This window comes from Pangasianodon hypophthalmus, chromosome 7, assembly GCF_027358585.1.
Source record: "Pangasianodon hypophthalmus isolate fPanHyp1 chromosome 7, fPanHyp1.pri, whole genome shotgun sequence".
NCBI classification, from domain to species: domain Eukaryota; kingdom Metazoa; phylum Chordata; class Actinopteri; order Siluriformes; family Pangasiidae; genus Pangasianodon; species Pangasianodon hypophthalmus.
In genome coordinates this window covers 10,479,259-10,623,437 of record NC_069716.1, presented here as the reverse complement: position 1 = coordinate 10,623,437, position 144,179 = coordinate 10,479,259, and the positions used below count along the sequence as shown (strand labels likewise).

General features: G+C 38.4%; 4 protein-coding genes and 1 long non-coding RNA gene across 9 annotated transcripts; 1 reads left to right on the top strand and 4 right to left on the bottom strand.

Moving 5' to 3' along the window:
- Positions 1–68,833: 68,833 nt before the first annotated feature.
- On the bottom strand, positions 68,834–88,240 carry LOC113542838 (transmembrane protein 182). Its single transcript, XM_026940627.3, has 5 exons — positions 87,978–88,240; positions 85,203–85,320; positions 82,396–82,494; positions 72,974–73,111; positions 68,834–69,682 (listed from the first exon to the last, which is right to left on the bottom strand). The coding sequence occupies exons 1-5, from the start codon at positions 88,146–88,148 to the stop codon at positions 69,462–69,464; spliced, it is 747 nt and encodes a 248-aa protein (XP_026796428.1). The 5' UTR covers positions 88,149–88,240; the 3' UTR covers positions 68,834–69,461.
- A 3,995-nt stretch (positions 88,241–92,235) lies between these two features.
- Positions 92,236–94,580, bottom strand: LOC128318621 (uncharacterized). The gene is made up of 2 exons (XR_008302024.1): positions 93,016–94,580; positions 92,236–92,874 (listed from the first exon to the last, which is right to left on the bottom strand). It is a non-coding gene; the product is annotated as an uncharacterized LOC128318621 (long non-coding RNA).
- Positions 94,581–94,905: 325 nt separating this feature from the next.
- On the bottom strand, positions 94,906–98,537 carry LOC113542846 (uncharacterized). 3 transcript variants are annotated; one of them, XM_034305962.2, is made up of 3 exons: positions 97,950–98,537; positions 96,931–97,131; positions 94,906–96,827 (listed from the first exon to the last, which is right to left on the bottom strand). In XM_034305962.2, the coding sequence occupies exons 2-3, from the start codon at positions 97,058–97,060 to the stop codon at positions 96,163–96,165; spliced, it is 795 nt and encodes a 264-aa protein (XP_034161853.1). In that variant the 5' UTR covers positions 97,061–97,131; positions 97,950–98,537; the 3' UTR covers positions 94,906–96,162. The 3 variants fall into 3 exon arrangements, with proteins under 3 accessions (XP_034161853.1, XP_026796440.1, XP_053091603.1); XM_026940639.3 differs by having other exon boundaries at positions 96,931–97,092; XM_053235628.1 differs by having other exon boundaries at positions 94,906–96,803; positions 96,931–98,537.
- Positions 98,538–98,686: 149 nt separating this feature from the next.
- On the bottom strand, positions 98,687–112,641 carry sh3bgrl (SH3 domain binding glutamate-rich protein like). 2 transcript variants are annotated; one of them, XM_026940525.3, is made up of 4 exons: positions 112,428–112,641; positions 101,348–101,533; positions 100,999–101,079; positions 98,687–99,695 (listed from the first exon to the last, which is right to left on the bottom strand). In XM_026940525.3, exons 1-4 carry the CDS (start codon positions 112,470–112,472, stop codon positions 99,660–99,662), a joined length of 348 nt encoding a protein of 115 aa, XP_026796326.1. In that variant the 5' UTR covers positions 112,473–112,641; the 3' UTR covers positions 98,687–99,659. The 2 variants fall into 2 exon arrangements, with proteins under 2 accessions (XP_026796326.1, XP_034161855.1); XM_034305964.2 differs by lacking the exon at positions 112,428–112,641 and adding an exon at positions 106,539–106,557.
- Positions 112,642–116,944: 4,303 nt separating this feature from the next.
- Positions 116,945–121,066, top strand: hmgn6 (high mobility group nucleosome binding domain 6). 2 transcript variants are annotated; one of them, XM_026940799.3, is made up of 6 exons: positions 116,945–117,095; positions 118,202–118,234; positions 118,446–118,475; positions 118,631–118,678; positions 119,275–119,397; positions 120,218–121,066. In XM_026940799.3, exons 1-6 carry the CDS (start codon positions 117,081–117,083, stop codon positions 120,263–120,265), a joined length of 297 nt encoding a protein of 98 aa, XP_026796600.1. In that variant the 5' UTR covers positions 116,945–117,080; the 3' UTR covers positions 120,266–121,066. The 2 variants fall into 2 exon arrangements, with proteins under 2 accessions (XP_026796600.1, XP_026796601.1); XM_026940800.3 differs by having other exon boundaries at positions 119,275–119,410.
- Positions 121,067–144,179: the final 23,113 nt, after the last annotated feature.

Genomic DNA, 144,179 nt, shown 5'->3' with positions numbered 1-144,179 from the left:
CTAACTTTTTGTAATCAATCCTGTACTTCGAAGGCTGTCAGTGATATATGACTTGTGTGCTTGTGTGCACCTCTTGGGCTGCTGCATCGCTTTTCATCCCGCCAGCTGAGCAGAATACTAATCGGGGGATAGAATTTATGTTGCGGCGTTATCGGAGCCTGGGTCTCTGGAGAACCCATGGAACACTGGCCTTGTGTGACAGGTTGGGGGTGGGATTGTGTTTGTGTTTGTGTTTGTGTGTGTGTGTGTGTGTGTGTGTGTGTGGTGGGGCCTGGTGGGGTACCCATGCAGTTGCACAATCAGAGGGATTGCAGGGATTACATTTAATAATTTATTTACATGGTGGGAGAATCTGTCAGTTGTATGCACAGCTTAAGGAGGGCTTGCACAGCTGAGGCTTTTTAATGCGCCGAGGCAGCTGAAGTCACGTAACACCACCTCATATCCAACTGTTTATTGTTGATGTGGCTGTGGTTTGTTGAACTGATCCTTAAGTGCACTATAAGGATGATTATACCTATCTTCAGTGGAATAGAATTATGGTTTGTATTTTCTAAGAGGAAATTTCTGATCTGAAGTGAAACTTCCCCTTTAAAGCCAATGACATGTCCAGGTCTGGGTTTAGCCATGGGAGTGGCAGAGGTTGGGGGAGGGGGTTGTTTGGGGCACACACCTAATTGAGTATAGGGCAAACTTGCATTTGTAGAATATCTTCAAATGCATTGATGATTTATTCCTTGGTGCAAATAAATGGTCACAATGAAATACACTTATGGTTTCATAGTCGCTCTGTAGTTACTAATACACAAGGGATTTGGTCAAAATGCTGCAGTGATTTAAATCAACATGAGTTGGATATAATTCATTAACTCTAAAATTGCACAGGAGAAATATATCGTTCACAGTTATGCAGTCATAGTTGAGAAGAAAATTGCGGTGACAGAGCTTTGTGGTGGCCACAACCCAGCCACAGTGAAACTTTTCAATAATCCCAAAATAGACATTTTTACTTTCAAGTATCATGAATTCAGGCTTTGGTTTTAGTAAATCTGATTTGAGTGTTTTATATCTTCACAAGCACACTTTAAATTCACTCGATGAAATGTAGAATTCCTACAGCGGTGAAGGCAACAGCGGATTAATCAAGTGCTAATATACAGTCAGGGCTGTGCTGGAGATGAACGGTGAAGTGTGTGGTCATTCTCTGCTACACAAGGTCAGCCAGTCAATAACTCAAGTGCATGTAGACTAGAGGTGACCAATGACTATGCATTCTGGGAGAGAAAGGACACATGTATTGCTACTTTGCACAAAAGCACACACACACAATCACGCCACTAGACAGCAAGGAAGAACATAGACACATATAAACACATTGTTACACATTAAAGAAGCACACACAATGATATATTATGCAGGCACACACACACATCGCTTAACGGTGAGGAAGCACACACAAAAGATTTTTTTGCCACATGGGTGGCACATACTTCTAGCGCACAGAATTGGGGCGACACCCCAATTTTGACCTCAAATCACTGAGAGATTTATTACTCTTTTGTAATTCTAGCAAATATAATGATATAATTTTTATATCTACCTCATCATATTTTAAATCGGCATTGCAGATATTTTGACCAAATCCCTTGAGTATTAGGGACTACAGAGCAACTATTGTCAATACAGTAATGCAAATAAGTGCCCATTTATTTTGACCAAGAACCAAACAGATATTCAGCAAATCCAGCAAGTACATTGTTAGATGGTACCACCTCATTTCTAAAATCATGAGCACACCAAAAAATTTTCTTGCATTTACCAGCAACATCTAGGGATCTAAAAGCTAGATCTGTTTTTTTTTCTTTTACATCATTTGACCATTTGAAAATGCTGTCTTCCCTTTACATTGTTGGAACGTTTCATGTCAAAGGGACCAATACCATTCGTTCATCTTCAGTAACAGCTTTATCCTGACCAGCGTTGAGGTGGATCGGGAGCCTATCCCAGGAACACTGGATACGAGGCAAGAACACACCCTGAGTGGGACTCCAGTCCATCACAGTGGACCAATACTGATGGACCACAAATTTTCCTGACCTGAATGAAGGTCCAGTCCAGCTCTCTACGTGGCTAACATTATTATTATAGTATTATCATTACTGAACTGAACTGCAATATGTTTATCATTACGTAAATGGCATGTTCAATACCATGCCTAACTATAGTATAGTTATAAAACTATACCTCTAACTCCTTTTGCAGCACTGTTGTTTAAAATAACTATAATGTTTTTCCCACTATGTGCATTGCCTTACTTCCAGTATTGCAGTGTGTCTTGTCTTGTATTGTTTCTCAATGCTTTTTACTACCTTTAGTATTGCGTCTGCAGTGTCCTGTCTCTTACTTTGTACTGCTGTGTTTTAATGTTCGTTGCATGGGAGAGAGCAATGATTAAGCTTTTCATTATTCTCTATTGGTATAATGGCAATAAAGTTGAATTGACTTGTCTGACACACCTGTGGTGATTCTTTCTAGTTGAACTGTCAAGTTGAAACCTTGAAACTACAAAGTGTGAAAACTGTAATTAAAAGTATAGTGTTAATTTATTTATTTTTTTTATTAAACAATAATGGATATTCTTATTTAGGCTTGTAATTCAAAGATTTAAAGGTTTGTTAACAGATGTTAAGAAAAGTTTTTTTTTCTCCCATAAAGTCACTATTTGGGACATATGAGGTTTTCTTACAACATCAGTGCATAACCCTTTGACCTCAGAGATGTGTTGTGACTGGTGAGGATTGAGATTGATTAGTTCCAGGTTTGCTGGCTCTCTGAGTACATCTGATGTTTTTCCTGAATTTCCATGTCCTGAATTTTAACAACTTGATTTTCTGTGACCTATGTAAACATAAAGTTAATATTTTTCCAATGATTTAATTTTTTTTTTTTACCTGATTTTTGAATTTAACTCCATAACCAATGAAGACAACAAATGAGGATTGCTTGAACTTATTGCTTACTTCATAAAATGGTTATTACCTTTCATAATAAATAACATAAAATTCAAAACTCTTTCATTTCATTATGTACATAAGCAATATATGAATATATATATAATCATTATACTCACCCCTGAAGGTTTTACTGTGTGCTGTGTCTAACAGATGTACACAAAGGAAAGGATCACATACCTTTTTAATGGTCCTTTAGCACCAACACAAAACTTAGCTTTTTATTATTAAGTTTTTAAGTTTTTAATTATTAAGTTTTCATAATTCAAGCACAAGGACTTTATAATGCCTAATTACATCACTGTGATGAATGGTTTCCAGTTTATGCTTAAATATGAATAGAAAAAAAGAATAAGGTTACAGGGCTTTTGACAGAATTCAGTGTGCACTGGAGGAGGGGATGGCAGCCAACCATCACGGCCTGTCAGATCACCGGCGCTCTAGCCATGGATGCAAATGAGTGGCTTGATTTGAGTCCTCAGATGGTGTGTGTGTGTGTGTGTGTGTGTGTGTCTACTCTGGGCTCTTTTTGAGGTGTCAGCTTCACTTCTTACATTCTCTGATGCCTGATGAGTCCCAGCATCTCCATCACATAGCAGCATGCTCACAGCTCCGTTTGTTGTCACTTTGGTTTATGGCGATGCTCAAATCCCAGCACTGCATGTGTGTATTTAGGTGTGTGTGTGTGTGTGTGCTTGTGCGTGAAAGCGTGAGGGTCTGGCCTGGACTAGGCATGCCAAACTGTCAATGAACTGACACCTCAGTGTTGAAACAAGAGGTCTGTATTCTCTTCTGAGCAGCTGGGACTCATTGCTTTGGCTTTTGCTTTCTCATAGTCCTGTCTGGATTGAAGTGAATTAGCACTGCCATACCTAAGTCCAAGTAAATGTACTGACCAGAAGAAACACCTCTGGGTACAGTTGTGTGATTTTGGCACATAAAATCAGTTCTGTTTTGTCTCCAATATTAATCTTTAATCAGAATTTCAATCATGACCTTGCATTCAAAAGCTAAACTGAACAATATAAAGGTAACTCCTCATTTATGTCTGATGACCTCTTTAATTTAAATGTATAGAATGTGTTGAGAGTGATCCTAGGCTAACTATGTAATGGCATTATTTGCACTGCAAGATAATATATAATGGATTACCACAATAATCATAGGTTAGAGCAGCAGACTATCACTTTTTAGCATGGTGCAATACAAACTGTAACGATTACAATAAAGAGCATTATGGTATAAGTCTTAGCTTGGTAGATACTAGCTGTATAGTGCAGGACTACCAAATAATGCAATCTCTGTGGTTTACAGATGAATATATGCTTTAACATTTGTAGCACAAAGTATGCTACATTATCTATCTATAGAGGTCTAGATTCAAAGTGTTCCTTGCTTACCTTATGCCCATATCTAACTGGTGCTCTGTTTCACTTTCACTTAAAAACGCTGACTATCCATAGCATTTCAGCTGTGGATAGTCATCATTTTGCAGAAATAAAGAAATGACTGAGCCGATCATGGCATTACATGTAACCAATGCAATATTAACATTAGATCATTTACTGCACATAGTACACAAACAAAATGTACACTAGAGCTTTGTTTAGGAGGTTGTTTTTTAGTTTGCTACTAGCAAACTGTTTTCAAGCTACTTGTTACAAGATATTTCAAACAAAACTTTCCACTCACTGCTGTCGAATCATAGCGAGTTATTATATTACACATTGTGCCACTTCTATGATAATGGCTTCTTTCATTTTACATAAGCTGCATTTCTATTGGTTTATGAAATCTAACAGTGTCAATTTCCTTTTTAAGTTAAACTTAAAGTTAATTTCATGCACAAAGTTGAATCAGTTCTGGAGGATTTGGATTTCCGTGGGGGATGTTTCCGAGTCATTGGTGGGTCACATAATCTTGTTAGGTGGACTGATCTTGGTTGCCCCATTCTACTATTTACCTACTCCTAATATTGGCAGCACTCCTCATTGTTTTAGCAAATGGATTGCATAAAACTTCAACTTTATACTCATAATTTGCTTTTTCTTTCAGGGTTTCAGAGTCAGGTTCTCACCTGGTCTTTTCCCCCAGTTTTAGTATTAATTCTGATTAAGATCCCAAGTCAGAATTTATTGATTTCCACTGCTTTGGTACGAGTCTTTAATGACCTGTTGTCTGTACTTGTAATCTGTGTAGACTCAATTGATATGAGCATAAAGTCCTGAACATCCACTGGTTCCTAGTCAGGCAGAGCTTGTTGCATGGTATGGCACATCAGTAGGATTTTAACAAGAAGAGTAAATTTATAGATCATCATTTATCTAGTTAAAGTGCGGCTGATGGAGGCATATGAAAGGAGTTATAGTTTTCAGAGATGTTGAAGCAAGGCAAACCAAGCAGTTAATTAGTGGACAGTTGTTTGTGTTTGCCAAGTCGAGGATGTTATTGATGGTGTTCCCATTAGCGAGCAGTAATAAGAGGAAATCTATTAGACATAATGAGAAAGTACAGAATCACATTGGGAAAGTGGGGTGTGGTTAGTGAGATTAGTATAGCTTTCTTCTCTTTTTTGATGATTGTAAAAAATGGAAGCACAGGGATGTGTATGAGATAGATGATTTCAGAAATGATGATGGACACAGATTGAATATATTTTTATGGGGGTAAAATTGTTAACATGGAGTCTGTTGGAATGTCGTCTGAACACATGCTTCAGTAAAAGAGATTAGGCATGAGGAAAATCTGACCTTCAAAGCAGTTCACATAGGCAATATCACAAATTTGCTTACATTTAAATAAGGACCTTGAAATAGTACAGAATCTTGAATATTAAATATTGAAGATTCTCAAATATTTTCAAATGTTTAAACATTCTAAAAATTCAAAATATTTAAAGATTCTAAAATCTTTAAAAAAAAAACAGATTTTAACTGTGGTCTCAGACATTTGGACCCCACCATAGCAAAAAAGAAAGACAATAGCTGATCCATTCTTATTAAAATGATTTTACTCGTAGTCCACTTTCAGCTGCCACAGAATGAAATAATTTGAAACATGTGAGGATCAGATAAAAATAATTGACTAAGCACATTTTATTCATATGGCACATTTAAAGACAACCTCTTTTCACAAAAATGTACAAATTTTATTTATGCCACTTAAAAGGAGGCACTGGCATGTGTGTTGGCTAGCTGTTGTGTCCCACCTCCAGTCATTGTGCAGTGGTGTAAAAGAAGATCAGAATGCTTGTGCAATAGTTTGTCAATGTACTTTATATTTATAAATTATTTGGAAAGGATTCAGATTTATTAGAGTGAAAGTAAAACTAGGAACAAAAAGAAAAAAATTTAAACCAGTGATTTACACAGCACTTTAAGTAGTATATTCTGAGAGTTCTCAGTGATACTACTTAAAATATGACAGTATTGAACCACATAATATCCTCCATATCTATTTTTATTGCATATATTAAATAGTTAAAATAGTTACAAATCTGCAGCACTTGTAATCATGGTGATCTATTGTCAGCTGGCTTGCCAAGAGATAGCAGCAAGGCCTAAAACAGACTTTAACCAATCAGATTACGATAACATCACATAAACTTTCCAGTCCCATGTCTATCAACTACCCATTCTGCCAATTCAGTTGTAGTGTGATCTTGTTTTTAACCTCTGCTTTTGTCAGCACATGTGAAAGTAATTAGTTTCCCTTATAATATGATCAAACCTTAAAATTATATGTCAGAATTGACCTAGAAGAGTGTACTGCCAAAATGTGTAGCAGATGTATTCATTCATACATTCATTCATGTTCAGTAAGCACTTTATCCTGGACAAGGTTACAGTGAATCCAGAACCTATCCTGGGAATAGTGGGTATGAGGCGGGAGTACACCCTGAATGGGATGCCAGTTAAAGGAACCACAAACACACACTCATTGACACTGCCCTTAGGTATCCAGTATTTAGAGTATCCAATCCACCTACTGAGAAAACCACATGGAGAACACGTCAGACTGCACACAGAAAGTAACCTGAACTCAGGATGAAGCCAGGGACCCTGGAGCTGTGAAGCAGCAATGCTACCTGCTGTACCACAGTGCCACCCATCCATAAACAGAAAATTTAAAATAGTCACTTTAGTCATCAATATTCAGATGGAAAATATTAAAAGTTTTAACTGCTTTTACACATGAACACATAAACTTTACTTTATCAGTGTGAATGGATTACACAAAATGGTGCCTGACATTCATACACCTTTCTTTCCATAAAATAACTGCCTCATTAACACACAGGAATTAAATTATATAAAGAGACATATGACTCTTTACAGGTTTTAGATGTTTAGGTGTTTGGGGTGCAAATGCATTCTGTAGCTGGTATAAACTATTTTTTGGGTTGTGTTTGGACATGTGAAAATCTTTTCATATCCATTTCATTTTTCTACAGACAAAATACATACAGTACACAATACAGCATTCAGAAGCTCCCTCCACCATAATCCCCCTTCTAAATTGCTGATTAGAAGACTGCCAGCACAATACCTGCCCTAAATTAAAGAAGAATGCCTTTGAACAGAATGGATGCCTTTTGTATCTCCATTTGACAGAGATTTCTAATCATGCAAGGCAGTGAGAGCAATCTGGAAGGATTTGTGGCTATTTTGCTATTGTCTGCTGGCGCGTGGCCTTGAGATTAATTTAGGCATATAATAAACAAAAGCGTAAACATCCCCTGGGCAGCAGACAAAAAAGAGCTAAGAAAGAATGTCGATTTCACAGGCTTGAGGAAGAAAAGGTTTGGGAAATGTGTATCCTGTCTAGTAAAAATCTTAAAGAGACATTTTCTCATATGTCACATCCTCTTAAGTTGAGCAAAGGTTGAATATATTTTTCTTTTCCTAAACAATATGTTTGTCATTCTCTTCACTTAAGTCCAGGGATTAAAAAAAACTCACCAAAAAATAGTGTGTTCTGATGATTTTGAAGACCACACAGACTAAAATGTGTCCAGTAGGCATGAGCACAGAAAATAAACCTAAAACACAAATAAATACCAGAGGTTGATCTTTTTTATTACAACATGCCCAACATTGTCTACTACACTGAACACAATGTCCTACATCAGTGGGGCTTTATTCCATTTAAAAACCTTTATGCTATTTATTTAGACGATGTTTCACTTTTTAATAAGTGTAAACTGGTTTCTCCGGCATGGTATTAATTTGCATGATGAGGACATGTTGTCTCGTTTCCTTCCTTAAATAACACTACAGCAGATGTCTTGTGGGATTTCCAGTGGGCACACAAAGTAATTAACCAAGTAAAATGTCCATCAAGTGGAATACTTTAAAAGTTTTTTTTGTTTGTTTGTTTTTTTAAATAGCCTTCATTACTTTATGATATATTTCTTCTTTAAAAAAGAAATTCTTCACCAGTAAAAAAACTACCTATACCAAGATAACATTATGTTTTTTTTTCAGACATCTTTAACATGGTGTCTAAGACTTGAGTATTGTCATAAAAACCAAGTAAACTAATCGAATGTGTGGGAGTGGGGAGCGATATATAATCAAAGGTTCCAAAGACCCTAATTTCTGCATCTACGAGTTTAGAGCAATGTGTACCATTACATTTCAGCACAGTCCCTCTTCCCTAAAATGTAGGAGTTACTGTAATTTAGCAGCAAAGCAGCTCTACAGTGGGGTCTGCAAGTGCAGTACCATGAACTGTTTTTACCAGTTATAAAAAACAAATATAATTCCTACAAATTATATTTCTCATACAAGATTACATTATTCTACACTAATTAAAAATATGTTAGTCATTAAAAGATGATAACAATTAACAGTGCATTAGGAGCCTACATGTATTAGGAGCCTACATCATTTTAATGAAATATGTTACAACAATAAAAAATAGTGTTAATTCTTTGCAAGAATCTTGGTAGTAAGCTCTTAGCTCATTCTGAGTAATCATATGCACACAGTTAAATATGTTTTCTCTCAGCCTTCAGTGGCCAGTCAGAAGTATGACTCTGAAAGGTTTACATTTATTAATGATTGTGTTTTTCCACAGTGGAATATCTGATTTAAGAGAAGAAGAAAAAAAGTGTAGGTGGGCTGATATTATCTGTTCTTTCCTTTTATGGCCCCTTTATCCCTCCCCTCCTATACATACAACATGCACACACACACACATACACACACACAGAACAGATATATCAGCATGTCAATGGAGAGTGAGACATTAAACTTGTCAGAGGAGACAGTTGTTAAGGTGAGTTATTGCCAAGTCATTGAGAAGCGGCCCTCACCAGATGTATAGGACATCTGCAGGGAGGAAGCGGTACAGAGTGGCTTCAAAACAACTAAGGGAACAGGATAGTGTGCATTTGTGGTTGTGTTTGTGTGTGTGTTTGTGCGTGTGTGTGAAACAGAGAAAAATGATAAGGCAGAACCTTTTTGCAAACGTTGTTTGTGGCCTCTGTAACGAGTATCAGCTGATAATTGTGAAAGAACCACCATGCTCCCGTTCTGCTTTGTTCATAATCTGCATCATGTGTCTTCTCAGCATACACTGTCATCTGTCACACCAGCAATAAAAAACTAAGTTTAATGTACCTTTCTTTAAAGTTTCATGTTTGTATTGTAACCGCATATAGTATGGTGTGTGGTGTTATAAGAGTATTAAGCATGTGTTATGTGTGTGTTTGTATCACAATAAAGATGTGACACAGTATTCAATCTTAATTCAAATCAGCTGATATGCCCAGTTCTTCAATATTTTAGTGCCAAGTAACAGCACCAGCATCTTTCTCCTTTTTATTTCTCCTTGTCTCAGAAAAGGCCCTGTTCTTTTTTCATTACCGCATGGGGCAGCTGAAGAACCTTTCCCAAACAAGCCTCAGCACATTTTTAGTCCTTTTTTCCATACTCACTCACTGGCTTTTTCTTCTGATGTGGATCTCCATTGAGAGACATTCTGCATCATTAGCTGGTCACAAAGCCAGTGAAACAGTAGCACTGGGCAGTGGGGAGAGGGCATGGGGCAAGCGGACGGCTGTGGTTGTGAAGCACAGAAAAGAGACGGCACCAAACCATAGGGAAGAAGGGAGGGAGGGGTGAAGCACAGGGGGTGGTTCCACATCACTCACTACTTAGGATAGGACAGAAGTTGACTATTTTTCTTTTTGTATTTTTTGGTAAGTGACTAAAGTATTTCAAAAATACACAATAACATTTACACAATATGTGCCAAACTACTTTTATATAATAAACTTGCAGTTTTGAGTAATAGATGTGACCGGGGGGGGGCTGGAAGATTGGATACAGTTAGCCACTGAGCCATATGTAGAATCTTAGCTATGGCTGGTTTCGCCAGCTTAATAAATGCATTTATACCATCTAATCCACCCACCCAACTGACTTTATAACACACCGCCACTTTCTATGGAATAAATTAGAACATCTATGTTATTGTAAATTTTATGCTGCAGTAATAAGACATGCTTGTTTAGAGGTCAAAGCAGCCTGAATGGTTGTTGTATTTTGTTAATATTGTTCATGTGTCAATTTTCATCAAAGTTTATTTTAACTCAATGTTTTGCTCAAAATACACTATATGGCCAATGTATTGTGGACACCTGATCACACGAATATGTGGCTCTTCCCCAGACTGCTGCCACAATGCTGGAAGCACAGAACTGTCTAGAAGGTATTTGTTTGCTGTAGCATTACAATTTCCCTTCACTGGAACTAAGGGACCCAAACATGTTCCAGCATGACAATGCCCCTGAACAAAAACGAGCTCCATAAAGACATGGTTTGCCAATATTGATGTGGAAGAACTTGAGTGGCCTGCACAGATCCCTGACGTCAACCCCACTGAACACCTCTGGGATGATTTGGAACTCTGACTGTGCCACAGCCCTCCTCATCTGACATCAGTGCCTGACCTCACTAATGCTCTTGTGGCTGAATGGGCAAATTCTTTGAACATACTTTGACACACATCTTAAGCTGAGGCAAATAAGATCTTTTCCAATATTATTTAGCAACTTTTTGCTATAACATGTGGACATGTAGTTGTTTACTCTAGACTCACCTGGTATGTGCACCTTATCTACTGTATGTCAATGAGATGGAAATGGTTCATAATATGGAAAGTCATATCTCTGAAATCCACACCTGCACAATATTTGATAAACTAGCCTTAAACCACAAGAGTAACGCGCTTACATATTTTAAGAGTAAGAGTCAAATGCTGCTGCCTTCAATCACATTTAAGAAGGATTGAAGAGATTGAAGAGGAAACTAAAAGTGACATAGACAATATCCTGTACCCTTGGAGGATGTAAGCTTTTTTTCTTAGAGACATTTCTAGTACAGAGTCAGCAAAGAAGCAATTGAGTTCTCTATGTGTGCTCCAATGGAGTAAGTTAATGGTGATTACCACCTGAACAATACTTACCCCACAGCATCCTGTCATAGTAATACTGACTTAATCATCCCGTCTCTGTGAGCTAACACACACACAAACACACACACACATTTGTTTTAATAATGCCATAATTACTACTGCAGTTAATTAATGCTACATCTACATTTTACCCTAACCTTAGTCACCAACAGGAAACCTTTCGGCTCTTCATATTATATTATATTATATTGTATTGTATTATATTATATTGTATTATATTATATTATATTATATTATATTATATTATATTATATTATATTATATTATATTATATTATATTATATTATATTATATTATAAAAGCTGTTTTTGTAGCATAAAAGCAGTTTCTTCAAAAAAATAAAATAAAATGAAAAACATATAAAGCAAGCAGCCAAATGTCCCAACAAGATCAAAGCTGTCAGATTTTCCTGTCCTCGTTGGGACATTTGGTCCCCACCAAAATTTAAACTCTCTCTCTCTCTCTCTCTCTCTCCAGCCCACTGTTTTTCTTACACTATTATACCTTGCTCTACCTGTGTACCTGGCTCACACTATTGATCTTTCTGCTCCTTCCTAGCTTTGATGCCCTCTTTCCCCTCCTCTCTCCCTCCTTTCATCCTCCCATCCTACCTCCCTTTCTCCGTGCCAGCTCTCAGCTGTGTCCTGTGTCCCTCACAAAGACACATTCATCTCTGCATTGATAATTCCCCCTCTAGTGGCCACTTGGTTTGAAAGCTTACCACCCCTGAAGACACCAGCACACACCACAACAAAGTCTTTATCAGAAATTGCTTATTACAGTAATTTAATTAGCATGTCAGCTTTTTGTACCTAAATACGATTATTTCATTATCTGAATCCTATGCCTGTAGAACAGTAGGTTTTTTTTTTTTTGGCACTTTTCCATTGTTTTCCCCTCTGCCAGCACTGCTGCATGAAGTTCAGTACAAAGCTGTTATTAAGACATTTAGGTTGTGCTAAAAACTGCACTATAGCTACTTCCTGTACATTAATCTACAATATGCAATGAATCAAAGCATCAGTGGTAGAAAGTTACTGAGTATGTTTTCTCCAAAATATGCTCAAGGGAACACCGAAGTGTTGCAAATTAATCTCTTTCTACTGCATCAGTAACATACATACCACAGACAAGAATTTTGACAAATTTCCCCTGTTTCTCCAAAACTATATATAATGAAACAGTAGTTGTTAGGTAGTGTTGGAATGGTAGTTGTTAAAGTCTGTTAAAAATGCACCATCAGACGAACACAACTGCACTGGCCAACAACTGGAAGTAGTTGACATGTCAAAATCTACACCATTTTCATCTGAACAATTGATAAAAATTCACAAAATACAGATTTCCTGTTCTTTTCTCATTAAAGGGAAATGTGTCTAAACTCCTGTTTCTTTGTAATCAGACATGTAATCAGAAATATTCTGGATTATTCCTTCAAGTAGCATTAAGTATATGTAGACTACATTACTAAATTATTTACAGTTTTAGGACCTTTACAGCACTACCCTTATTTACCACTACCTAGACTTATGTTTTTGTAAACATTTACCATGTCTCATAGCATGTTTCTGTGCCTCGAACTCTTAGTCTTTAACCTTTTAAACTCCACAACCCATTGCCGGGTCCAGACTTATATTCCCCACTCTCGTAACTATATACATTTCTTGTAGTTACTAAAGTCATGCACTCTTAGAATCTTTAAGCATTCTTTGGTTGTCCCTCTGGGGTACCCTTAAAGGTTCTATGTAGAATCCTAATTCTACATTCTTCCCTCTCAGAAAGGGTTTGAAGTAGATACCTTTTTGGAGATGCCTTTTAAGAACCCATAGCTATCCAGTGAACACTTAAATAAGGGATAAATCCTCATAAGAACCACTGAAGAACTATTTTTTATAAGTTAATGAATAATATATTTTAAGATTAATAGCAGCAATAACCTGGAGGTTTATGTATATATATAATATATAATATATATATATATATTAAAAAAATGTTTTTTTGAATAGTGAATTAGTATTATGGTTATATTATATTGGCTCATTTGTGCTTTTGCTTTGGGTAGTAGGTGGTAGTCAGAAATAACAGTCATGCTGTGGCTTTAGCATTAATTAAGGTGAACTTAATCACAGAGAAATGTTTAATCAGTTGAGAATGTATCTGTCTACCCCATGACTAATTTAAACAATTGATGGAGTAACTTTATACAATATTTTTTATGCATACAAATAGAGTATATACAAACATACTGTACATACAAGTGAAGAAAATAAATTTTTATAAGATTTAAGCAACAAGAATATTTAGCTACCCTGTGTTATATACAGGGAAATTAAGAACATCACCTAAGAACATTAACTTTGTAAATGGAAAACAGCAGCCACATGCGGTTTAATAAAGTGCTAAATGAGCCAGAGGATAATAACTCACTCATCTGCAGTACAGTTACAGTCTCAATTGAAAATGGTCTGTTTCTACTTAGTGCACACATTAGAGTTAAAAATCATTATTTAAAATTGGATGCTAATATTTCGAGTGAAAACTACCAGGAAGTGATATTAGCAGGCTCGGTGCTGGCCTGCATCTGCCAATAAAACCACAGCAGGTTGCAGTGCACTTCAATAAAGGCTTGTTTCTTTTTAGGTAAATTAGCCATCATGCAATCTCACCAAGAGGCAGATGAATTGTGTGCCCTTGTGCTGAACAGGCAAGCACATACTCTACATGATGTAAAACATTCACATGAAAGTGCTCGACTTTGAAACACGCCGACATGAAAGGCCCCTTTACACCATCTATCAATGTAATTATTAGGGCAATTTTACTGTGCATTAATCATGTGAGCACAGTATGCTCATCATGCGCATGTCTATTGCAGGTGCCTGATGGCTCAGAAGAATGGGCTTTAGAAGTGTGCGAAATTCAAACCTCAATGGTTTGATCTTTATTGCAGTGTGATATGTAAAATAACGATGGGAAGATCTGCTTATCTTGTAGAACATTTGATCTCTTAGTTGTAAAGAAACATTATTGTTGGAAAGTTGAACCTGAAATCAGATGGTTTTGCAAGTGCTGTCAGTTTGTATATTTGTATCTGCATTCTCTTTTATTGTCTCATGGGTAGACATTTTAATAACTTGTTCCTCGTTTGTCCAGGGCTGCATCAAATTAATTATGCCGGCATCACTAAACCCACTCATAGCCATTGATTAGCCTTTAACATGGCTTTATTGTTGGCAAATTTGCATCTTAAAATCAGTAATTAATTAAGATTTTCCATTCAATTATAACGCTTATATCAGGATTGGCAATTTAGAGGCCTGGGTTTGCCGACTTGCCTAATAGCCTTATCACTAATGAGGTGGAGGCAGAATGTACTGCTTGATACCATGCTAATTGTCCATTTAGCAGTGGCCACTGGCAACCAGCTGGTCTCCAGCAGTGCTGAGCAGTCGAGACTAATCTTCTGGATGCTATGAATGTGGCTTGAGATTCAAGACTCAGGGGAGAGGGGACTTTACTATCTGGGGTCACAGGAAGCCACTCCTTGAATGATGAAGAATCCAAATGGCTTGATGGCTAGAGGGGGTCACAGGATGCGCTTGCTACTCACTTACTGGCAGAAAGCCCTATAGACCATGGAATGACTCAGCATGGGGTGGCCATATTGTACTTCTCTGGATGGGCGGGGGTTTGGTAATGAACTTGCTTGCTCCTAATGGGAAGAGAAGTCATTTGGTAAACAGTGTTGTGTCAGCGTGCTTTGTTTCCCCCAGTCATTTAAATGATGTTGGTTTTCTCCATGGGCCCTCAAAGGAACACAGCAAGCACTGTGATACACCATGGCACGTAATTGGATATCTGATAGTGGCTGAAAACTTCAGAATATCCTCCACCATGTCCTACAGTGTTGAATCATATGATCACAAAGGCAAGTCATGTCATCATGATACTATTATTGGAGAGGTTACATGGAGGTTGACAAAGTGACAGATCAGATCTGGTTGGAGGCACTCAATATTGATCTGAGTGTTTGTTGGCTGTCATAATTCCATAAGATATGGGATGTTTCAAATTGTTGGATGATACCAATTTTTTAAACTGCAAATATCAGCACTAATTATATCTATGAACTTAACGTATTCATTTTTCAAGAGATAATTAAGTAGGGTTTAAAAATGACCATTATTTTTGCCATCCTACCTTCATTCATCTACTGTCTTGCTTTCCTCTTTCCTGGACACATTTCTCTTGTGGTTCCTTGGATTTTTAAAGATTACCAAGCTGTTTACATGACTAGGGCTCTCAGACCTATTCTCTCCATGCTGATTTCATGGGATGGTGATCAGAGTTGGTTTTGTGTGGTGCCAGCTGCTCTTGCTTTCCACAAAAATGGTCTGCATCACATCTACCAGTGTGTGCAGTCTTCATGCCATTGATCCCACTTGCAAATGTGAGTGTAGTATGGGGTTACTACCTTAGTAATCAGGCATGGGACGACCAAGAGTGCCTTAGCGTTTGTATATATGCATGTGAAGGAAGATGAGTGGCACACTCCTGCAGGAATGGAGAATCCCCGGCGGCTCCACACAGAGTAATTAGGCTGGCCTCCTGAATGTCAGCCGTGGCTTGTTTATTCTCATTATTTTATCATTTTAAAAAGCCTCTAGGTGATGAGACATGCAGTATAATTACTGTTATTAGCATACTAATTGGGCGTCAAAATAGGCCAAGTTACAAGGTAGCCAACTGCAACATTTTCACATTAATCAAAAGCCAGGTCATGGCTAAGACCAATGTTGTGTTGGGACACTAATTGAGAATAATACCATAGCTTTTTTACTTGACTATAAAGGTTTGTAGTCTGACATTTGTTGGTACACTTATAGGATAGTGGTGTAAGCCACTTCAACACACAAGCTGGAGAATTATGTAATTCAGAAATTGAGCTCATGAAAGATATACACAGATTTGAACATTGTGAGTGGACATCATTTAATTTCACACAAATTAAGTTCTAAGAAAATATACAAACATTACCCCTGCCCTAATCCCCTAATTTTTCAAACAAATTGAGTTATGTAAATTGTTACAAATTTGCAAGCATGAGACCAAACTGGAAATCCAACATGGATATTCTTCCATAAATGAACTAAGAGTCAAAAGGCTTGTCTTGATGTTTTATGAAGATTTCAATGTTCAGTCTCCTCACTATGATATCTGTAGATGTGAAGTGGGATAGGTCCAGATTGCCTTGGCCAGACTGCAGTCTCTGCTGTTTAAAATGCACAAAGGGATTTCTCATGGGATTTAGAGGAGTCATGATCCAAATGGCATGGGGTTGCCGATAGGAAACTGATAGGGCTAGCTTTGTCTCATCTGGAGAGTGGCCACAAACCTCTATTTTATGAAAACACATTTTCGTTCTACCCGCCGCACAATTTGCATGTGAAAGCACAGGACAGAGATAGACCCACTGGTCTCAATGGGGCTAACTTAACACAGTGTCAACATTGAGATGGGGCAAAACAAAGGGGGATTTCGGTCCCCCCTCCCTCCTCTAGCCTGTCTCATTGTCTGGTCTCTGTCAAACCTGCATCTGAGCTCTCCTTTCGCTCTCTTTCCAATTGGGTTCAATCTCTTGAATAAAAATGAGCTTTCAAATCACTGCTCAAGAGAAAGATTGGCAGGCACGATAGCATATAGAAAGCAGGACAGTCTCATTTTACATTTTATACTTCTTTAATTGAGTGTGGGTATGAAAATGTAGTATCGTTTTGACATTTCATCTGTCAGTCATACTTGATTATGGACAAAGATCTGAAAAAATCACCAAAACATAGTGATTCTTCCTCTAATCACAGTGCAGAGCTATACTTTGTGTCATCTTTGCTATTTAAAATAACTCAAATTGATATGACATTGTATTCTGACATGGCTCAGGTATTTAAAAAAAAATGTCACTTTTTGCAGTACTTTGCAGCACATACACCTAATTTACTCACTTAGACTTTACAGATCCGCAGCAGACATGTGGTGGTAGAGTGTAGTCATTCATTTTGATTTACATCTACAGCATTTTGCATATGCTGTAATACCATCAGGCTAGAACCATGTTAGAGAGAGGTTAGTGCAGCAAGAAAACAATCAAGGGATTTTTGTAAATTTGGGTGCATTCAAATGGATTGTCCTTATACACTTAGGGTTAGGGTTAGGGTAACCCTAAGCAATTTAGATTTGTGTTTATCAGGCGCAGAGCCTTTCTTTCATGTACCAAAGCACCAAAGCAGGGTGTGTGGATTTGTGTGTTTGTGTGTGTGTGTGTGTGCATGGATGGAAGTACAGTGAAGTTGGATAATCAAAACAAGGTTTCTCTTGGGTCCTAGAGCATCTAATTCATGTGTTTCCTACATGGATACTTCAAAATTAAGACCTTTTCCTATTTCACAAAGTACTGAAAGTTTTGGATCTAGAAAAATAGAACCGTGCTTTTCACATTAGTCACCAACTGGATACTAAAGGTACAATTTGTGTGGTTTTTAATACAAGCTCACAACTGGTACCACACAGAAACACCATATACATTTGTAAGTGCTGTTAAAACAACACAGTGCTGTTCTCAACAAGTGTAGAAGTAAAAGTAGCAGTACATATACATTTTATGGCAGAATATGGGGTGCCAAATGTAAAAAGTTGAATACTATTTTCTCTCTGACTTAATAGCTTTATGTTTTGGTGTAAATGTTAAAAGTAAATAAATAGAAATGGTAAATGTTAAATATAAATATAAATATAAATATTAAATCTAAATGCAAGTATTAAATATAAATATAAATCTTAAATGTAAATATAAATGTAGAACTTAAATGTTTCGTTCATATGTTAATTGACCCCGCCCTCTCGGAGTGTGCATTATGGGAAAACACAGTACCAGTACTGTGCTAGTTTTGGAACAAGGTTGAGGCTGTAAAAAAGCTGCTGGTATTTTGGGCTGCTTTGTTGTTGACAGTCTACTGCTGTGAAGATCTTGTTGTATAACAAATAATCAGAATTAAATCAGTGTACACCTGGCAAACCTATTACCACCATGTTTTCTCAGTGAAGCACACTCTGAGAAAGTGAGGTCAATTAGCATAAGAAAGCAACATTTAAGTTCTACATTTATACTTATATTTAACCTTTATATTTAAGATTTATTTAATAATTACATTTAAGATTTACATTTAACCTTTAAGATTTATATCAAGATTTAAGTTTCACACTGAAATTTAAATATAATATAATGTAATGTAAAATATAGATGTTGAAAATAAGTATAAATCTAAATGTTAAATGTAAATATAAATGTTAAATATAAATGCAAATCTTAAATGATTATTAAATTTTTTTAATTAGATTATTTTGTTCATATGCTAATTGACCCCGCCCTCTTAGAGTCAGCGTCATGGGAAAACATGGAAGCAGAAGGGTTGCCAGGTTTACACCATTTGGAACAAGGTTGAGGCTATAAAGCATTTTTGGGTTGATTTAAAAACAGTCCATAGCTGCCAAGACCTAGTTGTAAAGCAAATAATTAGAATTACAGCAAACCAATTTCTACAAACATATGCTATGGCAAAAGAAAAATTTAAATTCAGACATTGTAGACCTATCTACAATGTACAGAACCACATTTTCTACTGAAGTCCAGAAAGGCCATAAGCCATATTTATATTTAATATTTACATTTAAATTTAACATTTACATTTACATTTATGTTTACCATTTATATTTAACGTTTACTTTTAATATTTACACTGAAACTTAAAACTATTATTTGACATAAGTCACTATTTACAGTACTGTGCAAAAATCTTAGGCACCCTATTTTTTTTTAGTACAAACTTTGTTATAGATTTTTATTTTATGATTTCTACATTATTGATTAAGTACAAAAACTTTTTAGATTCCAAACATTAGTTTTCCAGCACAAAATTAAATGTTACGGAAAAAGGTTTGTATGTCAGTAAAGAAAGCAGCACATTATATAAGAGACACTTTTCAGACAAAAAAAACATAATGAAGGCTGCTGGGGTTTGCTGCAAAAATAAGAAGCAAGTGTGACAGTCAAAGTCTCCAGAAGAACTGTGGCTGCTTCTGCAAGATGCTCAGTAACACTTACTTATAAAACTGCACGAATTGTACCTGAGACTACTATTTAAAAAAAAAAAAGCGAAGGATCGTCACACCAAATATTGACTTTGTTTCATTGATTACTGTTTACTGCTCTTTATAGTATTTTTTTAAATGTAGAAACATTTAATTTCATTATTTTTGAAGGCATCTTTGCTCTACAGCATTTCTTTGCATGTGCCTAAGACTTTTGCAAAGTACTGTAAATGTATCAGATTGGCCTCAAATGTTCAAAAAAAGTCAGAGAGAACAGAATATTCAACTTTTTACATCACGTCTCAAAAAAATGACTTTTTAGTGCATTGATAATGTCCTTATGATTTTTGTTTTTTCATCAAAAATCAGTTGAAATTAAAATGCAGTTTCTTTGTGGTGCATTTAGTCATTTTTAATGAAAATTTAAAACCATGCTTCAGTGAAATTTTTTCCCACTAATTTCATGGTAGCCAATATTTACTGATTAAAGGAAGGTCTGATGAGACAAAGTAACAATGTTAATCTGAGCACTTCTTCCAAGGTGAATTGAGTAATATTTTCATAAGTCGTATAATGATGATGTAGTCATTCGTAGTGTTGCTATGGTGATCAGTCAGGACATCTCTGAAGTTTGTGGAAAACTAAATGGAAGCCCAAGTTTCTTTAGTTTCTGTTAGGGCAGATTCCTGTTTTAAATATGTGGCGGAAAAATATACAGATTACTGCTCATCTCTTGGCCTGTGGGAATTACAAACAGGAATGATAAACATGTCTGCTGCTAACATTTTACACACAAAGAGTGAGCTCTTGAGAAATACAGTTTACAACTGAGTTATATAAAGTAGCTTTTGAATTTTTGTCTTTTACTTGTTTTAAACTCATCTGACACAATGCACCAATTCCTACTCAATGAATTTTGCTATACTAAATAACACTCTCATTTTAATGTTCAGTAAGCAAATGTATTAAATCATACAGTAGTCATGGTAACAATGCCTGGTTTTTCCACCTTTGCTCCTCAGTTTTGTAGTGGTCAAGAATACTATCAGATAATTTTTACTTTGTCTATTGAGTTGCCTTACTGCACATTACTCCTGTAGCTGTAGGTCAGGTGCACAGAGACTTGGACAGTGAGTGGCTCCAGTGCTAGAAATAGATTATGTTGCTGGAGAACTAGGGTGGAGGAGTAATAGGTTGTGGAAATTAATGCTCGGCCCACATGCTGCTCTGGGCACTGGGTCACGTGTCCTGTAGCGTGAAGCATGAGGGTGATCGGCAGGAGATGGTAGTCAGCAGGCAGATCCAGGGTCATGGACTCAAGGGAATGCTGGAGGCCTCTATTAGCACAGGCATATAGCAGAGAGTGAGTGAGCAAGAGAGAATGAGGAAGAAAACCTGACTAATGTATGCAGACTCATGCACAAAGCTCAAGGCAGAAGAAGTGGGTTTTCAGTCTCAAGCTTCAAAACATATCTTATTAATCTGCTTTTTGGTTCCTTTGAGAAGCAGCATATTTTCTTAGGTCACATTTGTGTATTTCACTGTTTGGTTGGATTTTAAAGTTTTAATTATGTTATTTGAAACTATTACAAATTAAAATAAAATTTGCTATGCTGAGTACATGGTTTGTATTTATGAGTCTGTGAGAGAGAGAGAGGGAGAGAGAAAGAGAGAGAGTGTGTGTGTGTGTGTGTGTGTGTGCCATAGAGAGAAAAAGAACAGAGAGATTACCATGGCAAGCAAAAAAAAGGCCAGGGTTACAACTGTAGGTATTTTGACACAGCACCCACAACACAAAACAGATTCAGAAAGCATGGTGACAAGGTATTAGCATTTGTTGATGTAATAGCAACTACTCAGCCCCTCCCATACATTAGTTGTACCTGAATAAAAATGTTCTATTCAATATCTACCCTATTCTCTCATGTCAGTGCCAGAATTGGCATAAAACTCAACTTCCCAGAATACATCACGGCCTATAAACATAGCACCCACAAACTACAACACCCAGTCCACACACTCCATGTCATGCTCAAGTGCACTTTATTAATGATTACTCACACCTGGACTCATGAAGACAATATTTAAGGCCTTTCAGAACACTCACAAGAGGTGAAATATCTTTCTGTGTTTATTTGCCTGACATACCAAGCCTGTATTTATTGTGCCTGTTTCTCTGGTTTATGATCTCATTTTTGTCCTGTGATTTTTGTCTTTCTGAGTCCATGCAAATCAGCCAAAGCAAGCTCAGCAGTGTGGAACATCAAAAGAGCAGAAAGGGAGAGACTATTTTACTATTGCGGTGATCCCAAGCATCAGGTGGCACAGTGTCCTTTGCGGCCCACAGCTTGAGCATTTTCCCCATCATACTGCAAGTCAGCACCCCCACTATGATAATATCTCTCTCCTGGTCACTGTCACCTCTAAGTACCCCATAATTCTCGGCTTCCCATGGATGCAAACCCACAGTCCACAGATATCTGGGGCTGAGAGAGAAATTACCCAGTGGTCAGCACACTATATTTCAATTGTTTCAAGATCCCCAAGCTCATAGTTGCCTCAACCTCTGTGGAGAGCCCCCAAAGCTCCTCAAAATCCCCTCTGCATATCAAGACTTCCGAGAAGTTTTTTTCTTAGTATAGTCAAGGCCAGCGGCCTGCCCCTCACAGGCCCTATGACTGTGCCATTGACCTCATGGCTGGCACCACTCCTCCACATAATGAGATTTATCCATTGTCTCCCACTGAAAATAAAGCTATGGAGGAATACATTTAGGAAGCTCTCAAAATGATACATCCAACCATCCACCTCAGCTGGGTTCTTTATTGAAAAGAAAGGCGGAGGACTCAGATCTTGCATAGATTACAGAGGATTAAACCAGATTACAGTCAAATATCGCTATCCTCTGCCCCTAGTCCCCTCAGCATTGAAACAACTTTGTAATGCAAGCATCTTCACAAAGCTTGACCTACACAGCACCTACAGTCTCATTCATATCAGAGGGGGGAGATAAATGGAAAACTGCCTTTAGCACCACCTCTGGCCACTATGAATACTGCGTAATGCCATATGGGCTTTCTTGCACTCCAGCAGTTTTCAAAAGTCTCATTTAATGATGTTCTGCATGGGCAAATTCATCATTGCTTACCTTGACCACATATTGATACATTCTCCCTCTTTTCATGCATATGTTTTTCAAGTAAAACAAGTGCTGGCTCACCTACTTCAGAAACGTCTCTATGAAAAAGGGGAAAAATGCAAGTTCCACATGACCAAGGTATCATTCTTGGGGTACGTCATCAGCTCAGTGGGAGTGTTTATGGGCCCAGGAAAAGTCTCTGCAGTAGGTGAATGGCCCAAATCCTCCACAGTAAAGGAGTTCCAGAGGTTTCTGGCGTTTGCACATTTCTATTGCAATTTGAGGCTTCAGCTCCATTGCTGCCTCACTCCTTGCTGAAAAAAGGTCCTAAGAATCTCAAGTGGAATATGGCCACAGAGAACGCCTTTGTCCAACACAAAGAATCATTCATCTCTGCACCCATCCTCAAACACCCAGACCCACAACAACAAATTTTTCGTGAAGGTAGATGCATCTAAGACAGGAGTCAGGGCCGTGTTATCTCAGCATTTTGACAAGCCTAAACTTCACCCTGCTGCATTCTTTTCCAAGAAACTGAACCCCGCTGAATGCAATTACAACATAGGCAACAGAGATCTCCCTTCTGTGAAGCTGGCACTGGAAGAGTGGCATCACTGGCTAGAGGGAGTGGCACACTCCTTCATTATTTACACCGACCACAATAATCTTGAATATCTCAAGACAGCCAAGAGTCTAAATTCCCATCAAGCATGCTGGGCCATATTCTTCTCCAAATTGAATTTCACTCTGTCCTCCCATTCTGGTTCAGGAATAATAAAACAGACTTCCTATTGCGGCTTTTGACTGATCCTTCCAAGGACTCCAAGGATGAATTCATCCTGCCACCATCTCGTTTCGTGGGAGCCCTAACTTGGGTCATTGACTGAGAGCTAGCTCAGACCCCTTCTCACAATGTGCCCACAGCATGTCCAGAGGGTAAGACCTATGTGTCTGCTGCTCAGAGAGATAAACTCATCACCTGGGCACACACCTTCCCTACTACAGGGCACCCAGGAGCCCATAAAACTGGCCAACTTCTCTTAGGAAAATACTGGTGGCCAAACATGCTCTCTGACATTCATGCTTTCATCTCCTCATGTTCTTCTTGTGCCCAGGCCAAGGTTCCCAGAATGCTTCCTGCAGGCAGGTTTTCAGAAATTTTGCCATCCCCAAGAACGTTGTGAGTGATAAGAGAGCTCAATTCACCTCCACAGTCTGGAATAATTTCACGGAGAAAGTGGGGGTGTCAGTCAGCCTCATGGCGGGGTACCATCCCCAAGCCAATGGCAAAGTTGAGAGAGCCAATCAGGACATTGTAAGATTGCTAAGAACTTATGCAGAATATGGCCAGAATTTCCTGCGTCACTCGACAACACAGCTCACCCCTTATCAGTGTTTGCTGGGCTACCAAACTCCCCTATTCTCTTGGAATGCTAACCTTACTGACTCAGCTGCAATTGTCAAATGGTTTATCTGGAGCAATTTATTATGGGAAAACACTTACCACTCGAACTGGTAGACCAATCCAAAGGGTTTGCTGACAGACACAAAAGCAAAACACCCTATTATGAACCTGGAGATTGAGTTTGGCTGTCTACAAGAGACATTAGGTATCCCATGGGTGTAGAAAGTTAACACACCTGTACATTGGACCTTTCAAAATGATACAAGGCATCAACAAAGTGACGTACAAGTTCTACCACGACTGCTGTCTCACCCCATCATTTCACATGTCCTGCCTAAGACCTGTAACTCCTAGACCACTATCAGAAGGTTCTTTCCCTACTGTCATGTCAACACCACAATCGGTGATGAACTCAACTTCCCTGAATACATCTCGGCCTACAAATATGGGTGCCACAACACCCAGACCACACGCTTCACCCAATTACTGATTACTCACACCTGGACTCCATCACACATGCGCACACACACACACACACTCACAAATATTCTATTCGAGGACTTTTAGTACACTTACAAGATGCAAAGTATAGTCCAGTATTTATTTGGCTGACATACCAAAACTTTGTTTTTCCTGCATGTTTCTCTGGTTTATGATCTGGTTTTTGCCCTGTTAAGTCCGTTTACTAATCGCCTGACCTTATGCCTGTTTTTGACCGTGATTCTTCATTACATTTTGGATTTGTCTGCCAGTTTTTTAAATAAAGCCAACACCTGCAACTGCATCTGTCTCTGCTGCCTGACATATTCTATACATTTTTTTCCTAGTCTCTATCAGTATCAATTACTCTTAATTGAAAAATGCATTATATTTTAGAATAAACAAACCCAAATTAGCCATTGCTTCCATTCTTACAGTGACATGCTACCTATAGCCTTTGCAGTCCTTCCCACTGTTACTAATGATAGCACTCCAGTACACTGACTTATATATTGAATATTATCCCTCTTGAAAAACAACTACAGCATCTATAATGTGACAGTAGAACAAATTTTGTTTTTTAAATTTTGGTCAATTACAAAACCAAACAGTAGAAAACCTATAAAAGTAATTTGTTTGGTTGCATGCTTTAGGATCCCCATTCAAAATATAATGAAATGCAGCGATCTTCTGACCTTCTTAATTGGGACTCGCTTTGGCTATTTTTGCATATATTTGTCTTATTAAAATGATCACAAGAGCACAGTTACTTTATTCATGCAAACTGACACTTAACCATCCTAAACCACTGGCACATCATTGTGAAAATTTATAAAGTTAAGGGCTTAAAACATCCTTGTTCAATGGTGATATTCTCCTTTTTCAGACAATATTTCAAATTTATAATGCGACCAGGTGCACAGAAATAAGCCTTCCTTATGATTTCTAGTGGAGTTTTAATAAAATTATCATCAAATACAGATAAATTTTCATTGACAGTGTTTAACACTCCAGTCAAGAATGGCTATTTTGTGCAACTCTTGCAAAGGTGTCAACACTTAGATAATGGATGATCATAATGGATGTGGTACTTCCTTTCCAATCATACTTTATTGTCATCAGTACTACAGAGTAATGAAACTTCAAGGCAACACAGTTTTTACTGGGAATGTCTGCTGACTAAGCCTCTGCTCTTCAACAGACAAATTTTTCTTAATTTCTTAGTGTATTTACCTTGTGTCCTCAAATTTGTTGGTGTATTTGTTATTACTATCAAATTAATAAAGTTTGGTGTGAAAAGACAGTCCTCAAAGTCATTAATTGAGTGATAATCTCTCTCTCTCTCTCTCTCTCTCTCTCTCTCTCTCTCTCTCTGTCTCTCTCTCTCTTTCTCACACACACACACACACACACACACACAACTGTAGGCAGCACATAGGTTGTGTGTGTGCATAGTATAGTCCCATTTGCATTTCAGAATATGACCTTGACAAGGAACGAAACAAGTTAATAAGCCTTCAGCAAATGATAAGCTGTTTGGTCGATTTGCTTAGTGAACTGTTAATTGTAAAACTGGAAGACATAATGTTCGGCTCCACACATTACATCCTCTTTGTTTTAACAGCGCCACTTCATTGGGTGCAATTAACAAAGCCAAGGAGATTTATTAACACACTTCTCCATGGTCAATGATCCATTACACCTAAGACATAACACTGTAAAATGCAGATTATATTCTTTTGTCACTTACAATTATGCTCTTGGAACAAGGGAGACATATGCTTCTCCAGATAAAGTGCTGTCATTAGCTGACAAATTATACAATTTATTAGATATCTAATTTATCAGTAGTAGATGCACTAAGACAGCTGTCCTAACAGTATTAGTATATAGGAAATAGTAGACAAATATAAACTGGATGTATTTAATAGCACTTTTAAGTGCATTTTTTCATTTGCTGTTAAGAAAATAAGAGAAAATACTAAAGATTCTCTGAAGGTTGTGGGTGGAGATATCAACCAAATGAACTTATGGCTTTTCCCTTGTGCTCCAAGGGAATGTTATCATGGTTCAGTAGAAAAGCCATTCTAGATAGCCGTGGTTTTTCAAAGTGGTGGTTGTTTCACCAAAGGGGCTATGACTCCATCCATATATTCCTGTTTGGTACTTTTAGTACCCTGGCTAGAAGCGTAACCATAGCATTTAGCATAACCATAGCATTAACACAGCAATTTAGCAATACAAATCACTAGGCAATGGAAGTAAAGACAAAATATGGGATCATGGAATTGTTATTCTACCATACCCAACTCAGATTTCTGTAATGTTGTAATATCAATGTACTTCTCCACCGAGCAGCATAGCTCGCCATGGCTGGGCAGCGAATCCAAACCAGGACTATCTGTATCCCAGCCAAATATGTGCCTGTTAAAGTAGGAGGGGTTTCTCTGCAGGTTATTGGGTTGTTACTTGATAAATATACATAGTTAAATACTATGAAATAAAAAAAAAATTAAATGAAACCATGTATCTCATTTGTTAGTGAGACTAGTCACAGTGAGGAGGGGCAAACTTTCACTTAAAGGCTGTCCACACTTCTAAACACAGACAAGTGGGTAACACTTTACAACAATACTACATGAATAATCATGCACTAATACCTGAATTAATACTTACTTAAATATGAACTAATGATGAGTTAAGGCATGTACTAATCACAAACTAATGAAGAGCTAACCTTAACTATGACCTGAGTCTTATGAATTCATGTGTGAATAATGACCACCTTTAATACATATTTGTACATGTTTGTTAGTTAATATATTAATTAACACTTAGGGGTAAACTAAATCAAACATGCTCTATAAGAAAAAACTTGAATTAAATGTGCATAATTTCAAATTTTTTATATAATTTGCCATCTGCAACTACGTACACAAACATCACTGGATGGCGCTGGATTACTTTCATAATTTATATTGATCCTCCTTATCCAATATAGAAAGACACACTAATAATAAACACCATTCATTTCATGTCAACCCATTTTGCGTCATTCTCCATCATTCTCAGACTAAAACACCGGAAAATAATCTTAAAGCACATAGTACTACAGTGAGATTTGAAGAGAAACGGATGGAGAATAACACAAAAAGGGTTGAGATGAGTGCGTCTTTCTGTGTTCCAAAAGGAGGATCAGTGTAAATTACGAAAGCAATCCAGCGTCATCCAATGATGTTTGTGTATGCAGCTGCACATTTAATTCATATTCTTTCTTAAAGAGCATGCTTTTTTTAGTTTACTGGTACATGGTAATTAATAAATTAACTAACAAAAATGTACTAACATGTATTGAAGGGGATCATTATTCATGCATGAATTCATAAGACTCGTGTCATAGTTAAGGTTAGCTCTTCATTAGTTCCTGATTAGTACATGCCTTAACTCATCATTAGTTCATATTTAAGTAAGCATTAACTCAGGCATTAGTGCATGATTATTCATGACTGTTATTTTAAAGTGTTACCGACAAATGTGCCAATATTTTAATCTTTAGTGAAAATACAGAGACATTTCAGGGCAAACTTAGCAGACGACATTTAAAAAACACAACAGTTGTGCATCTCAAATATTTTTGTTTACTATTTACATGAGAGCATGAGGAGAGGTGTTCAGCTCCATTTGGTTATGCCATATTGGAAGCCATTTAGGATTTGCCTTGATTAGAAAATGGTGGATTTTACTTTGTTCACAGGGAAGAAATGTAAGATCAAGCTACATAAAGATAAATAGAGAACTTTAAAATGCTGTTTTAACTGCATAACATGTTTTATGCCAAGAAATGAAGAAAGAATATTAATAAAGAAAAATATTTTTTAGCTCCATCCATGTGTCCCACCTTGGCTTGCATGATACCTTGGCAAGAAGGGTAACTAAATTTAGTACCCATACTTAGGTATGGCATGGCTTGCATGGTGATGGAAATAGTGATAATGTGGGGTATCAAGCCTAGCAGGAAATTATGTCATTTTACAAAAATATTGACACTGTACAAAAGTTAAAACACAGTACACTGAATATTTGCAGGACAGTGTTTGTATCTACACAATATATTAACATTAGCAACACTGAATCAAAATTAACTAAATGCATTGACTCTCTGTTTGCAGCAAAGTAGCAAATATGTATTATTAACATATGCAAAATTTCCAATTTCCAATTTTCATCTGCGAAACTGGAACTTGCACTGTTTAGGATGAGGTGGTCAAAACTATACCTCTGACCATACGGTTACAGATATTTTCGCAAGTGAACACCATGCCAAGAGTGATTGTGATTATGGAAAAAGGGAGGAGAATTGGGCTGGAGTTCTGGGCGTCTTCTTCTTTGTGCAAGATAGCGAGACATCCCCAATAAAGACTATTGTGTAGGAGTTGAATAGTAGGGAGGGTGTGGAAACTTCATCACTAGCGGAGAAAGTGAGACAGAAAGGAATTTATAGGAAATTAACAAGGAAGAAGGTGAAGCTTCAGGTGTGGTCTTCAGTTATTTCATAAGACCATTTTGTATGTCAACATGAGGCAACTTCTTTATGTTTGGATGCATCTGATGTGCTCACTTTCTCTGTTTTGCATTCAATCTCCTATCTTGCCTATCCCTGCAACACGTACATTCATCTGACTCTCATTTCCCTGGCTATGTCTTTCTTAGCCTCTCTTTTCCTCTTCCTTGCTTATTCTATTCAGGTGAGGGTGAATTCCTGCTGTGATTGCTATCTGCCTCTTTTCTCCCAGTGTGAGTGAGGATCTGCCGTTTTCACCCAGACTGCAGGGGAAGTGATGATTCTCAGAAAAGAGATAATGTGTCACCCCTGCTATCAGCGCCAAACCTGTCTGAATGCAACCGCCAGTGGCACAGGATAGAAAAAAGAGATTCCCAATTGTGAGCCTTGCAGATACTGTAACCTTTGAAATAATCACCACTGTCTAATGGGCATATTTAATTAACCTTGCAAGGAAATTAATAACCGTGCTAAATGAAGAAGAAAAAGATTTTTGATTACCATTGCAAGTCTTCTGGGATCCCTTTCTCTTTCTAATTGCGCAGGAAGAAAATACTGAAATGTTGTTTCTTCCTTTGCCCCAGTGCCAAAAAAAAAGACCAAGTCTTTTTTTTTTTTTTTTTTTTTTTTTTACAGTGGGTGACTGCAATTTGTTTCATAATGGTTATTGAATTTGGGCTTTCTTACTTGATCCTGCTTCACTGAGATAATAGATATTCTCATTTATTTTCAAAGATATTACAAAGATATTTACAAAGATATTACAAAGACATTTTCATTGAAAGTATTACTTGTGTTTGTATGTCTTTAATTAATGGACTATATGTATGTCGAACACAGTGTGTAGGAATTCCCATGTATTAAAACATATATCCACTCAAGGTTATGAGTGGAGTTAGAGTTAGGGAAGCACCAATATTATATTTTCATATTGCATTAATGGTCTAACCTTTTTGTCCTGGTTTACAATATTTTTGCAGCATTTTATTAAAAATATTTTAAGTTCTTCAAAGCTTTCATTGGTGAATAGATTTATGTCTAGATTTATGTAATTGGAATTTCGCAAAAATGGACACGTGATGCTGCTTTGTAATTGGTTCGTTAAAGGAACCTTAGAGGACAGCTGTCTTATGCTGTCTTACTAATGGGAAAGCCTTTCGGTTGTATTCAGTGTTGGGGCCTTTTGTTGGACACTAAAGTTCAAAAGATATGTCAGGAGCAGGAGCAGTTATTCGTATTCAGACTTGTGCTGTGCAGATGATTGATTTTCTGGGCAACTCATTCAGATTATTAAAATTATCTGAATGCAGCTCAGGCTTCTGAGGTTGCCCAGTTTTCAATTGCGTCTAGTTCCTTTAAAACAAGCACTGGCCTTTAAGCCCTCCCACATGCATGAGCGACCAGACACCCATGATTGGCTAGTGTTGCTGTGATTGACAGGGAAGAGAGAGTATGCCATCTCTCTGATCCAGAGACCAGGGCCAGTTTCTCTCTCTTGGTCTCCTGGCCATGGATGGCTGTGGCATCACTGAAAATCAAACTTGCAATCTATAGATGATAGGGTGAATGCTTTTCTGTTGCACTTGGAAGCCCTAGTCATGCTTTTAATTAACTATTTTGATACCTTAAAATGTAATAACATATGTGTGGTTCATAATCCTAGCCATAAACACATCAGTCCTTGACATAAGCAATGTCTCAGATTAAGATGGTGTCTCCTCTGCTGTCCGCTCTGCAACTATAAAACACTGTGTGTATGTTACAGGAATGATATTTTAAAGGGATGATACTAATTAATTAGTATTGTAATATTTACGTATGCCAATCCATTCTGTTTTTTTGAGTGTATTTGCAAACCAAAACTGAAATTTTAACATGGCTTATTGCAGGTACATCAAACTGTCAGACAGTGGCACTGGACTTAATACTGCTCCTCACCCGATCTCCTGCAAGAAAAATGGCTTAAATGGCTTTTGTGGTCTGAATACCATGCAATTTTGGTATTAATTTCTCAAAATGTGCTTAACTCAACTCCGAATGTGGCTTTATAACAATATTGATAAATAGCCTTTTACATCGTAGAACAAATTATCATCATATGCCTAGTTCGAGGGTTTCTTTGTATTAAATTCAACAAAGTGACTTTTGCTCATTATAAATCAACTGAATTTCATGTGATATCAGGTTATGCATCAGGGGCTTGGTCCGGTTAGATGTTTCATGTGTTTGGTGGCCCATGTGGAAGTGATCATACCTGCTAACACACCATCCTTGAGCCTACAAAATTCAGGTGCTATTCATCTCAGCAATCACACATAAAGCATGTTACTGGGGTGAAACTTCTCCTGTAGACAGCTGCAGCTCTACAGTGTAACATATAATATAATGCTAATTTTAAATGTAACCATGCCAGGAATATGTGAGGAAAGAAACCTTGTGTTCTCATCCACAGTACAGTGTCAAATTGTACTGACACGTTGACACCAGTTGAGTCAGAACTTGCTAAAAATTGGATTTGAACTTATATTATTGCATTTGAACTTGGACATAGGCTTTGATTTGGACTTTAGAAAATGCTTAAAATATTTTGAAAATACACAAACATAACTTCTTAAAATCCCAGGACCCCTTGGTGGGACTTAAAGTAAAAGAATAAGGTGACTCCAAAGTGTAGTTGTAATTTCAGCTAAGTAGATTCAGCTTTGTGCAAGCAGTCACAGAATGAAGGTTTAAAGCTGCATCCCTTTTCCTGTGACTCACAGCCTAGTACCATTAACATAATAAACTAAGACACCTAGGTGACATGACTTTTGGAGTGTGCAGGCTCAATGCCTTCCTTGTACAAAATATGATGTTTCATCTGTAATGACATCATTGTCTGTCATATGGAGAAGCTAGAGCCAGGAAAACATGTAACCAGCAAAAGAGTGACATAAAACAGCCAAGCTGAACCTGCCTAAATACTATACAGATAACAAAAACTAAACAAGCAAGTTTCACATATTTTTATAATACTTATAACAATGATTTTGTGTTATTGATATAGAAGGTTATTAGAATTCAACCTTCTATAAACTGTATAGATATTTTTGGATGCTCAAAGATGCCACTGATCCTTTTAAACAACATTGATTGCAAATTCTTGTGAAATTTAACAACAGGTTAATTCTAGTTTGGTTTCATTCATATAAAACGTATTGAAGGGGCTCACAACACTCAAGTTTGTTAGAATTCTAATGAGTGGAACAGGTGATTATTTGAATTAGGGCAGTATAGATTGGAGTTTCTTTCTTGTTCTTTGTCTAGCCTGCATGAAGTTAGCACTGGGCCCAAATTCCCATAGGGGCTGCATTCCAAACAAAGCTGAGAAAAGGTCCTAGAGGTGAAAGGGGATAATTATACAGAGTAGCAGTGTGTGGAGGCAGTGTGAGTATAAGCCTCCAGTGTAGGTGGTTGGGAAGGAGGAAGATAAGGAAGCAAACATCTATTCTTATCTCAGGTAGTAATACAACAAGAAACTTACTGAGACCTAATAAATATACTTAAAGCAATGTAGATCTGACTAATGCCACTTTTGGCAAGCACACTCCACAGGTGGGACAGCCTGAATCTTCTCTATTAATTGCTTAGCGTGCCAGGGGGCTAATTTGTTTTGGTTAGCCGATAGGGTCAACCGCTTTAAAAACACATATTACAAGACTACCACAAGATTGGATTACATTATTTAAATAAATACAGGGCAATTTGTCAATGTCACGTTAGAGGAGCTGCACTCCCCCCTCCTAATTCTCATTCCCTCGATTCCCTCTGGCTTCACGCCCCTCTGGCCAACAACAGGAAATGGTAATCTTGATTGCATTAACCTCTGTTAAAAGCATGCTGACCTGCATTCTCTGCCTGGCTACAGATAATGTTCCCCAAGCCTCATTTATCAATCGCTAGCATGTGCATGTTTAATTCTTAACTCCATGCTATGCATATCACTGAGTGACACATCAGGACAGTAGATGCAGAAACATGGTAATTTTGACTTTGTTTTGGAGTGTAAGACAGCAGTCTGAAGTTAGTGTATGAATATTACATCCTGTCAGTTATATCTCTACTATGCTTTAAGAAACATCAGGCGTAACTGATTAAAGCTATGCAGTGATGACATTATCAGTATAACTAAGGATGGGATTATAACCTTTTACTACATGAAGCTGATATTTCAGTCTTTTTTTCAGAGTCCTCTGTCCACGCAGATGTGCAAGGTTAATGTATAAAATCGACTTTGTCAAGTGTTGCTAATTACTCATAATGAAATGCATTTGAATAGAAATGCATTTTCGAAGCCAGTCCCTTTTTTTATTTTGTATCAGATTCACATTCTGAAGTTTTTCAGTTTGCAAAACTTTGTCAGTGTGAAGTTGAAGAAATATATATTCTGATATTTGTTTCTTTTGGAATGTGTTGAGATGGGAGAGTCTGCAAAGGAAAGGAAAGTTTAAAAATGTGTTTCATCTCTTCTTTCCTGGGGTTTGAATTCCCTATCCAGATATTTTCCTTGGCAAAGTAGAGCTGATCCAAAGAACTGTAGCTGTCTATCCAGGTTATATGTACTTCTTATAAATAAGAAGAAAAATCTACAGTAATCTACAGTAAATGATTCTGCTTAAGTTACAGTACACAAAGCTCTTGGGATGCTGTTCTTTTTATTGTGTACATTGTTGGATGTTTTTGACTAGTGCATCAATTGTGACACTTTTTGTATTGTATGAAAATATTTTATATGAATATTTGATATCACTTTGTAATGTAGCTACATGTAGCTGCTTAACACATTCATACACATTTTACAATGCTAGAGAAATAATGGAAGGCTTATTTCAAAATTCATGAGGTGGCATTTCAGGTTTTACATGACTTTGTCTTTACATGAAAAAAAACCCTCATCAACACTTTTTATTGATAAGAACCATCAATGAACATTACATGTCAACTGATTGAGCTTGTTTGTGTAATTTTTCATTATACTGCAGTTATTAGTTTTTAATAACATGACATTTAAAACACTATGAAAAGGTTGTATATGGTACCTGTAGTTTTGAATGCAACTGGACCACCAGCAATGGGACCACCTCAACTGAAAATCATTCAATTGCATGTTCTTATAAAAAGTAGATACAGTAAATACAGGACTCCCAAAAGGTAAGATGACAGATGGACACTTAATTGATGATTTCTCAAAGCTATGAATATGCTGTATGTAAACACAAAACAAAGACTTACAAGATAAGGTTAAAAAAACATATATGTATGCATTTATGTACTCATTAGCAATTTAGATTTTATTTTTAAAGACCTATAAATATATATAAAAAATATAAAAATACGAAAACATAGCTAAATGAGTAATAGCTCTTGCAACCACATATTTTCATAGGGCATGCCTACTAAATTAGTAATTATGATGTGGACAAAAAGTAGCAAATTTTAACTTTCTTGATGCAGAAAACCCACTGAATACTTAGTTTATGTAACAGCCAGGAAACTCAACCCATGGACATTTTACACTCTAAAAAATTACCTAGTTAGTAAGTAAATACAACTTAATATAAACAATTACATTCATCAAATATCAATGCATTTATTTAAAATAGTAAGTTCAGTTTTCAAATACTTCTTAAATTGTAATGCAGTTTTATCCTACTTTAATGCCTGAAAATATTGCTAGTAGTATATGCAATGCTACTTTGCATCTGCTCAACAACAGTTGGGTCAGTAAAAAAATATCTGGTCAATGTGCCAAAAAGAAAACGAGAAGAAAGTCTTTCCTGTTGTCTGGTCTCACTAGTCATGAAACAGATTAAGGAAATAAACATGTGAGTTGATTAACCAGCACCTGCCAACACAACTACACATAGCATCTAACTAGCCAATACACACACAACATTAATCCCACAAATTTAATCAAAACTAAGATATTACAAAAAGAGGTCCCAATATTGCAGTGGTCAAAGTATTCACCTTTGGAAGTTATAGATCAAATCCCGATGTTGCATATATATTTTTCTTTAAAATGAATATTGAGTTGGTTCAATTTAATTTAATTTTCTAATATTATTACTGTATAATGTATTATATAATGTAGCAGCATTTCCATGGACAGAAATGACGTGTTGATGAAAGAGGACAACAGAGAATGGTCAGACCGGTTCGAGCTGACAGAAAGGCTACAGTAACTCTGTATAACCACTCTGTACAATTGTGGTGAGCAGAAAAGCATCTCAGAATGCACAACACTTTGAACCTTGAGGCAGATGGGCTACAACAGCACAAGCCAACAGCATGAATCCAAGGGCCCAACCTGCCTTGTGTCAACAGTCCAGGCTGGTGGAGGTGGTGTAATTGTGTGGGGAATGTTTTATCGCTTGAATGTCACAGCCTATTTGAGTGTTGTTGCTGACCATGTGCATCCCTTCATGGCCACAATTTACCCATCTTCCAATGGCTACTTCCAGCATGATAATGCATTGTGTCACAAAGCAAACTGTCTCAAACTGGTTTCATGAACATGACAATGAGTTCAATGTTCTTCAGTGGCCTTCCCAGTAACTGGATCTGAATCTAATAGAACATCTTTGGAATGTGGTAGAACAGGAGATTCGCAGCATGAAAGTGGACCAGAAAAATCAGCAGGAATTGCGTGATGCAATTGTGTCAAAATGGACCAGAATGTCAAAGGAATGTTTGAATGTTTGCATGTGGAATCCATGTCATGAAGAATTGAGGCTGTTTTGAGAGCAAAGGGAGCACTGCCCAGTATTAGTATAGTGTTCCTAATAAAGCATTCAATGAGTGTATATTACAGTAAACCTGAAAGAGGGATCATTCCTTTAACAGCACACCACCAAGTGTTTTTGTTCCAAACAATAGTGAGTTAAGTGAGTATAATGTACAAAATGATCACACACACACACACACACACGCGTACACACACACAGGAAACAAAACTGTCCTATTGAGTTTCATCCAAATTAATAATCAGGTTTCTGCTCAATTCTCTTATATGCAGCACCCAAACAGTGTGTTTAGATGGAATGAGATTAACCAAATGTTTCATGAGATAAGAACTGAACCTTAAAAATTAATGTAATTAAATTTTACTTTACGTGTTTTGAATTGTTTTATATTTCAACAGCATAAAACCATATTTTTTGGATTAAACTGCATCAATTCAATGCACTTACACAAACATTTATTATTACACTATCAATAGACAGGGAACAGTTGAAAGGCCAGCTAACATTCACATGTTTACTTTACTTTTTAATTTAGTTTGCTTACAAAAAAATTGCATTATTTTAAATGTTTGCATTTTACAGTGAGAGATATCTGTAGATAATGCATACTTATAAGCTGTAAAAGTTTACAATAAAATATGTGAGTCTAAGTTTAATTATGAACCTTTTAAGGCAATATTAATGTTAGAGAATATTTTGGCATATTTGTGTATTACATTGCAGTATTACAATTAGGAGATGCAGTATGATTAATGCATGCCCAACTGATGATTGAGTTTGAAGCTACCGATACATAATTGCATATGGCCTGCATTTTTCTTACCAAAGTACAATCTGAAATCAAATGTTGTTTTTTCTTATTCCTTCCATGATGTTTTACTAAATATAGACACCCAAAAAATATAAAACTTCTAATGCATCTGAGGTTTACTTAGTTCTACTTTTTAATATTATGACTTTTTTTATATTGGTTATCTGGTTCTTTCTGAATCTGAGTGTTCTTTTTGCTTATTGACAAAAATAAATAAACAAATAATTAATTAATCTGATTTTTCTGGAAATAATAAATTTCTTAACTGGTTTGTGGCAGAATATAAGCAGTACAATATGCAAAATGTTCCAAAATGGTAACAAGACAATTGCTTTACTGGTAGTAATGACCAAAAAATATACAAAGCAGTAAAATTCTATAGAACTTCACTTTGATTTTATTTGACTTTGATTTGGGGCAAAAGTATTATGATTGAATTTTGCCACTATTTATAATAATCTTAAATAAACCGTGCATAAATGTGTAAATTTGTACTTCAATCAAATATTGAGGTTTATAACCTATATACTTGATACAAATCAGGCTGACTCCTTTTTATAAATTGCTCACGCAATTTGGAGGAAAGCAATGTATACATGAATTATCATACATGTGCATTTGTCCAGTGGTGATAAACAGTGGAGAGAGTAGATCCAGTTTTGCTGTATTTGACCTCTGCTGAGATTTGAACTTGCAGTATCCTTATCATTTCAACATATTTAAAGAAAAAAAAAACAGTCTTCTCCATTCAATATCAATTAAGACTAATTTTGTTTCTGTCTTAATTATCACACAGTCCTGACTACAAGTTGAGGCTTCAAGTAATTCAGCAATTGCAAATCCAGTGTGAGATCACTTCCTTTTCCCTTTGGAATATAGTGCCTCACTGTTTTTTCAACCTCTTGCACTTGGACAAGTCCTCTTTATTAAGCTTGTTCAGTATCTCTTTGACCTGGATATTGCCCCTCTATGCATGTTCCTGTCTGGCCACAGTTCCTGTTTATACATGGCACCTGTCCTCAGAAGTGTGGAGGTCTTGGGTGTTTCACCTGAGAATTTGCCCTGATACCCCTGAGTATCAGACTGGACTAAAGTAAACTTTCACAAGTGGCTAGAGAGGAAGGAGGTCTGAGGGAGGGTGAGGGATTTGATGTAAACTTTCCTGACAAAGGGATATTCAATCTGCTCTGCTGGGCTGTAGCCAATCCCTCTCTAGCTTATTTTGCTTTTCCAGATGAAAGGGTAACCAGAGAAGCTGGCAAGAACTTTCTTTTACTCACCTCCTGCTTGTGCCCAGGAACTGGCACAAAGACATGTTGTTGTTGGGGTGTCTTTTAACCTCCTGGTTTCCCGCAATTGGCTTAGTTTTCATTTAGCAATTCCCCCTTTGGGAATAATCAATTGACAGTGGTCCAAGAATACAACACTGATGCACCCCACATTTCATCTACTCTCAGCTTTATATATACTAAGTATTATTTTAGTTTGACCTATATAAAATCCATCAAACTATGTTTGGAAAAGGAACAGTTATTGGGAATCCAAAGCATGTGCAGTTGCATGGTATGTTCAACTACTGGCAGTCCATAACATGTACTCTTGCATATTGCATCCTTAGCTTGTAATTGAATTAACAGGCCATCACAGCTAACTGTGGTTTTATGATCATCAGATAACCATCAAGGATGTGTTTTAACCCATGGATATCTTTTTTTTTTCCAGAGGTATCTTTGGGAGGGCCTGGGTCTAGTCACGAGAGAGGGTCTGCCTTGATGTTCTTCGATCCAGGTTGATATGAAATGGTAAAAGTGAACCTGGTGAAGAACTGAGCCCTGCGTACTTGGTGTGAGTTGAATCTTTTGGCTGTCATGATATACTTAGGCAGGAACTCTGGATTTGACCACAGGGTGACTGCTGCATCATCTGGCCACTAGTGTATTCAAGATGGACTTATCACTATGCAGCTCAATTACTCCTCTTGTTGAAGTAATTACCAGCAAGAATGCGGCCTTCATAGAAATCCATTTCAATTTTACATCCTGTATGGGCTTGTAAGGTGAGGATCTCAGTGACTCTAGCACAAGCATGAAGTCCAAAAGATTTCCACTTGTCTAGCAGTTCCTGCAGATAGCCTACGACTTTTGGCACCAGTCACAATTTATGGCCTGCTTTCTGAGAGATCATACTCATAGGTGCAGACATCCTGGCCAAGGGCACCAAATCATTCCATCAAACTGAGACAGTAGATCTTGGTGACTACCATGGCACCTCATCCATCAGCATGATTATCAGAGTAAACCCGGGCCTTGCTGGCCATTTCGGAAGCACAAGCAGAACTCTGTGCCCTGTAGTGCCCTGTTGGTTTTCGTGCCAAACCAAGGGCACCATCTGACTTTGTGCCACCATGGTGGTTGATTTCCCTACTGTCACAACATTGTCCAAACAGAATCAGCATTATTAGGATGAACTTCCCTCAGTTCCTGCTGATCCTAGCATTTTCTGAAGGCCTGCTCCCCAGGTTCATCCAGCACAAGTGGCTGATTAGTCAATGAGGTAGGTCATAGTGACTTAGAGTGCCACGTATCCTCTACACTCATTTTCGCTTGTCGCTAAATTCTGAAATCTGTATTCTTCTATGTAGGGCTTCTTTTGCCACAGACCCAATGAGTGATCCAGATATAAACTTCCATAGGGTGTCTTGCATGCACTTAGTAGTGTTGACCGAGTTAAACATACCTGGAATCAGTTTGTTGAGCACCACCCTACATTCTGGCCCAAAGTGTCCTACTGCCAGGAGTGCAGTTTTAATTAAATCAATTTTAGTCATTTGCTGATGCCTGGGTGACCAATCCAATGCAAGCAGCAAAATTGCCATTGTGTTGCCTGTGAGCATCATGCAACTAAAATACCTTTGTCAAAATATCAGCTTAGCACCTGCACTCGGTGCTTGGGTAGCATGTGTGGGTTGTATGTGTAGCACCTCTTCTGGTGAAATTACTAAGAAAGCAATTCAAGCATCGATAACTGACATGTGGCCCAGCTCATCACCAGTCACGCTGGCTAAAATGCACACCTGGGTGCAGTGCTGCTGCCAAATTTGTGCCTGCTTTAACACTCTTAATATAGTTCTTGCATTTTCACAGTGGATATTATGGCCTGTTTAGACTTACCTTTTTACCTTACCCTGTGAGCTGGTAGAGGCTAAATCAGAGCCACAGAGCTTGAGAATATAATGGGAATCTGCAATTATGCAATTTACCACAAAGAGCACTATTCCAAGGGTACGCACCCAGAAATTATACCAAGTGAAAATAAAATCCTGCTACTTTTTATGGATTGAACTAGAAGAATTGCTGAGCACAGACCAAAAAACTGAAAACAAAAAGTCAGCAGAGGAGCAAATAAGGAAGTGAAAAACTCAATCTCAATTCACTGATAGTGATCCCATGACAAAGTAGGTTGGCAACAAGTAACTTAAGCCATAGTCATTAATCCGTTAAATTTATCAACATTTTCCTCAGCGATAACTCATAGCCAACTGAAAATATTATGACTTCAATTTGAGCCTATCACCAGCTTTGGAGGACAGGTTACCTGTAGCCCCAACCATAATCACAAGGTTTTATTCAGATAGCCTGAAAAAAAAGCCTGATGTGTATGAGGCATGTGTATGGAGATGAACAAAGGGAATGATGAAAATACAAATATAGCAAATACAAATACAAATGGTATTGACATGCATGAGCATGAGCGAAACAATAGAGAATAATTATGGAAAAACTAAGGGTATCATTTAGTTTTAATGAAAAGAAACCTGTGGCTTTCTTCCCCAAGCTAAGAGACAAGGTGAGACAGCCAAACAAGTAATCGGTTGATTCCTCCCAACCTTCTGCAATGATTGCCCAGAGAAGTGTTCACATTTCCTCCTCTAGGATGAGTAGTCCCAGAACTCCTTGTGTTATTCAACCACCCAGCTCACATCTTTCCAGTGCATACTGGGCTACAAGCTACCTCTCTTTCTATAGAACACAATTTCCCCTCAGTCCATGACCTCTTAACTTGATCTTCGGTCAAGCTCATATCCCCACTCAGAGTCATCTAATTACTAATGAAACTCATCTGTTTGCCTGTGCTGATTCCAAGGCTTTGTTATCTGACTGTTTTGATGTGTTTTGATTACAGTCAGCTTCATATTTATTGATCTATTCTTTCCTGTTTGCCAATCACCTGATCATTTGCCTGCTTTTGTTTGTGCACTACGTTGGATTTAAAAAGACCAGAAAACCTGCATTTGAGTCTGTCTGTCCACTTCATGACAATGATGACAATTATATTTTACTTATAGATTCCATGTGAAAAATTCTACAACCAGTATCCTTACCCTTACAGAAAAGTCATAATATGGTTTGTGATTTTTCTGTAAGGGTACTAGAACTTTTTATATATGCAGTATCTCCTGTATATCTAGTCTGTGGTGGCCATGTTTGTAGGCCAGTGAGTGCTGGGATGTCTGGTGGCTGGGGAGGCATGAGCCCAAGTGATGAGTTTGTCACCGTGGTGAGAAATATTTTGACCCTGCTGGGCAGAACATGGTAGTTCTCACCTCTGGGGTGTTCTTGATTTCTCAATTGATGTCCCACATTATCGCTCCTACAAAGCATGACTGTGGTAGAATGGACTCCTCAGAGGTATCTTTGGGAGGGCCTGGGTCTAGTCACGAGAGAGGGTCTGCCTTGATGATCTTCGATCCAGGTTGATATGAAATGGTAAAAGTGAACCTGGTGAAGTACAGAGCCCTGTGTGCTTGGTGTGAGTTTAATCTTTTGGCTGTCATGATACTCAAGGTTTTTATGGTCTGTGAAATTGGTGAATGGGTGAATTCCCTCTTCCAACCAGTGTCACCATTCTTCAAGCGCCCATTTGACTGCGAGAAGCTCCAGGTTGCCGATGTTGTGAGTGGGTTCTGCTGGGGACAGCTTCTAGGAGATGAAGGCCACTTGACAGAGCTTGGGCTTTTCCCCAAACCATTGTGAGAGGACTGTCCCCATTCCCATCTCAGAGGTGTCTACCTCCACTATGAAAGGCTTTGAGGGATCAGAATGCTTCAGAATGGGGGCAGAATTTAAGCTCAGTCCACTGGAGAATTTCACTGCAGCTTCTTGGGTCCCTTCTTCAGCTGAGCAGTAAGTTTGGCTAGCATATGTTTGGCATGGGCGATTTGTGTCTCTTTGTCTGGGGAGGATGTCATCAATGTAAAGCCAAAGTTTCACAGCATATACAGTAGGACGTTGTTAATCAGACACATAAATACTGCAGGTGCTGAAGATAAACCATACAGCATGACACAGTATTTGAAGTAGCCCAAGGTGGTGCTAAAGGCTGTCTTCCACTCGTCCCCTTCCTAGATCTGCACCAGCTCGTATGCACTCTTCAGATGTGAAGATATATCCTCATGAAGATTTTGGCCTCCCATAGCTGTTCGAGCACTGAGGGGACTATGCCAGAGGATAATGGTATTTTACTGTGACTTGGTTTAGGCCTTGATAGTCAATACATCGTCATAGACTGCCCCTTTCTCCTCCACAAAAAAAGAAACCAGTGGATGCTGGTGATGTGAAGAGGCAAATGTATCCCTGTTGTAGAGCCTCCTTGATGTAATCATTCATGGCTTGAGTTTCCTTGGTTGGCAAGGGGTAAATGTGGTTACGAGGTGGTGTGGCTCTGGCCGGGAGCTCAATGGCACAATTGTAGGGGTGGTGTGGTGGTAGTCCATTGTCTTTGACCTTGCTGAATACCTCCTTGAATTCATGGTACTCAGGAAATGTCCACTTGGAACTGAGTCTCAGGGCTTTCAATAATTGTGGAGGCGATGCAGTTTGATGGAACTTGGAAATACTCTTCATGACAATGCGGTGACCAGTGTGTTATCTCTTTCTCCTTCCAGGAAATTTGTGGGTCATGGCTCTGCATCCAGGGGAACCCAAGCACCACAGAGAACTTGGTAGTGACAGTGACAAGAAGTGAGATCCAATTCTGGTGCATGGCGCTGAAGTGTAAGTTTATGGGTTCAGTGCAGTGGGTGAAGGACCCTCCTCAGTAGGGCCTCCATCCAGTGCTTGGACGTGAAGAGGGTGTTGCAGTGGCTGAAGGGGTAGCTTGAGCTTCTCTGTGAGGATGCCATCTATGAAGTTTCCAGCGATGCTGGAGTCAATCAGAGCTGTAACATGACAGTCATTCTCTGAGTCCATGATCTGAATGGGGAGTACAAAATTCTGGTGAGAGAACAATTTGGAGTGACTGAGGGCTGGCGCAGTAATAGCACAATTTCTCCTTCTGACGTCTTTGGCGTTCCACAGGGATTAACTTGGTTTGGCAGAGTTGCATGGGTTCTGTGGGGTGGATTTCAGGAATCAGCTGCCTTGAGAGCCAGTTCATTCCAGCCACTTCAGCAGCTAATTTGTGGACGTTCAAGGCGAATTTATCAGTGCTTAGGATCCCCTGCTTCAGGCTAAGGAGTCTCTCTCCAATCTCCGTGCCCTCAAGAGAATGGTCAAATACCCTCTGGAATAGCTGAAGGACGTGCTTGTACACAGCCATGTGCTCACCCTCTTGGGACCAAACAGCTGTTGCCCAATCAAACGCTTTGTCAGTCAGTAGGTTGATGAAATGGAAGATCTTGGTGTGCTTGGACACTCCTTCTTGGCTTGAGAAGTAGAGTGAACACTCGAGTAGGAAGCATTTACATCCTGCAGGATTGCCAGCATACTTCTACAGGCATGCAATGAGTGCAGCAGTAGATAGGGTGGCTACTGCTGAAATCGTTAGCAGAGCTGACAATGTGAAGGTGGCAGATAAAGACGCAGATGCAGGTAAACAATGGCTTTATTTGAAAAGCTTGCAGGATAATCCAAAACATGACACAAGAATGTGGTCAATATACAGGTAATGGTCAGGTGATGAACAAACAACATGAACTAGACTAGGCAAAAGCAAAAATTTGAAAAGCAAAGCAGAATCAGGAAACCAGAAAGACTATGGCAGTAGAAAGTCTTGGTATTGACTGATATGAAAACACAGAGCATATACTTCACATTGAAGGGTTGTAGAGAGATTCTTTATATAGTGTATGGTTGTGATGAATGATTGAGTTCAGAAGTGTGTGTTCAGTAAGCCGGTGAATGTGAACATGACAGTCTCTGTGGTGACTGAGTGGTGCCCATATTTGTAAGGTCTGTTGTGTTCTGGGTGTTGTAGTTGGATGCCATTTCTGGCATTGACATGACACTCTATTTTTTACACCCTACAGGATCCCAGTAAATTTTGCAAAGGTATGCTAACACTGACTTATGAAGCACTAAATAGTTTTGCTCCAGAATATGAACTTTTTGTCCATTTCAATCTGCCAGTCTCAATTTTCAAATCTACAGTATGCTGAAAACTGATTTGGTGGTAACACTTTACAATACTGTTTTACAATTCATAGGTAACTATGCAGGAGCTATGCAAAAACTATGCAGGAACAAAATAGTTCTTCATTAATTCTCAATAGCTAAGCCTTACCTTCTTCCTGGAAATCTATTACCTAATATACCTCAACCTATTCCAGTCCCTCAGTGTCTAAAATGTAAATGTTTATATAAGTCACTATAGGACTCCACAGATGAACACATGGTTGGTGTGTTGTTTTTATTTAGCCAGTCAAGGTCTAAAGAGAGAAATCAACAACAATAACCTACAAAAGTACTCGGCTGTAATGTAGCAAGGAGTAACAAATATTCTCCATTAACATACTTTCATTTTTTGTAAATAATTTTTTAAATAATGAAAAATAATAATAAATTACCATGTGTAATACTGTTTTACATCTTCATTAACTACTGAAGCACTTCAGTCAAAGTAATGAGTTTCTGTGTTTTTCACTTTATAATACTTTTCCACATCTTCATTAACTATTAAAGAACAACACAGTAACACGTCAGTCACTAGTAATGAGTTTACAATACTAGATTTAGTCCCTTGGACTCTGATCCCAATATACATACTTTTAAGGCATACTTTTTATCATCTTATCTGTTCTTTCTTTCTCTTGAGCTGTTGACGCACTCCTACAACCCAGTGTGATGCCCATGCCGGCTCATGACACACTTGCTGCTACGGTGCCTTTCTTTCCCTTTGGAACTCCCTCATTGATCCTGATGCTTTACTCCTGCTCTGTCACTCCTGCTTCTTCATCTGGAATTTTGTGCACAATGGCTCACCTCCTGCTGGTATGGATAATCTCATCGGGAAATCCTATAAACTTTCCTATAAACTATTTATGCCTATGAGTTATCTTCCTGCTTCAGTGAATAATCCTACCTGGATACCATAGAGTCTTGCACTCTGTGAATTGCTGCTGTGATTATAAAGACTGTCCTTTGCTCTTTTATCAGTACTCCTATTCACAGTATGATCATACTGAACACTGTGTATCCTTTCAACATATTTAGTTTTGTTTGTTCTTTCTCCATTAGACTGTACACTTAATTCATTATAATCCCACTATCCAGTGTCACCCAAAAAAGGAGGGGTTGCCTCTTTCCGTTTTGGCTTGCTCATGAGTCACCTACATTTACATCATGATTTCTGTAAATTTGCTTTGTGACAATGACTATTGATAAAGGTGCTATGAAAAAGTGAATTGCAGTTCACTTTTGTAATATGTCCGTATATTTTTGATAATATTTCATGCTGGCTGAAATAACAGTCTAAATCACATGTAGCATATTTTGTTCGATGGTAATAACTGACATTGCTAGAACAGATAAAAATCTATAAATTAGGTATGGTATATTCTTCATTGTACATGCATTGTACAAAAGAAAGAGAGAAAGAAAGAAAGAAAAAAAGAACTATTTGCCTATTTTTTTTTTTACTATTTTAAGAGGTAGTAGGCCAATGGTAACGTTAGTGCAAAGTGGGTTTCTCTTTACCCATCAAACACAGATCAGAGTAACCAACATGTACAGCAAGTATCTCACACAATTTACTCACTGTAGACAAATATTTGTTCCATCAGTTTGAAAGAGATCCACACCACCTGCTTATTCAACACTGAAGATGATGGGAGTAAGGTGTTCTGACATGAAGGCTACCCATAGTTTGTCTTTATATACAGCCCTGAAGCTCTAGCATCAGGTTTTTGTCCTGATGTGAGATGACATAACTTAGCAAAGTCCAAAGCCCATGTTTGTACAGTACTGAACTGCAGCATTCTGGCATTGCTGAGAGTCCAAACAAAGATGAGACATGTCTGAGCTGCCATGCCACCTTAGTTGCCCTTTTATAGTACAGTATCTTGAATATAAAGTGTATTATGCTCTCTGATGAGTTCACACAGAGAGGGGCCTCAACCATTCTGCCCACTGAAATGGCCATCGGCGATCTGCATATTTCTCTGATAATTTCTCTCAGCTCTGCAGTGATGAGATGGGCTTCGCAGCGTGGGAAGGTGCATGTGTGTATGTGTCTGCGTGCTGTGTTTAAATGGAACTTTGCAATCCCTGCTGAGATATAGAAATCTGACAGTTCTGATCCCCCATCCACACAGCTGCTCAGATACAGCATCACCTCGCATGGCCATTAATGTCCCTGCCACCCAATCAATACCTTCCCCCATGCAATTTCCCTCTTCAAAATTACCTGACTGAACAAAGTTGTGTATTTTTCTCTGATCACCATCACGTCTATAATTACAATGATCGTCATCATCATCTCTCTATCAGTCTGCATCTCACCTGCACACACACTTGGACTTATACATGTTGTCAGTGGGCCTGCAGAGTACTGTGGGTTGCCTTGGCTCTTTCATTGGGGTTATGCTGTTTGAATCTGTAACCCACTGGCTTGCGTTCTATGACACACCCATCCATACCCCCCATCCAAATGCAGAATACCTCACACATAAATAACATGCACACACTGACTTGCAGCTTTTTCATGTGTGGGGAAATACTCTCTAGAGTTTACACAGAATCATGTGAAAAGCAAAAAAGATCCAGTGGGCAGCAGTTCTGATGGTTGAAACATTTTGTTGACGAGAGAGGTCAGAGGAGAATGGTAGCACAGGTTTGAGCTGGCAGAAAGGCTATGGTAACTCGAATATCAGAGCAGAAAAGCATCTCAGAATGCACAATATGGCAAACCTTGAAGCAGCAGGGCTACAACAGCAGAAGACCATATCAGGTTCCACTGCTGTCACCCAAGAACAGGAATCTGTGGATACAGTGGGCACAGGCTTATTGAAACTGGACAGTTTAATATTGTAAAAAGACCAGGCACTGTTTTTCCAATCTGCAACTGTCCCATTTTGAGCCTGATAACATTGTTTCCCCATTCTGAAGTTTGATGTGAACATTAATGGCTCTTGACCTGTATTTGCATGATTTTATGCATCTGCTGCCACATGATTGGCTGATTGGATAATTGCATGAATGTTCAGGTGTTCCTAATAAAGTGGGTGATGAGTGTATATATAATGTATACAGTACATGTATATACAATACACATAAATGTATGCATACATACATAGACCTATGCATACATACATATACATAAATACAAACTGTATTAAGTTTAGAAGAGTTTGCTGAAAAGTAATTTACTCAGTTTTCCCCCGACCCCAAATGTAGTAGTAGAGTCATACTGTGTAGAAGTAAAATATTAAAAACTCTGATTTGTAATTTTTCTGACTTAACCCATGTTAGGCAGCTATTCTACATGCAATAAGTGGTAGAATGTTACAATCAACACCTGCCTTGGTTTTATTCTTTCAGTTGGCCTGATAGCAAGAACTGAAGGCTGGCGAAGACTAAAGGCTATGTGTTGAGCTTTTGATGAATGAAAATGATTCTGCCAACTTAATTACACTGTAACCTCTCAATAAAAGAAGGGCTGTTACACTGCGTAACTGGTAAATAATTGGGCATTGATTGATGGTTCTTTGGGTCTAGCTGCTGAAGGCTGGATAAATAATTGTTTTGCCTTTGGCCTCTGTTGTGTCTAATTTATGGATGGGACCCCTCCTTGCCTGCCCAATGGACTGTGCGTGGGACATGTGACTTAGTCATTGTCCCAAGACAGGAAAGGTGCCCATGTTTGGCAAACACGGTATGCTGGCGTTGGACAGGAAAGCAGACGGCCATTAATGTAGGGTGAATCAGCTGTGACAATGGTGTCATCACTAACTGCTCTACATTTAGACCGTCAGTAATTGGGATTAAGTGGTTTATAATAGGAAAAAACAATGCTCAATATTTTTTGGGTTTTTATGTTGCTTTGATGCACATAAACTGTAAATTATGATAATGCAAATGATAACAGGCGAAATGATTATTCAAATATTTACCTGTCAGTTTGTTTTATAATTTCACTGATCCCTTGCCACTAGGTTTCTGATGCTTGCAAAGGCCTGATATGGAGAAAGAAATAAATATATAAATCATGCTGCATACATTTGTGTTGGTTCAGTGCACACAGAAAAGAGAGAGAGGGAGTGAGAGATGGGACATGAGGGGTTAGAGAAGGGAGATTTCAGTTTTTGCCTGTTTCTGGCCATCAAATGCATCAAACTGTTGTGGATGCTACATGCTAAAAACACAGCTGGAAAAATTTCACATATAGACAAGTTTACAACTGATGTGTATAAGAAAGAAAGGAAAAATAATGACTCCAGAAAACACACAAGCATTACCCACCACCCCATTGGTCTAATCAAAAATGAGTCAGTCACACCTCCCCTCCACACACACACACACACACACACACATTTGGACTAGGGAGAAGGAGAGAAAGAGAGTGAAAATGAATGCCAAAGTGCACATCTGTCACGGCTGTCAGTGCGAGCACAGAGTGGGTGACGTGCCCTCTAGTCAAGGGTAAAGACTGCCCACTGTTCTCCATGGAGCATGTGGAGGGGGGTTAGTGGGGCTCAGGCATTTGGTCCACTAATTTTTCAAATTTTCAGAAATGATTTCTGCATGGTCCTATTTTAGAATGCTTTGCTTCTGTGGATTCTATTTATGAGAACAAATGTTCTTAGTTCCTGAGAATGATCTTGATTAGCTCATAGCAAATTTGACAAAACCCAATAAAAACATCATAGCTTGATAGAACATAAAATTCCTCTAGGGTGGTTCACCCCAGCAACAGTCTCTTAACTGAAAATTGCCTTATGATGAGAAACAGGCCTGGCTACAGATTTTGGTATATGGTGTCAGGTGGCAGGGACGGATGCAAATGCTGGTAAAAAAAGAAAGCTTTATTTACAAAACTGGCAGACAAATCCATATTGTAAGATAAACTCAGTATCAAAAAACAGGCAGTGGTTAGGCGATCGGCAAACATCATAGACTAGGCAAAACAGAAATCAAAAACCAATTAAAAATCTGTGATTCTGACAACCAGAGTGTCAGAATCACAGATTACAAAGGCTTGGTAATGGCTGCTAACAAAGAAACAGAGTTATGTAGTGAGTGTGTGAACTAGGAGTCCTTATATACTGTGAGTGTCATTGTGTTTGTATTCAGGTATGTGGTCAGGAAGACAGTGAGTTTGAATACAACAGAGTTTGTGACAATACAATGGGTATTGTAGCTTGTGGCAGCCATGTTTGTAGGCCATGCTGTGTTCTTTGAGTTGTACTGTGACACTGATTCTGGCATTGCTGTGACAGAACCCTCTACCCCCACAACCCCACCCCAAAGCACTACTGCTGGGAGTGAGGTTTTTCCTAGGCCTTACCCTGGGTCTTGGACTTGGGCGATGAGGGTGGCGAGCATAAAACCCTTGACACAACAGTGGGTCAAGTACATCATGGGATGGAACCTAGCATCTTTCTCTGGTCTGTAGCCTTCCTAATCAATAAGATATTGGAGTTTTCCCTCCTTTCTGTGAGATTTGAGGATTTCTTTGACTGCATATGTTGGTTCTCCCTCAATGTTGAGGGGTGCCGGGGGTGAGGAGGGAAGGATGCCTTTGGCGACCTGGTGTGATGTAGGAGGTCAAATTTGTAGGTTGGCTCATTGACTCTCTGGAGGATCAGACTGATTTAGCAGTGTGACAGCTTCCTGCACCCCTGGGTGACACAGATGTCTTTGTTTGGGGTACTTTGTCTTTGGCATCATGACAAACATGATGAGCTGGACCTGTGGATGTCTTGGAGCAGATATGGCCACCAGTATTTGCAGTGAAGGAGTTGGTGTGTTCTGTGAGTGCCAGGGTGTCCAGTAGCTGGGGAAGTGTGAGACCACATGATCAGTTTGTCTCTGAAGTGAGAAGGCATGTATTTCTTGTCTGTTGGGCATTGTGCAGGAACTCTCACCTCTGGTGTGTTTGATCTCCCAATCAATGTCCCAAGTTATAGCCCCTACAAAGCATGACTGTGGTAGGATATATTCCTCTGTGGTTTCTCAGGGAGGGGCTGGATATAAATTGGACAGAGAGTCAGCTTCTGTGTTCCTGGAGCCCAGTCTGTAGGAGATGGTGAACTCAAACCATGCAAAGGATAGGGCCCAGTGTGCTTGGTCTTCAAAAATTGTGACATGACAAAGTGCCCATTCCAACCAGTGGCGAGTTCACCAATTTCACAGCAAGGAATACTCTGTTGCCAATGTCATAGTTATGTTTGGCTCGGGATAACTTCCTCGAAAAGAAGGCCACAGGGTGGACAAGTCTGCCCACACCACTGTTTCAGAGGCGTCCACCTCCGCTATGAAAGTCTTTGAAGGATCAGGGAGTTTAAGAATGGGGGCTGGGGTGTAGGGTTCCTTGAGGCACTCAAATGCTTGGATTGCTGAGGGGTTCCAATGAAGCATCTTGGGTCCTTTCTTAAGCAGGGAGGTTAGGTGTGAGGCGACGGTGCTGAAACCCCTGATGAACCCCCTATAAAAGTTCACAAAACCTAGGAATCTTTGTAGCTCCTTAACAGTGGTTGGAAAGGTCCAGTTAGTACCAGCTGTGACCTTGTACTGGTCCATAAATACCCTTTCTGGGCTGATGATATATCCTAAGAATGAGATCTTTAAAACATGAAATTCATATATCTCCTCTTTAACATAGAGTTGGTTCTCCAAAAGCCAAGCAAGGACCTTTCTAACATTGTGGATGTGTGTTTTTTTACTTGGGGCGTAGATCGATATTGGCGATGTATGCTATTAAGAATTTGCCCAGCATGTCACAGAACGTTAATGACGAGACACTGGAACACTGCTGGTAATGAAGAGAGCCCATATGGCATTACTCAGTACTTAAAGTGACTAGAGATGGTGCTAAAGGCCATTTTCCATTCATTGAACCAAGTTGTAGGCACTGTGTAGGTCCAACTTTTTGAAGATTTTGGCCAGAGGGGACCAGGACTTGATTCAGTCCTTGGTAATCTATGCAAGATCGCAGGCCACCTCCTTTCTTCTCTATGAAAAAGAAGCCTACAGATGCTGGTGAGGTTGAGGGACGAATGTACCCCTGTTTCAGGGCCTCCTCGATGTATTCATCCATGGCCTGGGTTTCTTTAGCGGATAAGGGGTAAATGCAGTTATGTGGGGCACCTGCCATGAGCTCAATGTTGCAGTCATATGTGCAGTGAGGTGACAATCCACTGGCTTTGGTTTTGCTGAAAACCTCCTTTAAGTCATGATACTCAGGAGAAATTTGTCAAACTGTGGTTGAGGCTACGCACACAGAAGGGACATTGAGACAGTGGGAGAAACAATATGATGACCAGCATGTGATTTCTCTTTCTCTCCAGTAGATTTGAGGGTAATGTGCGTGCATCCAGGGGAATCCCAACACTATGGGCACTGCCATGTAGCATGAATGGCTTGGCACAATGGATGATGGACACCCCATTCACCTCCGCCCTCCCACGGGGCCTCCATCCAGGGCTTGGATGTTCAGGGGTGTTGCTGAGGCTGGGTAATCAGTTGGAGCTTCTTGGCAAGGGAGTGATCAATGAAGTTTCCAGCAGCTGCAGAATCAATCAGGGCTGAAACAGTATACAGATTCTGGTATAGCAAAATTTTGTGGAGAAAGAAATTTGGAGGGACTCACCATGAGACGTCAGGGAATGAGACGTGAGGGATACTTGTTCATGGGCCTGCCGTGGAGCCTTGGCTGGTGGTCTGGAAGAGAATTATGCCAAACAGGCAATGGCCAGGCAATTGGCAAACAGCTTAGACTACGCAAAACAGGAATCAAATAACAAGCTAACCAGAAACAAGATCAAAGCCAGAGTGTCAGAATCACAAAATACAAAGGCCTGCTAACTGGTAAAAAAAAAAAAACACACAGCATGTATACTTCACAGTAAGTGTGTGAACTAGGAGTCTTTATATACTATGAGTGTGATTGTGTTTGATTGGATTCAGGTGTGCGTGGTCAGAACAATGGTGAGCTTGAAGGTGACAGAGTTCGCTAGTGCTGGGTTTGTGGCAGCCATGTTTGTAGGCCATGTTGTGTTCTGGGCATTGTAGTGTGAAGCTGATTCCAGCATTGACATGACATATATAAATACAATATTTAAAAAATGCCTGAATTTGATTTACGTTTATATTCTCATTTGGTTTGTTTCATTGGTCTGAAAACAGAGCCCATATTCATCCCCTAAATCTGAATGAACATCAGTATAGTATGGAACAAAAAAGATCTGGGTGATGGTGACTGTTTGATCCCTCTTCAGGGAGAACACCTGACACATAACATATATGAAAAACAGACTTTGATAGGTTGTCTACACAAATGTTAACACTATGAAGACAGTGTATGTATTTTTAACAGAATTTGGTATGCTGTGTTAACAACTCATATCATAGTCCGGTATTCAAATTGCATTGTATCCAGATCAAATAACATTGTATCCATTTCATTTCATAAGTACCTGCCTTATTAAAAAGTACTATACAAATAAAATGCATCTTCTTCTGATTCTTTTTCTTCTTCTTTGTTTCTATAAATTTTTTTCTCTGCAAATGTTGTGGTAATATCCAAAAAAAAAACTATTTCTAGTAATCTGGCTTTATATATCACCTTTTACACAATTTACAGATTTTAGGTTTTTTTTATACACATATTCAAAATTAGTAGAAAAACTTTTGGTATGGGGCTGCACATTTAAGACATTAGGAGGTGATTGTATACATAACATTAAATTCAGAGACCACATCCCACTGCCATACTCCTTTTCCCTTTGTGGTTCTTCTATACTGGCACTGGCACTTCTAATGTTATTGTTGTTTTTTTGTCATGGATTATGGATTATTTATTATTGTTTTTTGGAATGGAAGGATTATGAAATCATGAACTGTCAGTCAGTCAATACTATTAATCTGACATGGGGACAACAGCATAGAAACAATGTTTTGGGTACATCAAGAACTATGAAGTGATGCAGCAGCATAATACTCTGAGACTCCAGAGGAGAGGAATTAGCTCCCTTATGTAAGCTGTAGTGAACTGTCTGATGCTGATGCCAGTGGGAATGAGTGCATCAAGCACACAACAATTGATGAACACACACATGCTCTGCCAGTGATAGAGATATCCACAGAAAGCTCTCTAACAATGGCACTATCATTTCCTTTCTTATGACAAGTCTCTCAAAAGGAAAGCCATATGATCCCCTCCCTGCTGCAACACTTCTCTCCAACAGGGGATGTGATTGCTGTTTTTCTTCACAATGAGGTTATTTTGTTTTGTCAGCTAATTCTTTTTGATGAAAATTAGCCTTTTCTCTCAGTCTCTCTCCTACTACGTCTCTCTTCCCCTGTCTCCCCGTGCTCTGATTGTTGGTGCCATCATATCGGTGGCCCAGCTCTATTTTCATGCAGATCCTCCTCTTTTGCCTCAAGCGTCCAGAAACCCACCCGGCTAAACAGCTGGCCATATTAGCATAAGAATGGAAGAAGAGCTTTTCTATCTTGGTGCTAATTCAGAAGGAATACTTCTGAATACTTGATAATCACAAGCTCCCAAAATAAGCAAAAACAATGTAGCTCGGTCACCTTGCTTAAACAGAGAATATTGAAATATGGCTTTTCTGGAAACTAGAGAAATTTTGCTAGGTCTCTCATCAAATGACTGATCATTTTATGCTCTAATGCATTTCTTGAGCTGAAGAGGACAATGAAAGACAATAGGTGTTGTGGATTTTAATGTGATTAATTCAGTTGCCTAAAAAACAGGAATTAATGATAAACGCTTTTGATGAAAGGTCTGTTTTTGGCACAAGGTTCTGAGGGTTTTAGTTTAATCACAAGATATTTCATTATTTCTTAAGTACAGTGCTGATATCAGCTCATTCTTCTGTGTTATACTCAGTTCCTGGATCTTTGAATCTATAGACTTGAATAGCTGGGCTCTTTCTTGAATAGTTCTCAAAAGGGACAAAAGCAATATATAATAAACCAACATAAACAATATGAATAAGAATACTGTAAGCAACTGTTAATAATATGGGAGACTTTGCTTTCTTTGCTCCTATTAAAAGATGGGATCATCCATTACACCTTAATTCCTTCATAGTTCTTTGCTGATTTAGTTTCAGTATAATATTTTTCATCTGGGTTTACTTGGCTATATACCAAATCCTCTGTATTGGCACACAAGAAGTAGGGCTTTGGCCTCAACCTATTTATTTCATTGTAGTGCATCATTAGCCACAGAACATTGTCTGCTGATGATTCCATCATGACAGCTGCACTATCTGAAAACAAGAACAATTACCTCATATATAACTCTTGTTTCTTCTTAACTTGTAACCTTCTTAAAATATGCATGCTTTCCTGTCATGATGTACAAAGCAATGTTTATCCCATTTTTAAGAATCAACTTCATGAGTCATCTTAAATTGTACCACAGAAATTATCTAAAATCAAAATTTACATAAGCGTCTTTCTAACAATCGAAAGTTTATTCGTCTACATATAGATATTTTTAGGATAATAGCACTGTGTAATGGGTGATTACAGATATGCAGACAGAAAGAGAAGGGGCCCAGTCCATTATTTATTAACTGTACTTTATTGATATGATTTTAATTTGTCTGTCTAATGTTTGTTGAGAACAACATAGAGATGGTAATTAAGAAATAATTAAAGGGGCTAAAGAAATTTTTATCAAGCGTGGAAGATGCATGAGTAAATGTTAATTTCTGTCAGAATATGTTAATGTATGCACAGATGCTTGTTTCTTCTCCAGTGTTCTGCATGCCAAGCAAGTTGCTTAGCCTTTTAGTGTTGTCAGGTTTAGATACTGTCAATTTATTTCAAATTCCTATTCTGTTGGTTATTCTGCCACCTTTTGATGGATACGTCTTATAGACTTTTGCCTTTCTGTGTGAGCTAATTCATTCTTCCCCTCTCCTCCTTCTTACCTTTCAGGCAAATATTTGTTTCCTCAAATCTAAACATGGCCAAGTCTTTCTCTTGGCTACACATATTACATCCTGTCACTCAAACAAGGTTGAGGAATATTTAAACAAATAACTACTGGAAGAACCACTGAAGAAGAACTCTTTAGCTTGCACTGGTCCTTCAATATTCTATGGTTTAAATGGGGATTCCTATTTCCCTATTGTTTTTGATAAAGACAGTAATTTAGTGTAAACCTTATATTTGGTTTGTAAGTGAGAATTTCTTTCTTACCATCTGGTCAGCAAGCATGAAATTGTATTGATCCTGAATGTTTTCCCTATATTCAGCTGATTTTGGACATTTAAAAAAAATAACCTTGGGTTTACTTGGTTTAATTTAGACAATACTTCAACTGACAAAGTACAGAGGCAGCTCCAACTGAAAACAACTAAATTCCGCAATCATAACATGCTTCATAACTCAATGATTTATAAGATTTATAGGAATTGTAACAAGCAAAAGCCATTTCATTTGAATTCTTATGATTTAAGTCCAAAGAAAAGCTTTGTCTGCTAACCTCATCCCTTGTCCTAGCCTTGACCAGTTGTAATTTTTCAAAAGGTGGTTAATATGGGCCATAATTTTTTGTCCCTCCTTTATTTTTTCTAGTCTCATCCACCTATTCATTTATTCACATTTTAAGTGGTGTAGAAAACCCATGCAAATTAGAAAAAAATATTTTAGTAGGCCTCATTGTACTGACAAACTGCTGCTGATTTTTGATTGTACCAGGGGATCAGCTGAGGAGATCCTATGGATGGAGATTTGTGCAACATCTTCAGATTGTGTTCTTGAGAATGTTTTAAACATCTTACTCCAGTCATATATCAACATTCATCAAAAAAGAAAAATGCCTTCATATTTAATAGACACAAGGGCACAGTGATCCACTCACAAAACTCACAAAACCACAAACTCACAAAATCTGTTAGTACGTGCTCCCACATAAGCCTATCTGTGTGTTACACATATTAACATATAACATATATACTGTGTATGAATATATTAAAAAAAATAATTGCACCAGTACACCTTTGTTGCTCAAAAAAGCAATGCTCATGCAACTGATTCTTCTTAGCAACATGTTCAGTATTCAGTATCCAACAGGTTCTAAGGTTAAGGTAATATTTCAGCAACATATTTGCTGGAATAATGATTCACTTCACAATGTTCATACAATGTTCTAACATTATGGAAACCTAACTATAACATCAACTTACTGTATATGAATTGAGTCACGTGAATTGTTACACATGTGCAAGTATGACACCATGTCAGAATCTACAGGATGCCTAAGGTCTGACCACCACCATTGTTCCTCTGAGTTCACACTATGTGATAGAAGTTTAATAGCACCCATATTTGGAGTCTCTTCAGCCCTTTCCTCTTGGTGAATTGCAGATGAAGACTGATCACTGTTTATATTTTAGATTTTTATTTGAGGCAGGGGGCATAAATGGAGAAGGCCTTTTGTGAAACCATGCTTGAGCAGATTAGAATCACATCACTTCCATAAAGAAACAAAACTCTCTTTATTAAATTTCACAGACACACACATGCACAGAGTAAAAATGGAACTTGCTTTCCAACTTAACAGGCAATTTTAAATGGCCAACTCCTTCAGCTCCTAAATACACTGCCTAAATCTTTTTCTATCCTTTCACTTTTTCTGTTCCCCTCTTCATTTGCTATTTATGCCAACTTTATGCAAAAAATGTATCCTGTTTTTGTCAGATTAATTAAAACCAAGAGTTTCCCAAAGATCTAATCTACCTGCACCATTGCTGCTATATGGCTTTTAATTACAGCTTGTAAATCAATTCTGGTTATAGAAATTTACACAAGACAGACCCACTTTCACCTGATCCTTCTTCTACTCTCATCTGCATGAGGCGTGGGTATAGGTACTGGAATAGGTCAGGGTCAGGGGTATAGGTACTGGGATTAAAAGGGTGTAAGAGAGGAGGGAAGAGGGAATGTGATTCCTGCCAATGCTCTGTGTGAGCCTATCTGGGCTAATGTATAGACAGTTAGTCATGGATGGTGTGCACTCATTGAATGCCTCCTTACTTTAGCTGATTTCAGTCCCTCTTTTATGCTCCTCAGGTAATCCGGAAAAGGCCATATTAGGAGAGTAGCTTTAGCTGCATTTACTTGACTTTACTGTCTTTTCTCACCTAAGCTTTACTGCTTCACTAACGTGATAAAGACTCTGCACATTTCTACTGCAGGAACGTTCACAGGAACACATGAACATTTTCTGGAAGTTACTATATATATATATACATATACATACATATATGCATACATATATATATATATATATATATATACATATATATATATATATATATATATATATATATATATATATATATATATATATATATATATGTATAATGTGTGTGTGTGTGTGTATGTATATGTGTATATCAGTGGCTGTACAGCACAACTCGATCACTGTTTTTGTAATAGTGGCACACCATTCAGATAGAGTATCAAAAAGGCTTTGTGTAAAATTAATCAAGAACTAAATTTCAGTCTTAACCTCCTGCATGTTTTCTGTGTTGCTTGTTCCATGTCCTGAAATCTTGGCTCAGTCCCACAGTTTGCCTGACTTCTTGGCTCAGTCCCACAGTTTGAGTGGCAAACAAGGAACTTGACAAGTCCAAAACTGGGTCTCCATGAAGATTCCTTATATGGCCTATCAGGTCCAGCAAAGTAGAAGTGGGATAATTTTCCATTAAATTCAAAAATGGCATGCATAGATACAAAGGGGAGTCAAATGAAAACCTTAAAAGTGCAACAATTCAAAGAGGAATTTGGACATTCATTAAGAACTGGAATGATTGCATTGAATGAAATAGAGGTTATGTAGAAAAACGATGCACTTCTGTGACACCTATTTGCAATAACAATGCAAAAGAAAGGTTTTTATTTGACTCATATATGTGTGAATTAGCCCTCAAATTAATTTTTTGTGACAGGAAGAGACTGAGAATGAATGGACAGAGCATAGACACTTTTTTAAGGAGACCAATGGGGATAACTGGAACTTAAGATTTAAGGAGGTGTTCTAACTAGTTCCATGACCCATTAGTAAAAAACAAAACAAAAAAAAAAAAAAAAAAACACGAGAGTTCTTAACACATTAGTTAATTTTATTTATTGATGCTGCTGCTATTACTACTACTACTACTAGTACTACTACTAATAATAATAATAATAATAATGTGTTCTATTATAGTGCCTTTCTAACACTGAAAGTCATGGCAAATTCTGATACACCAAAAAGCAAGAAATTAGGAAAAAGACTAGTAGAAAAAGAAAAGGAAAGGTGTTGGGAGAAAAGATATGAAGGTATGTATAAGTGGACTCTTGTATGCTATTTGTATCATATGGTTTCCTCTGACGAACTAAAATCAGAAATTCTAATTTTAAAATATTATTATCAACTAAGAGAGTTTTTAACATCATCTGGGTCATTCTGAATGTTTTGAAAGTCAAGGCTCCTGGACTTGCCACTCATCTGAGGGGCTTCATCAGTTCAGTTAGACAGGAGAAATTATAGATCTCTCTTAGCAAATGGCATCAAATCATTGTGCAGTGCAGTTTAGTGATGGTGCATGGCACAATCGGCGCTCTCAGCGGCTGTGTGATGTTTTTTAATCGTCTCTGTGGCCTGACTTGCAGCAGCGAGGTGCATCTCTGGAGTTAGTGGAAGGCAGCCACTCTGCTGAAATGTGCAAATGGCTTTGCGTGGATTAATGAACTGGAAAGACTGTTGAGCTGCATTGTAAATGAGGTTTACTCCTAGCTCTGCCTCTCTCTGCAAAGAAAAAAGCATATTCCCCATTAGCTTTTCTCCCCAAGATATCCAAACAAGTAAAATGTGTGCCTTTGTTCCAGGTTTGGGGCAAATAAATGCTTTGTGTATACCATAAGGGTAACTTTATCAAGTGCAGTATGGGGGAGGAGAAAAGCGGTGGGTGGCAGGGAAGGCAATTTCCATACAAAAGTAGATGTGTCGATTCGAGAATTATGGTATTATTAGTGGGGCAGGCATGTAGCTAACAGGAAAACAACTTGATTCATTATATTTTCAGGGTTGCATTACCTCTTTGCATTTTTTCTTCTCTAACCAAGGATGTTGATACTATTTAAGTGCAAATGATATTGGGCTTTTAGTGAGCACCCCAACAAATGTATATACTTAGGGTATTTTACTTTTTTTAAACCAATGCCCTCAGCTCAGTAATTACTCCCTAGTGTAAGTGAGACTAGTGTGACTGTCTCAGTAGAAACCCCTGGAGCACCAATAATAAGCACTGGCCTCTTTTTCAGTTACACTGCAAGCCACATTCTGTGGATTATTCAAAAGCTTTGCAAGTGTAGTCAAATCACTGTGCTGCAATGTTTTGTACTTTCACTGTTACAATATTAAATCCTATGTTGTACTGTCTCTATTCTCTATTTTGTTTGAGCAGCAATTTTAGTTTTAAAATTCTCTGTAATTAAATTCAGTGTAATTTATATGATGTAAAGCTGTAATACCAGGGGGCACAGTGGCTTAGTGGTTAGCACATTTGCCTCACACCTCCAGGGCTGGAGGTTCAATTCCCACCTCCACCCTGTGTGCTTGGAATTGCATGTTCTGCTCTTGCTTTGGGGGTTTCCTCCAGGTACTCCGGTTTCCTCCCCCCACCATCCAAAGACATGCGTTGTAGGCTGACTGGCATCTCTAAATTGTCCGTGGTGTGCGATTGTGCCCTGCGAGGGGTTGGCACCCTGTCCAGGGTGTCCGCCACCTTGTCCCCTGAGTCCAGGCTCCCCACGACCCCGTGTAGAATAAGCTGTACAGACAATGGAGGGAGGGAAGCTGTAATACCAGACTAGCATAGTACACAGTCAAAGCATCATTTAAAATAAAATTTTTTACCTTTGGTTATTAAAATTGTTTTCTGTAAACAGAAAATGTTTTAATGTAATGTAAAATAAATAAATAAACCACACACATTTTAATGACACTTGGGTAACCCTGATGGGTAGTATATACAACAACTTGTATTATCACGTGTTTGGGAATGAGGAGAAAATAGGGACATTTGAACTAAAGATGATATGGTTAAAATTTACTTTCATACGAGCAACATTAAATTTTATTGCCTTTTATTGCATCCCTGTACCAGTTCCCGTTAGTAGTTAAGCTGCCGTTTACCGAAGTGTGTATTTTCATTATATTAATAACAGATACTACAATTCTCTGATGTATAGGAAAGGCAAAGGCATAGCTAATTCCTTGCATTACTGATAATAATGACAATGTTCAAATAAAGCAAAATCTTCCAAGAAGTTTGGAAGACAACCAAACTGCATGGTTTGTGTCTAAGGCATCCAAAAAATGTGTTCAGTTACCATTTCAGTGATTGCTCCCAACCCGGCAAAAAGGGGAAAAATATCCCCGACCTAATCATTCCAATCTACCTGTAATGAAAAGCTGGCAGTGATGACAGCAATTACGGAAGCAGGGTGGAGAGAAATCAGCACGGGGGAGTCAGGGACTGAAAGAGAGAGAATGTGAGTGAAGGCACGAGTGGAGAGGCAGAAAGCGTGTGAATGATAGGGACGTGGACTATCTCCTCTAATCAGTTCGAGCTTGATGGAAGCTCACTGCCTTGCATGTTAAAGAAGCATGACCAGGGGAAGTGCATTGCAACAGAGTGCTGAGCCGTAACCGATGACCAACCAAACATAATGAGAAACCTCCATGTGCACATTCTGAATCGTATGTGATAATATTCTGGTTAGCCAGTATATGTTGTAGTAATATTGTTCTGCTTGATGGTAAAGGTCACTAGTCCAGGGTCACCAGGAGAGAAGCGACAGAATTCCTTTCTTCCTTTAAAAGAGTTGAACAACAGCATGGTGTGGTATTGCTCTCCTCTGACCATGCTGAAGCTTTTAGCATTATGTAATACACAACAGTTAATCCCGTCTGAGAGAATGTACTTGGAAAGTTTACTTGCAGAACACATGCTATGCTAGATAGCTAAAGAACTTAGCTAATGTTAATACTGAGCAAAATTGTGGTTATTGTGATATATTTGAGAGGTATTGCTACTGGTAAATAAATCACTGAGATTATGAAGACTGATACACAAGTCCCACTTGTGACAAAAACAAACTAGTTTACTAGCAGTTAGCTAGCCAGCTAGCTATACCATGCCAGCTAGCATACGAAAGGTAAGAGGACATGGGCCTGTTTCTAAATTATATGTTCATATATATTTATTTTTAGTGAAGATAAAGGTGTAGTTCCTAGACAGATTTTAGTAGGTTCTTGAGAATTAAAAACAACAAATTATTTGTGTACATAATGTAGTTTAGGTTTAATGTTTTAAAAACCATGTGTTAAATGAGCTAAAACTGTTCGAACAAAGCTAGTAAACATAAGATCAGTGTTTAACTATGACACAATAAATCAGATTTATCAGAACCTATTTACACACTGATAGTACACTCTTTGGTAGTATTGCAGAAACTGTCACTAAATTCTTTAAAAAAGAAAGAGTTTGCAGTAATAAACATAGCGGATGTGTGACTATTTCCTTTTCTCTATAATCTATTCAAAGTGTTATTGTGACCACACACTTTTCATTTCATTCACCTTCACCATTCCTGCACATCTCAGCCTCTAATGGAGCTATTTTGGTTTCATAATGCAATTTCCCCTCTCTGCTCATTCATCCTCCATGCCAGTGCATACAACCCGCTGTAGACCCTGAGACATTTGAAATAAGGCCCCTCGGCATAATCACTGTCAAGCCAAATAATGCCCTCCATTTGTTTACAGGTTTCCGAGCTGGACTTATTATCGGCTGGCTTCACCAGTTTTCACTAATGCCCCAAAGAGTCATTTAGAGTCAGACAGGGTTAATTTGCAAATCATTAAGTTATATTATTTCTACACTGGTGTATAATTTTTGGCCATTTTTTTAATCACACTCACTGGCAAGCTAAGGCCTTTTGTGCTTTGTAACAAATGAAGTGATATTCCTTTTGTTAGTACTGACAAGGGGTATACATTAGAGGTTCATTAAGGATCTCTGACAAGCTGTACTGGTGGGTAGACACAGTGATGGTGGGTAATGTTGGTGCTACTGTAGATGCATGTCGGTTGTGTGAAACTGGGAAACATGCAGGAAGCACCAGTATATTTATCAACACTTTTTGTGGTATTATGATTCCAGAGGCAGTGCAGCTGTGACTTCAAAACAAAATGCAAAATATAAGTTCGTACCTTACCTCTCCTGTGAACATACTGTTCAGCTGTAAATGCTGTGCCTAGGTTGCATCTATGGAGTCTAAAGTGTTTTTTTTTTTTTTTCAGGCATGTGGAACAATAAGGCCCCCTACTGGAGACTCTGGCCTTCTATTTACAGTTCATAATTCCAAAAAAAGAGACCTTTTCTGATCAAAAGAGTCAATATCGTGATATATGCCTGTAATGTCTGTTCCTTCAAGTCCTAAAAATTACTAAATGAATATTTAAATTGTAAATTGTGGCTATTCAATTTACAGTCATCTCTCCTGGTAGAGAAAGTGAATATGCAACAGTACCTTTAACTCAACAGTGGCACATAGGGACCTCTTGATTTGAGTTGATTTCAAGTCAGGGTGCATAAAACTTTTTTCCAATATGGAAAAAAAAAAACTAGGTTACTGTATCAGAAAACCTTCAGAAATGGTACTGTTCACTGCTTGAAGTGGAAAAACACTGGTTGTTATTCCCCTTTTTGGCATGTTAGTGTTTGTGTTATCATTTTTAGCAAAGCATTAAGTAATTTTGAAGTTTAAATATTGCCAGTTTCTTCCTAACAGAATATTTTCAAGAGAGAATCATGATTCATATAAGAGCTGTTTTTTTACATCCATATTTCATTCTGCAGTAAAAATGAACTCATCTATTAAAACAAATGCAAGTCCTTTTACTTTGGGCTACGTACAGTGATGGTAATACACTGTGCTTTGAAGCAATCTAGAAGCAAGTTTTCCCCTTAATTCATGCAAAATGTTCACTTACTTCAAATATAGTCAATTAGACATGTTTGATACACATATTTTGCTGCTTTAGTCTTGGACTGGATCTCCAAGTTTAACACAGCTAACAAATCAAAGAAGCTTATTATCATTAGTATCAGTGGTAACCTATGATCATCAGTTTTCTACAGTTTTCTGCCATTGAATGTATCCTACTATTGTTGATATATAGATAACAACAGGGTTATGTGATACAGTTTCATACATGAGACTTTCACAGATTACCATAGTTTAAAGCAAATTTGTGAGTAAATATGGTATGTAGTATATATAATGTGATATCCTCTTAAGCTTCAATTATTTGTTAGCAACTTAGCCTCAAAGCCATAGCTCAAAACAATCAACCAATCATGTCTTGGTTGATCAACAGCACTTCCACTAAGTGGACAAGGTGTGTCAATTTGATTTAAAGCCTTCTTTTGTGTAGCCTTTAGCTTCTCTTTTCACAATCCAGTTATGGCCCTCTGTTGAAACTACTGAAACTAACACTCTGTTTCAAAAAGCTTTCATCAAAACTATCCTCCATCAAAGCATTCTCCAAAAATGTTCCAGTATATCCTGCAATTATGTTTTTTGCTTTGTTACTTTGCTTGGTTACTATAAGAGCCCAACGACTTCAAAAAGTTGGAACCCGTGCCTGCTTTAATTATTCCCCTCATAGCCACAAACATCCTTCAGGACAGTGTGTTGTTTCAATTAACGGACACAACAGAATTATAATTACAAAGGTGCCGATAACAATTACATGCCATGTTGAAACGCTTCTGTGACCCTTCTAGGTAGAGTGCACTCTATTCGTATGTATATTGATGTGAGGGCACATGGGAGCGCGAGAAAATCGAGCATGGACACATCAGACAGTAAGAGGGTTCACGATACTGTGGCTCTGTGAGTGTGCATATGTATTCGGCATGAGAGCCTATTAAAGGCAGCTCTTCAGCCATCCATTAGCATGCCTTTCATCCTTTTGCAAGTTTGATCGCTTGGCTTTTTGAAGAACATGAGAACATTGTTTTTCCCCTTTTTTTAAATGACATTTCAAAGATGATGGTTTGTGATTTGGAGAACTAATTCATGCTTGGTTTAAACATATTCCTTCATAGTAGTCTAGTGATGGGGGGGTGCTTTAGGGGCTTCCACCACCCCCAGCCAATCATTTCGGCTCATGGTATTTTTACTTTTAATATAGTGTTTTGTTAAGTTTTTTTTGTCCAGTAAACTAGAAACAACACTACAACGTACCCTCATTAAAAATGGCATAATCTAGGAATATTCATGAGTATGCAAACTCCTTCATGTTCTGCACCCATCCTAAATAGCTAGCTTATAGCTATTTATCCTGATTGTAAACTGGCTTACATTTATCATGGTTTGAAATGAATGGAACTATAAGATCTGATTTGTATTGTAATATCATTAATGATTTATTTAAGAGAAGCTAAACCTGCTAGTATTTACTGTAACACCCAAGATTGTGTTAACTAAATTAACAAGGTTAGCTATTCAACTAGATAAATACTACTCGACTTTGAAGTTACTTTTGTCATGGGCAGATACAAGTGGGCAAAGATTGAGCCTTGATTGTCAATCACAGTAGCAAGTGTGTCAAAATATGCCATAAGCATCAAAACTATTTTGTTAATCTCTAACATTGGTTAGCAAATTGTTAGACAAATATACATATTATTATTTAGCTGATTTTAAAGTTTTTAATTCCAAAACCTAATTTTTAAGGTGTTACACCAACTGTCATAGCTTTTGAGGTTCTGTAGCCTATGATCCCACTACACAACATTTTGTTTCACTGTAGTTGTAAAAAGAAATTTCATAGTGGTGAGCCATAGCGTAGTCTAATAGGTATATATCAGTGAATATACTTTAAAAAATTGAAATATTTTAGAAATTCCTCTCTTTATTGATTTTTTTACTGATGCATTGATCTTAAACTACCACCTTGGCCAAGTTTAAAATGTTTCTGTGATTTTTTTATACCCAGTTTCAAAATCTGCATAAAACAAGTGTATGGAAACCCCACTAGCAGCCTTCTGCTTGCTCTTCCTTGTTATTGGTTTTACACTCAAACACTGACCCTATCTGCCAAATCACAGATGATGCAAGGTCAGAAAAAGTGCACAGAATAAAGAGAGCCTGGTGGAATTTGGGGGAAGTAAGTAATTTAATGTGCTTGCTGTAACACACTAGAAGCCAGAGGCAGTTGCATGTAATCACAAACTTTTACTGTAGGAGTTAGCCAAACATCAGTAGTGTACAGAAAGACTGCTAAAAAGGGCAAATCCAAACCCAAAATCATAAGTTTAAAAATTGCCAAATAAATGAAAAGACAGAGAAAATAAGAAACAAGGAAACAATGCAGGGGAACTAAACTAAAGAAACACATCTGAGACCAGATATATGCAAGACACTAAAAACAGGGGGTGTAAATACATAAATGAAAAAAGACTAATAAAACAAATATAGACCAACTAAACATAATTATCATCAATGATCAGTGGAATTCTCGGGGGCTAAACTGACAGAGGAAAATGACCAGGAACAGAGTGTGACAGCAGGGAAATCTCAGTGACTGGACTTATGTCAGTGTCAGATTCAGTGTCAATGTCTGACATGAGCATGTGGTTAGAGGTAGAGGCCAACCTGACATTAGAAACAGGTCCAGGGCAGAAGTTGATACAGACAAATGATTATAAACAGAAATTGGCAAAAGAAAAAAAAAAAGAGACTCTAAACAGAAGCAGGGTCAGAATTAGGAATGAGAAACTACATTGAAAAACACTACTAAAAAAAAATAATAAAATAAAAAAATTAACCACCAATTCATCTGTGGTAAACTACCTTTGTAGTTGTCTCTAGAGAGTGAAATACTGGAAAATAATTTGTAATTTAAATTTTAAAGCCCTACCAATGATGTTTTTGGTAAGCTGTTTATTTACTTTTTTCATTGTCACACTAGCTGAAATAAACTATATACGTACTGCTGAAAGAGGTCACTGACATTAGCGAATATTGTTGCCATGAAGGTGTGTACTTGATCTGCAACAATGGTTAGGTAGGTGGTAAGTGTTAAAGTAACATCCACATGAATGCCAGCAGGTTGCCCAGCAGAACATTGCCCAGAGCTTCACTCTGCCTCCTCCAGCTTGCCTTCTTCCCAGAGTGCATCCTGGTGCCATCTCTTCCACAGGTAACAATGCACACACACTGAGGCGTCCACATTATGTAAAAGAAAACATGATTCATCAGAGCAGACCACCTTCTTGCATTGCTAGTTGCTTGCGTTGGTCTAGTTCTGATACTCATATGGTGGACAGGTGTCAGCATGGGCACTCTGACCGGTCTGCGGCTAAAAGGCCCAGACGCAGCAAGCTGTGATGCACTGTGTGTACTGACACTTTTCTATCATAGCCAGCGTTAACTTTTTCAGCAATTTGTGCCACTGGAGGTCTTCTGTTGGATCATATCAGACGGGCTAGGCTTCGCTCCCCACGTGCATCAATGAGCCTTGGGTGCCCATGACCCTGCTGCCGGTTTGCCGGTTGTCCTTCCTTGGACCACTTTTGGTAGGTAATAACCACTGCATACCAGGACCACCCCACAAGACCTGCCATTTTGGAGATGCTCTGACCCAGTCATCTAGCCATCACAATTTGGCCCTTGTCAAAGTCGCTAATATCCTTTCGCTTGCCCATTTTTCCTGCTTCCAACACATCAACTTCGAGAAATTACTGTTCACTTGCTGCCTAATATATCCCACCCCTTGACAGGTGCCATTGTAATGAGATAATCAATGTTATTCACCGTTATTCACCTTCAGTGGTTTTAATGTTATGGCTGATCGGTGTATATATCTATATATAAGCAAGCTAGATTAATTGCACAGAAAGCTAATGCTAGTCAGTTGAATGTCTTATTGAAAATTAGGAGAATGAATTACTCCAGCAACAGGAATAATTAGCCAAATGAGATTTTTTTTTTCATTTATTATTAATGTAAATGATGTAATGATTTTCTGTACACTCTGACAATGTTCAAATCATAGTGCAACAAAGAAGAACTGCAGCACTGAGAAGAGCAGAGACAAAAGGAGCACACATACAAAGCTCATTAGACTCAGAAACTATTTAGAACACTTCAGAGCGAAGGCGTTTGGTCTTCAGTAAAGCCTAACATTGCTTGCATGGATTTCAGTCTTGTGCAGTTCTCACTGCATCACAAGGGATTCACTTTCTCTTTCAAGGTCATCTGTTCATGACACCTGTCACATAGCTGTGTGTGAGGGGGGGAGGGGGGCATTTTGTGTGTGCCTGTGTGCATGTGTGTATGTGTGTGTTTGTGCTAGAGATAGAAGGGAGAGAAAGGGGGAGAAAGATTAGCTGATACACCCACCTGCTGTGCTAAGTGACCCGGAGCATGACAGAGCTGATTATGCACATGATCAACCACATTACATAAAATGCCTTTTAATGCTTGCATTTTTTGTGTTGCTATGCAAATAATTGAGATGAATGACGCACACCTCACCCCTTGAGTCCAGTTCAGATCAGGTGGCCAGCGATCCCCAGTGGACATCAGAGGCAGCAAACATCTCTACCATACACAAATAGTGCCAAAAAGAAGACAGTCGTGCATTTATCAAAGTGCTGCCTGCTTTTGAGCTTTTAATCATCTGTGAAAGGAAGAGATAGAATATTCACTAGCGTGTCTACCTCTCTTGAATTTGAATTGAATTGCAATTTGAAATTTGTAATTTTGAATTTAATTAAATATTACATATTACAAATGGTTCTGTAAATGCCATGTTGTCTTATGCTTGATTAGGTGGTGGAACCTCTTAGTGGCTCCTATATTTGCCACCCCATGTCTAAAACCTTAGTAATGCCACTGATTTACATTGGTATGAGATCAGGTTGCTGTTCTCAGTCACAGGCCACTGTTTGTGAGTAGCATATATGTAAAAATGTAACATAACATTATGGCCAATGCATACACTTCAGAAATGGGGTTGTGGTACATGTATGGTGCAGACAGAAATGAAACTTTCATGTCTTTAGCACAGAATCACAGTGACCTTATGTCCACTAGTGCAGGCATTGAAGTTAGAAGAAAGGAAAATATACAGTATTTATACCTTTTCATTAAAGTCATACAAATACTGTACACTCACCACCCACTTTAATAGGAATATTAAATATTATGCTTTATTATATGCTACATAATATTATAATATTATGCTCAGGTACAGGTGTACAGGTGTTCGTATTAAAGTGGATGGTGAGTATATATGACAAATGATATGTTGCATTTTAGTGAACAATTAAGTATCAGTAGTCTGTTCCAAATATCCCACCTAAAATTTTCCCTTGTGACAAAAGTAACAAAAAATGGGAATTTACCAATATGGTTTGAGCTTAAATAACTATGATGCTAAGTTTATTTCTATGAACATTTGCATCCGTATTTCTGGGCAAGACTTTCTGTAGCCCTTTATTAGGTTTTACTATTAAACATTTCTGGTAAAGAAACAAAAAAAAGAATTAAATAACAATGTCAATTTATATCATAAATTAACTATTAACAATCTATTAATTGGTGACTAACAAACAATCAATTGGTGACTAACTATAATTAATTAAAATTAAACACGTTAACAATTTTTATACAATTCATAAACATTTGTTTTTTTTAAATACATCTTCACTGTTAATGTTTAGATGATAATAACCATAAAATTAATTTTAAAAAATTATTTAACTTTCTCTGTATAAAGTTCTCCATAATAATCAAAACAAATCAAAAGTGTTCAATCATAGGTACTGTCAACAGCCATAAAGAACTTATCATTCATAATATTTTTATGCCACTTTTACAGACCTTTTGCTGTCAGATGTTTATATTAGCAAATATGATGTTAGAAATAAAACTAATGGAGACATAGAGATCTTATACCAAAGAGGCTTATGTATCAAGTTGTACCTGTACAAGTTCCACCATCAGGATTCACTGTGCTGCTTATTCCAAAACTGAGTATTTTATTACCAACACTTGACTCAATCACTGTCTATCAAAACACTCTTCATCTTTAAATGTGCTTCTGGAGATGTCTTCCTATGCAGTAGAAAAGAAGACCAGAGAGAAGTATCAACGGGATACCAGCCACTGCAACAATGAAGGACCAGCCATATTGTGCTTCCAGACGGGCATCAGGGCAAATGCTTCCTCTCTCCTGTAGAATATATTGTCTCACATCTACCAGCTCCTTCCACAGTATGAAGAGACCCACTAGCACCAGGAAAAGACATGCTGCAGGTAACAAAGAAACACAGAGTGTCAGTAATTATACGTGTCTTTGTCTATATGTTGTTTTATGGAGGTCAGGTAAATATATATGCCTCTCAAGGCATGACCACTTAATGCAAGTGGCCAAATTGTTAGTCTGGCCAATGACACTTCACTATGACAATAATGTGGTACAGACCGCATTGGACCAATTAAAGCTTTAAAGTGTTAAGTAGAGTTCTTGGTTGGTTTGGCTGTAGGGAGTATGGAGTTAGATCAGATTATATTCCATTTTGGGGTGAGGAATTATTATTATATAGAAAGATCATAATATGAAAATTGAACAAAATGGCAGCGGAGAGGGTGGGGATTTGTCAAACTATTAAACCTAAACATGATACACGCCTAACCAATGGCTAAAACCTACAGATACAGTCAGGTCCATAAGTATTTGAACAGTGACACAATTTTCATAGTTTTGCCTCTGTACACCACCATAATGGATTTGAAATGAAGCAACCAAGATGTGATTGAAATGTAGACTTTCAGCTTTAATTCAAGGGGTTTAACAAAAATATTGCGTTAGTCATTTAGGAATTACAGCAAGTAGAGTGCTATCAGTTTTGCAGCATTTGACTGAATCTGAGCAGAAAGTATAGCTCTATACACTGTAGAATTCATCCTGCTACTTCTATTAGCAGTCACATCACCAATAAACACCAGTGACCCAGTTGCTTTGGCAGCCATACATGCCCATGCCATAACACTGCCTCCACATATTTGACAGATGTGGTATGCTTTGGATCATGAGCCCTTCCTTTCCTTTTCCATACTCTTCTCATCATTCTGGTACAAGTTAAGCTTGCATCAGAAATGGTCAGGTTTTTTTTTTTTTTTTTTTTTTTTTTTAGACGTTTTTAAGCAAAGTCTAATCTGGCCTTTTTGTTCTTGAGTGTTACCAGTGGTTTGCATCTTACATTCATGAAGGTGCCTCTTGATTGTAGTCTTGTAGACAATGAAAGGCCTACCTCCTACAGAGTGTTCTTGACTTTGAAACCCTGTTGTGAAGGGTTTTTTTCTTCAACAAGGAAAGAATTCTGTGATCATCCACTTTAGTTGTCTTCTGTGACCTTCCAGGCATTTTGGTGTTGCTGAGCTCACCAGTGCATTCCTTCTTTTTAAGAGCGTACCCAATTGTTGATTTGGCCACTCCAAAGTCTCTGCTATCTCTCTAATTGGTCTGTTTTGTTTTTTCCTTTATTTGCATCGACATCTCTTGGACCGCATATTGAGCGTTTCCATGAACAGCTACTAAATGCAAATTCTAAGCATTTTTCCAGAATCAACTCCAGACCATTTATCTCCTTAATTTGTCATGAAATAACAAGGAAACAGGCCACATCTGTCCATGAAACTGCTTATCAGACAATTGTCCACTTACTTTTGAGCCTGTGAAAATGAGGAACTCTGTAAAAAATGGCTATAATTCCTAATTAGTTAATTCCTAATGCAATGTTTTTGTTAAACCCCTTAAAATTAAAGCTGAAAGTCTACACTTCAGTCACATTTTGCTTCATTTCAAATCCATTTTGGTGGTGTACAGAGACAAAATTATGAAAACTGTGTCACTGCCCAAATACTTATGGACCTGACTGTATATGTATTTCCAGCCTTATTCAACTTAAGGATTTACAAGAAAACTGAGACTTGTCACTCTAAGACCAACCAATGTCAAGTATCAATTTGTGCAACAGGTATGAGTGTTTACCCTAGCGAGCAGACAGCATGCTAACAAAAAAGTACACATATTAAACCATCAGGATTAAACTTGTAATAATTACAACAAAACCAGGAGTGTGCAACAAAAATGACACCACAACATATTGTGACCTCTATATTATAAGGACATATCAGCCTTTTTTTTTTTTTTTTTCAAAATTAGTTTACCCCTAGCTTCATCACTGGTGGATCCTGTAGGTTTTTTTTTTTTTTTTTTTTTTTTTTTTCCCCAGTATCCAAACTCTTAGATAAACTTGGTTTGATAAAGGTTAGTCATCTTCCAGGATGAATATGTAACCTAGGTGGCTGTGGTCAGTCAAGATCCATGTTCTATTTAAGTGGCGGCAGAAGAGAATAGACTCAGTATGGTGAAACGAACGACAAAGAAACTTTTAGATATAGAGTAATCAAAAATTAATCACCTTACGATACGTTTACACATTAGCTTTAGTTGGCACATTAACATAAGCAATAAATATTGCTAATATTACCTAGATACATACCTTCAGTGTAACCAGGACTGAAGGTCAGCTAGCAGTTTTTATGGGGGTTTGTAGGATGTTTTAATGTATTTCAATATGGCTATATTGTTAAACAATGAAATTTTAAAGTGACTTTTTAAGAAACAATTATTTTCTAAGATCTAATGTCTTGCATTTTGTATCTTAGAGGATATATCTAGAAAAATAAAATTTATTGGAACACATATATGATCATAATGTTATCTCTGCTGAGTTTTAATTAGTTACTAGTTTTACTTTAATTCGTTACTTGTAGAGATTAAAGCTTACTAAGAAACAGCCTGAAAGAATATAAGAGCCTTATAAAACCAAACAATATTTGTGCTTATGGAATAATGTTCTATCTGTGTTTAGCCAGTGTTCATAAATCACTTTCTAATTGTTTCAAAATGTTGATATAATTTTAAGTAACATTTGTTGAGCTGTAAATGTAGAGTACCTTATAGTTTTTGAAGATAAAGAATTTTTGAAGGTCTTGAACCTATATCTTGTATATCTTGAAACCTATATCTTCTATATCTTGAACCTCAAATATCTGGGCTCTTGGGGCTTTTCAGCAAGATTATAACCCAATGATAAAGTCATGATATCACTAGTAACATGAAATTATTCTTATGATTATTATCCATTTTGCATTTATATTTTGTATTTTGTATTTTATTTTCAATAACTGTCTGGCCTGATTTTACCACCTAAATTACATAAAGAAACATATGTCCTGAGATTTTGAGAAGATTTGCAAAAGTTTGCAAAGTCTTGTTTGGTGTGTTTGGAGTATTGTGCAACCTTAAAAACTGTGTGCCGTTTTTGTTTTAAATACCCATGCACCCAATGCAATCTGTCCAATTATAGTCATCACCCTGGCAGCTGGAGGGGTCTAGTTTCAGTGATGTGTATGCATTAGCATTTTGTGCACTCTTGTAATGTGGACTTCTACTTCTGTTGGCTCTCAGATACGGACTCATGTACATGCTCGAGGACATGATGTTGCTAAAAAAAACACACTTCTTTGTACCTGCTGTGATGAGGAAAGCACCACCTGCCCTGTAGAGTTTGTGGCTGATGAAGGGAACTGCACACACTAGCAGGAAGCCCCCAGTCACACTAGCTACAATGGCCAGGATTATAAGCAAAGTCCAGAATCCACGGAAAACTAAACACACACACACACACACACACACACATATTTTCACATTATACACAATAGACAGACATGATCACAAATGTTGCCTTGTGTTACAGTGCTAAAAGTTCATTAAGATATGGGATTTAAAAGTATGTATTAATGGGGTTTCACAGACATGGCTGTCATTTCCAGACACCCAAAATGTCTGTTATTTTGTGAAAACATTCTTTGTAAATATTCTCATTTTACAGTGTACTGTAAACAGTACTGTGTTTCAGAAAGCAGGTAAATGATGTTTAAGGCACATGGGTCTTGCAAGTCACTGTCTAAAAAGCTAAGTCAAGTTTTCTAATAGAACTATGCATTTATGAGAATCTTGAAAGTGCTGCTCAACAAGCCCTGACTAAATCACAATTACTAGTAAAGTGGGGCTATATTCAGAATTGATTGACTTAAGTTCAAAAGTTACCTCACTAGTTAAGTAGAGAAAGTTCTCTGTATTCAGAAACAGCTTATGTAGATCCTAACTATCCTTTAAGGCCCAAACCCCCTTTACGGATTTTAAGGATTTTTTTCCATTCAACATTTGCTTTACTTCAATTATAGTAAGATGTAGCATAAAATAAAAAAAATTAAATATACAGTTTAGATTAATATGATAATATATGTATGATAAGTATGCAAAGATACAAATAAACATCTAATAGTAGATGTCTAATATTGGCCTATTACTGACGTCATGTCTACGCCAGAATCTGCACTGAACTCCACTTCCCACAATGTACCTCGGCCTACAAACATGGACACCTCGGACTACACCACCCACACACCACATTCCTTGTCACGTTCACAGTCACCACATTATTTGCACTGATTGCACACACTGATTGCACACACCTGGACTCAGTCACCTCCACACATATATAAGCACCCCCACTATACCTTCACTTTACGAAATATTCGTTCAGCTCTGACATTTCATCTGACATACCAAGCCTTTCATCTATGTTTGCTATTTCTGTTTTTGACTCTTAAATGTTTCTTAGTTTCTGGATTTTTGTCTTGTTCTTGTATACTCTGTTTGCACATTGCCTAACCCACTGCCTGTACTGTGTTTTCGATCTTTGCCTTGTGATTTGGATTTGTTTACTATTGCCAGTTGTTTTTAATAAAAACACTCTCTGCAATCTGCATCTGACAAAATATTTTGCCTGTCACATGAAGGCAGCAGGAGTGTTTGACTGGCTACAGCACAGGGATGTCTAGTAAGGGAGCAACGACAGCAAATCGTCATGCTCAACGCCAAGCTAGAGCAGCTAACCACCATGCCACCTGCTCTGGTCTCAACAATGGTGGCAACACACTCTGTAGCCCCCTCTCCCATCGTGTGCCCAGACAAATACTCAGGTGACCTTGCTCAATGCAAAATATTCTCCAATGCTCTCTGTACTTTGCCGAACAAGTTGGAATATCAGATCAGCGCAAGGTGGCCCAGTTCATTAACCTTCTATCCGACAAAGCACTCACCTGGGCTATAGTCATATGGAACCAGGGTGACAAGCACATTTCCTCATACATAGAGTTGTTCCACCATATGTTTGATCATGCTCTGCAGGGAAATGAAATCGGTGAGCAGCCATAACTCTCCTAGCCATAACCCAAGGAAAATGTGGCACAGCCGAATACACCCTGGAATTCAGGACCTTCACTGCTGGAATGAGGAATGAGGCCGCTCTGAAAGCTACTTACTGCAAAGGACTGAGCCCTGCTATCCTCACTAAACTGGCATGTCATAACGAGCAGAAATCACTGGATAACCTCATTGAACTATCCATCCGCCAGTGGCTTACCTCATGCTTGGAACCACACCCCCATAAACTGCATTTACCCCCCTCCAGCACTGAGAACCAGGCAATGCAAGATTACATCTCTGAGGCCCTGGCCCAAGGCTACATCAGACCCTCCACTTCTCTTGAGTCTGCGGGCTTCTTCTTTATTGAAAAGAAAGGGGGAAGGTCTACAACCATGCATCAATTATAGAGGGCTGAATCAAGTCTCTGTCAAATACCGTTATCCACTGCCATTAGTCCCTACCACCCTAGAACAACTCAGAGAGACTACAATATTTACCAAACTGGAACTGTGTAGTGCCTATAATCTGGGGGGCATCAGAGAAGGTGACTTTCAGCACCACCTTCAGTCACTATGAGTACTTCAGTCACTATGAGTACTGCCTGATGCCATATAGGCTCTCTTGCACCCCCTCGGTATTCCAATGTCTAATTAAGGACATGCTTCGAGAGATGTTGGGGAAGTTCATCATTGCCTACTTCAACTGATTTATTCCCCATTGCAAGAGAATAATGTGGCTCATGTCAAGCACTCCAAAAACTGCTGGAAAATCACCTCACTGTTAAAGAAGAAAAGTGCGAGTTCCACATCAAGCAAATCTATTTCCTGGGTTATATCATCAGCGCTGAAGGTGTGGTTGTGGACCAAAGTAAGCTGATGGTGGTCAAGTAGTGGCCAACCCCTACCACAGTCAAAGAGCTCCAATAATTTCTAGGCTTTGCCAACTTTATTAGGGGCTTTAGTTAAATCACCAGTCCCCTCACCACTCTGCTCAAGGAAGGCTCGAAGAGGTTAAAATGGAACCCCGAGGCTGACCAAGCTCTATTCTCTTGAAGACTGCATTTACCACAGCCCCAATTCTCAAGTATCCAGTTACTGCCAAACCTTTCATCATGGAAGTGGATGCATCTGACATGGATGCTGGCGCAGTGCTCTCCCAGAGATTCAGAGAGAAGCCCCAACCAGTGTCTTTCTTCTCCAAGAAGCTCACACCCAACGAACACAACCGTGATGTTGGAAACCACACTAGCCCTAGAGGAATGAAAACACTGCCTTGAGGGAACTATTCACCCATTCACTATCTTCACCAATCACAAAAACCTGGAGCACCTTAGAACCACCAAATGCCTAAATTAACGCAAAAAGGTGGGCTCTGTTTTTCACTCCATTTAACTTAAGCATAACATTCTGACCTGATTCTAAGAATGGCAAAGGGGACGCTTTCTCCTGTGTTTACCCAACGGCCCCATGCTTCGTAGGCGCCCTCAACTGGGACCTAGACCATGAAATATCCCAGGCCTAGAGCCTGCATGCACCAATGTCATGTCATCCTACTGGAAAAACCTACATTGCTTTCAGGCTGCGGGAGAAACTCAACATGGGCCCACTTTTCACCAGCGACTGGACATCCTGGATTTCACAAAAACATATGTGTTGTTGCAGAACAAGTACTGGTGGCCTCAGATGCTCACGGACATCCACAGACTCATATCCTCCTGTACAGTGTGTGCCCAATCTAATGTTCCTACACTCTGCCCACTGGTAAGCTCATGTTTCTCCCCATTCCACATGCCCTTGGTCACACCTGACCCTAGACTTCATGAATGTTCTCCCAGTCTCCCAAGGAAAAACAGTAACTATGGTCATAATTGATCACTTCTCCAAGTCCCTCTGCCTGATACCACTGTCCAAGCTAAACAAAGATTTCAAAACTGCAGAGTTAATGTTCAACCATGTATTCAGATACATTGGCTAACTGGAAGACATCATCAGTGATTGGGGCACACAATTCACATCACACCTGTGGAAAAGCTTTATGGAAAAGCTTGGAGTGGTTGTCACTCTCATGTCAGGATTTTATCCACAAGCAAATGGGCAAGTCAAAAGAGCCAATCAAGAAATTGGCATGGAAATGAACTTATTCATGATAATCAGTAATGTTAATCATATGATCACTGCAAATTTCTTAATTTAACAATATAGGTTACACTGAGAGGTACTGGCCCCCAGCCTGTAAAATAACACTTGGTACAGCAAATCTCAATGTTTGCATGGTGAACTAGAAGTAACCTATTTACAAAGTGACTGTATGACATAGAATTTGATTTCAATACAGTTGGCATACAAAATGTCATTGAACCCTGGCAATTATCCAGTGCTTACTGAACCAGAATAACACATATACTGTAATTAGCACCAGGCCAGTGAATTTCACCTGGATAGCATTTGCCACAGACTGAAATGGTGTTTGGTGATGACCTTGGTATTTACTCACACTACTGGGAGAAACTATGATACCACTATAGGACCTATTGAAAGTGCACAGTAATACCAGGTCAGTGGTATGCCTAGATAGGGGCAGGACATCCAGCTTCCTGTAGGCCAAGGTGATGATGTCCATCAACCAGTGGGCCAATGTTAGTCAGGGGAGCTTCCCATGTCTTTCCTCTGTGACAGATGAACAGTTGATCTAAGGATCCAATTGGCACCATCTGGTCCAAATAGTACCATAAGGCATGTACTGGGCATAACAAACCCAGGGTTCAACCACAAGCTCACTTCAACATCAACTGGCCACCAACCAAGCAGGGCAAGCTTATCACCAAGGCATCCATTGATAATACAAGTGATTTGCACAGGCTCATAATGGGAAGGCTTAAGGACTTAAGGTAGAGATACAGCACTGGTCTCTTGGAAGACCATGGCAAGCAAAAGGTGCCATCAGAAAGATTGATAAATTTATGAACCCCAAGAGACATGCCACACTGCTGTGACCTAATAAACATGGAACAAAAGTGCAGCTGTCAAAACCAAGGTATCACAGGCCACTTCAGGGCCACAAGAAGGACTCTGGGACCTCCTTGCCAAAGTGCACACAATGTGGCCAGAATCATCAGTAGAGGCAGGAATGTGTACAGAAAACAGTTAGGCGAGTTATGTGCGAGCATGTCGTTACCTAGTGTACTGTCCACCAGGGAAATCCACCACCTACAATGAGTCGATTTGACATCAGTGAAAAGGTCCACTTGAACCTTGCAAAGCTTTTACTAGATCTGGATCTACACTAATTCAGAAGCAGACACCACTCTCCTGGGCATATAAATTGTCATGATAATGTGTCTACAGTAACATTGTGTTATCTTTGCAAGTTGCTCTCAGTGTGGATAACCATGGGTGGGACCACTTGAGGAGCTTTCCCAATCAAGAACAGCATCCAATTTTGTGCCGTTGAATGTAGTATCTGACAATCACGATGTTGTGTGAAGGGACCAGCATGTGTTGGTGGCTCAGAACTCTTAGAATAATTTGAAGGCTAGATAGACCACCCTCAGTTCTAGCTATTTGTTCTGTTTTACTGGGAGTCCACATGGCATGAATAACATCTGATAGCTCTAATGTGCAAAACATTCCTCTCAAATCTAGAATTGGATGTTTCTGAACTAGGAAATATGTTGAACAGAATCCTTTACTCAAAAATTTGAAGAATCTCTTAGGACAGACAGGCAAACTTGATATAATCTGACATTGTTGAGGCCCTTAGCCCCAAAAATGTTGGGGACAGAAGGCAGAACTGACGTTTCGACCCCTGTGACATCATCATCAGGACCCACTGATCTGATGTAGCTGCTGCCCAGTGAGCAATGTTGTTGGCTGTAAAGCAAAAAAACAAAAGCCCCTGACTTTAATGGCTGCAGGCCCACAGAACATCCCTGCTATACAGGACAGGCTTTGCAGTATTGATTCACACATGTCCAGCATTGTGGATTGTGCCATCCACATTTGCCACTGTGCATAAATTAGATTGGTGGAGAGCTGCCTTATATCCTGGCCTAGGTGTTCCTCTGCCAATAGCAAGAGCTCAATCAGTTCTGCCACAGACAGGCCAATAGCTGTAGATTGGGACAGTCATTCTAATGCAAGCAGCAGACTGGCAAACAAATTGCCTGCACATGCCATACACAAGGCTCATGTCATAAGACCTCACTAGAATGTCATCTGGGTGTTTACAGTCAGTGTTTGGGCAGCATACACCAAGATGTTGTGCTTTGTCTAGTGAGACCATAGGTGATACAAAGCATGTGTTAAATGCAGGCTTATGGCCTATGCCAATCGTAATGTATGTGCCGTGGAGCCCAGGCTCAGTATACAATAGGACAACAGGTCAGAAAATATATCCAGTGATTTGTTTTTTTTTTGTGGGATAACTGCATGCTTAATCCTCCTGTTTTCCTGAAATGCTCATAAAGCTTTCTCTATGATCACTAGACAAGCTGACACAACTGAGGCTACAACTGGACATTTGGCATAATTCATCCTGAAATCTGTCCACATATAATCATAAGAATTTCTCTGTGAATTTTGGACAAGTAGACTTGATACCACAGCTAGATGTTCAGCACAATCTCCAGTAAAGAGTGCAATGCTGAATAATACTGCTCTTTTTCTGTGATCTCCCTTGATGTCATGGTTGATTAGACTGAAGCCACTTCACTGATCAGGACTGACCAAAGAGACAATATCTGAATGTAACTATAAAGCTTCCCTACATACATTCTTCAGTGTTGCCATGGTAGTTTGGTAATTTACCTAATAGTCTCTCTCTCTCTCTCTCTCTCTCTCTCTTTCTCTAACTCTGTCTGTCTCTCTCTCTCTCTCTCTCTCTCTCTCTCTCTCTCTCTGTCGAGCTACACATCCTACTCCTGAGGTACCAATGATCCTGACCCCTTCTGTTCTCTAGACCTGCCTGATCCATCCTGATGCCCTACTTCTGGTTGGAGTTCTTATCACTTGGAAGTCACTCAGATATATGAGACTACTGTGCATGGTACTACTTAATAACCAAGAAGATGGCTTTGGACTACAATTGCCAGGAACAGTTTTGCACTCAAGTCTCCATCAGTGAACAGTTGATAACTTCTACAAAATAGACTTCATGTGAAAACTATAATGAATTTCCTGGTTACATAATTACACTTTTTGACCATGTAGTACATAGTTATAGAATTATTTTTAATTGCACTATCCGTTGTCACCCAGATGAGGATGGGTTCCCTTTTGAGTCTAGTTCCTCTCACAGTTTCTTCCTCATATCATCTCAGGAAGTTTTTCCTTGCCACCGTCACCTCTTTTATATTTATAAATTTAAAATTTATCTCTTGAATTTACATATTTCTGTAAAGCTGCTTTGTGACAATATCCATTATATAAATAAAAGTGAATTGAATAGTCTAACTATAATTAGTTTGTTAAACACACTCACTTAATTTGAGCAATAAGCAGAAGGAAAAAATGGCAATTTCTCTGCATGCAGCTTCAGTTCCAGGATCAGGATACTTCAGGATACCAGCAGGTCAGCATTGGCGTCACTGCACAGTCAGTCCAGGGGATATTAGAATGAGGAATTGCTTTCCTAAAATTGACAATGCCAAGGCAGTGGACACAGAGCAGGTGTTGGCTTCCTTGGCTTCCTTGGCTTCTTTGGCTTCCTTGACAAGTGCTCGATTTCAGTTGAACCATATCCTACCAAAAGTGGTCCAAGGAAGGACAATTGGTGAACCGGTGACAAGGTCATGGGCACTCAAGGCTCCTTGATGCACTTGGGAGGGTGAAGACTAGCCCGTCAAAAGTGCCTACACCAAAAGTGCCTACAATGGGTATGTGAGCATCAGAACTGTACCACAGAGCAATGGAAGAAAGTGGTCTGAAGAATCACATTTTCTTTTAAATCATGTCGGCCAGGTGCGTGTGGGTCGCTTACCTGGTGAAGAGATGGAACCAGGATGCACTATGGGAAGAAGGCAAGCTGGCGGAGGCAGTATGATGCTCTGGGCAAGGTTCTGCTGGGAAACCTTGGGTCCTGGCATTTACATGGATGTTACTTTGACACGTACCACCTACCTAAACATTGTTGCAGACCAAGTACACCCCTTCATGACAACAGTATTACCTAATGGCAGTGGTCTCTTTCAGCAGGATAATGCCCTTCCACACTGCAAAAATTGTTCAGGAATGGTTTGAGGAACATGACAAAGAGTTCTAGGTGTTGACTTGGCCTCCAAATTTCCCATATCTCAATACATTAGAGCATCTGTGGGATGTATTGGACAAACAAGTCAGATCCATGGAGGCCCCACCTCACAACTTACAGGACTTAAAAGATCTGCTGCTAACGTCTTGGTGCCAGATACCACAGAATACCTTCAGAGGTCTTCAGAGGTGGAGTCTGTCCGTTGACGGGTCAGAGCTGTTTTGGCAGCACAAGGGGAACCTACACAAATCCCTGAAATCTTGTTTTGCTGGTGGTCTAACCAGAAGAATGTCTCTTCATCAGTGCCAAGTCAACACACTGCCAGTTATTGTTCTCATTTGCAGAGTTGGACAGCCAGGGAAAAGAGTGAAGCCAGGGAGACACTAGAAGATGGCCTCTTCACCAGTGCCATGTCAACACATTGCCAGTTGTTGTTCTACTTGACAGAACTTAACAGCCCATTGGGACCAGATGCCCACACCTTATTATATGTTTTTCCTCCTCTACCACTTATTCATCCCATTTAGTACAGGATTCAGCAAATCCTGGGTGATCCGAGGTGAACAGAGTCCTGCTAGTGGACCTGAGATGGCCAGCAAGATGGCCCAATGCTGCTTTCACTAGTTGTCAGCACTCTGGCAGCTTCCTTCCTAAGCAGATATGCTGCCCTAAATAGATGGTGAGATTTGGCACCCATAGCCAGGTCACCTGTGTCTGTAGATCTGGCCTGTTAGCTTGAATTACCAACTGAATACGGTGATTTGGTAGTCCGGAAAACATTTCTTAGTGCAAGAGCGCCTAGCACTGGGCTCCATATGCTCTTAAGTGGAAGATGTTCTGTGAATGAGGTTTACCTCAGTGGCTGGACCTGGTGCATTGCACTTTGTCCTGGTGTATTTGTTTTTGCTAATGATCACACCAACTGAAAAAGATAGGGAAATACATGTTCTGTCTTGCATACATTAACCATAAGCTCACCTTGCATACATTGGGGGATTTCTTGCCAAAATATCACCAAGCTTCATCAATCAGTCTATTGAACTTGCAGCCTTCAATGAATGTGAGCCCACAGACTGTTCCTTTTTGTACCTTGCACATGCCGTACAGTGTTATTTGGACATCCTCAGACCAGCTGTTCATTTGTTATGGTGGTAAGACACAATCGGTTCTCTTGTCTAAGCAGAGGCTGGCCCACTGGGTTGTGGATGTCATCATCTTGGCTCATAGATGGGTTCTGTGTCTAGCCAACACTGAACACATTCATATACCACATAACTAGCATTTTGTATTTTTCTAATAGATCTCAGTGGGAAGTCAAACCAAATGTAAATACATTTTTAAATCCAAACTTTTCTACTTTGTGTCAGTGCAATATCAGCATAATGTTTAGGTTAGAGATAGTCATGTTAGATAGACAAGATAGACATCTTACCTGCAGTAGCATCATAAATATGATGAGGAACAGGTCCAACTGCAACAGGCAAGGGGAAGAGGTATCCATGTATACACACTTTCAATCTTGGCTGGTTAGCTGTGATTATAAGCCCAAAAACAGTTGCATCATAACAGTCACATAAAACACAAAATGCTTTCATTTTACTTGGTGTATAATAATTATGTAGTTATAAAGCATGTTCTGTAAATGTGCAGCTGAAGGTGCAAAAAGCAAAGCGTCTCACACTCAATTTGTATGAAATATAACCAGGTAGAGTTGGTGGTTTGTCTTCTCTGATGATTTCCTTTGTCAAATCAAATATATGAAATTGAAGCAAATTGCCCTCAGTAATTAGAGTTATTATGAATTATGACCGGTTTTTACAAAGCAAGACAACAAGATATATGAAAATGAACTCAAAAAATATAATCTAATAGAAATAATAGATAAAATATACATACATAACATGAATGGAAAAAAGTATTGTCATATGTGTCATAGACACCACACCACCAGAGGGCATCATCCCCTGAATTCTGAAGTCTTTATTGGTGGTTACACTCATTTCCTGTTTGCACTATATATAAAGCTCATGACAGCAGGTATGAAACTTGGCAAAAGTTGTGAAGCCTTGCCATTTGCTAGGTCAAGTAAAGTCTGAGCCATTGTTTATCTGACTGATCTTTGTGAATGACCCTGCCATGCTTCTCTGGCTTTCCTACATTGAATATCCATTTTTTTTTGTTTTGTTTTGTTTTGTTTTTTTTTCTGATCTCCTGTGTTACTACTCAAGCCTACTCATGCACATTGTGACATCAATGCTGGACCTGGATTTTGGATTTGTTGTCTCTGGGCCCATTTTATGTATGGCCCGGAACTGTTTACTGTTATTCATTTGTGGATTGTGTATCTCATTAAACCACTCGCACATTTGAGTCCCCAATGTTATGAAGAATGTACAAGTACATAAGTAAGTACATAAGTTAAAAAAGTAAAAATAAAGACATAAAAATGACGAAATTATTACAAAAGCACATGATTAAATATTAGAGGAAACATGGGTTTGTGGTTTTTCAGCTGGTAAAAGAAGGGGACTGACAACTAGTATGTTCTAGATTTTTAGCAGTTTTTACCAGTTGCTTATGTACTGTCACCAATTGCACACACAAACACACTGATCTGACTTCCCAGAAAAACAAACCAACGCTGCAGAACTGAGTGCACATTCTACTTTCTTCAACTCATGTTCTCCATTATAAAAAGAATACAGGCATGCTGTGTACAGAAATGACAACATAGAACAAGAGGTAGGGGAAGAAATATAAGGAGAGAAAGGTAACACATTTCATATAAAATAAGAGCCAAACTAATCTGAAATGTTATCAATCATGGAATGAGCTTGCAGAAAGCAGGACAGAGAGTGTATCAAAATTTGAGCCATTTCACTTTAGCAAAGAATCAGGACAGGACAGAGAACAGTTATGTGGGTAAACTTGCAGAAAATCTGTCTCTCAAGATGATTGCATATTTGAGCATGACCTTTCACTGTTTGTGTGCAGAGTTCAAAGAAGACCAGCAGCTGGTGGGCGAAACTGAATCTTCAGTCCAGAACAAGAGCCTGAATTTTGGCAAATAACATGATAAGACTTTGAGATATTCAACAATATACACTAGAGGACAATCGAATCTTTCAAAATATACAGAGTTTCCATATCCACCATCGATCGTTCGCTGAGAAGACACAGGTTGTCCATTAAGCAAATATACCATATGCATTTGAGAGAAGCAGTGAACGTATGAAGAGATGTGCTATTGTCTGTGCAGGTACTCTGAGACTTCTACAGTATAGTGCCTTTGAATCACACAAATTCAAAGTATTTTCATCACTCTTCTTTAAGATTGTGTTTATTCAGAGAATCCTGTTGTTTGGTTCAAGGGCTATAACAGCTGAATTCATCTTTATTTATGTGTCAGGATTTAGTCTGTTTACAAGGCAGTGGCAGGAAAGGAACATCATAAGACACAGAGCCATGGTAGAGGTCCCAGATCAAACTGGTGGATAGGCATGAAATTCTTTGCCCTTATAACTCCATATATTTAAAATTTCTTGCTGAACTTCAGACCATTTGTTTAAACTTGATGCCCCAGACAACACTACTTATTTTGTTGTATGGGACAATGTAACCTCCCACTGACAAAAGTATGTCAGTAAATAGTTCACCAGCCATCCTTGTATCAAAGTGATCTTCCTTCCATCAGATTCTCTGTTTTTTAATCCTATTGAGGATTTTTCTGAGCATAGCACAGACTGCCACAATCATGAGCAAGTCTGTCTACTGCAGGTAGTGGAACAAGCCTGTGGTGAAGTTGGTGCAAAAACTTGCCAAGCATTGATTTGCTATGCAAGAATTTTTTATCCTCACTGCTTGGACAAGGAAAAGATCATTTATTTATAAAATATCATTCATATGTTTATTGCATTTTTGTTCATATACAAAAATTTGAATATTGATTCTTGTAAAGTTCTTATTTTTAAATGGCTTTGGTGAGTCATTGCTTTCCTACATTTCTATAATAGATTTATTATTTTTTGACAAAAAGTGTTTTACAAATGACGTGTTAGACTCAGATAAATTGTTTAATTGTGTAGCACTCAGATTAGTGTTGGTTTTTGGGGTCTGTACCTGTGGGTGTAGGAATTTGCAGATGCAATATTTTGTGATTTTGTGAAACTGGCATGTAGCATTTACAGTATGTTAGCAACTGAAAAAACTCATATAACATGACATTTGGGTTTCACTCACTGAATAGAACAGCCAATAATACATGTTGGGTGGGGTCACTCTGGAAGAGGCAGCGCCAGAAAAATCCCTCATGATGGAGATTGAGAAAGGAAATGTTTGGATCTGTTGCCTCTAAGGCCTGGAAAAAACCAGAGCGAGAGTTAAAATGCTTCACTGGAAACAAGACAACTTTTAAATGTCCAATTTAGGACAACTAGGTAAAGTGCATGAGAGGATGGAAAATGTAACAATCCATTTTCTTTTTGTGTAGTTCTCCTCATATTGACACTATATGAACTAAGTGGAGAGGCCTCTGACTGACTGGAATAATTTGAAACATCACCTAATGTCACAACCTTTCTAAAGCTCTTTGAAGTGAACTGCTAGTTTTGAATAAATGGCTGCATTTTTGGAGACATGCAACCGAGTGCTGTAAGTATGGGTCTCTGCCAACCCAACCTTGTGAGAATTTGTGGTCTATGGCTTCTTAAGCATACATATGATATGATTCAGCACACTTGAAGCTGTCATAAAAATGATTAATGAGGCAGAGGAACCATATGGTTTTTAATGATTTGAAAGGAGGACAGATTTGCAGCACTGTCATATCTCAATGATGTCTTATTAATACACAAATTAGGCTGCTGAGAGCACTAGGTAGAATTATGTCTTTTGAAGTATAGCTGGCACTGGGCTAATGGCAGAAACGTGATCTATCCTTGCAGAATAGCAGTGAGTTAGTAACCAGTGCCTGGGTCAAATTACCTTTAAGCAAACCAAGATTGTTTCAGTTTAAGAGTACTAAATGTTAGCATACTAACACTGACTAGCAAATGTCTAATGAAACCACATAATGGATCACCTAAAATAACTTGACTAAGATTGCTAGGATGTATTTATCAGCAACCTGGTGGGTATTCATATTTGATTCATCTCAGTGTGTGTGAGGGAGAGAGAGAGAGAGAAAGAAAGAAAGAAAGAGCATATACTGCACAGCCAGAGCATTGGATGACCAGTTCATCAGTGTTTGTGAAACTTAAGAACTGAGACTGAACTTTCAGGTTTTTTTTAAAAGTAGATTTCCCAAAAATGCTTGTATTTTTGACACTCAGTTAAGAAGAGCAGGTCTGTCTCCATGGCATTGCTGTTGCACACTTTCTGCACTGTGGGGAGCCACAGTGTACTGCTAAGTCTGTACTTTGTCAGCTTGCCACAGTATACTGTCACTTAAGGCCCAGATATCACTAGATTTTACTCTGTGCTTGGGTGTGGCCTCTTTTTATTGTAGTGTCATAGTTTGATTTAATTTGATTGTTCTGAGGTTAGCTATTCCTGATGCAGTGCAGTGTTGGTGTGTGTTAATGCAGTGCTAGTGTACAGTATGTTAGTGCAATGTTGGCATGCGTTCAGGACCAGCTCAAGGAAGGGTGATTCTTCTGAAATTCTGAATGAACCATGGACTCATAGTGGTTCCAGCTGCCTAAAACACTATAATAAAATCAAAAGTCAATCTTAACACTGCCATGCTCTTAGTAAAATGGGCCCTGAACATTAATGATGCAAAATGCACAAAATAGTCTTTTTCCAGCAGTGAGTTAGCAGTAATGATAGCAAATCTTTTTAAAAAGAGAATAAATCTCATTAAACCTTTAAAAATCTTACAAGGCAATAAACCCAGAAACCTATTTAGCAACTGTCCAGTGTGTAGATACAATATGGATTCTTTCCCAAAGAGGTGAAATATTAAGCATCAACATCATTTTTTTCCATAAAAATAAACTAGACCAGAAGTCTGAATTATGTCACTGTGTATACTCTTAAAAAAGGTTTTAAACGTGGTTTCCATCATGGGGACCCTTAAAGGTTCTCTGTAAAATACTACAAACTGAGTGTTTCCCTCTCAGAAAGTAGAAACCTTTTAAGAAAGCTAAGAACCCATATTTATTCAAAGAATCATTGAAGAACACTATGAGTATAGATATCGATTGCTGCTTTACAATAGGGTCCATTTTCATTCAGTATATCTCTATCTTAAGAGCTGAACCCTGAAGACCATTTTTCTTTTCTTCTTTGTATACATAGTGTAGTGACAAACTATTTGGCTCTATTCATCAAGAGCGCCTTTACTACCCCAATGAACTAACATCTTTTTCTTCTTTAATATGCAACAATCAGTTCTTTTTTGTTTTCGCTTGTGTTCTGAGCCCTGTGAGCTGAGAATAAAACAGTGAGATAAACTTGTTTATGTAAAATAGATTGGCCTTTGAAAAAAAGGCTGTTTTCAGTCCCTGTCACATTCTTGCTGTCTCAGTGTGTTGTTTATATTGCTCATAATTGAGCTGAATATAAATATTGCAGGTGTTCACCTTTCAAGTCAAATCAAATGACTTGCACCAATGGGACATTCACTGCAGATTCCTGACTGAACATACTCTCACAGACCTTTTATATAATTCTGTATTTTTTTTTTCTTTGGTAGATCCTTCAAAGTTTCCTAAACAGTAATTCATCAAATTCAATAAATTAAGCCATACTCTATAAATGCAGTTTTTAAATTTTACTAAAACTTTTCTAAAATTTTATTTACTTTCAAACATGAGGTTTATCCAATATTGTTTAACTTAAAAATATGAAGCAGACTTTTTAAAGTCAAATGAACATTAAAATTATTTTAATAGTTCTCTACATACATCTAAGCACAACTAAAGCTTTCAAAAAATATCCTGCAAATTAACAATCCCAAAATTGCTGCTCTATCCAGTGGTTTCTTTAAATCTTACAGACTCTGTGTATTACCTCTGTGCTGTTGGTCTGAGTTACATTGTATGTTGTTGCCCTCAGCTGCTTGAACCACCCGCAGTCATCACTTGCTAGGAGCCAGTAATCCGTACTAAACGCCAACAAGAAACAAAGAAACCCTGGAACCCCAAGCAAACCCCCAACCAGCGCAGCAACCCCAATCTTCATGCTTTAGCCAGCCAAAGTGAGTGAGGAGGCCAAGAATAGTGGTTGAGTGCTGCACCAGGGTGGTTGTCTGTGTCTGTGACTGGGGGAGTGGAGGGGTGGGAGGGTGTTCTGTGGGCACTGGCTATTTTAGGAGGTGGACAAAACGGGCACTGTGGTGTTGGTTACCCTAGGCAGGCTAGAGTTATTCTCAGACAAGGGCGTGGAATGCTATATTGAACCTTTTACATTTATTGAATTTATATTACATTTGTGTTAGTTAGATGCTTTTATGTGAGTTGAATCTAAGCACCAAGAGCAGGTTAGGGTTAAGGGTCTTTCCAATAGTGTTATTCTATGAGGCCAAAATCTTGAGTCAAACTTGAATATATAAAGAATTACATTGGCTTAAATTTAACTTGGGTATCTCTGCATTTGTGTTTTGCACCCTGTGTGAAATGTACAGTACATGCTCTGGAATGCAGGCAGCTATTAGTGTGTTGGCACAGTTTATTGATCAGAACTTTGTAGCTCCTTAGTGTTACCCTCAGACTGAAAGCAGAGAAGAAATTAGCCAGTGCATGTCAATTGCATCCCCAAAAGTCCTGGAATAGTGGACATATAATTGAGAAGTTTGTGTGTTGCCTTTGAAAACACCAAAATGATACTGTACTGGATACCAGTTAAATTTAAAAAACAAATAAAAAAATCTTGTTGCTGACATATTAACATGATTACTACTATGTAAACCATTTCATCCTGCCAGTCACAATTATTTTAAGTTTGCATAGTGCTAAAACAGTTTTTGATGGGATAACACAGTTGTAGTTCACTATATATAATGTCATAAATTCTAAAAGTTAGAATTCTGTGTTTTTGCTCTACACTTGTACAATGAAAGAAAATGTAAGTTAGTGCAAGTTTTAGCCATTTCTGATAACCAAAGATATATATACTATATGGCCAAATGTATGTGGACACCAGTTTTATTCATCTGTGTGTTTATGACTCCCAGCTGTCTATAGTGAGGCCAAAGACTCACTTAAACTGAGAAGCATGGATAATACTTCCCCTCTGATTATTAAATTATATTGTTTAGCAAATTGTTCTTTAAAGTTTGTTCTTTTCTTTAAAAAAATTGTTCTGTGATAAATTGTGTGCATACCATTAAAAAGTATTTCCAGTGTAGCTATTGCAGCAGTACTGGACACAATATTCCAAAAGAAGGTTGCTTAACACACATGAGTTTGCTATTCTTACCATTTAGCTCCACCATATAAATTTTTAATTTTGAAATTTTAAGTGGTAATTATTATTGATTAAATGTACAGTACTTATTTTAAGATGGTTGTATTTAAATTGCATTTTCATTCATTCATTCATTCATTCATTTATTCATTCATTCGTTCATTCTAAAGAGCAAAGTAAGGGTTTTAGGCATTCTGGCACTGTTGAAGTAGCCAGTGCATTCATTGCATGCATGGGTATTAACATGGGTATTAACTTCGACAAGACAGTGTTAATACCCATGTTGAGAGGTAGAGTACAGTGATCAGTTTCGGTTACTTTTCCTTTTGGATCAGGAATCTCTTCAGGTGCTTGTGACTGTCTACTCCAAGTTATACAAAGCCTATATTAAATTGCATGCTTGTGCTTATGTGATTGACCATGAATTGGTCTGTCACAGGTCTACGATCAATGTTTACACATAAAAACATTTTTAAATTAGACATGATGTGCCAATGTGAAGGTTTCCACTGCCCTCTACTGGGTAGTTTATATGTCTACAAAAAAAACACTCAGGCATCACTGTAATAAAGACAGCAAGCAGCAAATCAAACAGCCAATTTTAAAATAAGCAGATGATAAGCAGTTCAGGGTAGACGTGCAGACCATTAACAGGTTCAGTTAAAGATCCATAATTATCCAGAACAGCAGCTAGAAAGCAAACGAAGAAAAACATAAGAGACTCACCAGCCAATTTATTAGAAACACTATACTAAAACATATAATGCATGTTGCAGCAGAAGTCAAGATTTATCAGGCCAGGTGATGTTCTCACAATTTTCAAATGTCCACTTTTAGTGAGCCTGTGCCCATTGTAGCCTCAGATTCCTGTTCTTGGCTAATAGGAACAGAAACCAATGTGGTCTTCTGCTGTTGTTGCCCATCACCCTCAAGGTTCAACATGTAAATTCTGAAATGCTTTTCTGCTTTCCATAGCTTTACTGTCAGCTTGAAAAATCTGGCAATTCACCTTTGGCCTCTCGCTCATCAACAAGGCACTTTCGTTGTAGAACCGCTGGTCATTGGATGCAGAACCATGCTACCGCTCTTGACCCGTATCTGCATGATTTTATAAGTTCCGTTGCTGCCACATGATTGGCTGGCATATACAATGAATATAAAAAATCTACACACCCCTGTTAAAATGGTAGGTTTTTGTGAAATAAAACAATGACACTAAGATAAATCATGTCAGATCTTTTCCCACCTTTAATGTGCAATTGCAAAGTATACAAATAAAGTGAAAAACAATCAGAAACTATTTAGGGGAAAAAAAGAAAAATAAAAAACTTACAATAACGTAGTTGCATAAGTGTGCACACCCCTAAACTAATACTTTGTTGAAGCACCTTTTGATTTTATTACACCACTCAGTCCTTTTGGGTAAGAGTTTATCAGTGTGGCACATCTTGACTTGGCAATATTTTCCCACTTTTTGTTCCAGAACATTCTAGATCTGTCAAATTTTGAGGGCATCTCCTGTTCACAGCCTGCTTCAGGTCACCCCACAGACTTTTAGTTGGATTCAGGTCTGGACTCTGGCAAGGTCTTTCAAAAACATTCATCTTCTTTTAGTTAAGCCATTCCTTTGTTGATTTGGATGCATGCTTTGGGTCACTGAAAGGTAAAATTCCTTTTTGTCTTCAGCTTACTATCACCTGAAAGTTTTGCACTAAAATTGGCTGGTATTTGTAGATATTCATGATTCCCTCCACCTTGATAAAACCTGCAGTTCTGGCTGAAGAAAAGTAGCCCTAAAGCATGACGCTGCCACCACCATGCTTCACCGTGGGCATGGTGTTCTTTTGATGATGTCCTTTTTTTTTTGCTCCAAACATACCTTTCGGAATTATGGAATTATTATAACTTTTGGAATTGGCCTCATCAGACCATAACACATTTTGCTACATGGTTTGGGGTGATTTAGCTGGGCTTGTGAGAAAGGCCTTTTGTCTAGCCACCTGACCGCATAGCCCAGACATGTGAAAAGATGCACATGCAGAGAGTAATCAGTACTTGTGAGATATTCCTGCAGCTCCTTTAATGTTGCTGTTGGTCTCTCGGCAGCCTCCCTGGTAAGTTTTTGTCTTGTCCTTTTGTAAATTTTGTAGGGATGCTCTGTTCTTGGTAATGTCACTGTGGTGCTCCATTTTCCACTTGTTGATGATGGCCTTCACAGTGTTCCATGGTACACTAATGTATTGGATGATGGATACACTAATGTATTCCATGATCTAATATATTGGAAAAAAAAATTTGTACACCTCTCCTGATCAATTCCTTTCAACAGTGAGACTCTGTACAGGCTTTGTCAGCTCTTTGCAGACCATTGCTTCAGCAGTCAGATGAAACCAAGAAGACATCAAGAAAAACCTCCAGAAACAGCTGGTCTTTATTTGGGGTTAATCAGAATAATTTCGTTGATGACAGCTGTATGATAATTACTTTTGAGATTGAATGTGATTGGTTCATTCTGAACACAGCCACATCCCTAATTATAAAAGGATGTACATACTTATGCAACCAGGTTATTGCATAACTTTTTTATTTTTTCTATTTTTCCCTAAAATGTTTCTGATTTTCACTTAATTTTTATACATTGTAATTTCACATTGAGGGTGGGAAAAGTTCTGACATTATTTAGCTTGGGTTAGTTTTTTCATCACAGATTTTGCATAAATGAGTAGGTGTATAGATGTTCCTAATAAAAAGTGTATATTTCCAGTAATGCTGCCCCAATGATATTAATTCATAACAGGATGTCCAGAAGTAATTAAGTGTTAGCAGGTTTTAACTGGCAAGAGAAGACCATGCTATCACAACAAATGCATAACAGTTTTATTGTTTTGACATGCCATAGACACGTTTTTATGAGAGGCATTATGTGTTTTTATGTGTTTAGTTTAATGTTTTTATGAATTTTTGGCATTTTGGCAAATAACGCCTTTGCCATACATACACACACATACAAACACACACTTTCTGGCCACTTAAGAACACCTGCACATATGCTCTGTTAGCAACAACAGTGCAATGTATAAGCTCATGCAGATACAGGTCAAGCACTTTAATTAATATTCACATCAAACATCAGAATGCAGAAAACTGTGATCTCAGCGACTCTGACTGTAGCTTGGATTTTGGTGCCACATCATGAAACTGTTGATCTATCGGATCTGATTCTACATTAGGCACAAGTTCATCAGAACTAGACAGCTGAAGATTGGAAAATGTCACCTGGTCTGATGAATCTTGATTTCTGCTACAACATGCAGATGGTAGGGTATTTGGCATCAACAGTATGAATCCGTGGACATGATATTGTGCCATGTGTCAAAACACATGTTGTCCGAAAATGGTTTCATGAACATGACAGTGAGTTCAGTGTACTTCAGTGTCCTCCCTAGTCACCAGAACTAAATCCAGTAGAGCACCTTTGGGATATTGCAGAACAGGAGATTTGCTGCATGAATGTACATATGAACAAAAACAAACAAACAAATTACACAATTAAAATAGTTATGTATATGTAATATTGTCATAAGAGTTTACATACGATCAACAATATGACAAAATTATTTGCATTTTGCTGAATCATGCTTACCCTGCTGAATCTCCTTCTAGACTTTGAGACTTTTTTCTTCTTTTGTGCCTCAGTATAAGAAAATTTAAATCATTGATTGACTGAAAAGAGGTGTTTTGTCTACACAAACTGCCTGAACAGACTGACTACAGTATTGGTAGTAACAAAGAGTCTTCTCTTAGGGAAATCTTGTGTGAAGAAGACCAGAGAGAGACCGTCTGAAATTTGCAGCCTACTGTAGCCAAAAGGAAACTACTCAGCAGTGTCACTGTGGGAAGGAAGGACTACTGTGAGAGTATTTACGCCTAAGAAGTTTTCAAGAGTACAAGACTGCATACCCTATGTGGCCAAAAGTATGTGTGGACACCTGACCATCACACCCACATGAGCATGTTTAACATCTTGTTCCAAAATCCATGGGCATTAATATAGAATTGGTCTCCCTTTGCTGATATTATAACCTCCACTCTTCTGAGAAGGCTTTCTACTAGATTTTGGAGTGTGGCTATGGGGATTTGTCCATTCAGCCACAAGAGCATTAGTGAGTTTGAGAGAAGGCCTGTGTGAGGAGGCCTGGCATGCAATCTGCTTTCCAATTCATCCCAAAGGTGTTCAGTGGGGTTGAGGTCACGGTTCCGTGCAGGCCACTCAAGTACTTCCACACCAAAACCTTGGCAAACCATGTCTTTATGGCGCCCACTTTGTGAACAGGAGCATTGTCAGGCTGGAACAGGTTTTGGCCCCTTAGTGCCATTGAGAGGAAATCATAATTCCACAGCATATAAAGACAACTAAAGACAATTCTAGACAACTGTGTGCCTCCAACTTTGGGGCAACAATTAGGTGAATGCCCACATATGGGTGTTATGGTTAGGTGTCCACAAACAGTTTTTAACAGATTTTTCAGTACTTCTATATTAGACTGATTTGTGGACTGCTAGGTATGACCTCAGTTTGTCACAAAATAATAAGCTTGGATAATATAATAATTAGCTTGGATAATAATAATAATAAATTTGGAGTAATTTGAGTTACAGTACATGGTACCAAAAACATTAGCCAGGGAACATACTAATTTAGCTAGCTAGTTTGCGTAATGTTAGTAATGAACAAAGACTTGGGTGTTTTGGTATATTTTGATGGGTTTTGCTAGTGTTACATAAATATTTCATGGAGAAATTCAAAGAATAATGAAAATTAAATCAGATACTGAAATCTTACTTCTACCTGTGACAAATGTAATGTGTACATTAGTATTTTCTACCTAAGTGGACAAGAGGTGGCAGCAATGGGCTGTACATTAGAATTTGTTGTTTGCTGTACAATAGATCTTTCTGCCAAAGGAAAAGATTTTTTTAAGACCAGTAATTTCTTTGCAAAGTTTAAAATTTGAGTACTGGATTTGGGAAGATAAAAAAAAATTGTGAATACTAACTTGGCTGCATCCATTCAGGAAAGAAACTTGCATAATATAGGAAGAGGAAGACAGCTGCTGGTTAACCATATCCTGAATCAGTCTGAAAAGTTACAGCATGTGCCACTTCAGTTACACTTCCTCAGCAGAAAACCCACTGTCTGTTTGAAAAATTTTTAGTTTTTAGTTTTGTGTTACTGAAAAGTGCCTGTGACTTCATGAAACATAATGACAACAAATAATATTTTGTGACTTCTCACCATATATGTTTGTCTGCCTGAAAAAGCATACTGTTCATAAAATCTGTAAATTCACACAGGAAAAAAAGATTTTCCAAAAAAAAAAAAGTTACACCAATAGACAGTACTCTTAAAATGGTGATATAAACATAATGTGCTGACACCTATCTTGTATATTTGCTTTACTACATATATATATATATATATATATATATACATATATATAGATAGATAGATATAGATATATATGGGGTTTATTACATTCCAGAAAGATCAGAAATTTCACAGGACATGCTATCTATGAATGTACTATGAAGCTGAGACAGTGCTGCTGCTAGTCAAGCTGGTTAGGCAAGCTATGATTTTCTTTTAATAATGATGGAGAGCATTCTTTCCTATCTCCTTGTCCTGCTGGCCTTCCACATTAGGGAGGTATGCTAGTTTTCTTTTCTACTGTGTTGGCTCAAGGCCTTCTGACATATTGATTTGACTAAATCTCATTTTCCATATTGCTCTTTTCGCCGCACTGTGAGTCCTGAGAAGAAACTTTCTTTAGGTTTGCGCTGTGAGAAACTGGTAGTAGCAAATACATGGAGAAGAAGTGCGCTATCCCTCAGTAGCCATCCACATTTCTTTATTCTGTGTGTATAGGGAAAGAAATATTTACTGTGGCATACAAATATTTTTTTGTTTTATAAAAGTTATCCCAACTTCCAGTTAAAATTTGGCACAGCAATACTTTATCACTCAAGTCACCAGTGGCATAGCACGGTCAAGGCAAAATATCTACAATTTCTGCAAGCACAATTTCTGCAAGTAAGGTCATTATTTTTATCCCTGGATAGCCTGTTTATCTCTATTAACATACCATCAGGGGTGTGGCCACATAGGTGGCAGTTGGTGACAGCACCCACCCTTGAAATAAGCTCTGTCACCCCAATTGTCTCCCCAAACCTGACCACTAATCACATCTCTAAGACATCTATTACACCTGTACAATTCCTTTAGATTTAATGAATCATATTACAGTAGTCAATTACTGTTGATAAACATCTCACAAGAAGAAGATGATGTTGGTCCTTTTCTACCTCATATTCTGCATCAGGGTCATATTGAGAAGGATAATGCAGCAGCCATATTACAGAGTTTACATGGCAACCAATGAATATTAATGAACATGGGGGCTCTACATATGGATATTAATGAACAGTAGGTGGTCTAAAAGAAAACAATAAAATATTAACAATCAACTAATGAAAATTGATGAACATTTGGCAATCTGCTTGTGAATATTAATGACTAGAGGCCTGTCTCAGTGAAATAGTAAATTAATGATAAACTAATAACAAAGAAATGGTAACTGACCTATCACTTTTGCAACACTGTGTAACAACAAATCACAGTTTAAAGGAACACCACATTTTGGAAATGGGGAATACAGAAATTGAAATGATGATATTTCAACACTTTTTTCTGCCTGAAGATGCTACTAACTTACTAGTTTTTCTCTCCCACTCATAGATATTCAGAGTGCCTAGGCCTTATGGGCTCTTCTGCATTGGAAATGCGCAGTACTGGGGAGCTGAAGTTGGAGCTGGCCCGCTGACTGACGGCTCCCTGACTTTGTTTAGTCTCTGGCTCCAGACTTGAGTCCAGGTTTAGACCAAGACTGGTCTGGTGGAAGGAAGGGAGCAGGCTGCAACCTGGAGAAGATCCAGGACATGCCAGCCTCTCCTGCAAATACTGGCTATAAACTTCTTGGAGCTTCTTGTCCAGGTAACCGTTGAGCATGGAGTTAGTTGGTGGCTCCCCATTGAGCATAATGCTGCTGTCCATGACAAGGTAGCCATCATCAGGGATGTCATCCTGCTTGAGGGGGACTGATGCTGGTATGAAGTGAAGCTGCTGGGGGATAGAGTTAACCAGGTCTGAGATGTGCCATTCTTGTGGTTTTGGAGAGTGAGGATAAACCTGTTTGCTCTCCGTGATGCTATTCAGTTGCAGGTCTAAGGACAGATTGTCCAAGATAGTATTAGACTCCTCAGGTAGACTCAGGCTTACATAGGGCTTTTCATCATGATTTGAGATGTAGAGATCAGGTCTGTGGTGAGGAGCTTTGGACTTAGACAGTTTCTGCACAGGTCTGACATCTGATCCTGGCTCAAGAGATGATAGTGTGTCTGTTAAGATACGTTACAAGGAAGCATTATATGACTATATACTGTATGGGCTCTATGTTAAAATTTGGGAAATTTTCTTTGAGAGAGATACTTCAGAACTCACCTTTAACCTGTGCAAGTGTGTAGGACTCAAGAGCACAATCAGCAGGAGAGTATGATGTCCATGTAATGTCTGGAGATTGTATAGCTTCCTCTCTGTAGTTTAACATGAGTATGAAGCCCTCTCCCAGCATTTCTAATCAAACCTTTGGCTACGACAGGATCACTGTGCCACAGTAGCAAGTATATTATCATAAAGGCAAAACTGTAGTAGAAAACATGTCACATCATGTGTGTTATAGGAATGTTGCAATAATGTATGTAATATAGCTATGTACATCATTTTTTTCACACAACTCAAAAGTTCAAGGCATGTACATTATCCATATTCTACATTGTTATGGCTATTTATCAAACATGTAAATTACATATCTTGTAAGTAAAAAAGGTGTAAATAACATTTACACAGTGCATTTGATCTATTGCTTTCCATCTTAGGTGCTAATAAAGAATTACACAAAATATAAACAACCGATTGATAGATTATTAGCAGAAAACCATGTGTTGGAGTAAAAATGTTTATTACTGGAGTCTTGTCTTAATTCTAGTTGTGTTGCGATTTATTATTATTATTAATATTATTATTATTATTTTATTTTTAATAAGCTGAAATTTTACTTGAATGGCAGCTAATTTCTTTAACTTTCCAGCTGTAATAATTTCATTTGGCACTCATAATGTGTGACAAATGACTGGGCTTATTATTACCTTTTCACAGGAATAGGGTGCTTATGTGATTTAACAAAAAGGTTTGCACCATGTTAGCTGAAAAACTAACCAACAAGGTTCACTGAAAATGTAAGGTCTGTCCACCCAACTGCAGATATTTAAATTAAAAACTAGTTTCTATGATCTTAATCAGACTTCCATATTATAAAGGACGACATGTAATAATAAATAAATTCAATGGTACCGTTTCCACATTGTTGGCACCCATGAAAGTAGTATCCCTCACCCAATCCAATATAAACCAACCCATTTTAACCCCTGCACATAACAGCATTAAAAAGGCTAATTGCTTACCAGAGTAATAAAGATTTTATGAGGATATGGATTCTAGCACTGGAGGTATATCCAAAAGCAAGGTGGTGAATTGGTGGTGAAGTTCGTTGTTAGCTTTTTCTCAAAACCAAAACTGTCTTATATCCATACATGAGCTTTCTGTTCTCTGAAAGAGGAATTACTGCTTAGTTCCCAGAGATCGAACTGTGGCAAGTTACGAAACAAGCAGATCCGTTATCAGTGAGTGGAAAAAAAAAAATCTTCCAGATTTAAGTAACTTTTAAATAACTTCCAATTTTTTATTTTTTTTTTTAATTTTTTTATTTTTTTAAAGTGCAGGAATAAACAACAGGAGACCAAATTCTGAAATTTCTATAGATTATATAGATCAAATCTATAGAGAATAATGGCAGAATAGAGGAAGAAGAAAGTCAATAGAGGGAGCAAGAATAATTATGGAAGAGAATTAGTAATTACGGAAGAAATATAAATTCGTTCATTGGTTATAAAACATGTTTGTTGAGCTCATTGACAATACATTGCTTAAGACTACTTTCAAGAACTGCAGTTTTACAGTTTTACTGTATTGCATATAAACTAAGTATATCTGGACAGTTATATGCAAAACCTGCATATAAACACAGTTTTGCTAGTAGTTTTTGGCTACCCATACTTTCTCTGCAAATGAGAACCTTTGTCAAGGCTTTTTTATTTATTTGTAATGTACTTTTTTTAAAGAAATAAACCAAAAAGAAATATTTTAATTAAAACAATGCTTTATTGTCCTGCCCCCTTCAATAGTTCGTCAAAAATTTTTGGCATATTTTCTATTTGCTCATAAAATAGAAAAAAATGTACACTATTAAGACACTCTGAAGAATGAGTTAAAGGTACACTAAGTAATACTTATGCTGAACAATATATAATTACAATGATTATAGTTCGTATTGGGACCTCACATTTAACAAATGGTGCACAAAATTATTATCTTAAATGACATACATCCTGACATACTGAGATATCTTAACTGAACTGACTCCTGATTTTAAGGAAGCTACCAAGAAATTACTAATCCGATACAAGAAATGAAACTAAAGCCAACATTGAATTTTTATATCGTTATACTTAGTGTACCTTTTAAGGTCACCAAAAGCTCAAACACTGAAAGACAAAACAGCATCTTTTGACACAAATTAGCCAGCTTAAAGCTAAAACACTAGTGACTAGACTTTATGCTAACTAGAACAAATGTTTACTACCTACTGTAGCCCTTTAACTTTATTTAACAGGGAATTTTTTTTTTTTAATTCAAACATGAATTTACAGTAATCATTTTGATGAATTCTAAGTGCAATCTGTGTTAAAATGCAGGCACTAATCAATCACTGGTTATGGCACATCATAAATGAATACCACCATACAAATGTATACAACGAAACAGACAGAATTCTTTTTCAACTTCACAAACAGGAGGATGGCAGGAAAGTAATTCTGGCAACTAGTAAAGAGCAAGTAATCCACAGTTGTAAGACCTTCTCACAGTCTGTAAGACATAGGAGCAGGTAGGACCAGAAAGGCCTTATCTAATTTGACGGGGAGATTGATAAGTAATATGAAGGTATAAAATTATAGGATTGAAAGCACATAACGGATTGTTGCGTCTGGATAGTTTAGAAACAAAGCAGTGGAGTCTAGTTGCAGCCTAGGAGATAGCAGGTAACTGAAGGTGGACTACTGCTGCTCTTTTTTGGCTAGAGCCTCTGCTTCCTGAAAAGAAGTAAATACAGTATTTTAGCTTGACAAAGCAATGAGAAACTAAAGATTTACTAAGTTTTACCCCTAACATTGGCATTGCAGACAGACAAATTGCAGCATCTCCAAATGATTTCATATACAGTCAGCTCCACAATTACTGGCACCCTTCAAGACAACGGCAAACAATGGATGTATAAAATAAACATTACTGAAAATGATTCAAATTTCCCACTTAAGCAACAGTACAAAGTATTTAGTTTCTCACAACTTCTTTTGTAAAAAAAAAAATATAGAATTAAAACTCAAAAACATTTTCAGTATATTCCTTTCACAAATCACTCGCATAAAGTAGAAACTGCAGTGCACTTACAGTATATACTGAGTTTTTACAGTAACCACAGGGTTCTTATCAGCACCACTACAATATTCATAGCATTAAAATAAAACTATACAGCATCTCCATATGTTCATTCGTTGCATGTGTGTTTTTGCCAATGTTTATAATGTGTGCCAATACTGCTGTAGCCTGTAGGTACATGTTTTGAGATGCACATGTATCATTTATGACTATAAGTGAATTGGAAACAAAATCGGTTTTATTAGGCAAGTACAAGGTAAACAGTGAATTTCCAGTGGGCTGTTACTAATACATTACTAGTACATTATTAAAGTCAGGATAATCTTTTTTTTTTTTTTTTTTTTTTTTTTTTATTTATAGAAGCTGAGTTGATGCTGACAGTAACATCTAGCTGTGGAAATATCAAAATCAAACTATAAAATATCAAGTAAAAAAATATCCTGTTGTTTCAAAAGTTTTAAGTCATTAACAAGCTATTTCATGGTGGCTTATGAGGGAGAATGCCAAATAAAATGTGTATATTCCGATCCACCCAGTTCAGTTCCTCAGAAGTCTGCTAGGGGAGGCTATAGTATTAAAACAGAGCTTTATTTGTGAAAACTATTCATCTGGCTCCAGATTATGGCACTGACTTTAGATTAGTTGTTATCAGAGGGGAGAGTGAGCTGGACATTTGGAATGAAGCCAGTGATTCTAGACCCACTCAAGCATACTGCTGGCCTTTAGCAGGGGCAGCTTAATTAACGCTGGGGCTGCCGGGAATTGACAGAGCCATTACTCTGCAGGGTTGCACCCGGCTTGCCAAATCCAATAGGGTGGCAAGATTCTGTGCCGTTATTGTTATTTGCTTGAGTCGCATTCCATTGAGCGGGGTTTGTTAATAATATGCAAGGTGGGAATAAAGAGCCCTTTTATAGGTTCTGTTCATATAATTCATATTCAGCCCAAAATGCATACCTTAGAACCTGGGGGAGCAGTCAAGCCTAAAAAAGCATACACAGCGTTCTCTTCTCGTGCATCAAAGAAGGCCTCATAGTTCTGTGGGAAGGGAGAAATTTCATTTTACATGAAAGCATGAGTCACAGAATCAAGAATCTGTTCAAGAATAAGGCAAAGAAAATAGAGCTGGGCAAAATCAACATGTATTATTAATTACTTTTTGCTGAGGCACAGACAACCCCATTAGTTGATTTAAATTGTGTAGGTGTGAATAGGTGTGTGGGTGTATATGAAGCCAAGAGCAAGCCCTCTTCTCCAATTTCATACTGATTAAGACACTGAAACAGCAAGTAGAAATAGGACTAACCCCACAGTATCTCTCCTCATTGAAAATCTGAGGTGGGAGAGGGTTCCCTGTGGCTGGTCGGGAATCTGCTGGTACATTTTCCCGCATCCATTTCCTGTTCTCTTCATTGGCTGCAATGTCACATTCCTCAAACTCAATCTTATTGGCTGCCAGGAACCCCATGACATCCTGCTGCTGTTTCTTGATCTAATAGGAAAGATAGGGAATGAAGATTAGGCCAGTGCCCTTAGGATAAGTGACTGACCTCCGTGCTGTTGTACTCAAAACAAGACGTTCCTTTGTTAAAAATACACAGAGAAAAATAGTTTTTGTTACTCACTTCCTCTAACATCTCTGCCAAAATGTTAAAAATATCTTTGTGAAACTAAAGACTGTACATTTGAGGGTAGATATTTAGTATATATAAATATAGTATATCTGTAACCAAAACCCAACTACAGTGACATGCTAAAAATCACAATGCCCTTCCAATTAGAATTGTGTGGACATGTCAGATTTCATAATGATTGACAGGCAATGTAAACATTATAACAACATTGCCTGTAAAGAGGAATGAAAGCATGTCTGCAATGCTTTTGTTTTCACATAGGCTTTGTGAATTTGTACATTTTTCTAGGGGGAAAATGTGCTTTGTGCACGTTTGCTGCTCTGCCGTTTCGGCGTCCAGCTGGTTATAATGCTACACTGATTAATATAGGATTGTACTGGAATCAGTGCATTGTGTCAACCTCTGGTTTAAAGTCAGCTTTTTTGCATTTAACTGCCTACTATCACAGTGATGACAACGCAGTGACTACAGGCTAGCTACCCAGAGGCATACATTTTACAGTGTGTGTATAGACCTCTAGGGTTACTGCTGATTATTGTGACTCTCATCACAGTACAGTTACTCTTCTAATTTCCTTTCATATTTCCTGCCATTAAACTAAAAAGTATAACTCTGATCCTGAGCATGTGTAAACTAAAGCACTTGTTATAGTTGTGTATACTGGGGTTTTGATCACAGGCTCAGGATCAGAGGCTGTGTCATTTCCATGTCTGTGGATGATGTAGTTGGTATAAGCATATCTGTAATTCTGGTTTGTACAAAGAATTACCTGAAGTCACCTATTTCAAATAAATTTCACCCACTTTAAACTGAGATATGATTTAAATAAAGAAGAGAAAACTTTATTTAAAAAAACATTTAAATAAAGAGGAAAAAATTCAGTACTCTAACAACTGAAAAAGACCATCATCTTTAATTTGCAGGTGATGTTAAGTTCATGACAGACACTACAGTTGTAGTAAAATACTAATCATGAATATAAGTCGGAAAGGTGTGTACGTGCAGACATGCTGTAAAATAAGCATCTTTATTACAAGGCAAAGTATGTATAAAATATTTTTACATCTTACCTTAAATTCTGAGGTAGTGTAGAAAAATCAGTGCTTTAGTTGTCTGATTTTGAGCCAATTCAAATACCTAATGCACATACAGTTCCCTCAAAAGTACTGGAATGGCAAGGCCAATTATTTTGTTTTTGCTGTATGCTGAAGACATGGGTTTGAGATCAAAAGAAGAATATGAGATGGTAGATCAGAATTTCAGCTTTACATCTAGATGTATTAAACAACCTAGGACATGGAACCTTTCGTCTGAGCCCACCCTTTCTTCTGATTGACAAGTGTTACCTGTTGCCCAGGTGTACCCTGGTAGATTGATTGTTTAAACAATTAATAGCTCTGAATGTCTATTTTTGGTTTCAGCCCTGGGTTTTGCCTATGAAGACTGCATTTGTTGTTAAAAAAGGATAAATCAACATGAAGACCAGAGAGCTGTCTACGGGAGAAAAGCAAGCCATTTAAAGCTGTGAAAAGAGGGAAAATTGAGATCAGAGCCCCAGCACAAGCACTGGGCATAGCCAATACAACAATTTGGAATGTTCTGAAAAAGAAAGAAACTACTGAAACAGGTCAGCCAAGGAAAACAGCAGCAGTTGATAAAGTTTGAGAGCTGTGAAGAAAAACCCAGAAGCAACAGTCAGTGTCATCAACAACAAGCTCCACAGGGCAGGGGTGAAGGTATCACAATCCACCATTTGAAGAAGACTTTGAGAGCAGAAATATAGAGGCCATACCACAAGATGCGAACCACTCATCAGCAGTAAGAATCAGAAGGCCAGATTGGAATTCACAAAGAAATACAGAGATGAGCCACAAAAGTTTTGGAACCAAGATTAACCTATACAAAAGTGATGTAAAGGCCAAAGTGTGGACAAAGAAAGAATCTGCTCATGATCCAAAACATACATTGTTCATCGGTCAAGCACGGTGGAGGTTAGTATCATGGATCACCAGACCTTATCCCAATTGACCATTCATTTCACCTCCTGAAGACAAAAACCCCCAAAACAAACAACAACTAAAAGAAGCTGCCATACAAGCCTAGAAAAGCATAACAAAAGAATGCAACAGTTTGATAATGTCACTGGGTCGCTGGCTTGATGCAGTTAGTGCAAGCAAGAGATATGCAACCAAATATTCAGTGTTATTTACTTTAATCCTATCTGTTCCTATATTTCTGCTCACCTAGAACTTCACCATGTTCTAAGTTATTTAACACATCTAGATGTAAATATCAGGAAATGAAAGCTGAAATTCTGATCTGTTGTCTCATATTCATATGCTTTTGATCTCAAACCCAAATGTCTTCAATGTTTAGCAAATAAATAAATAAATAAATAAAAAGAATTGGCCTTGCCAATAAAATGGGAGCAGACCGTATACAATGTATATGATGTTTTAAAAAAATGCTTAAACATCTCTCTGCTGTGCAAAGTTAGAAGGAATCAGCACTGTTAAGTGAAAATAGGAATGTACTGATGTGATACTCTTATCATGTTGGCCATAAAGCTAGAAAGATCGCTACTGGTTTTTTCAATTTACATATTTTTTTCTGATCCAATCCACTTATGTACTTGTGCCTTGAACATGTGAACACAGGGCTGTCTTGAAGCTGCTGCTATAATCATTTTTGTATTTCACATAACTTGGCATCAAAAGCTTACAGAGCAGTTTTCCCCACACAGAAGTGATACTTAGGAGGGACACCCAGATCTATTGAAGAGCGTACACGTATATATAGTAGCATAGAAAATTGCATTTTATTTAATAATCTGTTCCAAGAAAACAATATACCCTGTTTCTGACACAGAGAGAGAGAGAGAGAGACAGACAGAGAGAGAGAGAGAGAGAGAGACAGAGAGAGAGAGAGAGTAATTAAAGTTTAAGTATTCCTATTAATGAGGCTGGCTGCTAGATAGTAAATTTTATTGATATAGAAATTTAAAAAAAATAAGCTGGATTACTAGTCAGCTTTTGCAAGTTCACAGTTCAATTATAGTATGCCAGAAAAGCTACTAAAATTAGCATGTTCTTTGCAGAAACATATGCGTAGCGTATGTTGTTGACCATCCATGACTAACAAAGAAAACAGTTCCCTGGAATGCTTATAAAAGAGCAACATGGACTGATCTACTGAACTGATGTGTTAAAAAAAATAGCAATCTAGACAGCATTTACATCTCTAGGTTGCATTTATTGGGAGCATTAAATGTCCTCCTCCCCATGTAATCACTTAGTATAAACTACTTTAATAGATACACATGCTAATGTGTACACATGTTGCCAATAATACACTATATGGCCAAAAGTATGTGGACACCTGACCATCATACCCATATGTGGACCTTCCCCAAACTGTTGCCACAAAGTTGGAAGTACACGGTTGCCTAAAACATATTTGTCTGCTGTAGAATTAAGATTTTCCCTCATTGGCACTAAGGGGCCCAAACTTGCATGACAATGGCCCTGTGCACCATGAAACCATGAAGGCATGGTTTGCTGAGGCTGGTGTGGAAGAACTCGAGTGGCCTACACAGAGTCCTGACCTCATTGAACAAGTTTGGGATGAACTGGAATGGTGATTGCATGCCAGGACTTCTCCCCTGACATCACTACCTGACCTCACTAATGCTCTTGTGGCTAAATGGGCAAATCCCCACAGCCATGCTCCAAAATTTAGTAGAAAGCCTTCTCAGAAGAGTGGAGGTTGTTATAACAGCAAAGGGGGACCAACTCCATATTAATGCCCAAGCACATATGGGAGTGATGGTCAGGTGTCCATATACTTTTGGCTATACAGTGTATGCACCAATTAACTGGTTCCTTTGGACAACATCATGACCATCAGATACAGCAATCACCAGGCCAGAAGGAGGTCAGATGGTGCACTTCACCTTGTTCAAAAACTGTGCAGGTGGGCTCACCCATAGTTAACCTTAATGAGAGCAACACACTTGCTGGGACGGCTCAGTGGTGCAATACAAGTAATGTTAAGACATGAATGTACTTTGTTAACATTACTTATGGTTTATTAATGTTAACCAATGCAGTAAATACTGTTAAGTAACAGAACCTTACTGTAAAATGTTATGGGTGGGAAAAAGCAAGACTGAACTCTTACACATACTGCAATAAGTATAAATAATTTGGGGATCATTGTTAACTTTTTCCACATTCTTTTTCACTTTTTTCGCATTATATAAATCTACACAGAATAGCCCATAACAATGAGGTGTGGAGAAAAAAAATCAATATAGATTTTGCTAAATTATTTACAAATAAACAATGTAAATTTTGTGACTGCATCCCCAATGCTGTGAGACCTCTAAATTAATTACATGAATAGTTGAATGGAGTCCACCTGTATGTTGTGTGATCTCATTATAAACACACCTGTACCTGAAAGGCTCCAGAGTTTGTTAGAAAACATAACTAAACAAACAGCATCATGAAGACCAAGGAGCTATCAAAACAGGTTTGGGACAAAGTTCTGGAACAGTATCAATCAGGGTTTGGTTACAAAATTATCCCGAACATCCTACGCAGCACCCATCAAATCAATTATTAAAAAAATGTAAAGCATATGGCACAACCATGACTTTGCCAAGAGGAGGCTGTCCAACAAAAGTCACTGACCTGGTAAGGAGGGTATTCATTTTTTTGCACCTTCAAGTGTTAGACATATTGTGTAAATGAAATAGTAAAAATCCCAATTATGTCCATTTAAAAGTTGTAACACTACAAAATATGGAAAATGCAAAACATGCATGCATACATACACACATACACTCATACAAACAATAACCTGATCAGTTTAATGTGGCTGACAGGATTTAAGGCACAGCAAAAGCAGCTCTGATGAGAAGTGGAGAAGAATGACCCTAGAAGGGGAGACGGAAACGACCAGATCTTTTGGGACTAGGCTAAGGGAGGAGGGAGTCAGTTAAACACAAACCAAATAAGGTCTGCTGTGGGGAGGTTAGCAATAGCCTGCTTCTAAATAACTGAACGCCACCAGACAGACAGACATGTAGTGTGATAAGCAGGACATCAGCATTCAGTGAGGTTCAACCATTTGAACAATAATCTATAGGAATGGGGTTCATAAGTCTGTTAGCAAGCAGCTGTTTCAATATGCAGATACAGTATATAAGTATCACAACACATACTGAGTTTGTGCCAGAGTTTTCTGGCACAAAAAAAAGATAAATTTGTTACAAATCTGCTACTTCAAACTGACAAATGCAAAGCCTATTTGCCTATGCAAAAGCATGTCATGTCATGAGATAGAGAGCACTCAGGAAACACCAAACGACAGCAGTGTTGCTCCTTGGATGGTTATGGAATGTCTGGAAATGAGTTGCAGCATGAACTCAGCAGTTGTTGTGCAAGCTCAAGCTCTCCTGAGAGAGTGTAAGAGGATAGCAGCCTTCCCCTTCAGTTTGGGCTTTGGGTGCAACCACTCACAAAATAACCCATTTTACTGATGCCACGGTGAATCAAATTTCACAGGAAGAAGACCCAAATGTCATTTCACCTTTCTGATTATAGTACTTGAAATCAGCCCAGTGCAAACTATGAGCTGTTTTAACATGTCTCCTTGTCCATATTTCCTCTTGTGCAAGAGTAGCAATAAACAAACTCCATAACTTTCCTTTCATTTTTTACAGCATACTGGAAGTCAAGTGAGATGATGGCCCACATCTACTAAGCATAAAAATGTAAACAATACCTAAAAAAAACATGCAATATTAAAATGCAATCCTTATCTGTTGCAGATGTCAATTCAGCACTATTCAGACACTGCCAGAGCATTAAGTTCTACTAAACCAAGAGGGCCATTTAAAAATCCCCTAATCTTACGATGTTAATGATTGATTAGTGCCATGATTGCTCCCATAGAACTTTGTTTTGTCTGTTTATTACTGTAACCATCTTCCATATCATATAAGATAACAGAAAGCATTTTGACATGGTTTAATTTCACTATTGTCTCTGACTGAGACTCTTAAACTGCCTTTGTCATCTGTTCAACTGTTAAAGCTACAGGAATTAAAAAAATGGACTAATATCAATAAAGCCTCTGTAATGGCCTGCAGAATTGACCCTCTGTACTATTAAGTCTCTATATCAATAGAAGGACAGAAAGACTAAATCATTTTGAATTAGATGGGAATTTTCTGAACAATCTGTTGGTAATTTGAGTGAATACATGTTGCCTTAGTCATATACCTGCAGTATTTAGTGCTGGCTGGTTTAATAGTACCCACAGTTATATGGCCTGGCTAAAAGAATGTTAGGAAAGAGAATTCCAAAGATCCTACCTGATCCCACACCAAACTGATAGTAATTCTAATAAATAATTCTGTAATAATGAAAATAATTATGTAACTTTGCCTATGAGTTGGTTCCTATCAAAATCATTAAGAATCGTGGAAGCATGGAACAGTAAATAAATGATAAACTGTAAAATTTCAGCAGAAATAACAGTAATCGAATCAAAAAAAGAAGACTAATATGACATTGATATATAAATGAGAAAACGGCCACCATTTAAATAAACATTTAATAAGAGTCTAGCGCAAATATATTGCAAATATTGTGCCGCGTGAACAGTCCTAGTTGCAATCATCACAAGTCATTGCAAACTTGACTTAATTTAACAATATGGCTTCCACTTTGAACTCAAGATATTATTCTCTATTTTGATTTGATGAATTAAAATGATGCAAAAACAAATTTCAGTTAATTTGATGTTCTCTTCAAATAAAAAAAAAAGAAAGAAAAGAAAAAATGCACAGAAGGATAAGCTGACCAAGTGTAGTTCACAATTGTATCTATATAAAATTTGGCCCTTGAGATAAAAAATTTAGTACGGTATTATACATTCTGAAATGCAGCCTAAGCATTTGTAATTTGCGATTTCTCAGTAGTACTATGAGTAGTGTTATGAGAATAAAAAAAACTGTATTATGCACATCGATGTGACTGACACAGTTAATGAGTACCGGATGAAAGAGTAAACCCTCTCAACAAGGGCTTGTGTTTTAGCTACCGTCAGCCAGTTACCTGCCACTATAAGTGCCTAATCAATCTGCAATGCCTATGCACAAACCAAATAGTGTTAGCACACTAGCTAATAACAAAGTTTAACAGAGTTTGAAATACAAACTGTTATACATCTCGTATAACAAAATTTTCTCCCATTAGTCACTACCGAGTCACTATCATGAGTATGTTAGCTTGATTAGGTTACAAATACAGACTGCATAATGAGGATTCACTGACAATCAAATATCATTCACTAGCTTTCCATCAAATTCTAGAACAAATACATGCCTTGCCTGTTCCACTTATAGTGTAGTATTGGACTATTTCACTCTCTCACTCCTATTTCTTTTGTACACACTAGAGCTTTAAGTCGCAGTCACAATAAAAATTTTCTAATTGCATCTTGAGAAATACAACTTTGACCACGGTAGACCTGGAAAATTGCAGCTGCAGTTAATTCTCTGTAGCTAATTCTCACTATGCTTTTGATTTCAAATATACTGTGCTGAAGCCCATTCTTTCCTATAGACTGACTCCTTGTCCACAAAAAGATTCACCAAAGCTGTTGACTACATAGTAATTCAAGCAATTCCACTGGTCAGTGGATAAAGACAAAGTCAAGAGGTTTACAATCCTGTTAATCCACAATTAACATTTGTATGTGACAATATTCTGCAAATTTTAAGGATTTTCAGGACGTTGACAAAATAAAATGCAAACTGTTATTCAGTTTCATCAGCGGCAGTTAAGCAAACACAGCACAACACAATGATATAATCAAGAGAGTGTTAGCCAAACAGTATTTTTGCAATATATGTGAAATATTTGAAGTTTTTTTCCTGGCACTCCCTTTAACTTTTTTATGTCCAAATTAATAGTTTCATCCATAACACAGCAATGCTCTCAGGAGAGCCAGGATTTTTAAGAGTGTTCCTAGGAACTCATCATCATGTCGTATAGTGTGGTGAGCACAGTACAGACCTTAGAACTAAGTTTTATACCAAACTACTGTTTAAAAGTATAACAAACTAAAGTCAAACACTCATATGCTAGTATAATCAAGCTGAACTTGACTAAAGTAAGAAGTGCATTCTTACTGTATATTACTGTATATTTTCCAGTACAATATTCAATCCACAGACAACTTCTTCATTTCAGTGGCATAAAATGGTCCATTTAGATAAAGATAACAAACACCTTTGTTATTCCTCATTTACATTACATTCATTTGTTTACTGATCAGAACAGTTCCTCTTCCTTTAACTGTCCCTAACTGAAGATCATTATATTCAAACAACTTTATTAATGCGTATCTATGCAGGAATGAAGGTCAGATCAGCCTTGCTTTTAAGATTGCCTGACCTGCTTTAGTATAAAATAATTATGTTACATTATACACAACTCAGTTTAGAGTTGACTTGTGTAAAAAATGTGCACTGGCTTATTACATATAAGACACTCTCTGTTCTGTTGCATGGTCTGTGGAATTATAATGCAGATTTTTAAACCTTGTGTTGGTTATATTTCTTATAGTTGTTATATTCTGTTATATTAGTGCATAAAGTTGCTAAACTGGTAATCTGCCTAAAAGTCTGTAGTAGAATCCTCTCCATTTGGTGTCCTTAAAACCCAAGAGAAGTAGTAAGAATTTCTTTTTTGAAGAAAGAGAAGAAAATCCCCTAAACGTACGAATTAATTATGAAGAAATTTCTTCAATTTCTTTGCTGATTTGGCATGCAGTTTTCGCTATTATACAGAGTAATTTAAACAGCTTGCTAACTTGCTAATTAGCTAACAAAAAGTAGGCTATGTCAGTTGTCAAATAGATGGCTAGTAAAATTTGCCTAAAAGCAAATGCACTGAGAACTGGATCATTTCAATTTTGTGTTATCCTGAGCAAATTTCTGTTAAATTTTCCTTTTACATATGCCTCACACAGCAGAATTAGAAACAGTTCTTTGCTTACATTTATTTTTGTATTTGTGTCTTAGTATTTCTGGTTTAGTCATGGCTACCAAAATATAAGTAGCCAATACTAACATCAAACTAGCTGACAGGCTCGTCATGTACAGTTAACACAAATGTGATATGTTTAATTCAAATCATGGTGAGCCTGAACACCAACGAAAGCTTATAAATTGAAAGGAGCAAAGTTTTAAATAATGTAACCACTCTGAAACTGAAACACAAAACCCTGGTTCTACAGATGAAGCTTGTCTGTAATTAATAACTCCATTTTGGAGTACTGTTGTTAGTATTTCCATGAGGTAATTGGTGGGTACACACACAAAAACACTGGCAGGCCAACTTCAACTCCAGATCCATCCTAACGCTACACGATTGATTCCATTTAACTGCAACACTTTATCGTGAGTGAGTGTTTGTTCTGGGGTAGCTAGTGCTGTTATTGCATGGTATACATGAGACTTATGAGTAAAGGCCCCAATATGAGAACTGATGCACAATGCATAATGGATCGCATCATATATCTCAGTATCAAGTACGTTTTAAATCCAATTCTTAACCAAATGCTTATTTTAGTAGCACACTTGACAATTAATAAGTATGTTACAATGAGGGATATAAGTTTGTGTATGTTTTAAAATACAGATTTTCTGAAGAAATTTCTGAAGTGGTTCTCATACAGGTTCTTTACCTGAGAAACCATTAAACCTTTTTTTTTTGTACTCTTCACACTGCATCCTTTTTATAGAACATTACAATATCCAGAAATGATTTGAAAAACAAATCAGATGAAGCCTGCAAGGGTCAAATTTCATCCAATCTATTCACCCATGGCCTGATCACCATGTGTTGACATTGGCCCTCACAAAACTCCCATTTGGTCAACTCTAGAAGGTGTGTCTTAATGTTACATAACTTCAATCCTTGGAGCTTAACTCAGCTAGTTAACTGACCAAATTAGGAGGAGCTAGCTAAACTCATCACATCTGAAGCCTGGGGTAGCAGGTCACTGTGGTGTATCAGTGTGTATAACAGCTCATGCAACTTTCCATGCGTTTATTATTTTAAGCATTTAACATTTGGAAATCTCCCTATGCCAAACATCCTCTTTATCGCTATTGTAACATGCCATCATTTTGTGATCTTAGATGACAATCTTGAGCACGTTGAAAGGATAAGAAAGCAGTTGTATCACTGCATAAAAGCCAGTACAACGCCTTATTCAAAGCAACACACCAGCTTCATTGCCATTACAGCATATAACCTGATACATACCCACTGACAGATCAGGAAGTGGCTGCATCACTATGTGCAAAATATCTCTTCAATGCCATATATAGAGCTAGTTATCTCTCGACTTCCTGTACTGTTTTAAAAAAGAAAATTAGCCTGACCTAGGCATTTTTAACAGCATCCTGGTCTGCGTCTCATCTTTGCAAAATTTTATACGCACGCTTTACGGTGAATGAAGGAAAAACTGTAAATATTTGCTAAAGAAATTAGCCAGTCTGTACAGCTGTAGGCTCCTGGAAAGATTTTCAGATTTGGAGCTGCAACCTGATCTCATGCATTGATGCTAGCTGCTGGTTCACATGCACAGCTTTCAAATGTTTTTAGAAAAGGATCAAGTTCCTTCTATCAATCATTGGCATCATGAATACACGACTTTGAAGCTTACTGAGGTTGATCCGGATGACGACGCGATGTAAACTTTGATCACCATCGTGCTCGAGATTCCTCGCGACGTGGAAAAACAGAGATAGCGTTGGAGGCTGCTAAAATGTGACGGCGTGTGTCCTTTCCTCCTCAAAACTGTAGCCTAGTGTTCTCGCCGACGGAAGAGTATGCAAGTCTGGGCTTAGCTTCTCGACAGACTTCCCAACTTCCCCGCCCCTCTCTCTCTCTCTCTTCCCCTCTCTTTCTCTCTCTCCCACACACACCCCACCCCTTGTCTGCTAACAACGCCGGAACAATACACTGCTAACGTGTGCAAAACAGTACAAAACAGGCTATAATATACCTACAAATTACTCCAGTCTTTATAGCACATATATAATCTGGATTACATGCTTTAGATATTTAAATATGACTGACTGGTTCACACTCTAAACAAACAAATAAATAAATAAACAAATATAAATAAAGAGCTCCCACGTTCAAATGTGTTTTGAGTTAACTGCATAGCTAAAGTATGAGCCACATGCTCATTTCCTCTTTTTTTTTTTTTTAATTTTTTTAAAAATATTAATCAAATGGTACATTGGTTGATTTCCCCTTTTATTTAGCTGATAAGCTGGTGTATACTGTGTACCACAGGTTCCCATCCCTGGTCCTGGAGTTCCCCTTGTCCTGCACATTTTAGTGATTGTTGAGTGATGCTCCCAACACACATAATTCAATTAATCGGCCAATTTAACAGCTCTTCCTTGAGTTTAACATTGTATGTTACAACATTAAAATGTACAAGACAAGGGGTACTTTACAACCAGTGTTTGGAACCTGTGTCTTTCAGTAACTGAGCAATGTAATCATCTGTCACGTTAATTCATTCACTCATTCATTCATCTTCAGTAACCTCTTTATCCTGGTTGGTTAGTGGTGGAAATTTAGCATAGCAGTTCAATCCACCTACGTGCATGTTTCTGGACAACAGAAAGAAACCTAAGAACTCGGAAGAAACTAACCCGGACATGGGGAGAACATGCACAGAGCGCTCCACACATACAGTAACCCAAGCTAAGGATTGAACCCTGGAGCTCTGTAGAAGCAACACTACCATCTGCACCACCATGACACCAACACCATGACGCCCCAACTTTGACACAGTGAAAACTAAAGAAAGATGATTACTGCATATGTGGAAGTAACTCACACATTTTATTTTAACTGAGAATTCAACTAAACCGAAGCATATTATGAACTATTATTGCCAAACCCTTGTTAGGCATATGCAGCTTGACTAACTAGGTCTGTGTTTTGGCAGCTGGTAGCTGGTCAGACCAAGTTGGATTGTGTTGTTGTGTTATAGTATGAACATAATAACAAAATCCAGGTTGGTCTGACCACCTACCAGCTGCCAAAACACTGACCAAGCTGGTCAAGCTGATATATGGAAAGAATTTCTAAATCACCGCTATTACTGCAACATCATAGACAGTTTTTTTAATGTCACATAAATATAGAGGCCATACCACATGATGCAATCCACTCATCTGCAGTGAGGATCAGAAGGCCAATTCATGAAGAAATACAGACATGAGTTCTGGAACCAAGATTAACCTCTACTCAAGGTGATGATGCTCCAATTTCAGAATTTCAGCTTTCATTTCCTGATATTTAGATCTAGACGTGTTAAACACCTTTGATGGCAGACCACCTAATCTTTAGGTGAGCAAATGTATTGGAACATATAGTCTTAAAGTAAACAACACTTAATATTTAGTTGTATATCCTTTGCTTGCAGTAACTGCATCAAGCTGGCATTCTTGCAAACTGTTGCATTCTTCTTTTGTGATGCTTTTCCAGGCTTGTACTGCAGCTTATTTCAGTTGTTGTTTGTTTTGGGGGGTTCCTCCCTTCTCACCTTCTCTTCAGGAAGTGAAATGCATGCTCAATTGGGTTAAGGTCTGGTGATTGACTTGGTCAGTCTAAAACCTTCCACTTCTTTCTCCTGATGAAGTGCTTTGTTGTGTTGGCAGTGTGTTTTGGGTCATTGACTTGCTGCATGATGAAGTTACTCCCAATTAGACTGGATGCATTTCTCTGTAAATTGGCAGTCAATATGTTTCTGTAGACTTCTGAATTCATTCTGCTGCAACCATCATGAGTTACAGCATCAATAAAGATTAGTGAACCCGTTCCAGAAACAGCCATGCAAGCCCAACCCATGACACTACCTCCACCATGCATGACCAATGAGCTTGTACGTTTTGGATCATGAGCAGATCCTTTCATTCTCCACACATTGGCCTTTACATCACTTTTGTATAGGTTAACCTTGGTTCCAGAACATTTTTGGCTAATCTCTGTATTTCTTTGTGAATTCCAATCTGGCCTTCTGATTCTTACTGCTGATGAGTGGATTGCATCTTGTGGCTTCTATATTTCTGCTCTTGAAATCTTCTTCGAACGGTGGCTTGTGTTACCATCACTCCTGCCTTGTGGAGGTTGTTGGTGATGTCATTGACTTTTGTTTTGGTGTTTTTCTTCACAGCTCTCACAAAGCTTCAAAATGGCTTGTTTTTCTCCCATGGACAGCTCTCTGGTCTTCATGTTGGTTTATCCTTTTTAACAACAAATGCAGTCTTCACAGGCAAAACCCAGGACTCAAACCAAGAGTAGACATTCAGAGCTATTAATTGTTTGGCACACCTGGGCAACACAGGCGAACCTGGATTATGTGGGTGCCCAAGGAAAAATAAATGCATGGGGCCCTTCTGAAAGATTCTTTTTTGTTTGTTATCATTTCTTCATGTTACCCAGAGATATAATTATACAATGTACATTTAAAAGTTGTCAAAACACATCTTTCAGAACATAGTGTTTATTTTTTTACAGCTTCATGGTGTGTTTTACAAACAGGAAATCAAATCTCAGTGAAGAAACAAAATGTCCATCTTCGACTAATGTTAACTAATATTAACTAACCTAAAGTACTGATTCACAGGAGCAAGAGACACAGTACTGATACTTGCCAAACGGTGCCGCCAGTGTTGTGTGCATCATTTCTGGTAACACCTATTGCATTTCAGCCCACATTAAGAACTGCTGACACTACTCAAAACATGTTAACCCTAGCCTATCTATTACCAGTAATTCATCTTGCAAATAATAAGGTGAAATAAACCTGAAATTGGACAAGAAGATGTGGGTTTGTTTGTCTTTAATTATCCTTAATTCATTCGTCATTATCACTTACTGCTGTCCTGTTTCCTCTTTTCCTCCTCTTCTTGTTTTCTCTTGCACGTCTGGCTCCCAGATAGGGAGGCTCTGGCATCTTCATTTTCAAGAACTAAAGCTCATGCAACTTGGGTGTGAAGGCGTGGAGCAGGAGCACAAACGAGTCTTCAAATGAGATAGCGCCCTGCAAAGGGGGTTGCTGAGATGTTACTGAGCATTATTTTAAGATGAAAATTTCTGATTATTTAAATGAGCATACCTCGGGGCCCTCTCAGAATGCGGGGCCACAGGCAATTGCCTGCCTTGTAGATATGCCTCAACTGGGCAACAAGAGACACTATTTTTACAATATTTTTGATAACTTGAAAAATGGATGGGCTCAAGCGAAAGATGCCATGTTCTAAGCTAACACATCTAGATGTAAATATCAGGAAAGGAAAGCTGAAATTCTGATCTATTTTTGTCATGTTCATCTTTTGATCTCAAATACAAATCTCTTCAGTTTATAGCAAAAACAAAAGAATTGGCCTTACTGTTCCAATACTTTCAGAGGGGACTGTATTTACAGCTGGGCCATTATTGACCCAAAATTTAAATGCTGAACAAGAATACGTTGCTTTTGGGCCATTTTGGCCAACATTCCCGATGGTGCCATAAACTTAAGAAGTGTAGTCAGAAATCATGCCCAAGATACCTGCTGTAAACTACATGGTATATAACACAGATGAAATACTGTTGCCCTGTCGTATAGTTACTACATGTACAGCTCTGCATAGCTCTCACAGTATTCTGTTTAGTTTTAAATGGCTTCCCAGATATTGTACAAGTTAGCAAGGGCAAATTATGCCACCTACAGGCGTCTTCACAGCCCCTCACACAATAAGTGTCTTTTCACCCCTGTGAATTTGGCCAAAGAAAAAGACCGGCATGAATGCACCGGGTGAGGAGGGCGCCATTTTGGACCTAGGCTAATTATAAAGCACAGTGTAAAGCTATAGGAAGCCTTGCATTCGAATGGCTCTCGAAACAATACATGTTTCCTCAAATATCCGATAAATACAAAGGAAGGGGACTAGGAACTTATAAAATAAGATGCCCCTTCTCCAACTGAAACAGTGAAACCGAGTCACTGAATAACTTAATGACTTTCTCCTTTCCTACTCTGCCGTAACTAGCTTTTGGCGCGTATGAGGAAAATACCGGCTGGGTTCTTCTTCTTCGTACGCGGGTCTCCATTCCGAGTGCTGATTGGTGGGAGGCGACATCAATCACCTCTTAGCCGCTCCCCTCCCCCCATTCAGCCACTAGCTGTAATGTTCCTGTGTGTTTACTACTGTATTTAGGATAAGGACACGGTCACGTATATGCTCTGAGTCCGCAACAAAAAGTCTTGGTTTTAGTATTTTTTAAAGACACCTTTTAGGAATCCACCATGCCCAAAAGAAAGGTATGTAAGTCCACTGTTTGTGTTGGTAGTTTTACTTGAAATCAGTGAAGGAGTTAGGTATTGATAGCTCGCTGTTTATTGTAAAGCTATGTCCACAAGACTTGGCTTTAGGTAAATTCCCTTTGTTTGCAAAATATCTAATTTTCCGAAGTATTTTTAGTCGATTTTTAAAAATTCCTGCGGTACAAATCGATCTAAATTTCCATTATTTTCGAGAGTGCACCAGTACTCTGTTTCTCCAGCAGCCTTGCTCGGTGGAGTCTGAAATCTAGTTTTGGTCTCCATGCTGGTAAACCTCAAGCAGCCATGCTTTTACAGTTCACTGTGAAAAATGGCTGAGAACAAACGCTGTTTTTATCGCCTAAAACCTCTAAATAGGCTTCAACGGGGCTCGAAAAATGGCGCATGAAATTTCTTTTCAGTTGCACTCGCCAAGGTCTACTTTAATGGCGGCGAAAAGATATATTTGTTGTTTTTTCCCTTTGTTCGTGCTGCCAGATGGCTGCAATGGCGGTGATTTGTCGGCAGATGGCGCCTTGGATTTTCGCGTCAGCCCCTCCCCCTAGGGCTGGGAGTCGATCGCAAAATAAGATTCTCCGATTCCGGGCTTTGGGAACTTAAGAGTCGACTCTAAAGCTTTGTTGTCGATTCGGTAAATAAAATTGATTCAGCTCAAGTGTACACAACCCCACGAGACGTAGACTGAGTAGGAAATTCCAATGTCACTGTTAATATATATATATATATGTTTTAATAATAATATGACTAAGTATTAAAGCAGTGAATTATTTAAGTCTATAATTAATACTACCTAACTAGATTATTAGTAATTTAATTAAAAAAGAAGGTGACTTCAGATGAAACACTTGACTAAATTGATAAGATCAGAACATGGTGAGTATTAAAAGGTCAGAAAGACAAAATATGTTTTTGCTGTCAGTATAATGCTTTTAACAAGACACATAAATCAGTTAAATAGCTGGTGGTCAGCATATTATGTTAATAAATGTCAAGATCCATTGTTATTGCAATGCTTATAGTTTCTATCTGTCATTTTGAATTTATTGATCATGATTTTTTTCCTTTTTTTCCAATATTTTTTCCAGCAACAGGGTGCTGAGGGTGATGCAAAGGAAGAGGTATGTAAACTTTTTTCCCCATTTTGCTTGCATTTGTTTGACTCTTTCCTAACTTTAATCTAAACTTTTATAATTTACATGCATTTGGCTAATTTGCTGTAAGTGTTTTTGTTTTTAAACACATACTTGTTCATATGAACTATACATGAAGTTATCAAGTGAGTGGTGATGTAGATTTTGTGTTGAGTTGATATTCTTTCTGCCTTTTCAGCCTCAGAGAAGATCTGCACGGTTATCTGCAGTAAGTCAGCAATAACAGTTGTGGTGTTGCAAAATAATTGCAAGAGTGTCCATCTGTAAAAGTTCTCCTTTTTTTGTCATTTGTTTTGTCATTGTTTTATCATTGAAGTTGCTTGAGTATTGGGTGATGTGTAGTTAACTATGTTTAATTTACAGAGACCAGCTCCTCCCAAGCCTGAACCGAAGGCAAAAAAGCCAGCTAAGGTAAATGCAAGTTGATAATTTTGCACTTCCTCAGAAGCCACAAGGGCACTGAATGATTACTTGTAGAAGAAACAGTTTTGAATAGCAGCATTACAAGAATGAGTCCACTTTAATTTCAGATGTATAAGTTGATATTTAAATTTGCAAATGCTGAGCTAATCATGGGGCAGATTTAGGTGGGATTTGGTTGGGGATTAGGTGTTTGGTATTACTCAGGAAAAGCAGTAACCCAGAAATGCCCATATGTAACAGAATGTCCTCGGTCTGTTCTCACCACATGTATATGATGTATAGAAAGAGATCAGTTTGATAGCTGTGTCCTATCTATCTATCTTGTACACTTAAGATACTTCTGTTTTACTAAATTAGTTCTACATGAATTTTTGGGGGGTGTCTGTGGGTTCTTAAAAGATTAAATTTTTTTGAAATTGCATTTGAAAAATAAGGTGCCTTAGTAAATATTGAATTGTATTGAAAGTGTGAGTTTTTACGGTATTTTTTTTAATTGGTTTCTTTTTTTCCTATGGAATCCAATCTGTTTTGAAGTTACTGAACATGGAAAAATACTCTGCAAATATATATTTTTTTCCTGACAGAAAGACAAAGTGGTTAAAGACAAGAAAGAGGACAAAAAGAACAAGGGGAAGGCCAAGGAGTCTACAGAGCCAGAGGCCAACGAGGAGAACCACTCAGAAAACGGAGAAGCCAAGAGCAACGCGGTACAGTTCACACGTACATTCCTTTTATCTATTACAAGTTTAACAGTCATATGTCACATGATCATTTAATATTGGTCAGATCAGTACCAGCTGTATTAGCATTTTATGTGACCTGGGAATTTTTTTTTTTGACAAAATGATATCATGATAAATTATGCAATATGTTGTTTCCGTGTTACTGAGAGTATTGCATTGTTGGTACTTCTGCATGTTTCATAAAAATGTTCAACCAGTTAAAAGAACTAGTTATATAACTAATGTAATAACAACAATAACTGTAATAACAGTAATAATAGTTGAAATGTCATAATAATAATAATAACATAAAGATATATTAATAGTTTTGGATGCTGCATTGCTAACATAATCTCCTGTTTTTGGTTTTAAACATATAAACATATGAGGGTGATGTAGAAAAAGCTGAGAGATAATGTTAGGCCATGTAACAGCTAACCAGCTTTGAGTTTCTAATAAACAGTAATATGCATATATCCTCCAAACATGTTCTTATAGTGTAATTAAATATTGTCATTCTATAATCGATTAAATCTATTGGAAAACTGTATGTTATATGCACATTTATACACTCAGTAAGATACAAATGAGCTGTTAAAACACAAAATAATAATAATAAGAAGAAATGATCCCATGTATGGATCACAAAAATGATCAAAAATATAAGGCAGACACTCTAAGATAAACGTATAAAGGGCACAAGGATTTCTATTAAGATAAAGGTAGGGAAGATGATACTGATGAAGAAACAATTTCTGTTAAAGTAAAGATGTACATAGTGATCATGAACATCTCCTTTTCTCAGGTCGAGGAGACTCCAGCAGAAAATAAGGAGGAGGCAAAGTCTGAGTAGCACCACTGCCTCACATCAGCTGTCTCTCCCTGTCCAGTTCCCATTTTTTCTTCCACCCTTCAAAAGCGCTCTCACTCATGCTGTTGCCCCTCTCTTCAAGGCATATTGTTAACAGAGGAATATTTTTATCAATGATTTTATAAGTATCAGTACAGATTTTTAGCACAAACTAAAGCTGAATGCGGCATACCTTGCAGATTTGCAGCAGTAAAATTTAGTTTCTGCAAGATGAACACACTAAAATCTTTTTTTAAAATGTCATTTCGTGAGTGTCGATAGCTTGTTTGGTCTAGTAAGAGCATAAACGCTTCTACAGTTTTGAGTGCTTATCCTGTCCCCACCCCCACCCCTTTTCCTCCCCTTTATCCGAACTATATTACCATATAACAAATGATTTTTGCTCTCTCTCTTTTTTTTTTTTTGTTTTTTTCTCATTTTTATTTTTGAACCTTATATATATGTGCAGTGAGTCTACTTGCTTTTGTCTCTTGTACTAGATTTTTTTTTTTCACTTAAGTGTATTGTTCTTAGGATGGAGGAATACCAGAAAAAAAACATCGGAAAAACATTCCAGGGCAGAGATACATGGCCTGATCTTTTTCAACCTACCCTGCATTAGTTCAAAAACAATATTTTATCAAGAGCAGCTCATCCAAGACTATGCTGTTATGTGAAATTTTCTAAATGATGACAATTTTTTAGGATGAAATTCTAATCTTTACTGAAGTATGCAGGTGTTCATGTACCCTAGCTGACGTTCTGGATGTCTCTTAATAAATGAAAACCTTCGAATTTTCCTCAGCTTGCTTCTCTGCATGAATATGTCCATATGTTGATTCTAGTAACTGATTTATTCAACAGAGCATGTGACAGAGATCACATTGCGTTGTAGTAACTTCCTGCTTTTGTCATTTAGGAATTGGTATGTGGTTTGTTCTTGCAGTTCTGAGGCCAGTTTTGCTGTTTGGCCTTTAAAAATGCTAATCTGTTTTCAATATAAAAAAATAGGACAGTATAAAGACAGAAGTTTTGTGTGTGTGTATATATATACACACACACACACACACCAACAGTTTGTCCAACACCATGTTTGTCAACAGCAGTCAGGGATTGCACACTTCTTGATAAACATATTTCTTGGCCACATCTTGGTGCTTTGTCCTAGTATAATATGCTCTTTGACAGGCCTGTATCTCCTGATGTCGGTTGGCCTGAGCCTGCCTGCCTGTCACTGGACAGTGCCAAAGCATGACGTACATAAACAAATGACCTCATCTGTGCTCTTTCTTATAATCAGAAAAGTAGAGAAGTGGAGAAAACCTCATGCAAAATGGCCAGAGTGAGAAAGGATGACTGTCCACAGCTACTAACTCCTGCTTAATATTACTTAATATTGTGAACAGAGGTGTAATCCCAAAAATGTCAGTATTTCCTGCAGCAGTGGTTATGGTAATTGACAGTGTCTTGTGCTTATTATAGAGCGTTCTCCAAAACTGATCAGCTGTTCACTAATCAAAATTTTGTAGTTGAGAAAGTTTTTGCAGAATCACAATGGTTTTTAATAAATAAAAGCAGTACTTTGTTTTTCAAGTTCTTATCGTGGACCCTACTGTGTATTGCTTTGTGGCACAATACCAAAATGATCTGCTTGATATCAGTGAGATTGTCGTTTCAGTTGCTGTATGATTCTTTCTTGTTGTAGAAAACTACAGATTTGTTTGGATCTGTACTTGGATCAGTTAAGATCAAAAGGATAATATGGTTTAATGACTAATACTTGGTGGTCTAATATGGGGCCAGTTTGTTGAATGGGTTTCTTTTGATTTTTCAGCCAAATACTGGCTTGCTTCACTGGCAATGACAGCTCTTTGGACTTCATATTGAAAGTTAACAGCAACAGATTCCAAATGCAAATGCCACACTTGAAATCAACTCTAGACCCTTTATATGCTTACTTTAAGTGAAATAATGAGGGAATATCACACACCTGGCCATGAAACAGCTGAGCAGCTGTTTATGCAATTAAAAGCGCTGTAATTCCTACACCATTCACCTAATTTAGATGTTCCTACCTTCATATGAAAGCTGAAAGTCTGCAATTTATTTATTCATATTTAATTAAAACGTCAATGCATGTATACTGTGGTAGACAGCTAAAAATATCTATGAACCTGATTGTATGTACATTCACTGTCCACTTTCAGTGCATAAAATCGTGCAGATACAGGTTAAGAGCTTCAGTTAATGTTCACATCAAACATCAGAATGGGGATTTTTATTCACAGCATTGGTGGACCAAGATGGGGCCAGTGTGTTGGTGCAACCACTCGAGTTGGCCCCGTGTTACTAAATGATAGCTTGGAAACAAAACCAGGTCTCCCATGTCAAAGTCCATTAAGCATGAGGGTATGAGGAACATGACCCACTCTGACTTAATGTGTCATTTCTGACTCCATGTCTAGCCCAACTGAAAAATATATCCTGTGTGATAAAAGATGTCAGAGGCAATGTTATCCATAGCTTTTAGTGCTCCTCTTGCTGTTTCATGTCTTGGATAGTTTATCAAGCACAGTCAGGTCCGCAAACATTCAGGCATTGACAAAGTTATTGTTTTTTTTTTTCTGTCTGTCACATTATATTGAAGTTAAAATTGAAAGTGAAAATAAACTCAAAGTGCAGACTCAAAGTGCAGACTCAAACTCAAAGTTCCAGTTTTAATTAGAGGATTTTTAAATCCATATTGCTGAATGGTGTAGGAATTACAGCATTTATTATATGTGGTTCCCCCCTTTTTAAGGGAACAAAAGTAATTGGACAAACTAGCCTAAACAAATTAAATTGCCATTGTTAATATTTGGATGCAAATCACTTGCAGTTAATGACTGCCTGAAGTCTGGAACCCAGAGACATCACCAGATGCTGGGTTTATAACCTGGTGGTGCTCTGCCAGGCCTTTACTGCAGCTGTCATCAGTTCCTGCTTGTTCATGGTCTGTTTTGCCTTCTGCAAGTGAAATGCATGCTCAGTTGGATTCAGGTCAGGTGATTGACTTGGCCATTGCAGAACATTCCACTTCTTTGCCTTAAAGAAAGCCTTGGGTTGCCTTCGAAGAATGCTTTGGGTCATTGATCATCTGCACTGTGAAGCACCATCCATTGATTTTTGAAGAATTTGGCTAAATCTGTGCAGATAATATAGCTCTATACACCTCAGAATTCATCATGTTGATTTTGGCAGCGGTCACATCATAAATAAACACAAAGGAATCATTTCCACTGGCAGCCATTCATCCCCACACCATACCATGAGGTGGTATGCTTTGGATTTTGGTCAGTTCCTTACCTTATGCATAGACATCTCTTCCCGTCATTCTGTTACAAGTTGATTTTTGTCTCATCTGTCCATAGAATAGAACTGTATGGGCTTTTACTGATGTTTATGGCAAACTCTAATCTGGTCTTCTTGTTTTTGAGGCTTACCAGTGGTTTATATCTTGTGGTAAATCCTTTGTATTTACTCTGGTGAAGTCTTCTCTTGAATGCTTTGTCACAGATATGCCTACCTCCTGGAGGGTGTTCTTGATCTGGCCAACTGTTCTGGGGTTGTTCTTCACCAGGGAAAGAATTCTTCTATCATTCACCACAGTTGTTTTCCGTGGTCTTTCGGGCTTTTGGTGTTCCTGAGCTCACCAGTGCATTCTTTCTTTTTTAGAATGTACCACACCTAATGCTGTTGCTATCTCTCTGAATGGGTTTCTTTTGATTTTTCAGTCAAATACTGACTTGTTTCACTGGCAGTGACTGCTCCTTGGACTTCATATTGAGAGTTAACAACAACATATTCCAAATGCAAATGCCAAACTTGAAAGAAACTCCAGACCCTTTATCTGCTTACTTCTAAGTGAAATAATGAAGGAATAACACACAAACCTGGCCATGGAACAGTCAATTGTTCAATGACTTAAAAATACAAGAGGCAGGGGTCTGCAATTTATTCATTCATATTTAATTACAACTCCAATACACTGTGATAGACAGCTAAAATAACAATAACTTGTCAATGTCCAAATAATATCTAATATAATATAATTATAATTATAATATAATATAATAATACCAATAATAATACCTGTACACCTGCTCATTCATGCAATTATCTAATCAGCCGATCATGTTGCAACAGCACAATGCTTAAAATCATGCAGATACAGGTCAAGAGCTTCAGTTAATATTCACATCAAACACCAGAATGGGGAAAAATGATCTCAGTGACTGACTGTGGCATGAGTTTTTGTGCCAGTTGGGCTAGTTTGAGCATTTTACAAACCGCTGATATCCTGGGATTTTCATACACAAAAGTCTCTAGAGTTTACACAGAATTATACAAAAAAAAAAAAAAAAACCATGCAGTGAGCCGCAGTTTTGCAGGCAGAAATTCCTTGTTGAGAGGGGTCAGAGGAGAATGGCCAGACTGGTTCAAGCTGACAGTACAGTACAGTAACTGAAATAACCACATGACTTTAAGCATGGCATGGTTGTTGGTACCAGACGGGCTGGTTTGAGTATTTCAGAAACTGCTGTTCTCCTGGGAATTTCACACACAACCGTCTCTAGTGTTTACACAGAATAGTGCAAAAAACAAACAAACAAAAAATCCTGTGTGACGAGGGTCTGCATTCTGAAACACCTTTTTGATGAGACAGATAATAAGCCAAGAACAAGAATCTGAGTCTATTGTGGGCACAGACTAAACAAAACTGGAAAAAGACCCGGTAATTTATTATTTTTTTCTAATCGTCATCTGTCCAGTTTGGGTGAACCTGTGCCCATGATAGCCTCATATTCCTGTTCTTGGATGACAGGAGTGGAACCCAATGTGGTCTCTTGCTGTTGTAGCTCATCCAGCTCAAGGTTTGATGTTTTGTGCATGCTGAGATGCTTTTCTACTCCCCACGGTTGTAAAGTGTGATTATATGAGTTACTGTATCCTTAATGGCAGTTTGAACCAATCTGGCTATTTTCCTCTGATCTCTCTTATCAACAAGGCATTTCCACCCACAGAACTCTCGCTCCCTCAGTGTTTTTTGTTTATCACACCATTCTGTGTAAATTCTGTGAAATTCCCAAGAGATCAGCGGTTTCTGAAATACTCAAACCAGCCCATCTGGCACCAACAACCATTCCATGTTTAAAAGTCACAGAGATCACACTCTTTCCCTGTTCTGGTGTTTGATGTGAAAATTACCTGAAGCTCTGGACCTGTATCAGCATGATTTTATGCATTGCACTGCTGCCACATGATTGGCTGATTGGATAAATGCATAAATGAGCAGGTGTACAGGTGCTCCTATTAAAGTGGATGGTGAGTGAATACATGCCTACTATATACATTAATTAATATTTATTTTATGCTTAAGTAAATAATAATCATCTCATTTACCATCATTATACCTGCCAGACTATACAGTGCCTTGCACAACTTTTCACATACCCCCCCACACACACATTTTGTAGTGTTAGAAAGTGGAACTGAACTGGATTTAATTGGCATTATATAACATGAATCTACAGAAGATAGCCCATAATATTCAAAATAAAGTCACATATTTACAATATATTTTTTAATCCATTTCTTTCTGTAAAGCTGCTTTGTGACATTGTCTATTGTTAAAAGCGCTATACAAATAAAATTGAATAAAATTGAATATTGTGGAGGAAAATCAATATAGTTTAAAAAAGATTATGAATTAAAAGTTGTGATTACTGAGGAATATCAAGGATAACTCTAGAGTAGCTGGAGAGAACCACAGCTCAGATTGCAGAAGCTCATTATAAGACATGGACACTGCGTAAAGCTGAGCTTTATGCAAGAGTGGTGAGATGAGAAAAAAACCCATATAAATTTGAAAAAATTCAGAGTAGAGACTCAGCAAACATGTAAAAAGGTTCTTTGATCTGATGAGACAAAAATTAAAGTTTTTGGCCTTATTCTGTGGAAACCCAATACTGGTTACCACTCTGACAACAACACCCCTACAATGAAACATGTTGGGGGTTAGCTCGTGTTGTGGTTATGATTCCATCAGCAGGATCTGGGAAACTGGTCTGGGTTGAGTTAGTGAGCCAAATACAGGGCAAGCCAAGAATAAAACTTGTTACAGTATGTAGGAGAGACTTGAGACTGGAGTGGATGTTTACCTTCCAGCAGAATTCCAATTGAGAATCTTTGGCAAGACTTGAAAATTGCTGCTTACCAACAGTCTCCATCAAATTGGACAGATCTTTACCAATTTTCCCAAGAAGAATGGGCAAATGTACAAAACTGATAGGTACATATACCAGCTTTAATGGCAGGCAAAGGTAGTTCTGCCAAGTATTGACCCAGAGGAAGTGAATACTCATACAACCAACAAATGTCTACATTTTTTTTAAATTAGCATTTGTGTCACAATAAAATATATTGCATCTTCAAACAACCAATATATTATGTAAATCAAATGGTTAAAAATCCTATTTTAAAAAAGTCCATCTAAGTTTCAGGTTGTAGCACTACAAAATGTGGCAAAGTTCAAGGGGGGTGAGTACTGGCACCTGTAGGAATATACACTGTATATATATATTTCAGCCATAACATTATGACCACCTGCCTAATATTGTGTTGGTCTCCCTTTTGCTGCCAAAACAGCCCTGACCCATCGAGGCATGGACTAGATCCCTGAAGGTGTGCTGTGGTATCTGGCACAAAGACATTAACAGCAGATCCTTTAAGTCCTGTAACTTGCGAGGTGGGGCCTCCATGGATTGGACTTGATGGCCAGCACACCCCACAGATGTTCGATTGGATTGAGATCTGGGGAATTTGGAGGCCAAGTCAACACCTTGAAGTCTTTGTCATGTTCCCGAACCATTCCTGAACAATTTTTACAGTGTGGCAGGGTGCATTATTCTGCCGAAAGAGGTCACTTCCATTAGGGAATACCTTTGCCATGAAGGGGTGTACCTGGTCTGTAACAATGTTTAGGTAGGTGGTATGTGTCAAAATAGCATCCACATGAATGCCAGGATCCAAAGTTTTTTTTTGCCAGTCTTCCCATAGTGCATGCTGGTGCCATCTCTTCCCCAGGTAAACGATGCACACGCACCTGGCCTTCCACATGATGTAAAAGAAAATGTGATTTATCGGACCAGGCCACTTCTTCCATTGCTCCGTGGTCCAGTTCTGATGCTCACCTGTCCATTGTAGGCACTTTTGGCAGTGGACAGAGGTCAGCATGGACACTCTGACAGGTCTGTGGCTACACAGTCCCATACGCAGCAAGCTGCGATGCACTGTGTGTTCTGACGGCTTTCTGTCATAGCCAGCTTTAAGTTTTCAGCAATTTGTGCTACAGTAGCTCTTCTGTGGGATCAGACCAGACAGACTAGCCTTCACTCCCCACATGCAGCAGTGAGCCTTGGGCGCCCATGACCCTGTCGCTAGTTCTCTGGTTGTCCTTCCTTCGACCACTTTTGGTAGCTACTAACCACTGCATCCCGGGAACACCCCACAAGGCCTGCCGTTTTAAAGATGCTCTGACCCAGTCATCTAGCCATCACAATTTGGCCATTGTCAAAGTCTCTCTAATCCTTACGCTTGCACATTTTTCCTGTTTCCAACACATCAACTTCGAGAACCAACTGGTCACTTGCTGCCTAATATATCTCAACCCTTGACAGGTGCTATTCTAACGAGATAATCAATATTATTCAATTCACCTGTCAGTGGTCATAATGTTATGGCTGATAGGTGTAAATATATATACACATACACATCCTGGGATATTGATCTGGTCAGTTAAGTAGCAGAGGGGGTTGTTAATCAGTTTCAGCTGCTTTGGTGTTAATGAAATTAACAACAGGTGTACTAGATGGGCAACAATGAGATGACCCCGCCAGGATGGCACATCAATAGGTCCCATTGCCAGAAGGTTTGCTGTGTCTCCCAGCACAGTCTCAAGAGCATGGAGGAGATTCCAGGAGACAGGCATTTACTCTAGGAGAGCTTGACAGGGCCGTAGAAGGCCCTTAACCCTTTAGCAGGATCGGTATCTGTTACTTTGTGCAAGGAGGAACAGGAAGAGCACTGCCAGAGCCCTACAAAATGACCTCCAGGAGGCCACTGGTGTGAATGTCTCTGACTAAACAATCAGAAACAGACTTCATGAGGGTGGCCTGAGGGCCCGACATCCTCTAGTGGGCCCTGTGCTCACTGCCCGGCACCATGGAGCTCGATTGAACACCACAATTGGCAGGTCCGCCACTGGCGCCCTGTGCTTTTCACAGATGAGAGCAGGTTCACCCTGAGCACATGTGATACACGTGAAAGGGTCTGGAGAAGTCGTGGAGAACGTTATGCTGCCTGTAACATCGTTCAGCATGGGTCAGTGATGGTCTGGGGAGGGACGCACAGACCTCTACAGGCTAGACAATGGCACCCTGACTGTCATTAGGTATCGGGATGAATGCCCGGCCTCATGTGGTGAGAATATGCAGGCAGTTCCTCTAGGATGAAGAAATTGATACCATTGAATGGCCCCCACGCTTGCCTGACCTAAATCCAATAGAAGACCTCTGGGACATTGTTTCGGTCCATCCGACGCCGCCAGGTTGCTCCTCAGACTGTCCAGGAGCTCAGTGATACCCTGGTCCAGATCTGGGTGGAAATACCCCAGGACACGACCGTTGTCTAATTAGGAGCATGCCCCGATGTTGTCAGGCATGCATACAAGCACGTGGGGGCCATACAAACTACTGAGTACCATTTTGAGTTGTTGCAAAGAAATTTCAGCAAAATGGACTAGCCTGCTGCATCATTTTTTCACTTTGATTTCCAGGGTGTCTTGAATTCAGTCCTCTGTAGGTTGATAATTTTCATTTCCATCAAACGAGGTGGCATCCTTTCGTTCCTAACACATTACCCAGTCCATATCAGTATAGATATCCAGCATGATATTTTTTCCGATTGAGATCTGAGTTTTCAAAGTGTTCCTTTAATTTTTTTGAGCAGTATATATATATATATATATATATATATATATATATATATATATATATATATATATATATATATATATATATATATATATATATATTTTTATACAGTCAGGTCCAGAAGTATTTGGACAATGACGGTGTCTTTGTGATTTTGCCTTTATATACCACCACAATGGATTTGAAATAGAACAATCAAGATGTGATTGAAGTGTAGACATTCAGCTTTATTTTAAGAGGTTCCACAAAAATATGGCATTTACCATTTAGAAACTACAGCCATTTTAAGCGAAGTGCTTCCATTTTCAGAGGCTCAAAGGTATTTGGATAAAGTGACTGACAAGAAGTTAATTGACCAGGTGCGGTCCATTCCCTCGTTACTTCAGGACAAATGAAGCAGATAAAAGGTCTAGAGTTGATATCAGGTATTGAGTTGGCATTTGGCAGCTGTTCGAATGGAGCTACCAATATGAAGTCCAAGGAGATCTCAATGCAAGTGAAGGAGGCCATCATTAGGCTGAAAAAACAACATAAATCTATAAGAGAGATAGCAAAAACATTAGGTGTGGCCACATCAACAGTTGGGTACATGAATGTAAATACAGAGGGTTTACAACAAGGTGCATTCAAGAACAGGAAAGCCAGATTATACTTTGCCAGAAAACATCTAAAAAAAGCCTCCCATGTTCTAGAATAAGATTCTTTGGACTGACAAAACCAAGATTAACTTGTACCCGAATGATGGGAAGAGAAAAGTATGGTGAAAGAAAGGAACAGCTCATGATCCATAGTATACCACATCATGGGTCAAACATGGTGGAGGAAGTGTTATGGCATGGGCATGTATGGCTGCCAATCGAATGGGCTCACTGGTGTTTATTGATGATGTGACTGCTGACAGAAGTAGCAAGATGAATTCTGAGGTGTATAGGGCTATATTGTCTGCTCACATTCAGCCAAATGCTACAAAACTGATAGGACACCGCTTCACAGTGCAGGAGGATAATGACCCTAAACATACTGCAAAAGCAACTCAAGACTTCACTTACTGAAGACAAGACTGAAGGCAGAAAGACCCACAAACAAGCAGCAACTGAAGGTGGCTGCAGTGAAGGCCTGGCAAAGCATCTCCAGGGAGGAAACTCAGAATTTGAGTTTTGGCAACATGGGCTCCAGACTTCAGCCAATCATTGACTGCAAAGGATTTTCATCCATATTAAAATTATGGTTATATATACAATTATGTCACTTTGTCCAAATACGTTTGAGCAATATAGTATATATATATATATATATATATATATATATATATATATATATATACACACTATATTGCCAAAACTATTGGGACACCTTTCCAAATCATTGAATTCAGGTGTTCCAATCACTTCGATGGCCAAAAATCAAGCACCTAGGCATGTGTATAAAATCAAGCACCTAGGCATGCAGACCGCTTCTACAAACATTTGTGAAAGAATGGGTCACTCTCAGGAGCTCAGTGAATTCAAGTGTGAATTACCATGATAGGTTCCCACCTGTGCAATATGTCCATTTGTAAAATTTCCACACTACGTTTGGCCTTCAGATTAGCTCAAGAACAGTGTGTAGAGAGCTTCATGTAATGGGTTTCCATGGCCGAGCAGCTTCATCCAAGACTTACATCACCAAGTGCAATGCAAAGCGTCGGATGCAGTGGTGTAAAGCATGCCGCCACTGGACTCTAGAGCAGTGGAGACGTGTTCTCTGGAGTGACGAATCACGCTTCTCTGTCTGGCAATCCAATGGACAAGTCTGGGTTTGGCGGTTGCCAGGAGAACGGCACTTGCCTGACTGCATTGTGCCAAGTGTAAAGTTTGGTGGAGGGGGGATTATGGTGTGGGGTTAGGGTTAGAGTTCCAACATGACTGCGCACCAGTGCACAAAACAAGGTCCATAAAGACATGGATGAGCGAGTTTGGTGTGGAGGAACTTGACTGGCCTGCAGTCCTGAGTCCTGACCTCAACCCGATAGAACACCTTTGGGATGAATTAGAGCGGAGACTGCGAGCCAGGCCTTCTTGTCCAACATCAGTACCTGACCTCACAAATGCGATTCTAGAAGAATGGTCAAAAATTCCCATAAACACACTCCTAAACCTTGTGGAAAGCCCTCCCAGAAGAGTTGAAGCTGTTATAGCTGCAAAGGGTGGACCAACTCCATATTAAACCCTACGGATTAAGAATGATATGTCATTAAAGTTCATGTGCATGTAAAGGAAGACGTCCCAAAACTTTTGGCAATATAGTGTGTGTGTGTATATATATATATATATATATATATATATATATATATATATATATATATATATATATATATATATATATGTATACACATATATATATATATATATATATATATGTACATATATATACACATATATACACATATATATATATATATATATATATATATATATATATATATACACATATATATATATATATATGTGTGTGTATATATATATATATATATATTTTTTTTTTTTAATTTGGTATTGCCATCCCAAATAGCTAACCAGCTATCTAACTGCTAGTAACATTGTTGTTGGATTGAGAGTTGAATTTAAGTCTCAAATTACACTATATTGCCAAAAGTATGTGGACATCTGACCATCACACTCATACATGAGTCTTCCTCAAACTGTTGCCACAAAGTTGGAAACACACAATTGTCTGAATGTCTGTTTAGAATGCTGCTTTGCATTAATGGAACTAAGGGGCCCAAGTATGTTCCAGCATGTCAATGCCCCTGTGCACAAAGTGAGGTAGAAGTCGAGTGGCCTGCACAGAACCCTGAACTCAAACCCACTGAACACCTTTGGGATGAACTGGAACGTGAACCAGGCGCCTCCTTTCCCAACATCAGTGCCCAACCTCCCAGAATCCTTTTTTTTTGGAATCAGCCATCCGAGTTAAAGACTTTCTGAGATTTAAACTGTATGGTTGGTTTGTGCGCTGTCTCATTTGTAAAAGTTCTTTGGATAAAATCAAAGAATCAAATTAATAAATGCAAATGTACATTTGTAGAATTAGCTATTACATAGCTATAACATTTTCTTTACCCAAAGTGGGCCTATACAAGGCATGGCATACTATGCAAGGGGAAGACAGAATAACCTTGAATGTTTAAAAGAAATGGTATTTTGCAGTGTATATTAAACAAAAATAATCAGAAATTTGTAACAAATTTTAAATTTACTGCTTTATTCTTCAATACACTGTAATACATTGCTATGAAAATATAGTAATTCAAACACAAGAATCAAAAAGGTTCAGAGGAATTTAATTGGCAAAAGCCCATGACAGACATCAAATCACATATTTTATATATAAGAAGGTAGCGGTTTGTCTGATCACAACAAGCATATACATTTGGATATGACTTTTATGTCTTTTATACCTGTCTTTACCACAAAGTTGGCAAGAGAGCTGTTTTGTATTTTTATGTTTGGCCCAAATTTATATTTTAAATTGCAAAATTTGCAATCCACAGAGTAAATCTTATTGTACATGTAAATAGACACATAATAGCTGATGTGTCTGTTTAAAAAAATAATATATGAATATTAAAAATAAAAATATTGATGGTTTTGCACACAATTGATCTGTCAATGCAGTGATTGGTTCGGTCGATGCTATCTGGTGTGTAATTGGCTGTTATTTGCCTGCTGGGCTGTGAAATCGTGCCTCACATGTCCTCAGTGTTGGATGAATTAATCACTTCTATCCATACCTATGCTCTCTGACTTCTGGAAAAGTGTGAGTCACTAAAAAGGCCTAGTCAATCACCACCACTTTCCTCCATGAGTATACACCCACCATTAAATGCTTTGATGCATGAGACAAGGAAACAACTTTGATGACTATATTTGGCATTTTTATAAGCTAACAGCAGAACTCAGTATCAAAGATGAATCACACAAGTGTGTTTTCAGTTACTTCCCCTACCTAAACATTTGGTGGCATAGTTCACCCATACTGTTGCAGACATTTTAATTCTGTCAGCTATCTCTAGGTGGCAGCATGGTTCTGGCTGTAATTGCAGTTTCATCCCTCTAGATGGCCCTTCAGAGAAAAAGAGCCATCTAGATTGGTTAGTATAAATGCCTCTGACAGAATGGAGTCAACTCCCTTTTGTAATCTAATCTCACTTAGATCACGAGACAACATCAATCAGCATTCTCTGCTTTACATCCTGTTTTCTCACCCACAGCGCTGAGTGTTTTTCCAAGCTCTGACACACCTGACTAAGCTTGATTTGATAAGCATCTGATGGGTTTAACCAGGGGTGGTCAATCAAGTTTGCAGTGATGTGACCCTAGACATTGTATATTACTGGCATAAATGCAACAACATCAGTCTAATATATGAAGAACACTGAAGATGTCCATAAATAAAGGTTTTAGGATCTTGTGGAAAAATTGATTCATGAATAATTGCCACCTTGTACTGAAAGCCCCTTTTAACGGCTAATAGAAGCCTTTAATCTACTTCCATAGTGGGTGTCATTTGGAGAAGATTGATCCTAGAAGTGTTTATGAGCTGTGCAGTATTGCAGAACAGCATATTTTTTCCATTAACACTCTGTGTAGCTGTTAATTATCCTATTGGTTTAATAGCAATAACCATGATCAAGCTAGACAGCATTCTAATTAACAAATATGAGTAAAGTAAAACAGTCACCAGTGGCCATTAATTTGAGCCTAGATTTTTCAGAAAGTCTTATTAATTAAAGGAGAAGGGTGAGTGAATTGAAATGCTATTCAGTGAGACTACTGAGACATGCTAATAATAATAGGCCACTGTCATAAATGTTTATGTTCATGGCAGCACAATCAGAAAAAGACTAAACAACTATGGCTTTCATGGAAGCATGGCTAGGAAAAAGCCACTTCTCTCCAAAAAGAATATGGCAGCATTACTTAGGTTTGCAAAATTGCATCTGAACAAACCACAAAGGTTCTGAAACAATATCCTTTGGACTGATGAGACCAAGGTGGAGATGTTTGGTCATCATGCACAGCACCATGTTTGGCGAAAACCAAACACAGCATATCGCCACAAACACCTCATGCCAGCAGTCAAGCATGGTGGTGGAGGGGTGATGATTTGGGCTTGTTTTTCCAGCCACAGTACCTGGGAAACTTGCAGTCATTGAGAAAACCATGATCTCCACTTTATACCAGAATATTTTTGAGACAAAAGTAAGGCTGATAAGCAGCTTAAATTGGGCCGAAAATGGATCATGCAAGAGGACAGTGATCGCAAGTACACCAGCAAATCAACATCTGAATGTCTAAAGAAGAAAAAAATTAAGGTCCTTGAATGGCCATTTCAAAGTCCAGACTTCAACCCCATTGAGATGCTGTTGTGGGATCTTAAGAGAGCTGTGCATGAACAAATGCCCTCAAACATCAATGAACTAAAGCAATGTTGTAAAGACGAGTGGGCTAAAATCCAAAATGATTTAAGACTGATAAACTCCTGCAGAAAATGTTTACTTCAAGTTATTGTTGCTAAAGGTGGTTGCTAAATTATAGGGTGTACTTATTTATTCCCACATGGTTTCTGAATGTTAGTTTACTTTTTTGGAAAAAATTACTACATATTGTAAACTGTTGTGTTTTTTGCTGTCACCTGAGGTTATTGCGTATATTATTGTGGTTTGTTTGTGTATATAGTAGTTGCTGTGGACCACACAATTGTTATTTAGGCCCTGATAAATAAAAACAGAACTGAAGGAGGGTGTACTTTCTTTTTCCCATGACTGTATTTCTGTGCATTTATTTGGTTACTGGGCACCCAAACAGATTGTAGGTATACATAAAACAGTAATTCTTCACAAACAGATGTTAAAAGTGTCAGTAATGTCATCAGCTATGTGCTCCATGACACAAGATTATTGCCAGAGAGAACTCCCCTTTAGGATACATTGAGATTAGATTTACCTCTTGAGCAGCTGACCTGGAGATCTTTATCTGTGATTCTACTGTTCACCTTTCTGGTGGGAACTACCTTACCTATAAAACATTTCCATTTTTTCAGTTCCATTTTTTAAAGTTTCTGTGAAGTTATCATGACTTCTCACTAAAGTATGGGCCCAAAAATCATGCCAGCCATATCCTTACTGCTTTGAGATCACCATCATTCCTCTGGGTGTAACTGAAACTTTACCCAAGTGTATCCTCAGTGTTAGGCTTATTTCAATCACATTAGCTGGGCAACTCCATTCTTTATGACCACCACCACCACTACACATGAATTTATATCTAGATATCATGGGTATCATGGTATCATGTCTGACACCGGCACTCTGGCTGATAAAAAAACAAACAAAAAAAGAAACTATGCAATCACACCACAGTAATTCATTTCTAATGACAGTAATTCATTTCTAATGACATGTAAAATAGCTTACTAAAGATGTAAGTGTGAGAAAAATACTATTCAATTCAAATAAATTTTATTTGTGTAGCGTTTTTAACAATGGATGTTATCTCAAAGCAGCTTTACAGAAATATATACATTTTGTAAATACAGTACATTTTAAATTTTATAAATTTATCCCTAATGAGCAAGCCAGAGGTGACGGTGGCAAGAAAAAACTCCCTGAGACGATATAAGGAAGAAACCTTGAGAGGAAATCAGACTCAAAAAGGGAACACATCCTCGTCTGGGTGACACCGGATAGTGCGATTGTAAATAATTTCTATAACTGTATACTGTATAGTCAAAAAGTGCAATTGTGTAACCACAAACTTATGAGCAACTTATGAATATGAGCATAAGAGTCATTTCAGAATTCGTTATAGTTTTAACATTAAGTTTATTTTGTTGAAGTTCATTCACATCCACATCATTGAAGTTATCAATGATGGAAATTTGAGTGCAAAACTGTTTGTAGCAATTGCAGTCCTAAGCCATCTTAGCAAAATTGTTCATAGTAATTGCAGTCCTAAGCCATCTTTATGGTTTCTGTGTGGTACCATCCACAGCAATCTAATTAATCTTTAAGATGTCCATATGGGGCCATCCTCAGCAGCAGTGAGTGGTTTTCACATGATGAGAACTCAAACCAGAAGTAGGGCATTAGGATGGATCAGGCAAGTCCAGAGAGCAGAAGGGGTTAGGATCACTGGTATCTCAGGATTAGCATGTGTAGCGAGAGAGAGAGAGAGAGAGAGAGAGAGAAAGAGAGAGAGAAACACAGATTATTAGGTATGCTCATTGTCATGTAATGGTTAAAGAAAATGTACATTGTGGGCAGAGTGCAAGCAGGGGACTATGCTATGACAGCATAAATAAAAGGGAGAGCCAGATGGTAACACAGACATGAGGGCACCCTGGGACATAAACCAGCCAGCCACTCCACCGTGGCTAGGGGGCTTTGTAAAAGAAAGCTCTGCCCCCTTCTGTAGCCTTCATTAATCGAGGTACCAACAAAGAGCCTGCACCTTTTGATCAAAGTAGGTGTGGTGGATCATAAAAGACCCGAAGTTTGCTGGGGTACTTTGGTGTGATACCATTCAGTGCTTTCAGTGTGAGACCATTTAGTGCTAGGTGAATAGTAGTATTTTGTAATCAATGCGAAATTTGATTTGGAGCCAATGCAGTTTGGATAAGATAGGGGTGATGTGGTCATATCTTCTCATTCTAGCAAGGACTCTAGCTGTTGCGTTCTGGACTAACTGGAGCTTGTCTATGCTCCTACTGGAACATCCATACAGCAAAGGTATTACAATAATTCAAACTAGAGGTAACAAAAGCATGAACTAGTTTTTCCTGCATCGTGTAGTGACATTATATTTCTTATTTTAGCAGTATTTCTGAGATGAAAGAAGGCTATCTACATGAGCTTCAAGTGAAAGACTGGAATTTATAATCACACCAAGGTCTTTTACTGCAGCACATGAAACAGAAATGCCATACAGAGATACTATCTAATCAAAAAGGTTAATTCTAGCTGCATGTGGTCCTAGTACAAGTACTTCTGTCTTGTCAGAATTAAGTAGAAGGAAGTTAATAATCATCCAGTGTCTACTGTCCTTTACACATTCCTCTACTTTTTTAAGCTGGAATTCTCATCTGGCTTTGCTGAAACATACAACTGTGTGTCATCAGCACAACAGTGAAAGCTAATACCATGTTTATAAATAATTTTATCCAGAGGTAGTGTATACAGGAAAAAAATGCAATGGGCCTAAAACAGAACCTTGTGGAAAACCAAACTTTACCTTAGTATGCATATAGAAGTCACTATTTATGTCTTCTAATTTTCAAATGGTCTTTTTTAAGGCACATGGGTGATTATTATACCAGGGTGCTAGATTTTCCTCTCTATTTATTTTTCTTTTAAGTGGAGCTACATTATCTAGAGTATAGCAGAACTTTGACTCTAAGCATTCAGTCACCTGATCAAGTTCTGTGCGGTCAGATGGTGATCCCATCAAAGTTGATAACTCTGGAAGATTACTGATAAAACTATGTGCAGTAGCTGACGTGACTATATGTAATGTGACATGAAATGTGACTATATTTTCTATATTTAATCTGAATGTTAGTACTTCCTACTGAATCTAGAATGGACACAACCGGGTTATCAAAACGAATATTAAAGTCTCCAACAATTAATGCTTCATCTAAAGAAACAACCAAGTTTGAGATCTGCAAAGGAATTCAGAATATGGCCCTGGGGGTCTGTAAATAATAATTAGTGGAATCGAATGGGTAGACTAATATTTTGTGGCTACATATTTTATATTAGAATAAATAGTAGATTTTTGTGTAATGCCTAGCTTATCATTATAAATAACTGTTACACCTCCTCCTCTGCCAATTAGACAAGGCTAATTTAATGCTACATACTCATTAGATTTAATTCATGTTTCTGTTAAACACAGTAGATTAAACTCCTGATCAGTAATAGTTTCATTAACAATATGCACTTTAGATGTAAGAGAGCTAAAATTTAACAGTCCTAGCTTCAGATCAAAGGTGCTGGCTGTGCATTCCGTATGATCTAATTTTATGCTAATTAGATTACTAAAACAAACTTTCTGAGTATTTCTAAATTTTTGTTTGGCTCAGGGAACAGACACAGTCTCAATATGGTGGAATCTGAGTGACGACTTAGTGCAGCTAGCAGATGGTTTGGCCTGCTTGTCTGCTCCCTGGCCTTGGCTCTGGACTGTCACCGATTAATTAGGCATATTCTGAGACTATGAGATATGCTCAAGAAAAGTGAGCAGCACCTTCCTGAATGTGATGGATACCATGCCGCCCTAACAGCCCAGGCTTGCCCTACTCCAATTATCTATAAAGCCTACATTGTTTTCTGAGCACCACCTGGACATCCAGCAGTTCAGCGACCATAACCTATTGTAAGCTATATTGCCACACCACATTGGGATGGGGCCAGGGCATATTACTGCATTGGACACTGCCTTCGCTAATTCACACTTCTACATTGTTACTCTTTGTAACCTCTGACTTAAGATGGTGTATATCATTAGTTCCTATGTGAAAAACTACCTTTGAAAATCTATGCTTGCCTAAGACCCTAAGATTACCTGCTATGTCTGCTGCTGTCACTCCCGATAATAGAGACACATATACATGTAGTATATAGTCAATGACAGCTGGTTCTGATATTAGATGGGAGGGGCTAAAATCAAATAACTGGCAATAGCTATAGTCTAACAATAAAATTGGACACCACCTCATTGTGAACACTCAGTCTGCCTTACCTGAACTTACCAAGCCTTTTGATTCTGTGTTTGATATTCTGGTTTGGATCTCGTCTTGTCTCGTCTTGCTTCACATTTTTGATCTGTTTGCCAGTTTCTAAATAAATTCTAAACTGCGTTTGCATCTGTCTCTGACTCTGTCGCATGACTTCCCCATTCCCATGGATGCAGCAGGAGACTCAAACTGGCATAACGCCATGGCAGCCCAGGAAAAGCTAGTAGGAGAACACCAAGAACATCTGGTTGAGCTGTGTGCCAAGTTAAACATGCTCACCAGCACTATCTCCACTACCTTCATCTCCCACAGAGCCCAGGCTGCAAATCCCAGCTCGCTTATCTTCTGTCCCAACAAATGTGTGGGAGGGATATTCCTCTTGCTGCAGGAAGCAGATGGAACATGCCTGCACTCAATGCCGCTTTCACCAGGGTCTCAACCAGGAAGTGCTCAGGGAACTGGCCTTTCGTTATGAAAAAGTGTCCCTCAATTCCCTGATTAACCTAGCCTTTCGCCTGGACCATCTGATCCACAATTGTCAAGTGCACAAGGTGGCGGTGAGCCTCATGCCGGAAGCAGACCGCTCGGAGCCCATGCAGCAAGGGCAGACCCGACTAAGCCAAGCTGAATGTGAAAAACAAAGAAAAGAAAAGCTCTGTTCATTCTAATCAGTGCCCTGCTTGGGAGAAAACCCCGGTCCAACCCAGTCCCACTGAGAGGACCCCCACCTCCAGCTTGATACTGTCATGAACCTTAACATACTCACACAGCCACTACAGCATCCCTTAAAGATTCGTGCCATTGACGAAGGACACATAGGAGATGGAACTGTCATGTTATGTATCAAACCACATCTTCTCCAAGTCACCACTCTCTACCAAGAACACATCTCCTTTCTCATTAACATCACTGCCAAACACCCCATCATCCTTGGATTCCCCTGGATGGACCTTCATGACCCTCAAATATCATGGTATGACAAGGAAATCACAAATGGTCCTCCCATCACAGTGAGCACTGTCTGCACATCTCCTGCCTCGTCCTTCCCTCAACCACTGTCTAGAGTCTTGAAACCCACACATTTACCACCTCTCTTTAGCTGTACAGGAATGGGAGATTATGTCCAGGAGGCATTGCAGCAAGGTTACATCCACCCCTACACTTCTCTGGATTCTTCTTTGTGGAGAAGAAAGGAGGGGGATTTCATCTGTCTATCGATTATTGAGAGCTAACCAGATCACAGTCAAGTATTGATATTCCCTTCCACTGGTCCACTCAGTCCTTGAACAACTCTGTTCAGCTAAAATATTCACAAAACTTGATCTATGCAGTGCTTACAACCTCGTTCATGTCAGAGAGGGTGATGAGTAGAAAATGGCATTCAGCACCACCTCTGGTCACTTTGATTACTGTGTCATTCCATATGGGCTCTCTTGCATCTCCTCAGTCTTCCAATGCCTCATCAATGATGTCTTAAAGGACATGCTGGGAAAATTCATGATTGCTTACATTGTTCATGTTCAGCACATCAAACAAGTCCTGTCCCATCTCCTAGACAACCAGCTCTACATTAAGTGTGAGAAATGCGAGTTCCATTTGCCCACCATCTCTTTCCTTGGATATATCATTGGCCCAGAGGGGATGGCCACAGACCAGGAAAGGTGGCGGCAGTCACAGATTGCCCCATTCCCAAGACAGTCAAGGAGCTTTAAAGATTCCTAGGTTTTGCAAACTTCTATTGAAGGTTCATCAGAGGCTTTAGTTCTATTGCAACTCCCATAACATCCCTATTGAAGAAGGGACCCAAGCATCTGGCGTGGAGCACAGCAGCAGATAAAGCCTTTGAGAAGCTCAAAACCACCTTCACCACTGCTCCCTTCTTGAAACACATAGACCTATTCAAGCCCTTCAATGTAGAAGTGGATGCCTCATAATCTGGAGTAGGAGCGGTGCTCTCCCAGAGGTTTGGAGAAAAACCAAATCTCCATCTGGTGGCTTTCTATGCTAAGAAGCTAAGAAGCTTTCCCCAGCCGAGATGAACTACAATATAGGAAATTGAGAATTGCTGGCAGTGAAGCTTGCCCTAAAGGAATGGTGTCACTGGCTGGAAGTTGACCACAAGAATCTCGAGGACCTGAAACCTGCCAAGTGCATGAACTCTTGACAAGCTTGGTGGGCTTTATTCTTTGCCTGCCTCGACTTCACATTCTCGTATTGACCCAGCTCCAAGAACACCATGGCTAACTCTCTGTCCCACCTTCACCCCACTGAAAACAAAGATCAGAGTCCAGAACCCATACTGCCCTCCTCCTGCTTTGTAAGAGCTATAACTTGGGACATTGTCAGAGAGATCACCCGCACACCAGTACAACAAATCCCCTCCACATACCCACTGGCTCAAATGTTTGTGCCATCGAACTTAAGAAGCAAACTTATCACATGGGCACATAAGACCCCAGCCACAGGACATCCTGGCACACAGAGGATATATCACTTCTTAAAGGTGAAGTACTGGTGGGCCAACATGATTACCAATATACACAGATTCATTTTGTCATGCACTGCCTGTGCCCAGGCAAAGGTAAGCATGCACCCTCCCAACAGGTAAACTCATGCATCTACCCACACCTCAGCGACCTTGGTCCCACATCGCCAGAGATTTCATCACTGACATCTGAGTCTGATGGCAACATGGTGATTATGGTCATCATAGACAGAATCTCAAAATCCCTACACCTTGTCCCTCTGTCTAGCCTGCCCACCACCTTCGAAACAGCCAAACTAGTCTTTACATGTGTGTTTCATTACTTTGGAATCTCTGAGGACATTGTGAGTGATCAAGGCACTCTGTTCACCTCCAGGATCTGGGCTAGCTTCATGGAGAAGCTAGGATTCTCAGTAAGCCTCATGTCTGCTCACCATCCACAGGCCAGTGGACAAGTGGAATGGGCGAAACAGGAAATCAGCTGTTTTCTGAGGACTTTCTGCTAAGAGAACCAAGAGGATTGGGCTCAATTTCTCCCATGGGCCAAATATGCCCAGAATTCTCTTCGCCACGCAACCACACAATTGACGCCCTTCCAGTGTGTACTTGGTTACTAGCCACCACTGTTACCCAAGACTGCTAACCCCACAGACTCACCTGCAGTAGACTAGTTGTTTAGGCTGAGAAAGAAAGTGTGCCATGCCACAGTCGACTAACACCCTCCTTCCATGTGTCACGTCTCATGCCCATCACTCCTGGACCACTAGCATCTGACATTCCCTCCAACACACCACCTGCACCACTCGACATCAAAGGACAACCCTGTTTAACTGGTCATGAACATCTTGAACTCTCACCGCAAAGTTGGAGTACCTAATTGAATGGGAGGGCTGGAGCCCCGAGGAACAATGCTGGATTCTGGCGCACAATGTTCTCAACCCCCTGATCTGCCAAGAATTCCATGCCAAGCCAGAACAATCAGGCCCTCGCCCCAGAGTTTGGCCAAGAAAGGGTTCGGCTCCTGGAGTCATCTTTTCTGGTGGGGGGAGGGTCTATCAACTTACCAAGCCTTTTGATTCTGTGTTTGATATTCTGGTTTGGCTCTCGTCTCGTCTCGTCTTGCTTCACGTTTTTGATCTGTTTGCCAGTTTCTAAATAAATTCTAAACTGCATTTGCATCTGTCTCTGACTCTGTCGCATGACTTCCCCATTCCCATGGATGCAGCAGGAGAATCAAACTGGCATAACGCCATGGCAGCCCAGGGAAAGCTAGTAGGAGAACACCAAGAACAGAGGTTGGCCAAGAAAGTGTTCAGCTCCTGGAGTCATCTTTTCTGGTGGGGGGAGGGTCTATCACGCCAGTGCTGAAATCCATCAGAGACTCCACTTCCCAGAACACACCACGGCATACAAACATGGCCACCACGGACTACAATCCCCAGCACCCCACTCCACTGGCAAGGTCACACTCACCAGTGTTCTAATCATGAACACATGTTCTCAATTACACTCACAGCCTTTATAAACAGACTTTGAACACAACCTTACTGCAAAGTAATGCTCAGTATGCCTTATCTCAATTTACCAAGCCTTTTGATTCTGTGTTTGATATTCTGATTATGATCTCGTATTGTTACCTGATTTTTGCATTTTTGGATTTTGTCCCTTGTATTGCTGTTTGCTGATCACCTGACCTTTTGCTTGTTCCAGGTTATAAATATTGCTTCATGTTTTTGATCTGTTTGCCAGTTTCTAAATAAATTCTAAACTGCATTTGCATCCTTCTCAGACTCTGTCACATAACACATAAATTATATGCTGAATGCTTAAAGTATGTTTCACTTCATACTTATCTTTTAGGTACTTAATATATATACTTAATTAATAAAAGTGGACTTCAATCTGGGTATGCTAATTTGTTATATTAATGTACTTTCAAAAATTACATATTTACTGACTATGCTTATTTTATGATAGAACTATACATTCACAGTGCATGTTGGAGAAACGTGCATTAATTCTGTGCTTAAACTTTACAACAATGAATGGCTGAAACAATGCAACAAATTAGTTTCCAATGAAATTTTACTTTATTATTATCAGCGGATTGCCCTAAAACAATTTCACCGCAGACACAATGATCTCTAGAGAATTTTAGTGCACTTGTGTGAACTCAATTTGCATATACAACACACAGTTCCTTTTTATATAGGGGAGGGTGGGGCAAAATGAGCCAGTGGGTAAGTTGACCCACCCCCTGTATCTAGGCAACTGTACTCATTTGTTGGCATGTGACCATAAATCCAGAAAGCAACCATCATTTCTATCTGGCTGTGGTGGAGAGAAGCACATGCTAAAGTGGTAAGTATGATTTTTGTGGTAAGAACTGTTTTTATCCTATCAAAGTAAAGTTTATACCTGTCAGGTATAATGGCTGTTATGTCAAAGCAAATTTATCCAGGCCTAAATATATATACTGTACCATACATATTGTTGATTTGCTAATGTATAAAACTATGTGAATGATTTAGCTAAAGAGTAGCCTGAATTACTAAGCCAGGCAGTTTTTTCCAAAATGGTGGCTGTGGGGCAAAGTCAACCAAATGCTGTGGGGTAAAAT

What these genes read in the sequence shown, in the direction of transcription:
- LOC113542846 (XM_034305962.2), bottom strand. Translation starts at nt 97,060, where the DNA reads ATGCTGGGAGAGGGCTTCATACTCATGTTAAACTACAGAGAGGAAGCT. An exon ending in CACACTTGCACAGGTTAAAG is followed by an intron (nt 96,828 to 96,930) that starts GTGAGTTCTGAA and finishes GTATCTTAACAG; the next exon opens with ACACACTATCATCTCTTGAG.
- LOC113542838 (XM_026940627.3), bottom strand. Translation starts at nt 88,148, where the DNA reads ATGAAGATTGGGGTTGCTGCGCTGGTTGGGGGTTTGCTTGGGGTTCCA. An exon ending in ATTATTGGCTGTTCTATTCA is followed by an intron (nt 82,495 to 85,202) that starts GTGAGTGAAACC and finishes TTATAATCACAG; the next exon opens with CTAACCAGCCAAGATTGAAA. An exon ending in TATTTATGATGCTACTGCAG is followed by an intron (nt 73,112 to 82,395) that starts GTAAGATGTCTA and finishes GTGTGTGTTTAG; the next exon opens with TTTTCCGTGGATTCTGGACT.
- hmgn6 (XM_026940799.3), top strand. An exon ending in AGGGTGATGCAAAGGAAGAG is followed by an intron (nt 118,235 to 118,445) that starts GTATGTAAACTT and finishes CTGCCTTTTCAG; the next exon opens with CCTCAGAGAAGATCTGCACG. An exon ending in AGGCAAAAAAGCCAGCTAAG is followed by an intron (nt 118,679 to 119,274) that starts GTAAATGCAAGT and finishes TTTTCCTGACAG; the next exon opens with AAAGACAAAGTGGTTAAAGA.
- sh3bgrl (XM_026940525.3), bottom strand. Translation starts at nt 112,472, where the DNA reads ATGGTGATCAAAGTTTACATCGCGTCGTCATCCGGATCAACCTCA. An exon ending in ATGAGGAGAGATACTGTGGG is followed by an intron (nt 101,080 to 101,347) that starts GTTAGTCCTATT and finishes CCCTTCCCACAG; the next exon opens with AACTATGAGGCCTTCTTTGA. An exon ending in CTGCTCCCCCAGGTTCTAAG is followed by an intron (nt 99,696 to 100,998) that starts GTATGCATTTTG and finishes ACTTCTTTTCAG; the next exon opens with GAAGCAGAGGCTCTAGCCAA.